The 142,193-nt window shown below is 43.5% G+C and overlaps 3 protein-coding genes across 8 annotated transcripts; 2 read left to right on the top strand and 1 right to left on the bottom strand.

Moving 5' to 3' along the window:
- Positions 1 to 922: 922 nt before the first annotated feature.
- PELI1 (pellino E3 ubiquitin protein ligase 1) lies at positions 923 to 43,570 on the top strand. 3 transcript variants are annotated; one of them, XM_059468690.1, is made up of 7 exons: positions 923 to 1,172; positions 35,590 to 35,731; positions 35,974 to 36,103; positions 37,616 to 37,717; positions 39,693 to 39,890; positions 40,002 to 40,190; positions 41,144 to 43,570. In XM_059468690.1, the coding sequence occupies exons 2-7, from the start codon at positions 35,661 to 35,663 to the stop codon at positions 41,708 to 41,710; spliced, it is 1,257 nt and encodes a 418-aa protein (XP_059324673.1). In that variant the 5' UTR covers positions 923 to 1,172; positions 35,590 to 35,660; the 3' UTR covers positions 41,711 to 43,570. The 3 variants fall into 3 exon arrangements, with proteins under 3 accessions (XP_059324673.1, XP_059324672.1, XP_059324674.1); XM_059468689.1 differs by lacking the exon at positions 923 to 1,172 and adding an exon at positions 13,355 to 13,401; XM_059468691.1 differs by lacking the exon at positions 923 to 1,172 and adding an exon at positions 26,126 to 26,627.
- Positions 43,571 to 57,134: 13,564 nt separating this feature from the next.
- Positions 57,135 to 104,755, top strand: VPS54 (VPS54 subunit of GARP complex). Of its 2 annotated transcripts, XM_059467279.1 has the most exons (24): positions 57,135 to 57,218; positions 57,562 to 57,644; positions 65,921 to 66,082; positions 66,918 to 67,159; positions 68,595 to 68,673; positions 71,994 to 72,028; positions 73,309 to 73,440; positions 75,870 to 76,255; positions 80,115 to 80,241; positions 81,268 to 81,375; positions 83,721 to 83,776; positions 85,238 to 85,334; positions 85,772 to 86,109; positions 87,972 to 88,101; positions 88,535 to 88,716; positions 89,485 to 89,597; positions 90,899 to 90,962; positions 92,903 to 93,008; positions 96,774 to 96,861; positions 97,770 to 97,891; positions 97,996 to 98,076; positions 101,316 to 101,423; positions 102,286 to 102,380; positions 104,302 to 104,755. In XM_059467279.1, the coding sequence occupies exons 3-24, from the start codon at positions 65,947 to 65,949 to the stop codon at positions 104,405 to 104,407; spliced, it is 2,931 nt and encodes a 976-aa protein (XP_059323262.1). In that variant the 5' UTR covers positions 57,135 to 57,218; positions 57,562 to 57,644; positions 65,921 to 65,946; the 3' UTR covers positions 104,408 to 104,755. The 2 variants fall into 2 exon arrangements, with proteins under 2 accessions (XP_059323262.1, XP_059323263.1); XM_059467280.1 differs by lacking the exons at positions 57,135 to 57,218; positions 57,562 to 57,644 and having other exon boundaries at positions 65,969 to 66,082; positions 66,918 to 67,023; positions 67,115 to 67,159.
- Positions 104,756 to 105,495: 740 nt separating this feature from the next.
- Positions 105,496 to 126,414, bottom strand: UGP2 (UDP-glucose pyrophosphorylase 2). 3 transcript variants are annotated; one of them, XM_059467283.1, is made up of 10 exons: positions 126,336 to 126,414; positions 120,145 to 120,272; positions 119,509 to 119,616; positions 111,961 to 112,146; positions 110,441 to 110,574; positions 109,541 to 109,838; positions 108,368 to 108,565; positions 107,962 to 108,204; positions 107,501 to 107,605; positions 105,496 to 106,574 (listed from the first exon to the last, which is right to left on the bottom strand). In XM_059467283.1, the coding sequence occupies exons 2-10, from the start codon at positions 120,256 to 120,258 to the stop codon at positions 106,467 to 106,469; spliced, it is 1,494 nt and encodes a 497-aa protein (XP_059323266.1). In that variant the 5' UTR covers positions 120,259 to 120,272; positions 126,336 to 126,414; the 3' UTR covers positions 105,496 to 106,466. The 3 variants fall into 3 exon arrangements, with proteins under 3 accessions (XP_059323266.1, XP_059323267.1, XP_059323264.1); XM_059467284.1 differs by lacking the exon at positions 126,336 to 126,414 and adding an exon at positions 126,106 to 126,176; XM_059467281.1 differs by lacking the exon at positions 126,336 to 126,414 and adding an exon at positions 125,756 to 126,006.
- Positions 126,415 to 142,193: the final 15,779 nt, after the last annotated feature.

Below are 142,193 nucleotides of genomic sequence, written 5' to 3'. Positions count from 1 at the left end.
GCCTGCTACCTTTGGATAATGTTTAGCTGTAGCAAATAGGACATTTTGAGGAAGGAAACAATAAATAAATGAGATGCTTTTTTGATAGGTGGAAGCTTAATATACCCAGAATGAGAGTGTAAAGAGATACCACAGTCTCATTAAGCTGATGAACACACCAGACATATTTTGTAAGCCCAAGTCAGTTTCAGGAGAGCTAATAACAATCACCCAACTATCCATCACCATTGATAAATACAGGTTCTTGTCCTCATCACCCTGTGTGCAGGGGCTCTCAGGGCTCTCTTTAATCTTCTGTGCCAGAGAGCAGTTCTATTGTCAGTAACAGTGCTCAGCTCTATGTTCACTTTGTGCTTGCCATCCTTCTCTCTCCAGGAGTTAGCACTGAAACTCCTCTAAATAATAAAATGGAACCTCAGAGCCTCTCCTGTGCAGAAACACTTAGCACCTGATACAGTCTCTGCACACCTGCACATACACACACACACACGCGCGCGCACACACACACACACCTGCACATGGACACACACCGGCACACGGACACACACACACACACACCTGCACACGGACACACACCGGCACACGGACACACACACACACACACACCTGCACATGGACACACACCGGCACACGGACACACACACACCTGCACAAGGGCGCGCGCACACACACACACACACACACCTGCACACACCCCTGCGTGCACACACACACACACACCTGCACACACCCCTGCACACACACACACACACACACACACACACACACACACACACACACACACACACACACACAGGGACTACAACTCCCTCCATGCCCCGGGGCGGGCAGGGGGCGTGGCCCGGCTCGGTCCCGCCCCGCCGGTGTCCGCGCGGTGAGGCGGGGCGGGGGGCGGCGCGCGACAGTCGGTGTGAGGGCGGCGGAGCCGGCGGCGTCCATCGGCACATCGGCTGCTGCTCCGCGGCCGCTTCTCGGCAGCTGCTCCCGCTGCTCCCCGCCTGCGGCTCCAGCACCGGCCCGCCGGAGGTGAACGCTCTGAGGCTTCTCCCCTTGTCGCCCAGTCGGAACTATCGCCGTCCGTGCGGCCGTGAGGAGGCTGAGGCTGCCCCTTCCCCCCGCTCCCGGCCTGCCGGCGTGGGGTGCCTCTTGTGCGCGTTTCCTTCCTCCCCGCGGTGAGTATCGCGCCTGTCGCGACACAGCCCCATCCCCGCGCCGCTGCCGCAGGGCTGGGGGGGCCTGCCCCTTCCCTGCCTTCCTCGGGCTCCTTCCTCCCCTCCCGCCGCCCTGCGCGCTGTGTACTGCGCCTCGCAGGGCTCCCTTGTTGTGGTTGCTCCTAAAATAATTCTCCTTTCTTTTCTTTTTTTTTTTTCCCCACCGGGATTTGGGAAGTTTTTGTCTTTTATTTTATTTTGCCTTTTTTTTCCTCTTGGTCTTTTTTTGTTTAATCTTTTTTTTTTTTTGCTTCCCACCCGCCCGGAGTTGGCCCCGCTCTGGGGCTGAATGTGCTGGGGAAGCTCTTTGTCATGGAGCGGCTGCCGAGCCGTCTGCCCTCGGGAAAAACATCACTTGAAAAAAATTAGGAAAAAAAAAAATCGCGCAATACTTGAACATCAGAGTTCTGTTGAATTCGGGGGTGGATGGGTTTTTTTGGCGGGGGTGGCGATATGTGTGTATTTTTTGGGGGTGAGAGCGAGTTCTCCCCCCGCCTCCCCCGCCAAGTCCATTGATCGCCGACTCCCGTGCCGGAGCGCGGAATGGGAGCTGCACGCAGGCGGGTGACAACAAAACAAAGGGGGATTTTGTTTGGCTGTTGTTAACCTGAAAGATCTTTCTGGGAAAGCTTGCTTCTTTTTCTTTGGATTTTTTTTTTTTTTAATCCCTAGCTCTTCCAAATTGGATGATGTTTTACTCTGGAAAAATCTAGCTGGGCGGTGGGTAAGTTGTGTCTTTGATTTTAAGATTCTTGGGGGAATTGCAGCGTTTCTCTCCCATCTCCTCAGCCCTGGCTCTTTTGTGAGCAGCCCGCCGTCCAGCGCAACTTGTGTCCGGTTTTTCTTTTCACTCTTGCTTTCACCTAGTTAAATAATATGTTTTCACGATCTAGTACGAGGGGGACATTTCTGCCTGCAACAGCTGTAGAGAAGATATTCAAAAGGCAGGGAAGAGAAGGACCAGTTGTGTTTTTTAGCTGAATAATTTTCCTCTGAAAAACGGTATATTTTAAAGTAGTCACGTTTTTATACCGGAAGCATTTTTCTTGCCCCTACCCCCCTTGTTTTTGTTTTAAATGCCACCTCGAAATCTGCAGCTACTTCCCCTCTGCAAAATGCAGCTTCTGGAATACACGCGAGCAAAAAGCAGTCTGGCTGTAATGCTGCTGTTTCTGGCCTTACAGGCCACCCCTTTTTGGTATTTTTTTCTGGGACTCTTCTGCCTTGAAAACACTACTTGGTAAGGAAAATTACAAAGCCTTTCAGCTAGCTAGAAGCTGGCGCTCCTACATCTGAAGGACGATAGGTTTTTTTTTTTTTTTTTTTTTCATTTTGAACGCGTCTGGGAGGCGGGGGAGACCCGGGGAAAAAAAAGCCGTTTCCGGTTTCTGTTCAGCAGCGTTTCGGATTTTTTTTCCCACAAAGAAGCAGCCAGATGACCTGTTGATGACACATCTTGAGTTGCTTTTTGTTCCAGAAGGCGCCTCTGTAGGTTAGTGGTGATGGACGGGCTGCCCACATCTTTGTTTGCATGTGTTGTTGTGCGGTCTGCGCGGCTTTGTAATGTTTTAGGCCGACAATTTTGGAGTGAGTAATGTGGAGCCGAAGTTTAGACGTCTGCCCAGGACATTTCCCCCTTTCCTCTCCACCACAGTCCTTTCCCCCATGAAAAAGCGTGGCTTGCTGAAAACTGAGCATTGGTAGTTGGAAAATTAGGCTCTCTTGGTGCTGTGCGAGAGAAGTGTCCTAACTCTTTGAAGTCGTGTGAATGGCCTGGCAGGAAGCTTTAGGAATGCATTTTGGTAGTATGTAGGTTGCTGCTGGGTACCTTAAGCTTCAGCATCTCCTATTTCAAATGAATTAAACATGTAGGAGCACCTACTGTTACGCTGAGTAAAGTCGTGTAACATGTGCCTCATGAATGTTTCCATTCTTACTAAACACTGGAATGTATTTCTCAACACAGCAGGTCACCGTGCTAGTGATCATCTTAGAAATTTACATTTTGAGTAACTACTAGGGTAATTCCAGTTAAAGAAAAATTTATTGTACTACCTTTGCTACGACCATTTTGTATTTTGGAGGCAATATGGGTTTCTATTAAGAAACCAGACGTGGAAAACAGGATCCTTTCACTTCAGCATTTATAGCTAGTGGCTGAGTTTGTAGTTACAAAATAGAGGATCATGTGCTTGGAGCCAGTGGTATTTAAAACTCTTATTCATTTGTAAGGAGCTAATTACAAGTATTTTTTGATATAAAATGTCTTTTCAGTCAGGAACTCTGGAATACAGGAAAGTGGAAAACCCAAAGCTGTTGTAGATGCTAATCCATGCCCTGAGCAAAAAAAGGGAGAATGAGGGTGTTTCCTAAGAAATCAGTCACCTTTAAGTGCGTACTTGTAAGAGAAATTACACCGTGATCAGCAATTCCTGCTGGCTGCCAGTAATTGGAGGTACTTGTTGCTGGCTGGTCACCGTGCTCCTTGCTGGTTAGATTGTAAAAGTTTTGACTGAACACCAGGATGAAAAAGTCCAGCTCCTTTGCCTCCCAGACGTTCATTCCTTGATCTCCACATTCACAAGCGTGCTGACAAACTGTCAGAGGAAGTGACAGCAAAGACACGGGGTAGGAAGTAGGTCAGCACGGCTGAACGCTGCTGAGTTTCAGTGGAAAAACGTGAGCATGTTTCCATCTGATCTTGTTTCTGTTTCCTTTCAACCTGCCGGTTAGCAGGGTGCACCAGGAAGTGTCACACTGCTGCTGCAGCTCCCCAGTCCTACTGAAATTAATGTTGCACCTCCAGTCAGGCCCAGTTAGTCTACCTGGGTGAAAAGATTGATGGGGAGGAAAGTCAAACAGCAATTTAGTTATGAAAAATGGTGTCAGGCAAAGCTGTAGTGGCTCTGTGCCTCTCAGGAAGTGGGGGGCAGGTTGTGGATGCATTTCCCTGTCCCTGTACTGCTGTGGGCTCTCCAGTGGTTGCTTTGGGTGGGCTGGGACAATAGGGGAGCATCATAGCACGTTTGTTGTGGCCTTAACATTTTGTAATGGCAATTAGTAGCTACAACTGATTGTGTTTCTTCTTTAAAATGTTTGAATGTATGTATTCAAAAGCCTGCCTTTCAAGTTAAAAAAGATGGAAGCTCTTTTTCCTGCTAGAAATACTTCTGAAACTTAAAAAAAAGGCAAGCTCTACTTGTTTCTGCCTTCTGCTAAAAGCAGTAAAAACTCTTTGACAATAACTTGATTTGCAGAAAAATGAGTCTTGCACACTATGAGTATGCTGTCTCACAAGTATCCTTTATTTTTATTGGTTTGAAAAGAAGCTTTTCCTTCAGGTAGGCAGAGGTTCTTGAGTGCTTTGCACGAGTGAGTGCACAGCTTTTGGGCTGCCTAGGTGTGCCCTGTGGCATGGCCTTCTTTTGCTGACCCATGTGACGTGATTTGGAGCACCAAATGTTCCTGGCTGCTCAAAGTGCCCTTTCTGGAATAACCCTGTATGGTGAGGCATTGTGAAATAGCTGACTGGAAGCTCCAGGCTTTGCAGGAGAAAGTGTTGTCCCCTGCTGGCACCCTGTGCTGGAGGTGGGTGCTCATCAGCACCAGTCCTGCTCCAGCAATGTCTCCTGGCTGCCGTGTGAGGTGGCACTTGGGGACGTGGGCTCGAGTGTGAGCGAGTCAGCAGCTTGTTTGGTTGGGGCTGAGTGCAGTGCCTGGCTGGGAGTGTTTGGTTAAGGATTGATGGTATCCTCTGGAGCCTGCCATGCAGGAGCACGGCTCAGCTCAGGAACAGGTAATAAAAGTTAATCTGCTGACCTTGCTTTTAATCCATGCTGCTGGATTTAATCACAGGGACTTGAATGCCACCCATGGTACTTATGTAAATGCTGAATTTTGGGCTTGAATCTCATACTCAAGAGCAGAGTGGACTAAACCTTGCAGTGAATTTCTGTCTGTGGTTTCAGGAGTGGGAGTATCCTATAATTTTACTCTTCTAATTAAAGCTATATTGCAGTTTTTAGATTAGAAGCAGTCAAAACCTCTCACTCTGGTCCAGTAATTATATTCCTGTCAGGAAGAGGATTTGTTCAATTCACACTCACTTTCCTTGTTTGCCTGTATATGTTGTAGAAGAATTGGGATGTGTGTCAGTGCTGGCTCCAAATGCTCTTGGTCTGCCTTGGTGTTGGCTAGACAGCCATGCCAACCAGATGGTTTTCTGTGCCAGCCTTGTTTGTAGAAGTTAATTGCATAAATGTGTTTTTAGAAGGGAGAAAAGCATTCCTTGTGAGAAGTTGTTTTTTTTTGTTTTTTTTTTTTTTTTAATAGTACAGAGATATTTGGGGCAGAGAGATGCTGGTCTGGCTACATCAGGGTGTGTGTATATGTGTAAACAGCAAGGAGGGTATTGAAGGACTGTGGTTAAAAAGGGCCAAACCAGAAATGATCTCTGGAATATTTTTTTTTGTTATTATTAAGGGTGGTTGATAATATGAATAGCTACTAGATAATATTTTGTGGATTTATTGAGGTTTTGTGTGACTGGGATATATGAATGTATAGGTACTTGCGGGTTATGGGTTTGGAGTAAGTTAGTAAAGTAGGATTCTGTAGGGGATAGTTTGTTGGAGCTAGGACTTGAAGATACAAAATCAGAAAAATACCCCAAAGCAACCAAAACCCAGAAAAATAATAAAGCACAAATCCCTGCCTACGCAGAATTTTCTTCTAAGTAGACCACCATCAATGGGTCTTTTCCTTCCATTGCCAATTGATTCACCTGTCTGGATGTACTTAACTGCTTCTGTTTCAAATTTGTAATGTTTCTGTAACTATATAACCCTTTGGGTTTTATTACAAATGCTTAAAAATGCTTTTTTCTGAGCTGGGGTACCTCTTTGCCTTACTTGATGGACAAGGTGGGGAATAGAATTTGAATTTGAGGGCACTGATTTGGTTTTTGTTGAGAAGACACTTGAGATTTGACATGGGTGGAGCTCAAGGCCTGCAAGAATTTGTGAAGGCATAGTGAGGAGAAACTTGGTGATGTGATTTGTACATCTCACACTGCCCTGCTTGTCTTTTTAGTGTTTCTGCTTAATTATCTGAACCATGCAGTGAGCAACTGCAAAGTTGCAGCTGTTGGGTTGGTTTATCCCTGCCAGCTTATCCCCATGGATGGTAACCCCTTGGTCTGGACCAAAACCACAAATGGCTTAATTGTTCTTTGTGTCAGGGCAGTCAAACTGGCATCTCTGGGTTAGGTCCAGCTTGAAACATTTCACCCAGCTGGCCATCTTTGCCCAGGAATTCATCAGTGATGTGTGGAACAGCTTGCAAGGCACCTGGGTAGAGCTGTGGGGTTTAGGAAAGCCCCTCCTGTGCCTGTGCAGCCTGCACATAGGGCCCCCTTAAACATCACATCCTTTGGGGCACTGCAAGGCAAGGTTTAACCAGTCTCAAAGCTAGGCTGGGGCTTCCATATATTTGTGGTTCCTTTCCTTGTGTTGAGATCATGCCTTTCCAAATGCCCACTTTCTCTGTTTCCAGATCCTCCAGATCCTTCTGCTTTTAATAGTCTAGCTGTATTGAACAGTAAAGGCTTGATTTTTAAAATCATACAAGCTTGGGTACTGCATCTGTATTTTCTTTGTCCTAAGATACATTGTTCATGTTAAATGATAAAAGTCGCCCCTGAAGAATTTCTGCTAAGAAATCTCAAGGCTCCTCTTCTCTTTAAGTGTTAATAGGTATACTTAGATTTTTTTGTCTTACACTACCTTAATATCCTTTCCACTTATCTGAAGCAGTTGTAGTTCCATGCAATATTTTTTCAAGAATAATTATTGTCTTAATCATCATTTAACACAAGTTTCAACAGGGAAAATAAGCAATGATCCTTATGTCAGATCATGGAGCTGAACTGTTTATTTGGTATGAGCTTAGGGGTAAAAATGCTCAATTCATCATATATGGAGGCTTACTATAACTAATTTACTTACTTTTAAAGAACTTGTTGCTCATTTTGCTTTTTTAATGCACCTCTTGGGATAAACTGCTATATTCTAAAAATGTCAGTTCTGTAATTTCCCACTAGTTTTTTTTTTCTTTGTTTGGTTTGCTTTACTCTTTTCTGAGCCACTTCAAATACTCTGAGGAGTGCTCAATGTGGAAGAAAGTAAATGCAGGTAGATATTTGAGTTGCTGTGTTTGGATTGCTGCTGTACTTTAAAGTTAGCAGAAGATGACTTTAAACTTCTGTGCTGCAGTGCATGAGAGTGAAGTGGCTTTGGCCCTTACTAATATTGGAGGCAGGGTATGTGTTCCCTCCTGGATTTGGGTCTGACTCCTTTTTGCTGGGCAACTGCCATCTTTTGAATTTAGGAACATGCTACAAAACCTTCTGATAGAAGCTGGGAGAGTTCCTCCTTGTGTCAGAAACTAGAGTAGTTGACTCAATATTTGAGAAGCCAGAGTTATGGCCTGTTCAACCAATACTGCTATTTTGATCTTCATGATCAAGCTTTTGTGGTAATTAGGTTTCAGATTTAGGATGCTACTTTCAGAAGTCCACAAAAAACTGTACCATGCCCACAGGTGGCATGAGCACACTGTGTGTGCAGTTGAATAGTTACAAGGGGAGAAGGTAATAGTCCAGCTGTAAATCAAGCCATTGTGGTAACACCTAATTTCAGCAGCCACTAATTCTTGGGGTACTTATTTAATGTGCTTTCAATAAAGAGCTGGGAGGCAACCCCAGCTTGAATGGCCTGAAACTTCGAGACAGTCAGTTAAAAAACTGCTTTTTAACAGGGCAGAGGTGTGACAGCTCTGCAGTAGGCAGTGCAGAGAACCAGAAGGCCCAAGAGCAGACACTTAATGTTTCATTTGTTCTTTTTCTCATGTGGTAATATTGAGGCAGATTGTGATGGTAGCGCTGACACTTAGATAAACACTGCTTCCTGCTCCGGGCTGCTGTCCTTGTCTCTTAAAGTTCAAAGATTGTGTTTTAATACACACATATATACACACACACACACACATATCATATCATATCATATCATATCATATCATATCATATCATATCATATATCATATTTTTTATAACTGCACTTCATACCCTGGGATTATTAGACCAAGCCTTAGACAAATTGCAATGCATATTAGTCTGAAGACAGGTGATCACCCCTTTGTGCTTTCATGGCCAAGTCATCATCTCTTGATTCCTGTGGTAGGTGGATCCATCATACTGGGTTTTTGTTTTTGTTTTTTCTTTAATAATAAGGTAATTGCTATGCTGCTGGTAGCCCACATCAGTTGTTTTAGTATTTATTAGGTGCTGCATTTGGTGGGTGTGAAATACCATTCCAGTTGAGCTTTCCATTTTGGTGCAGCGTGAGCTGTTGCCTATTGGGTGAGGTTTCTGTAAGCTGCTCAGGGTTGTTCCTAAGGGCTGGAGTGTGCCATGGTGAGAGAAACAGCTTTGTGGGGGTTTTTCTCTTGTCTATTTTGAAAGAAGTGATGAATTACTGTATTAAGGCTGTCAGCCACCTGCTGAAGTTGAGGAACTGAGCTTGATCATGCAGGTAAATAAATGCAGAAATAGCTTTTATTTCTATCCTTTTTTTTTCCTTGCACGTGTGCATATTTATGCAGTCAGTATTGTGGCCAGTATTTTAGGCTTGTCAGAAAGTTTCTGAGCAGCAGATGTGAACATAGGGTAGGTTCTTGTACCTCTCACTGCTGGCTGAGAAAGGTCAGGGTGCTCTAGTAGGAAGTGTGGGCTTACAAACCATTTGTGACTTAGATACAGCAACTACTTTTGAATTCCTGTGCCAATATATATGGGCTATTTAATTTTTTCCTCACTGAAATAAGCATTCATATATCACTTTGAGATGTGCATAGACAGCAGGAGGAAGCTCTGCCTCGAGAGGAGAAGCGTTACAAGTTTTGTTGCTTTTCTCTTACTCCCCCAACTTTGGGGAGGGGCTCATTCAAGTTGCCAAGTATAAACAGGAGCAGAGAGAGGAGCCTGATCCAAAAGGTGAGGGAAGAGTTAATGCTTAGGTTAAAGCCAAGAGAGGTCAGTCATGGGGAGGAGTGAATATTATCATGTTAATTATCACGTGTCCTGTGTCTTTCAGTCTCTTGAGTCTTACAGTCTCCACAATAGCAAGTATTGCAGACATTCTGCTATTATTTTACAGCTGTTAATGAGGAGGAGTAAAAGTCACATTTATCTGGCTGCTTTATATAGTTCATAACCTCAATCACCAAGAAATAACAGCTTTAAAGATTCAGATAGTGCTTGGCTAACATGTAGAGAGATGGCATGAGTTTCTTGCCTCACTTAGGGCTGGTGTCAAGTGTAGCATTGGCTATTTCTTCTCTTGCTGCTCCAGTTTCCCAAGCAGGGCTGTGGCTGAGCCATAACAAAGCTGGAATTGTGCTCTGCTCTCCTGTTCAGTTAGCAAAGAGCACAGGACATGGGAGAAGGCAGGGAGAGGAACCTGTGTGCTGGGATGGTGCAGGATGTCTCCAAAGCCCCACATGGATGGCAGGCTTGTCTCTTTTTTGTCCTTATTTTAAGAAAGGTAAGGAACTCACAGGTGTGTTGATTCTGAATTTGTTAATGTTTGGAATCTGCTACAGAAATGCAAGTAACTCTTCAGCTACTAAAGCTACAAACCTTGCTCTGCTTTGAGGCATGTAAACTAATGAAGTACCAACAAATGGGAAGGGGGGTGAAAAAAATGACAGTGCAGCCTGAGTTCTCTCAGTTCAGGCTTCCCATTTTTCTTCTGCTTTCACTGTGTCAGATGTTCAGAAGTGTCACCATGACTGAGGACCGGGCTGAAAGCTTACATGAGGCACAAACCTGATGCTGAGCAGGAAAGCACAGCGTTTTGGAATGTGGGGAGGTCTAACATCTGTTTGTACCCTTTTGTCACAAGTGGAAGGGATTACAGAATGACAAATAGTGATTCTTTGCCAATGGGCATGGGTTCCATTCAGCATAGCACAAAGCATGCCAATTAGATTTAATACAAATGTTCCCTCAGAAAGATCACCTTGATTTAATTTTTTTTCAGATGCATAAAGTAGAAATGAACTGTGGCTCTCTGTTTGTTCTTTAAAGACTAAATACTGTATTTCTGGCTCTTGGCAGACATTGTCCACAAGTACTTCATGTTCCATTGGGCTTATGCCAAATTTAATGTACCATGTGTACTGAAAGCATCAAAACCAGACTTACTTTAATTTTAGATTTTACAGTTACTGTTGTTGATTTTTCTTAGAGCTGTTCCATCCAATCTGCTATCATCTTAATTTTGGTCCCTGCAGGAGTTTGGGGGAGAACCATGACAGTCTTTATTTGTGTGGCTAGGGAGTGTTCATGTCAGTGAGAGCTGTAGATCAGACATCTCTGCAGTGGCCAGACTCTCCATTTGTAGGAGCTAAATCAGCACACTGTGTTATTTGTGAGCTCTTTCCTTCAATACTGACTGATATGTTGTTACTGAGGACAGTGTTAAAAGCAGAGTCTGTCAACCATCTTTCAAGAAACTTGATTTTAATAAAATCCTGAGACAGGAAGCTGAATGTACCAAAAATTGTAAACTTTGGTTTTTCAGCACTTCCTTACTGTATGAATAGAAAGAAGCCTGAGAGAAAGACCTTGAATTTTGAAGAGACAAAAAAGGATGAGGTAGGGGAGAGAAGCAGAGCACAAGTGGGAATTGTGGTAGGTAGACAAAGAAAGAAAGGAAATAACTGAGGGAAAGAATAGGATAAAGTGCAAAACTTACAACCAGTATGGGCTGGAGCATTTGTAATGCTACAGTCCTTAGGTCTGCCTATCCCTGCCTGACAGCTGTGTCTGCTGGCCACAAATTTTGGCTCTTCATCTTTTTATTTTCAACCCTCAAGGCCAAGTAGCTATGCATAAGCATGGCTTCTGGCCAGGTGGCTCATAGCACTGAGAGTGGAACAGGATTCCCCTCCATTGTGTTGATGTGGAGCAGCATGGCATTTGGTGAAACCTGGGTTTTCCCTTTCACTCCTCCTGCTGAGGCTGCAGTCTGGTTTCTGCTTTGCAACTTTAACAACTCTAGCAGAGGGTAAAGTTGCTCAGTGCTTCAGAGACCTACATCAGAGTGGGGAGTCTCTCTTGATAGAGACTGAAAATCACAATGTGTTCTACATTCCCTGTTAATAATTATCCTTGTAGTTAAAGTATGTGGGAATTCCAAGTGAGTTTGTATTGTAAGCTTAACCATGGCAGTTGGTGGTTTTTCTTAGACCTCACTCTTAAGCTGAAGTACTAAGCATGGGTTTAAGTCAGGTGTCTAGTTCTCAGCCATAGTTTATATTTCAGACTTTACTTCATCTCAGAGATACTGATGAGTTTTGGGAATGCTACTTAAGCTTTGACAATCTTCAGATATTATCTCACAATCTTCAGAGACTGTATTTTGTGACCTACACCTGTCTTCTCCTTCCACTCCCAATAGTGTACTGGAGTCTCTGTTGGGGGCTGTTTGGTTTCTGCAGGTTATCTTTGCCAGGCAGTGTCAGAGGATGCTTTCCCATCATGCAACCAAGTGACCAGTTCAGAAGAATTGTTGGTGGAAGAGTTTTCCAACTGGACCATAACCTGTGTTAATGTTGGTGTATCCCAGGTTTTATTGTAGCAACTGATTATGGAGGTGCCTTGCATTAGTGTGAGCAGACAAAATACTGCCATGGGAAGAAAAGAAGTGTACAGGAAATGACTAAGCCTTGATGAAGACAGAACTATAGATTGTTCCAAGTGTGTTTTTGTAGCTGAGACAGAATTTTAATTTTTTTCATTTGTTGCTGTTACTGTGCTTCTTTTCAAGCTTAATTTTACAACATCCTTCATAAAAGCTTAGTTTTAACTCCATATGCATGCTAATAAGATTATTGCTGTGCTAAGCAGTCTTTTACTGATGAATATAGATTCTGCTACTTAAAAGAACAAAAGTTGAATAGAAGCATGAATATACAGAAAACAAAGTTAGCTCTAGTTAAAAATGGGAGTAGACTTTCTTTGTTTATCAGATTTAACGTAGCTTTTAAGTACTGCTCAGAAATAAATTATTTCCTGTTCTCTCACTATTAATTAGTCCATGCATTTAAAAATGCACAATTTTACTATTTTTTCTGGAAATGAGCACAGTTATGTGGAAGGTGGTCCCAACTCTTGGTTCCTGTCATCTGTTGAGGTGCCCTAATCACTGAGTAAATCCAGTTGGGAAACAGTCTGAAGGGTGGGTCTGTGGAAATCATGGTTGAGCAGAACCTTGTGCCATAGCTGCTGGGCCACAGGCAGGCCTGCTGCTTCTGCAGGCAGCAGTGCTTTGTGCCACCTTGAAATTGTTTAACTGCAGAATGTGTTCCTGCTATATGTTAGCAACTGAGGTCAGGCATTCCTGCAGTCATGGAAATAGGTGATAAATAACAGCTCTGTGATGCAGGGCTTCTGTCTTTGCATGCAAAGCTCATGCCTCTGTGCTAGTGGCCAGGTTTGTCAATGAAGAGAAGAATTTAGAAGGGAACTCTGGAGTTCATCTGATCCAACTCCCCTTACTCTTAAGTAGTTTGAAGTTAAAGCCAGCCCTTTCATCCCTTTATTTTTCATGGCTTTGAGTAACACACAGCCAGGGTGTCGGCTGACAGCACTTGTCTAATGCTTACCTGCAAGAACATATTCTTCAATTTCAGTGAATTCTGAGCACACCAACTGGCAACTGAATCCCCTCAATGTTGAAGAACTGAGCACTTGAGCTGCTTTGCACTAGGAGTACTGACTGGAGAGAAGGGTGTACGCTGTGTTCAAAGACATGTTTATTGTGGGAGACACTGAGCCAACCTCTAGGAAACCATTCCTTACAGTGGCTGTGAGCGACAGGTGGATCTCCTACCTGTGCCTCTGCCGGCTGACAGTTCTCAATTGCAGATGGGGATGGGGCTTAACCGCGTGGTCTCACTCTGGCTTTCTCTCGCAGTGTTGAAAACCGTTCGTGCCTGCAGTAGCAGCTAGCTGAGCTCAGCTCTCTGCCAGCACCGGCCCGTGCCCTCCCGCTGCGCGCCGGGCTTCGGGTTATGTATCGTAAATCCAAGTGGAAGCGCGGGTACAATCTCGAGGGGCTTGCACACGGTGAGTTTGCATCTGCACACTTGTTCTACCAGAACCGACTTTTTAAATTGCACGTGAACTTCTTTTCAGATTTTTCATCTAGAGAATTTGGTAACTACTTCTAGAGTTCCTTTCAAATAGAGCTTTTATTTACCTCTGGGAGAGTTTGATTGAGATAAGCTGCAAAAAGTACAAGTGTGGAACAATACAAACTATTTCTGTTGTCTTGCTGTAGCTATCTGTAAAGGTATTTGTTCTCTAATCACTATATTTTTTTTAAAAGAAGTAGAAGAGAATGCTTTAATTAGTTCATTGGATAATATCTCACTACAGCAACCATAGCTTTTATAAAATGCAGGTTATTAGTGACATGCCTTCTAAACTGTGCCAAAATTACTTTCTCATGCCCTAATGTTGGATTTCTACCTGAGGTTATTTCCAGAGGCTCTGATACAATATTTAGTGCCTGATGAGAGTGATGCCTTCTCCATCCCGTCTCTCTGGACTGTGCACACATGTAGCTCCCCCTCCCCAGATATGAGCTATGCAGTCCTTGGCCTGTCTTTACTCCAGACCTGCTAACCAGAGTTTTTCCATGAGCTGAGTTTTCTCACTAACTCAAGAGAAACAAATTAATTGTGGGAGTTTCCTTAGAGGTTCAGGGAGCTGTGCCTAAAGTTTTGTTATTAGACTGACTGTATATCCTTCTGATGTGGTAGACTTCAAATTCTTGCATTGCTTTCTCTAGCTTTGCCTGTGAATGTATCTGTGGCTAGTTCCCTTTCCTTGGCCCTCTGGTTTGAGGACAACAGCTGCTGCCTTCTCTCAGTATTGCTTGAACCAAAGTAGTAATGTGTTGTGAGAACATCAACTTTACCTTGCTTAGACCAGTTTGCAAGTGGAGTTAATGTTAGTGAAATTGAGAGTACAAAGGCTGTGATTATTAGTGAGAGGACTTTTGGCACATAACTTTGAAAACGTTTATAGTTTTATTTTACATCTCAGGGGATTGGAGCAAATAGGCATGAGATGCTAATCATAATAATGTTTTTCATGATCAAAGCTATCAGTACTTCAATGGCTGCTATTTCTGTTTCAACTGCCAAAGTCCTGAAACTGGTTATGAGCAGTCAGTATTGGTGGTTAACAGCCTGAAACATTTTAGGTATGGGAAATACCACTTGATTATTCAACATGAGTTTGCTGACTTGAATTCATGCTGCATATTTATTTTAGTTCCCGATCAGCCCTGTATTTCACTGTGCCTCTTGATTTTCTGTTGAATTTCTATTGTGAGTGAGTTCTTAGTCCAAAATGCCTTAACTCTGTCAGTAGGTTTCAAGGGGAAGCTCAAGAGATAGTGCAGTATGGTCTAGACCTTCAAAAGTAATGTAGGTGTTACAGCTTTGTTTTATAAACTTGAGAGTCTCCTTGGAAAATGCATTAGGAAGAAGTTTCTGTCTAATGAAACATGGTGGTCAGAGAGGACTTGCTGTGTTCAGGTACTTGTACATAGGCCAAAAACACTTGGAAAAACTCTAGGAAGAGCTGTGAAACAGTGTTGGAGCTGGTGGCTTCAGAAGCTGGAGAGTAGCTGGCATTTATGTGCTTCATCTCTTGAGAGAAGCAGTGCACAACTTAAATACTGTACCTGACAGAGAACATTGTCTCTGACGGCACTGTAATTATTTTGAAGGTCTGGGGCTTATCCAGAATCAGAGTGGTGAATTAAATTACATGTGCAGCCAAGATTTGCTCTAGTACAGTCTTGCATAGGTAGGCTGATAGTGATCTTGCTTATGCTTGCTGACTGCAGTTGCCTTCAGTGCAGCTGAATCCTTACTTAGCTGCATAACTGGGCCCAAGTGTCAGGTTTGGTGAAGTGACCTGGTAGATGACAGAAAACAGAATAGGGGCTTCAATTTCTTAATTTCTTTTCCTTACTTAGCATGCCTTTTCTAGGGTTTTTGGGTGGTTTTTTTTGGAACAGTATACTTAGAAACAAAGTCAGTCAGTACAATTGATCATCTGCTAATCAGATGAGGTACAAATCTCAGTTTTATTTTTGTGAAACATTGGGAAGGTTTAATATAGTAATAAAAAGAGAGAGAGAGAACTAAGTCTGTTGCTTTGACAGGCAATGATCCTTCCTTGCTGACCAGTACCTTAGCTGTTCCAGCCATGGCATGATGTAGTTTTATTTTTTTAACAATGGCTTTATTTAGATTATCCTTTTAACTAATGGCTTTGGCATGCTTTAAAAAGACACTAAAGGAAGAGTATCTTATTGCAGAATTCCAATCTGGGCTAAACTTACAGGCTGCAAGTATTTTTATTTTTTAAAATTTAATTAGAGAATCTTCGTTTGTGACAGTAAAAACCATCTTTGCAGCATGTTGAGTTTGCAGGCATTTACCTGAAAGACTGAAGTTCTGTCAAAAGATTTGGTCTTCTGTATGCTGGAGCTGGTTTAGATTACTCTGTGCATTTGTGGTCAATCAGAGATTTCATGTTGCTTTCAATTAACAAGAAAGCTTTTCTTATGATCTTTAATTTCAGTTGGCTGCCACTTCTCTGGGAGTTTTGACTATAATATTTCAATGCCCCTTTGTGTTAGGCCTTCTGTTATCTCTGCTTAACTTTTGTATTCTGGACTTTTTTTTTTGCCAGTAAAGATAAATCTTGCTGCTTCAGTGTACACAATCACAGTGGTATTGTTTTGGGGGTGAATTGCAGCCTTTCTTTTTCTTACACCATTGTTATGGTCTAGGTAAACTTGTATATTAAAAGTTAAGGAATAAGCACCATGTTCTGTCTTTGGGAAACAAAGATATTTATTTAAATGTATTAATAAAAATAATTAGTAAGTAACATGTGAGAGTGTTCATATTGCTGGATGAGGGAGGATGACTGGAAGAGACAGGACCAGCTGTGAAAAGAAATCCAGTCATTCCTAAACTCAAACCCCTTCATGTTAGGCTCAGTCCTCTTTTTAAAAAGAAAAATCTAGAACCAAGTAAAACAGAGTTAGTCCTGCAGCTGGGCTTTGGCAAATCCTAGTACAGCAAATGTGAGGGTGCTTAGTTGTAAGTTTTAATAGCAGAGGCAATAAAATTCAGGTCTCTGTCACAAAACTGGGAATGTGCAGCTGTTCCCAAAAGTGGTGCTTTGCTCCATGGGCACCAAGCTCGAACTCAGTTCTTGTTGGGCAGGTTTCAGGGCTGAAAGTTTGTGTCAACAGCTACATATCTGTATTTTGCCCATAATATTTACATCACTCTTTTGAGTAAATGAAAAACTGTATCTTATTTCTGATATGAGAGGGCTACTATAACTGTTAGATTTTAAGCTTAGGCCACAAATTGGTTTTAAAGTGGAGACTTTTATAGAAAATAGTTTTTTTGTGCTTACCTGTTTTTATTGGTTTTGGGTTTTTAAAAAAAATTCTGCAATTTAAATTAAGTTCCTCCCTTCTAACAAGGAAAAAAGCCTCAGCTTGGAAGTGATTACTAAAATAATACTTCACCTCAGAAACTAATAAAATTATTAGACCCGATATATTCCTCATGTTGGTTTTGTAGCATTGTGTAGTGTTGATAATGTGTCAGAGTGGCTGACCTTGCATCTTTTTGTCCTAGCAGTCATGTTTGCACACAAGGAAAACTATTATAAAATCGAGGAGAGCAGGCTTCTGACAGTGCTCTGGTTATTTGTATGGTTCAAGGTTTATTTTGGGGACATTTAATCCACACACTTCCATAAGTGAAATGCTAAAAGTGCAGAATGACTTCAGTGTTTTTAAAAGTTGAGGTACAACAGTGGCTGCTAAGCCAGAAAAAGTGTTTTCTTTCCTTTATGTTTAGAGAATATCTGTTCTACAGCTGGGGTTGATGTTGTTGGAGTGAGACTGAGCATGCTTGAAAATTTGTTCTGCCGCTAAGTTGCATTGAGGCAACACAGGGTGAGTGCTAAAGGCAGCTCTGATGATCAGCCTGAGGATCACTTCATAAAGTCATGCTGGGTGTCTAGGATTGCATTGGCTCCAATGACTTTGCCGTATTTGAAGTTCTTTAGGTTTTTCAGTACTTCTGTTGAATAGTTAATTACATAGAAGATATTCCTTAAATGGTTGGGGGGATTTTGGTTGTTTTGTTGTACTTTGAATTGGCATAGGTCCAGAAGCTTGAATGTGTCAGACATCTCTGATGAATCTGGGTAGTGTCTTCTTAACTTGTTTTAAGGTTGTCCATGGCGGCTCATTACCTCTGAGCCTTCTGCTCTCCAAAGGGATGGCAGGAGGCATCGCTAAGCACAACAGTAACACATGACAAACAGCAAAGGTTTTACAAACCTCCGTGAATAGGTGTGAACGAGGCACCACCGCTGAGCTGTGAGTAGCTATTAGCAATTTGAAACAAAGTTCACAAACAGTATCAGTCAGATAGGGCCAGTCTGCCCTGAAAAGCTTGCAAATATCACTTGTGAGGAGCCGGGTTTCTTGGATGAATCGGTCTGCACTGAATGGCTGAATGAAAGGGGCAAGTGGAAAGGCTCCTCCAGACTAGACTGCTGCTGTTAACTTTGCTGTGCTACAAAAACAGGGCCTAAGGTTTCTGTGGGAGACACCCACACAGGCACTGTATGGGTTAAAGTGGAGGCTTCTCAGTCTCTTTCCAAAGGTTCAGAAAGGAAGAAATCTGTACTATATTAGCTAGTCAGTGTGGTTAATAAATAAGTGGTGCTGTAAATAATGTGAAATTTATTTCCAAACTCTTGAAAGTACTCCTGTGTTCTGAACCGTCTGGTACTGTTCAAAAATCACTTGGTTGTGGTGCTGTTAGAACTGCTGGTTTCTGTGGCTGTATGCACTTTTCAGTGTATTTGCCCAACAATGTTTCTTATTTCCTGAATGGAAAAATTCTTATTTGAGAGAAAACAAGCAATTCTTTGCACAAAGCCTGCTTCTCAAGGCATGCAGGTACAAAGTGCAGAGCAGAGGTCATTACTAGAAGTGAGTTTGCAATTGTGAAGATACTTCTGCATGTCAGAAAAATGCCTGAAAGAGAAAGAAATGTAGATTTGATTTCATGCTTGTGTTAGTTCAAATCTAGCTCCATCTTTAACTGTTCAACCTTTTTTTTTTGTGCTTTGGAGGCGTCTCCAGGTAGCTTTGAAATATGAGCTGGTAAGTACAGAAAGCCAGAGTCCTGACCAACATAGAGCTTTAAGCATGGGTTTTTGCTTAGTGTTTTGGGGTGTTTTTTTTGGTTTTTTTCAGAATAAATTGTTCAGCTGTTTTGCTTGAACATTTTATGTCAAATAAATAAACTGTCACTAGTTGATGAGAAATATGCTGAACTTGTGTTCTCAAACCTCAGTTTTAAGAGTCTTAGTTTCTAGGCCAAATTTTGAAGGTTTATATTCACACAGAATTCTGCTGTGGAATTCTTTTGGGTCAAGGAAGAACATTTTTTGTCTTCAGGAACACTTTCTTTGCTGGTAGAATTACAGAGTCAAAGTGCTGCCTTGCTGATGTAATTGCACTAGAGTTTGCAATGTGGCATAGCATCATTGAAAATGCCAGGGCAGTCCATGAAACTACAGCTGAACTTTCTAACACTGCCTCACAATGGGTGCATCACTTTGGCAGTTGCTGGAAAAATGTTCTGCCACAGCGCCTGTCACTATCCCTGTACTCGACCAACCTAAAATTACTTTTGTCTTCATCTGCTAAATTTTGTCTGACATATGCTGAGTAGACAAGCAGCAATACAGATTTCAAATGCCTGGCTCTTTTGAAAACAAACAGACCACTCTCTTAGTACCAAAAGGCCTTTGCTTATCTTTTATGACCCACACTCTTGGGAAAATTTCTTCTTCCAGTTGTAACTGAAGGCTGTACTAACTTAAGGTTCCCATATTGAGCTAGATACCCTCCCTTTGTAAAAGTAATATTTTTCTTTGGACATAGAAAATTGAAAATTTGAAACTAGTGATAACCTTGAAAACCTGCAACTATAAATCAAATGTGGAACATAATGATTTCCTTAGCTGTTAATTAAAACCTGACCATAGAGTCAGACCAAAGTCCTTTGGGTCCCTATAGAAATTGTACATCTCCATGGTTGAGGTATTCTCTCCTGGGCTTTTTTTGCTGGGAATATATTTGGCACATTAATACCAAACACTGCAAGTGACAGGAGCCAAGAGTTGCTACCAGTTCTCCCTTGTACTCTAAAGAAATAACTGTATTATTTCTGTCTCAGCCAAGGAGTAGAATTTAGGGATGGCATCTCTAGCACTGAACTGCTACTATTTGGGAATGACCTTTTTTTTGTTAGGTGTTAGTGCCTGCCTAAAGTGCAACTGCCTGTTTATTTTTATAAGCAATAAACCTCTTAACCAAATTGGATTAGAAGTGTAGGAAGTAAAGTATTGTGCCTGTATATGCTAAATCATGCATTGCCTGTGAGATTAGAAAGGAAAGAAAAAGACCTGATCAACTGGCATGGGATTTTTTTTTCACTGAGCAGTAACAAACTATGAACAGGCAGGGGGTCCAACACCAGAATGTATTGGACCTGTATTGTTTGAATTCCTGGCTGTAGGATGTGATGCACATGAGAACTAAAGAGTGCAAAAAGTTAGTTTTGTGTTTATGTCTAAATGCAAGTTGTATTAGCATAAAGGTTGGTTCACCTTAGTTTTTAAGGGGCAGCTTTTAATGTATCAAGACATATTTCATTATTCCTCTATTAGAAACCTATTGCATGTGACAAGTAATCAATTCTTATTCTCTTGGGTACTGCCTAAAGTAACATCTGTTCTGTACCTGAGCTCACAAAACAGTATTTATTCCTAGAAGGATGTCCTTGACAGTCAGAAGTACAGGAAGCAGAGGTGCTGAACCCCATGTGTTGGTACAGGGCTGTGACAGCTCCAGCAGCCCCTGTGCAAAGCTGACCCTTGGCTTGCAGGGAGCAGGCAGCCCTCCCACAGCTCTCAGAGGAACAGAGGTCGTGTGCTTTCATGTGCAAGTGCTGGAGGTGATGTGTTTAGAAAGGACCAAGTTTTGTACCTTGTCTAAAGACTGTCTGGAGTTTGAAGTGAGGGGGAAGAATGTAGTAGGATGACTGTTTAATAGCAGTGATTTGCAAAATATTCAGGTATGAACTATGGACTTGGGACACTGTCGTGCAGAAGTGAGGGGAGCTGTTTTGAAGTTATCCAGCCCTTTTTTTACCAGAATTGCTGAGGGACTACAGTCAAAATGGTGAGTGTCAAGAGTTTAGTAAGTGTGGTTAGGAATTTAGAATAAAGCAGAGGGCAGTTGGATAGGTTTGACTTTTTGCTTCATGATCTCTTTGAGGGTAAACATATTTGCCTTCTTGTAAGAGATCCATTTGTGTGATGTGGAAGTTGATTAGAAATTGTACTGAATAGTTTTTAAACAAAGCCCCTCTTAACATAATTTTTCTCTAGAATGTGAGTGTGGGGAGATAGCCAGTTATAGCTGAATTTCTATAACTGAATACTTTTCCTATCTTTGTTTGCTAATCTGAATGAATAATCTAACATGAAATATTTTTCATCACTGAGATAAAGATGTTTTTCAGAACAGAAAGTGTTACTACTTCTAACAACTATCTTAGAATTCTCTCTGAAGTCCATGGTCAAGTGATCTGGCTTTGTGGGAATGAAAAATTTCAGGTAATGCAGGTTCTGCTAGTTCTGCTATAACCTTAAAGACTTTGCAAGTACAAAAATCATGTCTTGGAAATGAATTCAAATTGGGCCTCCGTTTTTGTATTTAGGGGAAACCATAATACCTGAAGCTCAGTGAATCTGTGTTCTGATGCTGAAAGTTTGCTGAACAACATCTAAAAAATTATTTAAGGAAGTGCTTGTGCATAGCTAAGATTAATTCAACCAGAAATTGTCCTAGAGAACTTAAAAAGAAATCTCTTACAGTAGCTTTTTTCCAGATACCTCGGAAATTAAAGTTTACTGTCTTGGAAAGAAGCCTGGTGCAGCTACATCTGTATGGCTCTTACTTGGCAGATGACTTGCATCAGTTTGACTTTTCTGGAAACAAATGTGCTTTCTTCAGAATTAGGCTTTGCCTATCATTCTTTCAGTCTTGAATTTTTAGGAATTCAGCACATCTGATGCTTCAGGTGGTACTTGAAGCCAGGTGAAGAACCATCTCTCCTGGTTTCAGCTGGGATAGAGTTAATTTTTGCAGCAGTTGGTACAGTGCTCTGCTTTGTGTTTAGGATGAGAATAGTTTTAATGCACTGATGTTTTGCTGAGCAGTGCTTGCTCTGAATCGAGGACTTTACAGGGTTCTGTGTTCTGCCAGCCAGGAGCTGCACAAGAAGCTGGGAGGGAGCATGGCCAAGACAGGTGACTCAAACTGGCCAAAAGGTTTCCCATAGTGGACATCATGCCCAGTATTATAAACGGGGAGAGTTGGCTGGGAGGGGCTGGCTGCTGTTCATGGATGATCTGGGCATCAGGCAGTGGGGTGGTGAGCAACTGTGCATCACTTTTTTGGGTTTCCTTTCTTTCTCTTTTATATTGTCTCCCTTTTCCTTACTGCGTTTTTAGTTTATTTCAAATACTTAATTGTTGTTATTGCAACCTGAGTGTTTTACCTTTTTTTCCCTGACTCTCTTCCCTTTAACACCAGTCAGGGGAGGTGTGAGCAATCTGCATGGTACTTGGTGGCTGGGGTTGGTTAAACCACAACATTGTTTAAAGAGTAGCTTAATCCCCAAATGTCTTACTTGGGCAACAGTTGCTGTGTTGAATTGCTCATTGGGACCCATTTCTCTTGTGGAGGACTTCCCTGCTGCAGTTGAGGAACAGGCTCACAGAGATGTAAGGGTGGAACAGGACTTCATAAGAAATGCTCATTAGGTTTGTCTAATGGCAAAGTGTGACTCCTGTGATGGGAAATGCCTCTGTGCAGTGTGATGACTTGTTGCCACTCTATAACTAGGCTACTTCTATCACAAATTGCTCCACAGCTGCTTAAGGATCACCATGGCTGGATGAGCAGCATTTTAGAGCTGGCAAGGAGCTGTTTGAAGGAGACTTTGTTGTGCCTTAAGAATTCAAGATTCTGTTTAGATCTTTTACTCAGCTGTCCTGCAATTTTAATTAATCTCTCCTACCCTTTCCAGAAGTGGTCAGTGTAGAAGAGTTCATAAAGTACCATCTACCCTTCATGTCACAGAAACTTGAGATGCAGAAAGGGGTTCTTATCTGGAAGCTGTAGCTATAACAATGGACCTTTGTTTTCTTGGCCCTTGTAAGAACTTTCTTACTTCTTGCTATAAGCCACCACACAGTAGTGCAGGGGATTAGGTCATTTCCTTCCCTTCTCCTCTTCCTGCAGATTATTTGATTAGCATTTCTATTGTATACTCTAAATAGCATGTTCTCTTGGCTTCAGGCTGGTCCCCCCCTCTATAATCTCTTTAAAACACTGTAGTATGAATTTTTATTAGTAGCATGACATGGGAACTCCTTGCACAGAGATTACATGTGACGTAACACAGTAAAAGATTAATGAGACTGGTAAATCAGTAATCTTCCCTTCTTTCTTCTTCCCTCATGCACCTGAGATTAGGCTTCTGGGAACCCCCTAACAGTGCTGATGCCTTAGAATGCATGAAATATTTTTTCTTATTTGGATATCATTAGCTTTGATCAGAGTTCAGCCCCTGACTTCATGGGAAACTGAGTTCAGGTTGTGTGTAGTGTATGTTCAATGTTCAGCATTGAGTGTACAAATATACCTCCCCTGTGGGATCCTTACATGTCCTAGTCTTCCACCAGCTGTTTTGCTCCCATTTCTCAGTGTTTCCTTTCCTTCAGTCTCTGCTTTAATATAGCCTATGTGCAGTAATTTCAAGCTCTTATGCTGCGTGGGGTTTTTAGTCCACTCCTTGCCTGTTTCATTGAATAAAATTATCAACAGGTTGTTTAGAATGTCAGTCTTGAAAGGCACTAATATACTGATGAGGTTACCTCCAGCATGAAGAGTTTGCCATTCAGGTTTCTTGCCTGTCTGGACACTAGAGGCCATGGTGTTGCCCATTGCCCCTGTGTGTAAGGCTGTTAAGCTCTTTTTAGCTGAAGCAGCTAGAAATGCATTTTCCTCTTCAGAGCTCATGGAGAATGTCATGTGAAATCACGTAATTGTATCAAACTGTACAGCATCTGTTTGTGAGTCAGACAGAAGAACATGACGATAGAGCTCTTTTTTCTTTCAACTTCAAAGAAAGAACCTCCCCTGCAGTTCAGCATCACTTCATAAAATTAGCAGTGATATCTTGGGCTACAGATTGCATTGTTTTAGTCTGGCATGGTATCTGTACTCCAGGAGAAATCAGCTAGTTCGCCCACCGACTGCATGCTGGAGGCATTTCATTCCAGTCCTCAAGGCATGGTGTAGTTCTTGTGATTCTGTGAAAATCATTAAAGCCTCCTTACCATAAAAGTGAGGGGCAGTGCTGACACAAGAACAGCTGAGTAGAGCATGGCTGTGAGTAAACACAGGCAGGGAGACAAAGTGGTTCAAACTCTCTTGGATGAGATACAGAGGCAGCCACACAGAAGTGTGCCTAGGGGCAAAGTAAACCCTCAAAAAACCTGGATTAAGATGGGGCATGATTAGCTATGAAAAGGACATTGTGTGGTGTTGCTTGATTGCTCCAGAGGGTCACTAATATGAAGGCTAGTAAGGATTGTTTTCTGCAGGAGGCTGGTTGGGGTGGTAGAAAGCAAATCCACCTGCAGCTGCTTCTTAGGTGGCTGCAGCATAAAGTAATCTACAAGCTTATTAACCTGAATGCTGAACAGCTCTGCATCTGAAAAATAAAGAATGTCTGGGAATAAAGGAGTTCTAGAAGCAAATTAGTCTACAAGTTCTGCTTTTCAGGATGTTCTGAAACGGTACAACTCCAGTTTTACAACTTGTGTGAGAAAAGTAATGCGGCTTAGAAGTGGTCATACAAATGTAACTAATCACTGTGGTTAAATACCTGAATACAGAGCACCTTTTGTACTCTTGGTGCCATATCTGTGTGTTAAGTGATACTAATGCAGTCCTGATGTGGTTTTCTTTTTTTTTTTTTTTTTTTTTCCTTTTAAAACAAAATCACAAAAGCAACCCTTAGCCTTGATTAAAACAGCGTTCAAGCTGCCAACTTTGTATAGGCTGGGACAAAACAGTAAATACTTAAAAATGATGGGGGAGGTGGGGTGGTGTGACTCCTCCACCACAGTAAAAATTGCCATTTTAAGGATCTACACGTTTCCAGTGAAAAAGCTGGGATTGTATGCCAGTGGCATGAGGCTGCTGTTGATTTTTGGCAGGAAAGAGGATTCCCTTAGAACCTAAATCTCAAGATCAGGCTTGATGAGTCTCTGGTGTTTCTGTTGAGATGGATGCAGAAGGTCCCTATCCCTTCATTTGCATTGGTATAATGGGATTACAGAATAAACACATGAACAGATAAGCAAACTTATTTGGGTTGAAATAGTTGGAGATTTGTGTGTGGTTTTGGTTTTTCCCTTAGCCCCTTGCCAGTTTAGTCGTCTGGTAGCTGTGATAATGACCATAGCATTTCAGAGCAATGTTCAGTCCTGTGGTTTTTTTGTCAGCCAGAAGGGTGGAAATGAGGGAACACCTGTACATCAGTGTTTCTCCAGGCACTTTCCAGTGTTCAGCAGCTGTGGCTCAAGCACTTCTGTGGAGCTGGTTGGTATCTTTGTACTTAGTAATCTATGGTACGAGGGAAAAAAGTATCTTTGAGCCTATGTATAGTTTTATTATCCAGAATAAGCTATAAGGTATTCTGCAGCTAAATTTTTGGGTAGGTGACAAGATCCTGTAACAGGACAGCTGTATTGTATTACTGAGGGGAAAGTTTGCTGTGGAGTACAGGTTGAGAAGAGAGAAAACAAAGATGCATTCACCTTGTTCTCAGCTGTAAAGCTGACTTTTGTGGAGCTGCAGCTTATGTTGTGTTATGGCATTATGAACAGAAAAGCTGTTTTGATAGCTCCTAGGTTTGAGTGTTACCCAGTGGCTATACTGTAAGGTGAACTGGGGAACAGTTCTGTTTAAAAAATAACAGAGCAGATAAACCAACTTTGAAACATTGACAGATCAGTCCATAAAATTGTGTTTAAAAGATTGAGGTCACAAGCCAAGGAGGGAGCAGCAAAAGTCACATGTACAACATGGAGATGTGAAATGTCAGGCTCTATCTACATTGCTTGAGCCAGGGTAACCATCTACCCCTTCTTCACCCACTACAGCTGTGATATAAAACTTGATGTAAAGGTTAAGCTGCTGTGTCATATCGTGATTGCAGCAGCCTCACAGCATTTGCATGATCAATTCCACGAGGTAACTTGGAAGCTGTGGTGACTTGATCACCACTTTATGGCTCAGACATTTAAATTATCCCACCCACTGGCTTGATGCAGTGATTTTGGTGTTGGTGGAATGAGAAATGAGCTCATAACCTGGTCTGGCACATGCAGATTTGCCTTTCTAAATGTGCATCCTACAGGACTGAGCTGTTTTAGAATCATTGGCTGTGACAGTCCAGTACACACAGGTGGCATCTGCAGATGTGTCATGTGTCCAGTCCTACAGTATTAGTGAAAACAGATAGCAATGCCTGAACAGTTTCTGCTGGTACAATTCTCAGTGTATTAAGAAATTACTCTTTGTGTGGGAGGCGAGGAAAGCTAGCTGGGCTAATAAATTATGGTTAAAAAAAAAAAGAAAAGGTATAGCATGCATGGGTACAGTTATGTAAGAGAAGGAAATAAATCAGTGTTTCTCTGAGAACCTCATCTGCAGAGCTGCCAGGCAATTGGGCTGCAGTATTGTTCTCAGCACACCCTCTGCTTCCTCTTTTCCTTTTTGGGGCCAGGGATGGATGAATTGATGGAGCAGGAGCAGGATGCTTGTTCTGCCTCCAGCCAATGCTGTGTGGTGCTGTGCTGTTTACCCAGCTTACGCAAGGCAGAGCCGGCCCCTCCTGAGGCAGGAGGTGCTTCCCACGGCTGAAGTAAAAGCACACAGAGCAGTCACTCAGTCTGGCAGTTGCTGGGGGTTTAAAGGAGTTGGTGGATTTCAGCCGATTTTAAACAAGATCGGAGGGTTGGGTTTTTTCTTCTCCACTGTGTAGGAATACTGCAAGGACACAAGTATCCTGGTAAGTGCTCTGCATGCTGTCACTTTCCCTTCTAATGTGGTATTGTTTCAGTCTCTCTTCTAAAAGTCTCCTCAGTTGCAGTGGTTTTCAGTGATGCAGTGGAAAGGAAATCTGAGAGCAGGCAGTGTCTCTGCAGGCTCCCCTTCCACCTCAAAGAGGCAGAGACATTCAAAGTGCACAGCATAGTAAGTGTTGTTTGATCATAAGAAATGTCAGTCACTTCTCATTTTTAGGGTGTAGAGCAAGGTGCCTTAAAACTGCCATTACCTAACAAAATTGTACCAAGGGCAATTTCTCATGGAGCTCTTGAATATTTCTGTTGTCTAAACCGAGAAAAAGGCTTTAAATGTAACTGTAGCTCCTATTTTTGTAAGATGATATAGATACTATGTGAAAAGGCTTTAGTGTAATACAAACAGCTATTTAGCAGATACTTTGGTACATGAGCTGCCTTATCAAGAAGTCAGAGGCTCATAAAAAGCAAAACTGTAATGTTTGGACATGTAGAACGATTGTGGTTTTTTGCAAGCCCAGGCTCCTCAGCCATATTTTCCTGTACAGGTGCATCAGACAGTAGATTTTCCTGGACTTGAAAAGCTCTATTGCTTTGTGTAAGAATAAGATGCCCCTGCTTTGGTCTAAACTTTTAGGAAGTTTTACTCTTGCGGCTGACTCTAAGTGAAAGTTGGGACTGCCTTTTTTTTTTCTTAAGGTCATATTGTGAAATTAGTCTGAAGCAGTGGAGAAGGATAACATTAAAGGTTTCCAACTGTAGAGTTCTCTGCAGCAGAACTATGCTTCTGTACTGGTATTGCATGAAGTTTTTTTCTTTTCTGTTTGTATTTTTGCAAGGCACTCTCTGAAGATACAAACAGGTATGCTGTGGCTAATGAGCACCTGATGTTCTCCCAGCATGCCTGTATGTAGTATTATTTTATGGCTTTTTCGTACGGGTTACAGATTACAAATAAACTTCATTTGATAATCTGAGTGAAATTAAAATAAAATAAAAACTTTTTAGCCTGGTTTATGCTAACAGGCAAAGTGCAAGCTGCAAATGAATCTTGTGGAGCAGCTTGTGTGAGTAAGGTAGTTCTGGCAGGTGGTTCAGTGATGGAGCAGGGTCGAGCTGTGGTGGGACCGAGGCTCCGCGCGTTGTCACCGCTGCACCTGAAAGGGGCAGGGGGGGTCAGGCTGTGTGTAGATGGAGCAGCTTAACTGGTGGAGAACTTTCTCAGCTAATTCAGGATACAGATAATGTTGCAGTGACAGCTTTAAAATAGACACCTTGTGCTAAAAGACAAATGTTTTTGGCTTCCCACACGCAGTCTGAATTACATCATTTATAACCCGTAGGAGGTTATCGTGGTTTCCTCAGGGGAGGATCAGCTGTTACTTTTCATAACTGCAAAAAAATTCGGGACTATTTCTTTTTCCAAGGGAATATTTTCAAGATTGATTTTTGTCATTCTGTTGGAGTGGATCATTATTGATTACATAAAGCTTCCAGTTTTAATAGACCCAGCCACATTCTCATGTCATCAACGGTAGTTCAGAATAAGGGAACTGAAGTTAGCAGAGGTCTGACTGAAATCGGAACCCTGTGCTTAGATGGGTTTTTTCAGTCTTCTGAAGAGGAATGCTATTTTTAAGTACTATCATAAAGTACAGATTTTCATATAGGTGCCTATAATAGAAGTCCTATTCTAAAACACTTCCCTTGTTTATTGAGCAAGGTTGCTTGTCCTCAAGGTGCTGTTCCTGTCTTTCCTGAAATTGCTGAGTGCTTGTCAGACCTGCTTCTGTGGCTGGAACAGAACTTCAAGCAGAATGCTAGACACCAATTCAACCAGAACTGCTGTTTCTTAGACTGGACAAAATTAGCTGTGGCCTTAGAGCAAAACAGTAGATTTTCTCTTGTCTATCAAGTTAATGCCCCTTTCAGAGTGTCCACAGACAATGGGTTTTTGTGTGTGTATATGCTCTGACTCACATGACTTATTTCCAGGCTGACCAGCCCACTAATGGCAGGTGTCCATGGTAAAAAGATGCTTTCTTTCTGTTTGTGACAACAAAAAACTCCTCTATTGAGGTTTTACAGATGTTCTCAATGCATAGTAGTAGATAGCTGTTGCATTGGTTTGTGCTTGATGTCCTGTGCAGGATCAGCTGCTTGCTCATTTCAGAACTTCGCCTCATTGTCTTGTTTTTGATTTTTTGTTTTTGTCTTCTTTTCATGTCATAAGACACTTGTGTGTCTATAGTGGATGACTAAGCTTATTCTGAGTTACAAAAGAAAATATGTACAGTATAGACTAAGGAAATAATAAGCCATATTAAAGCAAAAGGCTGTACTGATACTCCATGCTCCCAAGGCTTGTTCTTGGGGATTTTGATGCTGAAAAACTCCCTTTTCTAGAAATAAGAAGATTAAATTTCCTTCCTATAAAAGGTAGTGTATGGCTATTGATCTAAAGTGACAGGCATTTCAATTGCACTAACAGATGCATCACTATAACTTTCCTGTGCATCTGTAGTGAAGGATGCAAGCTGTACACAGAATGTGGCTAATCTCAGAAGTGGAGTCTAAAACCTAATAATGGTAAAATTGCAGGTGTGTGTGGGAAGGAAACATGAGCTTGTTTTGAATTGTAAACTGGGAGAAGTGTTAAAACTGGGAGATAAACTCATGTTCTCTTTACCCAGTGATCACTTCAGTAAAAACTATTTTAATACAAGCTTGCAAAATTATTTATAGAAAAAACAGTTAAAGGAGAATATCTTTCCAGTGGTGAACATTTCTTCACCCACCACGTAGAAGAAAGTGATTTCTCAACCTTTGTCTCAGCTTTCAGAAACAGTGATGCAAGGACCCGATTCCTTGTTGCTTGTGCCAGTGCAGATCAGTAACATTATTGATATTGTTTGTGAAACCTGGCAAGCTGGGCTTGGTGGGAACACATACTCAAACAAGCAGTTGGTCTGCTGGGAGTCACTGACTGTGGGGTTTTGGGTTTGGGTGGGTTTTTTTGGTTTTTTGAGTTTTGGTACTTTTCTGTTGGTGGTGCTTTTGCTTGTTTTTTTTTTTTTTTTTTTTCCCTTCTCTCTGATTACCTATTGCCTCCTCCTTCCATGCTTGCAGATACCTTCATCTTGAGAGACTAGTATTCTGTACAGCTTGTTTGTGTCTCTCAGTGACTTACTTTAGTATTCTGGTTGTTTAAGTCTGGAAATCAATGTTTTTTCCTTTGTAGTGGTGAGATGTAACCATAGAAGAGAATATGCAGTGCTGAAATACTGTACATGTATTCAGAGGATTTTGGTTTCTGATCTTGCAGTCACAGGAGACTTGCCTAGTGGAAACTGGAGTGATAAAGAGCTTAAATGTGTAAGTGAATATTGGCAAACTTAGGTCCTACTTGTGTATTCTCAGGTATTGTCACACTATTCAATGTGAATTGTTTGTTTGCAGTAGGGGTTTTAAATCCAAATAAAGCTGTAACGTGTAAATCTTGAGGGATAAGGACAAAATCTTGTTTCATTGGTAATGGAGTTACTTACAATTTATGTCTAGCTGGTCAAAAGTGCACTTCAAGTGCATATTCCAGTTGCTTGATAGAATTGTGTGGACTTCTTAAAATTAATTGTATTCCTGGAATAATTTAGGTTGGAAGGTTATCTGGTTCAGTCCCTGGACTCAAAATGGGACTGGACTGCCTTTGATCAGGCTGTTCAGAGCCACATGCAGCTGATCCCTAAGGATGGAGATTGTACAGGCTTTGTGGACTGAGGGTTTCTCCCTTCCATAATAACTAATCAGGATTTTCTGTGTTGTAGCTTGTTTGTTGCCTCTTGTTCTGCCACTGCATCCCTGTCAAAAGGACTAGATTCCATTTTGTCCCCATTCCCTCTGCTTTAGCACAGAATTGCTCAGGAAAGAGCTGTATGTGAGAATTGTAAGGGTAGTCAGTGCAGAACTGCAAATAGTAAAAAAACTAAAAACATCAATACATAAAATGTCTTGTGCTTTATTTCTAAAAGAAAAAAAAATCCAAACCTTAAAATATGTAGATATAGAATATAAATATAATATTATAAAAAGGGAGGGGGAAGTTCCCATTTTTTGCATCTGAATCAGCATATTTTTATTTTAATCTACTCGTTGACAGAGGACTTCTTTCTATACTGTGTAAGTGGTTTTCTATGCAGTATTTTAGAAAAGGGCCAGTCTGGCACTAGCTGCAGTTGCTAGCAGCCTATAATGCTGGCTCTGTGTTTAGAAAATGATGGTAATTTATTACAAAGAGACTTTTATTCCTGTATTTTTAGCTTTCAGCCGAGTGTTTAATGAATCTCTGCCTGGGCTCATTGAATTTATGTTCTCCCCTCCCCCGCCCCATTTTAACCATTAAGGTGCTGCAATTCCAGAAGCTGTACTTGGTCTACAAAATAGCAAACTGAATTCACAAGGTGCTGTGCCTTACTGCAAACAAAATCTGAAGACTTGCTGAAGCAACTAAAGGCTGGTTGTGAGTGAGTCTCATGACCAGGAAAGGCAGCTGAATGGTTGCAAATGACTGGTTAAGCTAGAGCTGATAGTTCCAAACCAACCAGAAGTCATCTGTCTCTGTCCCCCATGGAAAATGATGTGCTCAAGGGAAGGGAGCTCTTAACCTCACCTACTCTGAAGTGTTGTCTGGGAGGGGATAGCCTGGATGCAGGGACCAGTGTTTGCATCAGACACGAGAGACTACAATGACTTTTCCTTCTACTGGAATCAGAAATCTGTGGCTTGCTTTCTCAGCTGTTGTAGTCTTTGCCTTCTGTGGCTTTGGTGAGTACTAGAGAGCAGGAAGGCTTGTCAGGAACCAGACTTACATTACTCAAACAAATTTTAAATGCTTTTCTCAGTTCAGTTGTTGTCACTTTCCAGTCCTTCAAAACAGTTGTGTGTGATAGTATTGAGCATTGAACTTTCTGTTGCTCCCAGAGGAACCAGTGTTGAGAATAAAAATATTACCTGTGCATGAGTTCTTCCTGTTCCAGTTTCCTATTTTTGACACTGAAGAATTTTGCCTGGCACCCATTGTGGTTTGGGGCTAACTGCAAACAGTTGTGCTTGCCTTTAGCCATGCAAGTTGCTTTGCTCTCAGTCTTTTCAAATCCATGGTGCAGGACTATGCAAAGATAAGCATTTTCAGGCTTTGGTCTCTTCTCTTTAGCAGAAGCCGAGATCTTGACACGAAATGTTTGCTGCTGCCAGTTCTATGATTTTTGGAAGAACATTGGGTGAGATGGAATCTTGTAATTGACATCTTATTCCTTATCAGTGTTGAATGTTCTTGGATGAGTTTAGAAGAGTCTGTTGTTCAGAGCTTTCTCCAATGAAGCCTGTTCCCCTGATGTCTGAAAATGCTGCAACAAGAAGCAGCAAAAATGTAATTTGTGTGTATTTTGCTCAAACGTTGGTTCCTTAGTTATATACTGGCCCTTCAGAGCCAATTTGTCTTTTTAATTAGCCTTTCCTAACTTTTTGAAGAAAAGTAGTACTCTAGAAATAAAAACTGGTTAGGTTACACTACAAGAGAAGGCCCATTATATATTTTGGTTGATCCTTTTCTTCTACTCAAGTTTTCCTTCAAGTAAGTTCTTCACTCAGCTTTAAATGATTCATAAGCCTGCACTATTTCAGGAGTGGGGATGTTATCCCATGGCAGATTAGACTCACCTCCAGTGGAACAGCCCTTGAGTTTTATTCACAGACATGCAATTTCCCTTGGACTGATCTTCAGGACCTCACTGGAAAGATATAATTGGGCTTTGTTATTTCTGGGGACAAAATTTCCCTTTGGGTGCAGTGCACCAGGCCAATCACACTGGATGAGAAGTAGTGTGTATGTTGGACTGATATTTTTTTTTAGGAATACTGAATCTTGTATGTACTTGAGTTGAAGTAATCTGGGGGTGTAGTAGTTGTGAAATTTATGTGAAGCTCATAAAGGTTCTGAGATGTATTTGAAAAAAAATGAAGTTCAAACATTTCAGCCAGACTTTTGAAAGGGGATGAGCAGGCTGTGTTGTTAATGGTGGCTCTAGATTTCTAACACTCAAACCTTCCTTAAGTTTAGTAAGAAGTGGATTTCCATCATGTGCAAAGTAAACTTGAGTGGATTTCTTTAAATGTAAAGCAAAAGAAAATGTTTTAAGGAGGAACTGAGCAATAGATGTGGGACATCTTTCCTTGTACTGAGAATTTCTGTATAACTCCTTGTATTGCTGAAGTCTGTCCCTGGGAACTGCTGACCCCTTTTATTGTTTCTGCACAGTTCTCTGGTCACTTGTGCAGGTAACACAATAGAGTCTCCTTGAACTGTTCACATGTTATTTTCCTGGGGCTTTGAAGTTTACTCAGACATGTTTTTTTTTTTTGTAGTTTTCCATTAAAATTGTTCCCTTGGATGAACAGAAAAAGAGGAGAAGCTGTACCAAACCTGTTCTTATACTAATGGCTAAAGTTATTTTAAATTTTTGCCTTCCCACTTTCTCTAAGTGAAAGAATTACTCTTTAACACTAATATGGGGTTATACTATTTAAATCTTTGGTTATTGTGGCATGATGTTTCTTAGTTCTATGCTGGTTCCTTATAGGCACTGCTGTAGTTTCATGGCAGTATTTCTTGTGAGCTTTTGAATGTGAAGGCAGAGGACAAGTGTTGGCCAAGATGAAATTAGTTGCATGTGAAGGAGACTGAATTGCAGGGGGGAGGCTGTTCAGGAGATCAATATTCAAGTAGTAAATAGGTTAATCATGTGGGGAGGAGATGAGAAGATGAGATCTCTCAGAAGACACCTGTACAAGCAAGTATAATGCAAGAAGACCTTAAAATAAAACAAGAAATGCTGTAGTTGATTGTAAAAATACTTCATAGAAAATACATTTTTATATACAGATAAATCATGAAGAAAGTAGAAATACTTCAGAAGGGAAATGTGTCTAAGGAACTGAGCACTATTAAGCACTAGGATCTGTGTAGTTCAATGTCAATGTCAGAAAAGCAGCCCTGAGGTGTGTTCACTGGCACATAGCTTGAGTGTGGTGCTTTGCCCCAAAGTGGGGTGTGAGGTAAGGAGGGCCCTGGAAGACATGAAAATTGTGAACACAGTAATGTTGTGGGGCTCTCTTTATCAAATGGGGCAATCTCCACTTCAGTGTGTTGTGACTACTGACATCATTTAAGGTCACATTTTCATGGGATAAGTTTGCTTTAATGTCTTCATTTTGGAATTCTAAAGGCCAAACCTACAACAGTGAGTAACCTCACAATCCCAGGGGAGTTACTGCTGCACTTGGGTCAGCAATCCATAAGGGCTTTGAGCAAACTCTATTCCTTGACTCTCTCAGTCAACAGTGAACAGTGCCAGTGCCTGTTCCTGTGGGACAGAGGGAGACTGCTGGAGCAGCAAAATGCACTTTCAGCACCAGCTGAGTGATGGCTACCTAAGGCATGAGCAGGACAGCTGCTGAGTGAAAGTGCTTGCTGCTTCCCAGGCAGCAGAGAGAGCTTGGTGTCACTGTTCTGGAGATGGGACACAGACACTTCACAGCAGCATTGAGCAAATCAGGTTTGTGCAATGCACTCATCTCCCAGTGGGTCAGGGTGCTGTTGTGGTTATATTGTGTGTGCTAGCCACAAAGACAGGCTGCAGTTAACTTGTTTCAAGCACTATGAAATCTCCAACACTGAGAAAACATGTTGGAAGCCAAGCTTCTCTGAAGGAGCAAACACTGGGAGAGATAAGGTCAGCAAAGGGATCTTTGCATGAGCTCCTGAACAAATGTGAACAGGCTGTCAAGCACTGCCACATCTTTGTCTCTGTTCTTGCGACATAACATGGAGATTGATAATATCTGCATGATGACATCTTTTCTGCTAACAGCCATAGTCTAGTCAAGGTAGAAGAAAGTGGAGACACAGCACTGTAGTTGTGATCAAAGTTGATGACAGGATTCAAAAAGTGCTGTGTGGGTCAAAAAGTGCATTTGCACAGAAGGCAAAATGTTAACCATCAGTGCTAAAAAAGATTAGCAGCTCTTTGAGTTGGTATGAAAACTCACCTGGAAGGACCAAGGGAATGTTCCTATTTCTGTTAAAGAAAGCCTCAAACAGGCTCTCATCAGCTTTATTCTTTATCAAGCAAGTGCTCTGCTGGGTAGGCTTTCTCTGGAGGAAGGTCAGAGATGAGCTGCATAGGTCAAAAGTGTCTGGAAATGCTACTAATGAGAAGCTGTAAAAAATACAATATGAAACTGTTCCTCAAAGCAGAAGTCTGAGTAACAAATGCACTTCAGGACTGTTTTCATTAGGAGTTACATGGAATTCCCTCAGGAAACCTCCTTCAAACAGATGTTTATATCACTTCTGGCTCTGGCTAAACATGAGCAATCACAATACATATCCTAAACTTTTATGGCAGGCTTTTTATCAAATTGTCATACAACTTCCTTCCATCTGCAAATGCAGAAACTTCTTAGAAAGCTCTGAATTAGACACTTAACATGAAAACTTTTGCTAATGGATTGGTCTCGCTTTGTGGGTTTGTATTTTTTTTCTTTAAATTTAATGCTTATCTGGCTATATTTCTCATCAGCTGAATGAAATATAATAAATGAAGCTATGTATCATTTATTCTAAAAACTGACATGGAGGAAAACAAGTGTGGATGTTTTAAGGCCATAGTGGAATTTTCTAAATGCATTTTTTTTTGTGATCTTGCAATTCTTCAAGGCAATTCAACCTTAATTCATGTGGTTTTATATATGTGTTTTTAAAAATTATTTCAGGCAAAGTCAGGACATGGAAAACACAAAATATTGTACCTACAGTATCATATTGGTGTGCAAGTGTGTGTTATTGGAGTAGAATATTTTCTCTTAACCTTAATTTTGGTTTTATTTTAACAGGAAATAATGAACAAAGTGTGCCACAACTCTTGATCAGCGACCTGAAGTTTGAGAAGTCTTTAGCTAAGCTCATGTTTTCTCCTGATCAAGAAAATCATCCATCCAAAGCACCAGTCAAATATGGTGAATTGATCGTACTGGGGTAAGTGTTTGTGTGTAAGAGTCTGAGGGTTTTCTATGCTGTAATCCTGTGGACATGTTTCAGTACTGTGTTAATCAATTCTTGGATTTAAATGTGATTAATTAAAAATCTGTAATTAGTAACACTATACTAATTGAGAATACTTGGTGCTTAGAATGAAAGTTCTTGTGGGTCCGTATCTCATGAGAAACTAAGTAATACATGAATGATGGACTTTGTTCTTTTTCTGTGCTTTTTGGCAGGTACAATGGGTCTCTCCCAAATGGAGATAGAGGGAGAAGGAAAAGTAGGTTTGCTTTATTTAAAAGGCCCAAGGCAAATGGGGTGAAACCCAGCACTGTGCACATTGCCTGTACCCCTCAAGCAGCAAAGGTAAGCTCCATTTCTCCCCTCAAGTCTGTCTGATTTCTCCTTGTGCCATATAAAGAGCTGTTAGGAAATGGTTTAAACAGCATAAATATCTGGCTGTGAAAAGAATGGTTTGTGTTTATCCAAAGTTGTTTAGTACCTGTCAGGGTTAGCAAGAAACAATTCAGCAAAGAAGATGCTTTGTAGTCCTTGCTATAGCCAGGAAAAAAAAATTAGTTTTTTTGAATGTTCTGGGCACAGGCTAGTCAGCTGTTCTAGACTTTGTGGTTTTGTACTCACTCTGCTTTAGGACTAACTTTGCTTCACATGAAGCTGACTTTTAAATGATCCTTGCCAAAGCTCCACATGGACTTGGTGCTCCATCAGTGGGTAGGAGTTCCCCAGGGGTCAGCACAGGTGGGTTTTGCAGGGTGTGTTTCATAGGGCTTGTAATCAGAGTTCCCACTAAGAAGCAGAAAAGGAAGGGCTTAGGCCCTGAAGTTGAACTGTATTTCAACAGTGTATGCCAAAACTAATACATCATAGCTAAGGTATTACCATGAAATATTGTGGCTGTTCAAGTGTGTGTGCAGTTGTGTTCAATAACTAATGGAGCATTTCTACTAAACAATGGAATTTGAGGATGCTTAGTGGTTGTTTAGAAACTGCCAGTGACGAGATCAGGCCTTTAAACAAACACAGTAGTGTTAAGTGCTTGACTCCCAGAACACCTTGACACTTAAGGATCTTGACCTTAAATTCAGGGAATGGTATAAAGTATTCTGAAATCAGAAGCATTTTTTCTACCAAAATTCTTGTTGTAGAACTACATTCATAATAGATCTATAAAAAGAACGTTTATTTTTGTAAATTCTTTATGGTCTGGTAAGTGCTGTTTAGCAGCACTTTTAGAAGTGTTTAGTTCCTTAGTAGGTAATTGCAGAATGAACATCTAGACTAACCAACTGAAACCTTTGCTACAACTTCTGCAACCTATGTTGAGTTTCTCCATTTTACCCTATTCACTGCCACTTTTTTTATCTATGTATCATAAATCGGTCATTACTGATTTTAGTATTAACTCAAATCCTGGTTTTAGAATGAAGTCCTGAGTGAAGTCCTTGCTTTGCTGTTGGCCAAATTCACTCTGAGATGGCCATGAAGGTGTTACATTAAGTTTTAGCCTTTGCATTTGGTTGGTTTGTCTTTTTGTGTTCAGGCCAGTGTTGCTTTAACACAAAACATGACTAATAATATGCCCTGGTTATGTTTATTTAGTTGCAGCATGTGGTGAAGAGACCAGTTTGGTCTGTTGCTGAATCAATCCTGCAGCTTTTTTTTAGTGGCCAAGACTGGGTTTTGTGAAGTTTAACTTTGGGTGTGTCATTAACAACTGTCTACCCTAATTTCTTAATTAGTAGAAGAGGCTGATGTTACATATATATATATATGTGTGTGTGTGTATTGTCTGCTTTGCTGCTCTATTCTGTAGAATTACTGTGCACTGGTTCAGTAACATTTGGCATTTTTCCACAGGCAATAAGTAATAAGGACCAACACAGCATATCTTACACTTTGTCTCGGGCCCAGACTGTAGTAGTTGAATATACTCATGACAGCAACACAGATATGTTCCAGGTACGTGAAGTAAATGTGTTCTCATTTTTGGTAGTTCCAAACAAGGCATCCTCTCAGCAGGCTTTTTCTCTCTGACCCAAAAGTTTGTGTGTCAGTTTCTGCACTCACAATTCAGAGCAATTTAATTCAGTTCATTCCCAAGGCCATCCTGTGAACAAGGCTGTGTGTCTGTACATCTCTTTTAAAAGACTTGGGCAAAGGTGAAAGTTGGGGGATTTTGTGACTAATGCACAAGATTATGGTTTTGCCTTTGCTGGCCTGCAAGTCACATAATCTGTTTCCTAGTCCCTCCTTGCAAAATGAAGAATAAAGGGCACCTTTCTCTTCAAGAACTTAGAACTTTGCTTCTGGCATTTACAAAGGGATTTGGGATCAGCCAGTTGGAGACAGGGTAGAAGAAATACAACGTGGAAACACAGGAAAGCTTTTGGCACAACTAATATGAAAAATACTCTGAACTTTTTTAAGCAAACCCAGAAATGTCTAAAGTACTGGGAGATGTGAAGAGAGGAGCCTTCAGTGCTGATGCTGGCAGTTCAAAACAACTTTGCTGCAGTTCCTGTGTGTATGAGAAGGGGCCACAAACACATCTGCAGCTGTGGTGTGCCCTCATATCTTTTAATTGTTTCCTGTTTTTCTCAAACGGAAGGGGTTTGTTTTGGGGTTCTTTTTAATGTGGGCTTTGTTCTCTCTGATTCCCAGACTGTGATCTTGTGTAGTTTTTTCCCCCTCGTTGTTGCCACTAGTTTACAGCAAGGAGTTTTGCTGTCACAGCGTTTAGCTGTGACGCCACTGCAGGATCTAAGGAGGTGGGAGGTGTTGGGAAGTGGTGGAGGAAGCTGCTTTGCAACTGCAAATACAACAAGAGCAAAAGGACTGTAATGAAATCACTGCAGCATAAGCTATTGTTTGTGTGAGTGTTCTCTCTTCAGGCATGCTCTGGCATGTGTGCTGCTCTGAAATTGCCCCTGGCAGTCCCTGTGTACTCATGGGTTATCCTGCCTAGGAAGCAGTAGAAAAATAGATTCTGACAAAGCAGTTTTAGTCTCATGAAAGCACTCCAGCCCTCAACAAAAAGTACCTCAAGCTTTTGGGTCTCTTGCTCAGCAGTTAATCAGTCTTTATATAATCATCTATTTTCAAAGAGCCTGAAAGCTCTGGAAATGAGTGAGTAGTAGTGTGTAAGACGGCTTTAAACCCAGCTATATGGATGTTTGGGAAAGGGTTATTACTTTTCCTCTTTGTGATGAAAGATGAGTTGACTGGAAAAGCAGGGATACCTGTGCAGTTTCACCAAGCTTGGTGCAGTTGTGTGGGACTGCAAGACTCACGGTTCCCTGCAGCCAGAAAAGGAGATGCAGCTACCAGCAAAACCTGATTGTAGTCAGATGTTCCATTCTTGTGTTCTGAGTGTGTAAATGTAGCCCCTCTCTGCCACAACCACCTGGTGCCTGGTCTTTGACAAAAGGTTTGCTGCTTCTCAGTGCCCACCAGAGCTGAAGAGACAGCTCACATAATCTGATTTTCATACATCTATACCTTGACTTAGTCTGGCACTGTTCAGAGTGTTCTGGGCATACTAAGTGACTGCATGTCACTGTTCTTCCCTCTAAATGCTGTTCCCTGGCTCTTTTGGTGCTCCTGCAGCTGGTCTGCCTGACCTGAGTGTAACCTCTGTGATAAAAAGGCCTTCAATGGGAAATCATCTCAGAACTGATTTAATAGCATCATTTTATTTCTCCTTCCTTCATTTGGCTGTACCCAGCTTTCACAATAACTTTGATCATTTGGAGGCAGAAAAATTCATCAATTCAGATGAGGCTTTAGAAACCTATATCGATAGACTGGTGGACAGGAATGCTTTAAACTGTAATGTAATGATTTTTGTATCATTGCTTTTACTTACTTTGAATTTGAATAGTCCTAGACCCAAAGACAAACTTCTGACCAGTTTTTTTTTTCAATGCTTTTCCAGATTGGTCGGTCAACAGAGAGCCCTATAGACTTTGTAGTAACAGATACAGTTCCTGGGAGTCAGAGTAATTCAGATACACAGTCTGTGCAGAGCACAATATCAAGGTTTGCCTGCAGGATCATATGTGAACGTAACCCTCCATTTACAGCAAGAATATATGCTGCAGGATTTGACTCCTCAAAAAACATTTTTCTTGGGGTAAGGGAATTCTTTCTTTTTTCCACTGAAAGTTCATTGCACACTTATTTTTTAAAAATAATTCGTAACTCCAGCCAAATCAAAGGTGCTCATTGATGTGATTTCTTTTAGGAGAAAGCTGCAAAGTGGAAGACATCCGATGGGCAAATGGATGGACTAACAACAAATGGAGTTCTTGTTATGCATCCTCGTAATGGATTCACAGAAGACTCCAAGCCAGGGGTGTGGAGAGAGATTTCTGTGTGTGGGAATGTGTTCAGCCTCCGTGAAACCAGATCAGCTCAACAGAGGGGGAAAATGGTGAGAGCAGTGACCAGTGTTTTATGCAACCTGTTTAAAATGGTGCCGCCATTAGGGGTATAGTTTGGGCATAGAGCTGGAATCTGCTGGAATTCCATGTAGCTGTCACCCCTGCAATTAGTTACACTGCCTCTTATGTGTTTGTTGTCTGGGTGCACAAAGGTGTCTTGATCAACATGAATAACTGAGTTTATCTGCAAACTAGTACTTAATTGCACATCTAGGCTGCTCTCCTAAACTGAGTTTCCAGTCTACTCTGTATTTCTGCAAGCTCTCTTGCACATTCTACAAGTATTTTCCCAATTCTCCCTTGTTAGTTTATGCTTTTGCCACTTTTCCTTTTTAAAAGAATGGTGGAAAACGGATATAATTTTATTGGATATTTATTTCCATGTTGGCATTCGGAGTTTTCCCTCTTCTTTTGTTTGCAAAGCATCAGTGATATTTCCAGGAGATATTTGGGTTCAGTATGGCTTGGGATGTTTCAGCAAAAAGAAATGCTACATTGAACATTTTAAACAGCATGTTTAGCTAGGAGTGCTGATGGGAGGAGAGGAAAGCCATGTGTAAAGGGGTGTTTTAGGAGAAGTCTAAAATATGATGGAGGACTAAAACAGTCTTTTGGTACTCCTTGAGGCATTTCAAGTAACATAGTTGAGAGTGCTATAGGGATGGAATAGAGAGTTGTTAAGATGGGAGGAACTTTCCTTGACTCAGTGTGGTCTCTTTTAATGCACACTTTAATCTCTTAAGATGTTAGGGTGGGGTTTTTCCAAAAAAAGGAGGGCAGAGAGAAGGTGATACTGGGCTCTCTATGGATGTCTTGTGGACACAGTCAGAAGCTGCTTGAAACTTTGATGGGTCTTCCAGGCAGATTGGTGTTGTGGAAGTGCACATTGTTACACTTCAGAGCCCCTGAGGTGACGGCTGTCCGTGTCTGTGTCCCTGCCCAGGTTGAGAACGAGACGAACCAGCTGCAGGACGGCTCCCTGATCGACCTGTGCGGGGCGACGCTGCTGTGGCGCACGGCCGAGGGGCTGGCGCGCACGCCCACCGTCAAGCACCTGGAGGCTCTGAGGCAGGAGATCAACGCAGCCAGGCCCCAGTGCCCCGTGGGCTTCAACACCCTGGCCTTCCCCAGCATGAAGAGAAAAGATGTTGTAGACGAGAAGCAGCCGTGGGTGTACCTGAACTGCGGCCACGTGCACGGCTACCACAACTGGGGGAACAAAGAGGAGAGGGACGGCAAGGACCGCGAGTGCCCCATGTGCCGCTCCGTCGGCCCCTACGTGCCGCTGTGGCTCGGCTGTGAGGCGGGATTTTACGTGGATGCCGGACCTCCGACTCATGCGTTCAGCCCCTGTGGACACGTGTGCTCAGAAAAGACAACTGCATATTGGTCCCAAATTCCTCTTCCTCACGGTACTCACACTTTTCACGCAGCCTGTCCCTTCTGTGCGCATCAGCTGGCTGGTGAGCAGGGTTACATCAGGCTCATTTTCCAAGGGCCTCTCGACTAACACAGGTGTTCCCGAGGACTGCAGTAAACTGATAAGCTAAGCGATTCTCATTTTTAAACCAACTGTTTTTCGTATTCTCTGGGCTTTGCTGGTTTGCATTAAGATGAAGAATTTTTTGGTTTTTTTGTTACAACAGCTAAATCCCTCTTTATTGTGAAAAGTCTGGAAAGAGAAGAAATGGGGGGAGAATGGGGAGACCTCCTGCTTTTTTTGGTTAATAACTACTTCTGAAGAGGTGATGGAAGTGTTGTAAAGTGAACTTCAATGCCTTCAGTTTAATGGTTTTTGAATCACATGCCCACAGTGTTTGAAAGGTGTTTCATTCTTTTTGTATATGGAGGGTAAATAGTTCAAAGAACATTAGTTTACAGCCTGGATGCAAACATTGTAAAATATAACATGTATATTAACTTTTTTCTATTTATCTTTATTATTGAAAATATTTAGAATGTTTAGAGAGTAGCATGGTCATAGTGTGTTACATCCAGCGATTGGATGTGTAGAGTAGTTCTGGATGGAGAAGAACGTGGGATGAAAATGGTAGAAAAATCTTTTAATCTAAAATACTGAGTTCTTAGAATAGTTAAAATGCTTTTTAAACAAAGCTAATGCAAATTATGATGGCATAAAGTTGTGCTTTAACCGTGTTGAAAGGTAGCTAAGGACGACTCCTTAAACTGTCTTTTTGGTAGGACTGTACTTAAGATCTGGTTATGAGGAGAATATTTACCAGACTCTTCGAATATGCAACTTAGTCTAGATTAAGGATTTTTTTCTCCCTTCACGCTAACACTTCTCTTTATTTAGCATTAGTGACATTTGTGAGGGTTTTTCCAATGTTAAACACGAACAGATCAGAAAGATGAGGCTTGTTCTGTTCCTTGCTGTTTGGGGGTGGGGACAGGGCAGAGGTGGATGCACCTGGGCATGTGTGTGGGGAGCAGTTTGTGACTTGGCCACAGTCCCAGCCTGGGAGGGGTTTGTCAGCTGGATGCTCAGCAGCCTTCCACCTGCTGACTGGTGGGGGGCCTCAGGCCTGGCCTTTGCCCCTCTGCCAGGTGCAGATGCTCATCTGGGCCACAGGTGGAACTGAGGTGGAGCCTGGTAGCCAGGGCAGGTGTCCCTGCATCCTTGGCAGCTGGGCACAGCTGGCAGTCTGTTGGGAGAGCTGGGGCTGGGCTGGGCTCAGACCCTCTCTGTGAGATGCTGCTGTGGGCTCTGCTTACTCTGGTCTCTGCTCTCCTCTTCCTCCCCCTCGTTCCCTTCTGGATCCACCAGAAAAGACCAGTGTACTACATGCAGCTCTGCTGCCAGCCCACTGTGCTTCATGGCAACCTGACCTTTTTAGCATTGATTTGAGCTTTTTTGGCCAGCTTCGTACATTTTTTTCAAATATGTACTGTATAATTGACAGTAAGAAAATTTCTGTACTTTATAGCAAAGCTTTTGCTTTTGTTTTTCTTTGAAGCTCTTCTAAAATTTTCTTTGTTTAAAGAGACCTGTGTTGCTTAGATGTCATGAATTACTTACTTTGACTGTCAATTATTTCTCCATTTTTAAAAAGAAATGATATATATTGTTTGGTTCACTCAGGAAATGCATGTGTCAGGAAACCTGTACTATAAGTTCAGTTAGCTGTCATGTACAAGTAACTGCTGTTACTCCCTTTCCATAGAAATATAACTGATTTTGACATTTTCCAGATTATATGCATTAAGTCATGAAACTTATGCAGCAAGAAATCCTGTATTGTAGTTGTTCTAATCATCTTATTCAAACTATAGTATACTGTAGTTTTAATTTTTATTTGCAAATTAATTTATTTAAACTACGTGAGTAAACACTTTTCAAAAACAGAAATTCTGGGATCATGGCTTTGTTTTCAAGAGATGGGAAAGGGCTGGAGATGGCCCTTCTGTTGTCACCTCAGGTGTCCCTCTGTTCTGCACATATGGATTAAGAGCACAGAGAAGCAGCAGCTGTAAAGACTTTCGATGTTTTCCCTGGTAATGGCTTTGAATGGCTCCTTTCAGATGTGTCCTCTCCATGTGTTTTATATTTAACTCTGTGTTAAAGGTGAGATTGCTGTTTAAATGACACACTTAAATGAGTAAGTTACAGATACCGAAATGTAAGCAAAAACTGAACTAAATTTTAAAATGACAAAGAGCTCTTGATTGTGTCTTCCACAAAATCTAGTTGACATTTCTCTGGTCCTGATCTTGTTGACTACAGGAACATGAAAAACCAGAAAAGAACACGATGAAAGCTACAAAGCAGTATGAGTAACACAGAGCTGAACTGTGAGCACAGATGGAGCACGGGATGGTAGGAGGAATATGGGAAGTGCTCTTGGAGGCCCAGCTGGAGGCAGAGCCAGGGGTGCACTTGGGTACAGGCACACCTAACTGCAGAGGGGAGGAAGAGAGGGTCATGCCCAACGTGCAGCCCTTGTTAAAGCCCTACCCCATTTAAGTTGGTACATCATGCTTACACTGTACTTCTCTACCCCACTCCTCATCCCCCCCCAAAAAAAACCATCCCAGACAAAGGTATCTGAGCAGAACTGGCTGTGTCTCTGGGAAGTGTTAGGCTAAGGTCACTCTTCAGTCTGCCCCACTTTCTGCCTGGTTTGTACTTTTCTTCACCCAAGTTGGACTTGTTTAATCCCATTTTTAGAAGGGTGGAACAGGGACATTCAAACACTTGAGACAGGGAAATCCCACTGTCAAAGGCAGAATAGCAATGGTTGAGTAGTTTGAAGAGCAAGTTCCATCACCAACAACAGCATCTCTAACTCTGGTACCCTGTTTGAGTACCCCCAGGCTTCTGTTCTTTGATAAATGATTGCAGTAGTCCTCTGTAAATGGTAAAGTGAATTTCAGATTAAAAGTATTCAAACAGATGACTGAAGCACTCTGAACTTTAAGGCCAATCCTTTTGAACAAATTTTGTGCTGCAAGAGGTGGCACCTTGCTGGTTTTAAGACAATCACAGGTCCACTTGTGACAGCCTAAAGCAGCCCTTTGCAGCCCCAGGTGAGATCTGTGGCCTTCACCTGCTTTTAAAGGTTTGCTGGACTGGCAAGAAGCAATGGTGATGCAAACAGCAGGGAATCAATGGGAAAATTAAGTGTGGGTACTTTTCTAGCCTTAAAGTTCAGAGAAGCTCTGCAGAAGTGCCTTTGGATATGAGCAGCCAGTTTTCTGGTTTGTGTGTAGCTGCCCTGATCTGGGCATTGCAATGTGTAAAGTAGGTGATTTAATGAACTAATTTGCCTTTCAGCTGTAGGAGATTGCATGGATTTAACACTGCCAGAAAGCAGCAGCTGGCTAATGAAACCCTTTTGTTTTGTTTTTTTTGTTTTTTCCCCAAAGCAGAAGTGGGGCAGCACAGGGTGCTGGCAGGAGCATAGACAGGGAGGTTGCTGTGGCTTTCCTGGGGAGAATGGAGTGCTCTGGTTGCTTTGCTGACCTGGCCACTGGGATGGAGCAGCCCCAGGAGTGCCTGGTGTGGCCTTGAGCAGCGTGGTGCAGGCTGGGGATGAGGCTTTCCCATCCCAGCTGTGCTGGGCTTGTTACACCTGCAGCAGTGAGCCTGGTCTTCTGGAAAGTTAAACATGCAGTCACCTCAGGAGACTCCTGTGTTGGAAGGTGCTCTGCAAATCCCATAATGATCCTGCCATGACATGCTTGATCTCCTCCTGAAGTGACACTTTCCAGGCTCAATTCTAAAAATACATTTCCAGTTTTGCAATATAATTCTACCCTGGTGCCTACAGCTACTTGCATGCTGTCTTTCAGCCTGGATTAGCCCTGGTTGCTGTTGAATTAGACCAGATTTTGTGGTCCTTGTCTTGGCTCATCCCTTTCTGTAAAAACACTGGTAGAGCTCGTCTATTTTTAATTGTAGCACTTGGCTTTAACATAAGGGCTGTGATCATCCTAGAAATGCAGTTTCTAAGGCTCCTTTGTGACTGTGGCAGATCACTTTTACCCACAGTGTTGTGCATACTGTAAAGAAGACCTGGGAAAGCATCTCTGCAGGAGCTGTGATGGTTCCTGTGACTTGGACCAGGGACTCCTTGGCAAGTGTGGCCTCTGCAGGGGCAGCAGCAGTCCTGCCCCTCCCCAGGTGCTGCTTTCAGGGCAGCAGCAGGAGCTCAGGCTCCTGTTTCCTCCAGGAGAACAGCTCTACATCACTGTGCTGTTGGGAGGCAGTATCCTCCTGTTCCTCCTTATGTATTCCAGTGGGGAAACACCAGTGGGTGCTACTGCAGCAAGAGCAGCCAGCATCTTCAGCTTCTGCTGATTCTTGGTCTGGTTCCATATCTGAAAGCAAAAGGGGCAGATTTAAAGAGCAGACAAAATGGGCTTTTATTCCCTGAAGGCTCAGGTGCCTCTGTGAGAGCAGCCTTGCCAAACCCAGCCTCTGGGAGCTGCAGCAGGACCTGTGGCCTCACACACATGAGGCTGGGATCAGTGCAGCCTTAGGGAATGGCATTAGCTGTAAAGCCCAGTGCCTGAATCTTTATGTTCCTGCCTTGGACCCCCCTGAGCTGCAGCTGCCCATGCTCCCTGTGCCTCCCAGCCCTGGCAATACAGCCATTCCTCAGTCTCAGTGAGCAGGTGCCTGCAGAAGCAGGTCCTGCTTGCCTTGCCCAGCCCAAGCCCTTGTGGGGTCAGGAATGCATTGCCTGGGGCTGCATTCCTCGAGGCTGAACTCCAGGGAAGATGAGTAACCAGAGGCAAAGTGCCAGCTCTGGCAGGCAGGAGCTCCCTGCCCACTCGCTGCCACTCTTGGGTTTGTTGCTATTGTGCCCAGCTCCCAGTCCTTGTCCCACTGTCCCTCTTGCAGGAGGGATGGGATCCAGCACCAGCATGACTTTGCTGGCTGTGGTGTTTGCCTGGCTCTGATGGTGAGGTCATGTTTGTGGCAGCAGCAAAGCACCAGCAAATCCTGGGTTCTGTCAGCCCTGCAGACAGCCCATTGCTCCAGTGCAGGGGGCTGAGATATTTCATGGGAGGAGTACAAATTACCTCAAGATCAACTCAAAGAAGGACTTTGCTGGTGCAAAGACAACTTCTCTGCAATTTGGTAATACCTGCAATATTGTAATGGTTTTATTTTGATTTAGGACCACTAAACAGCTCTGAGGCAGGAGTAAATTATTAATTTGCTCTGACTTCCTTCCTCCCCCTTGTCTACATCTGTAGTACCAGTTCTGTGCTGAGATGGCCATTGGAGATCTGCTGCCTTCCAGAAAAACAATGAGAGTGGAGTTCTTTGGAGTTCAAACACATGCCAGGATGGTCTATTTTTCCTTTTTGTAGTGGAAAGGTCTCCTGAAAAGCCTTCCCCTTTCCAGCCCTGGCATGGCACATGGACTCCTGAGGATACCCTGTGAGTGCTGCATGGAGTGTGAGCAGCACAGAGAGAGGAAGGAGGACATGGTAGTTCATGTTGTCAGTCAGATTTAAGTGTGGTTAAATAGTTAAACCAGTGGGAAAAGCCTTTTTATGTCTGTTTTCTTTGCTACTCACTCCCAAAATTACCTGTCTGCTTATTTATACAATTGTCTTGACCCTTATATTTGTTTCGGTTTCAACACCCCCTGAAGAAAAAAAAATTAATTTCACTTTTCTCTGCAAATATTTTATCTGAAAGTTTCTAACTCGTGTTGCTTGTGATTATGCCTTTCCTTACGTGATTCTATTAAAATATGTGAATTTTAATGCATCGGACTATGTTGGTTGGACCCAGGACCTGCAAAATGTATTTTGAGGTTTTTTTGGTCACCTAGTTTTTAGCCTAGATAGGGTTTCCCTTCTGTCTGTCCTGAAAAGTGCTGGAAAACGAGCTGGTCAAGGATGAGGGAAGAGCAATGGCTTTCCTGAGATCTTGGGAAACACTGTGGGCTGAAGGGATCCACTTCTTTCCCTGGATCATGCTCAGATTCCAAGGGCCTCCCAGCTCTCTGTAAAATAACTTTTTAATAAAACCATCTTACACTTGGGATCTACCCATCATTCCCTTTGGTTGGCTGCATTTTCAGAGCTGGATGAACATGAAGCCTTCAGTTCTTCCATATCTACATCTCTCCAAAATAATATTTTTAGCTGATCCCAGAAGATTTGAAACAAAACAAATGCATGCAGCAATATTCTAAACTTGCCTGGATGCAAAGCTAAAAACTGCAGCTTGCTGTCATGTGCTTGATGAAAGGAATTGAGTCAACTCATCCTTTCCAAAAATCCCATGCTTGCTTTTTTTTTTTCTCTGTTGTGTGGGAGGAGGAGAGAATTAGTTATTCAGTGGAATGAGGACAATTAAAAGCAAATGCAGCTTCCAGGGATGCCATCATCTGTTCAGTGTGCCCTGAGCAACACAGAGGTAGCCTGGCTTCTTAATTGGCCCCTTTCCCTTCTGTCCTGTGCTTCCCATTGGCACAGGGCTGGCAGTTTCCAAAGTCCCCATAGGACTGTGATGGAGATGTGCCCATTCCTGCTTTGCCTGGACAATCCCCGAGTTGTGACCTCAGAGGGGCTGGAAGGCTCTAAACTGCCATGGATTCAGAGGTGATGATTGAGGCAGCTCTCCTGCCCAGCCTGCCTTTCCCTGGAGTGTTGCTCTGTAGCGGGGACATGTCCATGGATCCAGGTGCATTTGTCCATGGATTCCAGGCCAGGATGGAGCTGTGGTGTCACCTTTGACCACTGCTGCCTGAGATGGGTCACAGGGATCTGGGCCTCCCCACAGCCTGTGGACACAGTGACCACCTGGACACAGCTGGGCCCAGGCTCTGCACAGCAAAGCTGTTCAAGTAGCTTGCTTCACTTCTGAAGGGGAGCTAAAGCAATCAGCAGGCCTTTAAATGCCACCTAACTACCCAGGGCATGGATGTTTAATACTTATTCACATTAAAAGTGGATCCAGAGCAGCTTTCCTGAGGAGGCAGGATCAGCAGTGCCAATGACCTCAGCTCCCCCATCGCTCCAGGGGCTTTCAGTGTTACTCAGCGATTTTTGCCAGCGTCACTCGTTATCACGTGGAAATCTCACTCCACCTGTTCTGGAGCAGGAGCAGCAGAAGGTGTGTTCAGGCACCTTTGGGCAATGATGAATCATGCTCGTGGCAAACTCCTTGGCAGCTCCTGGCTGCTGGCTGCCAGGGAAAGCTGTCACCAGAGCAGGCTCAATGACTACACAAACGTGGGGTTTGCCTGGAGCCTGTGCCAGCCCTAAAGCCCCCAAACTACAACCCATCCCCTCAGGTCCTATACCAATATTGCCAAATACACATTATTCATACAGTGCAGAGTTTTTCATACCACAGAGGCCTGGGATTAGTGTTCCTCACAACAACATAAATATATTTGTAGCCCATGTGTGTCTGCATTTTGTTATACTTTAAACTTCATAGGCTAATGGTTAATAAAGCCAGGCTCTATTTATGGTTCTGCAGCAAAGAATATGTTGAATAGTATGCAAAAGGTTTAGGATCTGCTGGCTCCAAACAATCTTTCAGACTGTAATTTAGGGGCTCATTCACAGAATACAAGGTATAAAAGTGGTAGTATGAGGTTGGCTCCCCCAGGGCACAGCCAAGAAAGAGAAGAGCAGCCGTAGGAGTCCCTAGGATGGGGCATACTCAACCCACCTTTGCTCTTGATACTCAAAAAAATCAGGGTGTCTGGAGCTCCTGTACTATTTAAAAGGAAAAAAAAACAACCCAAACAGGCAACCACCAATAAGAGTTTCCAGGTCACATCAAACAACTTTTTTGCAAGTCTGAGATGCAACTTTCTTTGCACCAGCTGATTTTAAAATATGTTGTTCATCATGTAACTACAGATCCATGCAATGTCCTCTCCTTCATTTGTCTGCCCTGTGGCAGGGTGGTTCTACCCAAATACTTCTTCCAAGTGTTTAACATCCTTACTCTTTCAAAATCTGCAGTAATGACTCCACCATGTCTCCAGGCAGCCTGGCCCATGGCTCAGTTATAGAGGTCATAAACTCAGATCTACTCGAAAACTGTAGAACCCATAAACTTGTATCTACTAAAGCAAACTGAAGGGCAAGTTGGGACTAAATATCTACCTACTGTTTGGGGTTTGCTTTCTTAAAGAAAAAGAAACAACTCAAAGCAAAACTTTCATATTTCAGGCACTTCTGCAGAGTTTGGAAATAAAGCAAAAAAGCAACTTCCTGCAAAACACATAGATTGGCACCTTCCCCTGTGTGACACCAAATAAATTTGTCCAACAAATAGACCTGGAAGGAAAAAAAAGAGGAAAGGTGCCTACAAAGCTGTAAACCCCTGATATTAAATTTTAATGAGGCTCTATTAATAATGAATGCAGCCAGGAAGATGGGAGAAGAGCAGTGGAATGGCCTTGAGATTCCTCGTTAGCCATATTTCTCTACAGAGCTGGGAAAGAAGAGGGCAGCTGGAAGCAGCAGTCTGCAGCAGGCTCTGTGGGCTGCCTACATTGGTGAAGAGTATTTTAAGTGTTTTTTTTCATTAAAAGCTGAACTGGGGGTGAGTTGTACACATGTCCTGTAAGCAAAAGATGCCCTCTGAACTCCAATGCCTTGAGTATAGTGTGGGGAATCGGGGTCATTTCCTCACTGATGGTGATTTCCTGGGTGAAGTTAACTCTGTCTCCCTGGGTCTCCCATCCCACACGGTATCATCTGCACAGAAATCCAGCTCCTAGCCCTTCAGGAGCTGGTCAACCACCATGGCAGTGGTTGATGTGACACACAGAGCTGGGGTGTGATGGATGTTACACCTTGAGCACAAACAGCTTCCCTGCCTGTTCAGCTCACCCTGTCTGGACCGTTTCCCTGGGTGGCTGCACTACCCTGCACAACTCAGGGGAGATGCAGCTCATCCATGACTTCCCTTCCCCAGTTGCCAGGCCAGCTGCCTTATCAAAGAGAGGAATGGAGCTGATTAGACATGCCTGTTTTTTTTTTTTTTTAAGCCCCTAGCAGTTGCTTTAAGGCTTATGTGGGTCTTAAGGATTAATTAATGCTTTATTTGGATATTCCCCTAACTATTGCTAATAGGTTCTCTGTCTTGTGGGACCTCTTCTGTTCCCTGGAGTTTATAGCGTCATTCAACTGACCACAATTTGATCTGTTTCTTGAAGGTTCCAGAGTAAATTTTACTTGACCCTGCTGAGTCTGGGCTCCTCTCATCTCTCTTAGCTGTTTTTTAAGCTCTTCCTCATCTGGCCTGCATTTCCTGTCTCTGGTTCTTACTATGAAGCGTGTTAATAAGCATCTGGATGCCATTAACATGTTCTGTGAGAACAGAAGCAGGATAAAAAGTAGAAATTGAAAGCAGAGCCTGTGTAGAAGTAAATCTGTATTCTTTTGTGTTTCCATCAGGAGCAACCTCCCAAAAGAAGATATCTTTGCATCTTTCTCATGCTTGCACAACAGACCCCTAGGCCTGACTAATCCTAGTCAGGTAGGTATAAAAACACAGTTTGGGCAAGTTTGGTGGTTTTTTTGGACAAGAGTTGCTATGTGGTAATAAGAAATACTTCCAAGGATCCAGGAGGTATTAGAAAGAGCTGGGCTATGGTCATCTCAAAAACCCCTGTTTCAGTAAGCATTCCTCTTCTGGAAAAAAAAGGGGCAGGACAGAAAAGTGCTGATCATTTTCCTCTTACTTTTCAGGGCTGGGTGAATCCACAGAGCATATCTGAGTCTCTTTTGAAAAGTCACCAGCAGATGAAGTAATTTGAGGCCTCACCCACACCACAGTTTATTCAGCTAGCTGTGTAGGTCTCTTACCAGAGGTGCTTTTTAATACAGCATGTCAAGTGCTGAGAAATATCACTTTGATTTTGACATACTCCCCACCAAGGATGATGTGTTTTCTGTTATGTGTTGTTGTCAAGGTGAAGAAATGAATTAGCATGGATTTTTAATTGCTTCAGTGTTGAACTCTGATATAAGCTGGAAGGGAAACATCATCCTAGATGAATAAAGAGGTGGTGCAAGAGCTGATCACCCTCTGGTGAGAAGCCAAGCTCTCCAAATGCAAGGAGGAGATTTCAGTGTTGATTCTATCTCTAGCTGCATTGAATCATTTGCTGGTTCCTACCGATGCCTCTGCTGCCGCTAGCAGACACCAGGGGACAAGAAAAGACACGACAGTCTGAAATCCAGGTACTCCTCATTTCTGGAAGTCTGGGGAAAGGCTGCCATCTGCTGTAATGCACAGCGGTTGCTGGAAGTTCATTTGACTTTAATCAAATCCCAGCAGCCGCTCGGAAGCTGAGATGAGTTCAGGGTAGGAACAAAGTAAAACAAGCAAAGACAAACTGTGCCCTCAAAGACCTGATGATGCTTTTCACACAGACCCCTCTCCTAATAATGGCTGTTACCTAGCATTTCCTTAGAGGAAAAAAATCTTCCCTGTGGACCTGCCTTAATCCCTGGGATTTCCAGTCAAGGTCAAAGACAGGACTGAGGCACTATTCAGAGCCTGCAGTGAGGGTGCTGCTTCCTCTATTTAATCTGGCACCTTTGTCATTCCACAGCCTCTCAGCTGCAGAGTTCTAAAATGTAGGAAGGTGTGTGGTTTTCCTCTCAGCAGTATGTGTGTGACACCTGCACTAGCTACGAGTGAACTTGGCTGTACTCTCTACCCACAGGTCTTGCAACCTAGACAAGAGCAAAGTCTAAAAACATCTACAACCAGGACCTTTATCTCTGATCTTTAAAATGAAACGTGTACCGAGCCCTGTGGTATCTAGAATCAAATTCTTCTCTTTAAAAGTCACTAAGATGCCAGCCCTACTACCCCCTCAGTACCAACATGGTTCATTTTTTCTGCACCTTTTTCTTTTCTTTTTTTTTTTTTTCCAACCGTCACTTGCTTTGAAACTGCACATTTTGACTCACATGTATTCTCAGAAACAAGAGCTTTTTGCTTGCCTGAGGTACTGCTTGGACCAGACTGTTTTCCATGACACTTTCCTGAAAGCACCCCACTAGAATTCCTCCTTTTGTGATGTTGGACTGGCCACAGCTGGATTGAAAGGGAGCACACAACAAGCTAGCCTGGAAAGCTGACATAAAGAAAGCCAGAGCTCCTGATGACTCAGGTATTGATGTATTCCATCAGAATAAACTGCTATCTGATAAAATGGGCTCACTCCAGATACAGAAGAAAGAGCTTTTAATTCTACATGGCCTCTTTACTGGAGACAGAGAGAACCAAGAACTGTGTGAAATGCAGCCACACCTGCAGCGTGTCTAAGGTGCTGAGGAACGACCTGGAGCCAGGAGGAGCTCTGCCACCCTTGCAGACATGGAGGAATACATGCCAGGGCATTCAGGAGCAACAGGAGAGTCTTGGCATCCCAGTTTTATGGGTTATCCTTGTGTTATGAGTGTCTTGATGGCATCTATTAAGAAACTGTCCTAAAAAGAGCCATGTGAAGGGGTAGCCCTTGAGGTGAGCCTGTCAGAGGTCTGAACCTGACTTCCACCAGTTAGCATTTGGTTGACATAATAAAAATAATCTTCAAAATTGTCATCTGTCTTAATTTTGAGAGCCAGTTGCCCTATAAAACAGGCATTCCATTCTGCATGTTCCTAAGCTCCTGTCTTGAAAGGTTTCTCGTGGCACTGAGCACCACGCTCCACTTAAACAAGGCCTTGAAATATGTTCCCTGCTACTGGCATGAAATATTCAGTCTTAATATCCCTTCACATCACTTGAGACAAGAAGAGCAGAAACTCTCCATCTGCCTTCTCTGCAGTGTTCATTATTTTACATATTTCTTTTATATCCCCTGCTTCCTCCAAGGAGAGCTTTTCCTCGAAAGTTGGTTGTTCCTATCATTGTTTAATGCTGCCCTTTTAGAGACAAGATTACCCACTACACTCAGGGTTCCTGGGGGACCTGCCCCTCTAATTATATTTAATCACTATTTTCCCTCACATTCCCTATGGATTGCAGTACCTTCTTCAGTTTTCAGCAAGCTGAGCAAAGGTTTTCTATGGAAATTGAAAGCTCGTGATACCAGGATCCTGTAAGCAAAGACCTTCTAAAAACACTATGACATCTCAAGGAAGGAGGTCAGGTATTTCTAGAGATGACCCAACTTTTACAACAGTTGGCTGCTGGTTCTGCTATTAAACAGTAATAAGCATTTCCTTGTTTTTTTTTAATGTCTCTTGTATCTGAGAAAACATTGAGCTACTTTGTTCTTTTTACTGTTTATTTTCTACAGCACAAAACTCACTGTTTCCCATTTCTTTTCCAGGAAGACTCCACCGAAGACTCCTGAGCTGGCATGAGTGTAGGAAAAAACCCTGTCATATTTCTGTTGTTTTATAAGAATGCCAGTTTAACTCACATAGATGAAAAAGCAGCGGTAGAAAGATTTTCCTGGCTAAAGCTACTTGGGGTTGGAGTTTTTCCCTGGAAGAGCCTTTGTGGAACTATGTCCTGTGTGCCCAGGGTAAGGGTGTTTGTTGGGCTGAGTCACGCTGCCCTGCAGAGCTGACGTGGCCCTTGGCAATCAGTAGGAAGCCCAGATAACTGAAATGCTCCCATAAAAGCAGACTTTGTGGACACAAGCTGTATGTGAGGAGGTAGACTGACAACAGATCAAGTGAACTATGCTTGACTGACTCACAATTTCCTCACCTCACCAGCTCTGCTGCCTGTTCTTACCCACAGAGCGATCCAGACTGCCAACACCACAGTTCACAAGCCCAGCCACGCCACGTGCCTTGGGGAGATTTGCTATGCTTTAAAGCAGCCTTTCTTCTCAAAGTCTCCAGAAATCACCCACTGAGCCTCCTACAGTCAGCAGGAGAGGAGGTTTCTCAGGCTGGACTGGCGTTGTCACTGCCACCATGGGGTTTAGCAGAAAGGTGACAGTCAGAAAAGGAAGCAGCAGGAGGCAGCCTCATGGCTGTCATCCTTTCCTTCTGATCCACAAAGATGATGCAGCTCTAGTTTATTTTTCCCAAGGGGAACAGAGGGCTTTGCTGTTAATACAAAATGCAGCAGAACAGTAACAACATTTAGCTCGGAGATAATGTCAATAAGGTAGAAAATCAAACAGTTTGTTACTTTCCCTGCGTGAGCAGATAACATGACTCTTATCATTGCAACTGGAAAACATTACAGTCATGAGAGGGTGCGTGGCTCAAATGTCACTTTGAGGGTATGGCTTTCCCCTGCATCTCTGACACAATTAATTACTGGCTTTGAAAGTACCTCTCTGGTGCAAGAGAAACACAGACCCGAAGTTTTCCGGGCTTCCTGGGCAAATGTCAGCTGAGGGGTAAGCCAGCTCTACATAAAGGTCATCTCATGCTAAGCCACTGACGCAAAATTTCTTCTTAAAGCTGCTCTGACCAATTCACTGAGATGAACCCAGTGGGACAGCTCCCTGACTCAGTGAAGATGCTGCAAGAACAGTGTTGTGAACCTCAGCAGCTGAGCACTGAGGTCAGTCCTGCACAGCTGGACTTGGCTCTGGCTCAGTTTGCTGACCAGGACTGGACACATTTCAGCAGTGAGTGGATCAACCCATGATTCATACAAGGGAGGCATGTAAAATTGTATCTATGCTGCAGGACTCACCTTCAGCCTCAGGCTGACTCATAGGGCTAAAGAGGGGAAAATTGGTTTACCACTAAGCCTGTAGGAAGGGCTTTCCCCTCAAAACCAGTGTCTGTAGTTAATAATCGCATACAGCTGCTTCTCTTCTGGGGAATCCTTTTCCTTTTGCCTTCCACTCTCTTCCCACCCCCTCCCATCTGTTTCTTTGCTAGTGGAAAGAGGTTATATAGATACTCTCAGGTCCAATTCCAGAAGGTCAGACTACCCAAAGCAAACTGAACTCTGGGCAAATCCAAACTTTCCAACTCAATTGTGAGTGGTTGCAGGAGCCATGGAGACACTCCCAGCCAGCTGGCAGCAATGCTGAGGCAGGAATGCCATCCTCAGCCCACACAGATGAGGATTTTTTTCTGGCCCAAGAGCAAGTAACAGAAAGCAGAACCCCGGGGAGGACAGGGCTAACACCACCTCCCTCCTACAGCCTCTACAATTTCCTCACCTTTATCCATGTGACTGAATTCTGCAAGCTCAGTCCTTCTGCCGTCTGGATCAATACACAGCAATCAGTTTTACATTATGTTCATGATCTCTTTGCTCACTTTATTGCTGCTGTGTCGTATTTTAGAGATTAGGAGTCAGGCAGACTCCAACTAATGTGACCCCCAGGGGAAAAAAAACCCAGAAAAACCCCAAGCCACCATGTTTTGCCCAAGAGGAGCAGCTGAGCACATCGGAGGCTGCAAGGCACAAAGAGATTTCTTTGCTGTGCAAGGGAAAATATACTATGAAAATATTGTGAGTGACATTTACAGGTTGCTGGAGGGAAATCCCCACTGGCTTCCTAACAAGCATTTAATATTTAACATAGTTGTGTTTTTTGACTGCTTTTGCTGTTCTAGCTTCCTATAAAGTCTGTTTGAGCTGTGCTAATATTAACTACATTAAGCCAAGGATGGAATTCTGAAGCATGAGAAGATATATTTTTATTTTCCAAAGCATGTCTATGAAAGGTATAATGGATGGTCACTGACACTGAAGCCCACGGTTATGAAGTAATAATAATATCAAACTAGTCTTTCTTTCTGGTAGTGTCACGTTTTTTGCTCTTTAAACTCAACTTTATAAAGGGTGAGCACTGGTCAGGACATACACATCTCTCAAGGAAGTCATCAAGGAGCTCCTGATCCTGGTAATACTCATTTGGGATTTACTGGCTGAGTCCGCAGAACAAATTGTACCGAACCAACCTCTGCCAACCTTGACCACCAAGGAGAAAACATCTTCAGCCCAGTCTGTCTGGGTCAGCACCAGACAAAAACACGAGTCAGTAGCTGCAAGCCCAGGCGTGAACCCGTGTAACCCACGGCTTTCCACACTCGTGCTTATAGCCACATGCTTATGTTATTAAATACAGCCGGAATCGCTGTTGTTAATTAATCAGTTTCCCTGTTTTGCTGATTGGCACAGCGCTGCGGCCGAGAATTTAAGCCTGTTTAAGGCACGATCAGGCACGAGGCTGCTGCTGCTTCAGTGCGTCCCAACGCGCCCCTCTGTTCCAGCAGCCTCTGTGGCCTGAGGGAGAACTGCAGCCTAAAATATAAATCTGACTCAAACCGGCTGCGGAGCACCCGCGGGGGGGCTCGGTGACGAGGGCTCTCAAATGCCCGCACCGCGGGCCCCCACGGGACCGGCACCGCAATCCCACCGCGGGCAAGCGGGCGGCAGCGCGGCCCCTTCCGCCGGCCTCGGCCGCGGCTCCTCCCCCGGGCGGTGGCAGAGGCGGGGCCTGGTTCCTCCCGCCGCCGCCCGGGCCCTTCCTGCGCCGCCCAGCGCGGGGGCACCGACGTGTCGCGGCGGAGGAGCCGCGCTAGGCCGCGCATCCCGCCCGGCGCCTCAGGTACAGCGCGGGGGGTCCGCCCGCCGCCGGCCCCGCCGCTTCCCGCCCCCGCCCGCCGCCGGGGCTCCCCCGGGGAGCGGCCGGGAAAGTTTAATTTTCCCGGGTGCCCTTTGTGTGGGCGGCCCGGGCGGCCTGGGCCGGGCGGCGGAGCGGAGGGACGCGAGGGGAGGTGGGCGGGGGGGGCTGCCCGCGGCCCGCTTTCCCTCCTTCCCTGCAAATGCCCGTTCCGAATTTCCATGGTAACCCCCGGTGGGCAGCGGGCGGTGCCCGGCGGGAGGCGCGGGGACGGCGCGGAGGTGTCGGCGGGAGGCCGGGCCTCCCTCATGCGGTCACTGTCCCGCAGGTCCCGGCAGCATTCCCGACCATGCCACGGGGAGAGATATGACGACGGCCTCCGGGAGATATCCCTGGCGTGTTCTCCATAAGGTATGGCTGGCTCGGGAGCTAACGCTTAGAGCAAGTATTCAGTGTTTGGCGCATGGCAGCCAGGAGAGACTGGGATGTGGAGCGCTAAAAGGGCTTGTTGGTTCCATAAACCGCGATGGTTCCTGGGTTTGTAGATGATCCTAAAATTCTGTGATGGAGAGATTAATTTCTTGCATTTCTTTACTGTAATTTTTCAAAGATGGTATGGGATGTTGAGAGAAATACACATATGGGGGTATAAAATACCAACCTTCTGCAATCCCAGCAGAAACTTTTCCCTTCTGACTGCCCAGTTTGGGCCTTAGTATGTCGCTAAGTCCCTTTTTCTTCGCCATTATTCTTGTACTCTCTAAATACTTAGGATTTCTGTTAGGACACAGAGTTATCACAATCCAGTGTAAAAAAAATATAGAATGCCTGTTTTAAAGTTCATCAAAGTAATTACTGGGCTACAGATTTGCTTTTTTGTTGTTTTGTTTTGGGTTTTTTTTTTGAGTTTCTAGCATAGGTGGTGTATTGACTTTCCTGTCTTACCTGTACTGATGAAGTCCTGAATGAGAAGTCCTATGGACTTGTGCAGCTGTTGCTGTGCAACCCTGCAAGAAGTTGCTGTCTCACTCAAAAACCCAGGTGCAGTGTGTTAATTGTTGTAGTGGCTGCAGTAATTACTGTTGTGACATGGGAGTCAGTGTGACTCTTTGACAGACTGTAAGTGCAGACAAAAGGCCTTGAAATGCTTTGGGCATTAGGTTGGTGTATCTGTTGGGTAGGAGAACAGTGCCCAAAATGGACTGACAGACAGGAGATCCACGGCTGTTCACGAAAAAGTCACTGGGCAGCCTCACCAGTGAGGGCAGGAGGTTGCACAATGAGAAGCATCTCTACCTGTCCTATCCCATTTGCCAGTAACAAGATCTGCCCCAAGTGTCCCTCTTGTCTTCAGCACTATCTTTCTCTCTAGTGGGAGTCTGGCATGTGAGCAGGAATCTTGCCTTGTTGACGAGCACAAACTTCATGGGAGGAGAAGGAGATGCACATTTCCAATGTTGAACAGAAATATTGTTTGCCTGGAAAATGTCAGGCACTGCTAGAAATGAGTGGAGAAAGCTGAGTGCAGGCTTCTCTTTGGCAGTTTGAGCAGGAAGAGGTTGGGAAATGGAATCATGATCATGTAGGTGTTGTTTCTGTTTCTTCTTTTGGGGTAGCAACTCTGTGAAGAAGCCACTTCTGCTTTCCTTCTCCAGAGTGTGGGGAAAATGAGGAGCTGTGAGTCTGAGGAAGAGAGAAGGCCCATGAACATCATATTGTCCTTCCAGTTGAGAGGCTCACAGTTTTTCTTTGGTTTCCCTTTTTTTTGTTTTCCCTTCACACTTTGTTTATTCTTGTTTTATGAATGGAGCAGAAAGAGTGAGCAGGTGAGCATGAATGTGGATATTTTATGTATAGTTTTCTGGGGCCTCATATGAGTAAGTCCAAATCATATTTACCAGCAAATCTAGGATTTGTCTTAATATTTCTAGCTTTTTGCACCCACCTCACATAGGTACTAGATTAAAAAAAAAAAAAAAACAAAACAACAAAACTGAATATTCTCAGCAGAAGGTAAAGAATTGTTAACATGGCTCCTTCATACTCAAAACTGACAGGTCCACATACTGATCAGGTGTTCCAAGTTACTCATACCTAATAGCTTGAATAGCCCAGCTTTTTCTCTGTCAGTCTGGTTCTTAAATTTAAAAATAAAAGGGTGCCCTTTTGGATGTGTGTGGGTGTGTGTTAGGGCTAGAATATTAGAATTGGGGTAGCACGTCTGGCACTTTGCAATATGTTGGAGAGTTCCCATCATTTTTATACAGTCACTGTAAGACTGTATACAGCAGTATGGACTTTATACAGCAGTGTAAGACCTTCTTGGTTTTTGGCATTCTAGGTGTAGCATGACCATGCTGGGTTTTATGCCGTGGAATTATTTATTTTTTTTGTCAAGGGAAGCTGTTTAAGGGATGAAAAGGAAGTGATGTGAATAGAGGTGATCAGTTTTGTTTGATCTTCTGTTGGGCAGGTATTAATACCACAAGGATGTCAGCAAACATGGATGGCATGCTCTGTTGCTCACCAGGTTAAAGTTTGGATGTTCTTGTTTGCAGAGTACCTTCCCTGTAGAGTGACAGTGGACTGGCATCCTGTGTCAGGACTTGGTGTGAGGTGCGCTGGGCCTGCTTTTTGATAGTCTGGCTGCAGCTTTATGCACAATGTCAAACTCTGGAGTCTTTTTATTTGGCTCCCTCATAGCCACTTCCAGTTCAGGGCTTGGATAAGGCTTTGGAACACACAATTCCCATGAAAATTCATCTTTTTAGGGAGTTATTTTCTGATGAACAAGAGCCTGGTCCTGCTGAAGATGGCAAGTGGGGGGGCTGTACAGGGATCGTGCTGTTGACACAAATTGCCATGAGCATCTTGGACTCCTTTTGTCACGTCAGGACCTCAGTGTTGGGATTTTTGCTGGGGCTGGTGCAGTTCTTCTGCCTTTTCTCCACGTGTCACTGCTCTGCAGTGTCTACCTTTACCAGACTTGTGGCAGGAATGGCTGCTGGGGCTCCTTGGTCTTTGTTCAGCTGTGTGGACATCCCTGGAGCTCTGTAAGATGCTGGTATTTCACTGTTTGCCAAGGGGATAGTGCACACTGTAATGCTGATGCCTGGAAAAAAGGGTACAAAGAGACTTCATTCTCATCTTGTGTGATAGTGTGGGCAACTAACCACAAGGCCTTTTCTGACACATATTTTTACTGCTTTGATGATTGTTTCTGAGCAATTCTGACACCTCTGGTGTGGAAGAACTGGGTGCATAATGATCTAAATAGCTGTAGGTAGATCTGTTTCTCCAGCACAGAATCTGCCTTCTGATTTCAAATTAGTGTTCAGCGTTGGGAGGTTGGGTTTCCAGGTGAGAGGAAGTACATTTGCTACAGTGGGTACATCACAAGTGTTTGGGATAATTGTTTATTTGGTACCTGAATGAAAGTGAAATGCTACTTTCCAGATAGTTTATCTAGCAGGAGATGAATTGCTTTCCAGTTTTTGACAAAATGTTTACACTTGTGGATTTTGTTAAATAACAAGATGTTATTCAGTGATGGGACCTTTTGGGATAATTCTTTTCAGAGGATTTTATTCCTGTGTTTAAAGAAATGAAGCTCAGCTAAAGCTTTTTAAATTTTTTTTTTAAATCTGCTGTTCATGTGGCTACAGCTGGGAAGGGCAAAAGAAACCAGTACAAAATGTGATAATATGAAAGTCAGATGTTGTTTTATCCTGGCCTTGTAGGCTACCCATGGTGCTTTGCAGTGGAGATGCAGCTGTTCTGTTCTTTCTTTGGAGTCACTACTGTTTTTTCTTTCTCTTTCCCTGTTTGAGGAGAGTGTTTTGAGATGTTCTTATGAAAGAGACAATTCAAGGGGAGGGTGGTGGCATTACTCTTTGGGCTATTCAAGAGCTTTTGCTTTTCCACAGTCCCCATTCTGCAGTTTGGTGGGAAAGTAGCACAGTCTGAGGAATTACAGAGTCTGCTGGAGCATAAGAGCAAGTGTGGCTAAGCAGGACTGATGGGAAATGCAGATAACTTGTACATTGCTTTCTTGTTGGGTTGATTTCATCCCAGCAAGGCTAACCTGGGTGGTCATCAGTGATGCTAACTTTGCAGAGAGGGTACACCCTCAGTGTGAGAACATGAGACTGGGGATAATGTTGGGGTGTGCAGAATGCACTCAAATACATGGAGTTTTTTTGTGAATACCAATACAGTTATATTTATTAGGCTCTCAGAGAGGCCAGGCTCATGTGGCCTCCTCTCTAAGTTGTGTGAAGAGGTTTTATGTTGGAGTGTGCTCCAAATGCAGGTGGCCTGCCATGGGGACAAGTCACAGCTCTCCTCTGACTCTGGCCTCATCATTGCCCTGAGAATCATCATCTTCCTCCCCTGAAACCCCAGGGTGGAAGTAGGTGCTCAGAAAGAGCTTGGCTTAGCAGAACAGCTCCCACAGCTTTAACCTCAGTCTCTGAAACTGCTTAAATGTTTCTGCTCCAAGCTAACCTTGGCTCCCCTGCTGCAACAGGGGTGTCTGTCTCAGGGCACCGGGGCAAGCATGGAAATTTCAGCCTGAGGAATTAGCTAGTTGCTAAAAAAAGTGAAAGCTTGCACTAGTGCAGTCTGGCTCACATTGTCTTACAAAGGTGCTGTGTGCTTGGCTGGTACCATGGTTTCCCTGTTACAGGGTGAAATCCTGCTGATTTAGAGCTGTGTAATAATACATAGGGAAAGCTCAACCTCTGAGGACAGAGTAAATATGTTAGGCCAATAACAGCATGCCATTTATTAGCTGTTGAGGTCCTGGAAGCAGTCCCTTGTGTATTTTTATCTTTTAGTTCTATTTCAGGTATGCTTTTCTTTAATAAATATCTTTTGTATTTATCATATCTTCTAGAAATGGTGCAATATCTTGCTTTAGCTTGACTTGTGGGTGGCTTCTGATAGTCTTCTATTCCAAAGCATGTTGGATAGCCAGAAGAGTGCTTGAAATATTCTAATTTCACACTGTTGTTGCCAAAGCCGTGACAAGCAGCAGGGACTTTAGCATGCCATTTGTGTTCACAGAGAAACTTCTCCTGCCTTACCTTTGGGATGCAGAGCATACCCCTTGAAAAGTGCCTGCTGGTGTCCAAGTGTGGCTTGTTGTGGACAATGGGGAACACTTGAAGGAAAGCTTGCTCAGTGTTGCATGTTCAGTTGGAACCCTGAGGGCTGAGTGTCTCTTCTTAGGTGTCACTATTTTTGAAGCTGAAATAAAATTTGGAGAGCAGAATCTATAAATGATATTGGAAAAGCAAAGCATGTGAATAATTACACTCAGAATATGGGAAAGCAGTTTCTGAAGAACTTCTGTACAAGTCCTGATACTTAGAAAAACAAGCACGTTCTCCAGAGTTACAACCACCCTGTGCAGTCACTTCTGAGTAATACACTTTATTGTTGTTGTGCTCTCTTCCAAGAGCTGAAACCTCGGGTGTGAAACTCCAAAGTCACAGCGCAGTCATCTCAGAAATAGCCTCATGTGATTAATGCAGTGCTGCCTCACAGAGCTGCTCTTTGCTGACTCTGCAGTGCCAGGCCTGTGGCTCTTCTCCCCTCACCGCAGTGTTTTGTTCATGCTGTGTTGTACAGCTGTGTCATATTGTACTTGCTGAGCATGTTACTGAACAAGAATGCGTTTAAAGAGGAGGCTGTAAGTTGAAATACAACTCCTTGTGTGCTCAGACTGTAGGAATACTGTCAGTTCAGATCATCAAAGCTATTTTTGTTGTTGCCGTGGCTGATTTGGTTTAACTTCAGTGGTATTAAGTCATTACAGTGACAGTGTAATTTAATATAATATTTTTAAATAAGGAAATTAATACAGTGTGTACAAAACAGATGTGATATATTGAAGGCATGTTGGAAGTAGAGCCATAATCCTGGGTTCCAGGCTCCATCACTACTTTTGTGTCTAACCTCTAAATGTTTTCTTAATTGCATTAGTTTAATACACATTGCTAGACAAAATGTGAGTAAATTATGGTGATTACTGGAGAGAACACAGTTGATCTAACCCATTTTAATTGTATATAATTTAAACACTGATGTCATGAAGTTACCCAGTTGCATATTTTTACTACAGCCATATGTTCTTCTAAGTAAGAGACTCAGGGGACTCACCATTTCATAATTGACTCTGCACAGTTAATGCAGTTAACTGCATTTACCTGCCTGTCATTTTGCACAGTTAGTGCAGTTAACTGCTTTTACCTGCCTTGCACTTTGCATGGAAAATAGAATGAGTTAAAATACTCTGCAGAAGTTTTGTTCTGTGTTAACACTGAGTTTCAGTTTTTTTGGTATGTTTAAATCAGCAAATTTGTTTATTTTTGTGTGTTTTAAAATGTTGATTTAGGGGCTAGTTATAGATTCATTTGTCTATAAAATGTTTAGTAGTGGAGCACAAGGAGCTGCTGTTTTGCTGGTGAACAAATTAAAGGTTTTCAATTGTGGGTAAGGTTAGTGTGCAGAGATGAGTGTAGGGCAGGATTTTTTGCTTTTATATGGGCTTGGCACATATTCCTTTGTAATGTGGATTTAATTCAGGTACTATTGCCCAGTTTTCTTTGTCTTTCTGCAGTTATACTTTGTTGGTCAATTTAAGGACTGCATTTTGAGGAATGCCTGGTTTTGGGCAGTACAGAGATGGTTTTTTTTCCTGTATAAATGTGTTTGTTCATTGGGGTTAATTATCCATAAGGTCCTGACTTATGAGGGTACTAGAATAGCTGCTAGCTATGAATAATTTAGTACAGCATCAGATTGCGTGCCACTTAAGAAGGCCTCTGCCTATGAAGCCTTGTATCTTGTTGAAATCCACCCAACAGTATGAAGGTTACTGCTTGCTCTGGTATTTTATTGTACTCTTTCCTTTCTATTTTAAGATTTCTCATTAAATATTTCATGATGATAAGTAATGAAAATACCTGTGCAAGAGTACGCCAAGCTTGTTTTTGAAATGCTGAGGTGTTGAGCTACCCTTCAGTTTTAAATTATCTTTGAAATTTGTTTTAAATCTTTGGCTGGCATCACACAGATAGCATTTTCTCCACTCAGATTTATGTAGTTGAGACAATTCGTATCCTAGACAATTCTTTGAGATGGTACTTAATTATGGGGAAAGTAGAAAGGCTTAATGAAAGGCTTGCAAGAGTCACAAGATTTCAGTGCTTTCTACAAATTGCTCGAGTTGCTCATACATCTGACTAGAACAGACTGTGGCTCATATTACAGAGGCTTTTTCAGGAGAAAAACTGCAAATACAGCACTTTGAAGCAGTTCCAAGTGCAGATAAATTTACTGTATGCCTTTAGGAGACTTGGTCATGGCAGCATAGCACTGGATGTGTTTTTTAAGAATGCTATAATAAGTGTTTTATCATAATATACTAGATTTTTCACAAAACCACCCCAAACATTTGAGAAGACCTTAATTGAGAAGTTACTTTGGAAATGTCCAGGGAAGAACATAAGCAATAAAAGTAGTAGAGAAAAAGGTTTTTGTGGGGCTTGTGGGGGAGAGAGATTAATGCTTTATGATATTTAAGGAAGATCTGTCAGATGCCTGGAAAGGTTTTTTGTCTGACTGTTCCCATTCTCTGCTAGTAAGTTTTCCTTACTATTGACCTCTTCATTGGGATGCTCTGTTATAGCTGAACATCTCTTTTAGAATTGTTTTGTAGGACACTTTTAACAAAGTAGAACCTGTTCCTTTTCTTTTCCAAATGAGATTTGTAATATATGTGCTGCTGCTGGAAGCCGACAGGGTGAGATACAGCCATCCCTTGGTGCCTGCTTTAGCACTTGAAGATAAAATTGGCCTTTAATCTTTTTGTGCTCCTTCACAGGGTAGTGAGTAATTGAAGTGTCCATTAAGGGTTAGTAGTTAAATGCTAAGATCTTGCTAGATGTGTTTAATTTCTCCTTAAAGGCGAGGATCCAGATGAGTCCCTTTGAACAGGCACTCCTTGAGCTGTGCAGTTTTAATAAACTCTCCATCCCTAATAGTTGTGTGGTGTACTACTGTCTGATACTTTGATGGAAATGCTGTTTTGTTTACAGATGGAAAGAACTCATTAAGTTCAGCCCTGGTGTAATATTTTTAAGGCTATTTATTTTCAAACTGGGTTCTTAAAATTGAACTGAAAATTAGTGGGACTTTCCTTACTCTGGAGCTTTTTGATCTATGATTTGTCTTCTCTGTGCAAATACATTATGCTGGAATAAATTGTACTTTACTGGGCAGCCATAAAAGTTGAATTGTCAGTTTTTCTGATTCAGGTACAAGGTTTCCTGATATTTGAGAGGAAATTCTATTGTGAATGTATGCAGTGTGGCTGCAATAGTTATGGCAAGTAAGGAAGAAGTGCCTGAAAGACTTTTTTTTTTTTTTTCCCCAAATGTAACATTTTGTTGTTGCTGTGCCCAGGAACAGGATATCCTCCAAACCTACAGGTGTGTGAAGAACAGACTATGAAGTTACATTCTGCCTTTTATTTTTGTGTTTAAAATAAACTTTCTCCTGTTGTTAAAATGTGTCAGTTGAAGTATTGCAGTTGAAAACACTACTGGAGTGTCATTGTTTTGATACAGTGTCTCTCCAGAGCTTTATTAAAGCCTTGATATCTGTTGTTTCCTCTTTAGCTTTTATCAAGTGGTGATTTTATGCAATGGCATCAAGCCACAGTTCCTCACCAGTGCCTCAGTCGAAGAGCAGCGATGCTTTCTTTAAAAAGGAAGCGGACGCCACGAAACGCTTTCGGCCTGTGCAGTCCCTGCCGGACGTGTGTCCCAAGGAGCCCACAGGTAATGCTGCTGTGCAGGCACAGAGCAGCTCCATTTGCTGAACCATTGCCAGCTATCCAGTAATATTTCTTGTACACTGGGGTAGTGTACTAAGCCATAGTCTTCCAAGCATTCTGTGATTCTTTTTTATACTGCCCAGTGTCCCTTTGGAGCAATAGGAGAGACTATTTGCAGCTTGTTTTAAGATGTCCCCATTATAGGTGGGGCTTTGCTTGCATCATTCCACATTACAGCTATGATCCATACTCCATGTAAGAAGAGGGTGTAGTCTGACAGAGCTGGTAGCAGATGTGTCCAGTGTGCTTGGAACCTGACTGCATTCCTTCTGGGAGACATCCCAGCCCTTCTGCAGGAAGAAGCAAGTGACCTGCCTGTAGTACTGAGTCTCTGGTGCTGTTGTTAAACCAGATTTTGGTCATGGTTCCAGCTGTTGTGTTGCACTAAGGCTTAGTTTACACAAAGGAGTAGGTGGGATGGGATCTTAAGAATTATGACATATAATGCTAATGAATTGCAGCTCTCATTCTGATCAAGATCAGATTATTAGAAATGTGTTTGTGCTTGGAATCTTTTTCTCTTCAGTAGAAACGAATGTTGAACAAAATCTGTTTAATGAGCGTCAGTACACTACTTCTGTGTTCAAAACTTGAGTTGGTTAATCTCACAGAAGAAATGCAAAGTGAAATGTTGCAGGAGAATATCATCAGTTGTTTGCATAGATAATTCTAATCAGTATGTAATTGGTGAAATATGGTTTGCTTAAGAACCACATTTTAACAAAAGCTTACAGCTTTGTTTCTCACCCTAACAAACTGTCTTGTCTTTTGTGCTGCAGGCAATCCCAATAGCTTACATGACAGCCCATCTCTAGTTGTGGATCAGCAAAGATGGACTATTTATCATTCCAAAGTCAATCTCCCAGCAGCACTAAATGATCCTAGGTTAGCAAAAAGGGAATCTGATTTCTTTACAAAAACATGGGGAGTGGACTTTGTGGACACTGAAGTCACGCCTTCATTCTACCTCCCACAGATCACCAAGGAACATTTTGCATCATACCAACAGGAAATCACTCCGGTAAGAACCCCCAATTAGGTGCACATAGTCCTAGGAGCCAGAAAGAGAACCTTCTTCTAATTAGATTATCCTGGCTAGTAGCCCACTGTACAGTTAGTTGATAATTAATTTGCTTTTTCAGTGTTGTTTGGGTCTTCATTAGACATTTCTGGTTTTATAATCTCAGAACCCATCGTGTGGAAAATGCTCTCTGAATTGTCCTGAGGCAATTTCATGTTATTTTTAACTTCTGTTTCTGAGTACCAAGCTCTGCACCAGGGCTTGCAATTCATATTTATTCTTTCTGGTTGTTAATCCTTTTTTCCTGTAAGGATTGTTTAAGGATTGGGCTCTACAATGCACCATAGCATTCTCAGACCTTTGGATCAAATGACTACATGCTGCAAGGGTTGGCAATATTTTTAGGAGTCTTCAGTCTAAACATTGAAACAATTTATACATTAACTTCTCAAACTATAAAGAGGCCTATTGTCTTGGTGGTTTCTTTTGTAACAGGGAAGTGTAAGCTACACCTAAGGACACCAGGACCAGTAGGAGACTTCTGCAATCTCTTAAAAATACAAGTGTCAGTAAGTATGTAGTATTTTTTTTAACTGAAAGAACATGTAGAAGTCTCCTGCTGTTCTCTGCTTCCTTGGTTTGTAACTTCCTTATTTTTTTTGTTGGTTCAGAGTTAGCTGCAGGAAATGTTACTTGTGTAATTATAGTTAAAGACTGTAGAAGGGAATTGTTTATAAATGAACTGCAACTGAACTATTGCCTTTAACTCATATATTCAGCATTTAAAATATTGTAAGATTTCGTCCTTTAAAATTAGTACTTCATGCAGTGACTGCTAGATGAAGGAAGGTTTTGAAACTGGGACCTGAGCTGTGATACATCTTCTTGCAGAAATCTAGTTAACATTGGTGCTCTTTGGAAACATAATTTATCACCACTATGGTCTCTGGTGGTTTTTCAAATTCGAAGCTCAGCATGATGAAACAAGATATGTGGTTTCAGCAAGGTACTCATTAGTAATATGTGCAAGTAATTTCTACTTTCATCCAATTTGATTTAGCAATGAAAAAGGATTCTTTGTTAGTGTGATTCCTGGATTAGTCAGCAAATAAGTGTTTGTATATGTAATTACAGTTGATCTGTAATCGTATATCATTATGTAGAGAAGTTATTACACCTCTTCAATAATGTCTGTGTTCATTTTCTCTTGAGATGTAAAGATACAGGAAAAAAACAACACATCCACTATAGGTAGAAGTTTTTAGTACCTTTCACCTGGACAAACTTTGTCTGAGCTTCTAAGAGGAAGAAAATACTGTGAACTTGCCAGAATTATTTTGCATAATTTGTGTTTCACTAAATGTTTTGCTTCAAATGAAAAAAATCTAGGTTTTAAGCATCAGAATAATTCTTTAATATATTTTCTCTTCTACAGAGAGAGAAGGTTCATGAAAGGTGCAAGAATATTTGTACTCCTAAAGATACCTTTGACAGGACACTATTACACACTCACGGTACAGTCAAAACCTCCTTTAGTCATTAAAAAGTCTTTTTGTATCAGTATGTTATAACATCAGTAGCAAGTGTTATGAATGTTACTCATCATTGATTCTATAATGTGCTAATTGTCTCTGTTACTTGCTTGACATCTTCATATACAATAATAGCTGATGATTTCTTTGAAACAAGAATTAAAAACTCAGATGTGGTAGGCTGAGAGGTGTTCATGATCACTGCTGACATTTTGTAGGTCAAAATATTAATGATACCTGCTTTTAAACTTTGTCTTGGCATGTTTGGATTTGTGACAGGTCACTGTAGCCCTGGCAGTGTTTTCTTTAACTGCTTTTTATTAAAAAATCCATTGAAACTGGTGTATCAAATTTGTATCACCTTGGCTTCTCAGTGAAGAACTGCAGTGCCATTCCTGTATCTCTGCCATGAGAGTCATATCATGGCTGAGGTGGGAAGTTATATCTCAAGATGATCTAGTCTAGACCATCTGCTCAAGCCAGGGCTACCTATGTGAGGACAGTGTCCAGTTGGGTTGTGACTCTCACAGATGGAAGTGACACAATCTGTCTGGGCAACCTGTTTCAGTGTTTTACCACCCCCACAGTAAAAATACTTCCTTGTGTTCAAATGAAATCTTTCAGGTATCAGTTTCTGCCCATTGCCTCCTGTCCTGGCACTGGGCACCACTGAGAAGAATCAGCTTTGTGTTCTTTGCACCCCCCCATCAGATCTTTAAGCACATTGACCTTCCCTGGGCTTTTCCAGCCTAAACAGTCTTTCCTCCTTGTTTCTTAATCATCTTCATGACTCTTGACATGATTCATTCCAGAATGTCTAGGTCTGCCTTGTGCTGGGGGCCTCAAACCTGCCCTTGAAGGCTGAACTTCAGGACTTCATGGAGGTAGTTCAACTAATAGGAAACTAGACAGGAAGGAAGGCAAGGGGCAAAATTAAAAAAGAAAAAATATACATAAAAGAAACACTCATAACTTGGAGGAAGTTTTTATTATTTATTTTAATTTACTTTCTCAAAAACACTAGCATAAAAGGGTTCATTTATCAATCTCTTTGATGAGTCTTATCTAGATCAATGTCTAGAGGTAAAACAGCAAAAAGGATTCAGTAGTTTACTCCTTCTTATCAAGTTATTTCTGCTGACTTTCTTCCTCCTCTTCTGTGCAAAAGGAAGCCCTTCTGGGGGTTTCTCTCTATTGGTGTTACTTTGGAATAGCTGTTCCAGAATGAGTCTGTCTGTGCTGCACACTGAGACATAAACTTTAAGGAATTTAGAGATTTTAGAGGAGCTAAGATTTAAGTTAGAGATAAACTTTATTGGAGTTAATTAAAATAAGTGGGTAGGCCTTGATGAAGTTAGGAGTCAGTAGTTTACTAATAATTGATTGCTTGTCAGCACAATGTTTAGTTAGCTGGGTTTATAATGAAGAATATAGAAACTGATAAATAGCTTTTAGAAACACAGTTGTAGGTCTCCTCTGTTCTGATACCAATTGAAGATGGGGAATGGGAGTTCTACCAAGGGTTCATTTGTCATATTTGCATTGAAAATGTAGAAAGGTCAGAACAAGGAAGACTTCATTTACTTCCTCATTTTGGGACCCCTTGCCATGAAAGGGTCCACTGACCCATTTCAAGGAACAAGCTACACATGCTTAATGGCTTTTGAACTAATTACCATACAGAGCAGGGAATGGGATGTACCAGAGGTATGAATATGTATTTGTGTTTTGAGTATTCAATACTTGTATAGATAGAAGGACTCTGTAATCACCTGTAACTCACAGTGTGTACTTGGGAACTCTCCCTCATGCTGCCCAGAGTCACAATAAACACACACTTTCTGACTCTAAACTGTTAGAGAGTCTTTGTCTGTCACAGTTGGATATTGGTACTAGATCAATATCCATATTTTTTTAAATAAATCAATGGTGCAAAATCAGAGTGCCTTCTTCAGTCTTACCTAAATCCATCCTCAAAGAGTATGAGTGCAGGTTCTGTCCTCCCACATATGAGTGTTTTTAAAAAGAGAAGGTTACCGGCACCAAAGTACTGGGAGCTGCTTGTGTAGCTGGACAGTTCTTAGTAGAAGCGTCATTTGGTAGACTGAAGCTTGTGATTTTCTATAAATTCTGCTGTTGCTGTTTCCTCTCTTCCTCTAACTCCATCCCACAAGACTAAGCCTTTCGCTTCTGTAAGAATTGGTCTGTCCAAAGGCTGAGGACAGCAGGATGATTCCAAGGTTGCCTTCTGTACTTTGATACAAATAAAGTAAGAAACAAATGGAGTGAAAACCAAAGAGAGCAGTATGGGAGCTGATGCTGGGGTAGCACTTGCCACGTTTGTCGGGGTTGAGCAGACTGTGCAGCACAGATATGGGCTTGTTGCTTTTAAATTCCTCAGCTTTTTTGTCCACCAGTGTGCCCCATTTTCATAATGCCCACTAAAGTAATGAGTAAGGGTGGGACAGGGGATATTGGCTGAATCTCAAAAGTCTGAATTTGCTGTTTCTTCAAGTTTTGCTGGGATGTAATGAATTAACTCTTTTCTCAGCTCAGTTCTCTCACCCTCTACAATTGTCAGGTCAGCATACTCCATGGGAATTAGTGCTGCTGTGCTGCTTGGTCAGTGCTTGGGACTCTGGCCCTAGCCCTTGTTGGCAGTCTTTGTGCATCCAATCTCCAAGTGCTGTGCAAAAGTGATTGTATGGGCAGCTTCAGTCTGAAGCATTAAAACTGGGATGATGTTAGAAGGACCTTTTACTGGCCCTTGCCAGTGCACTAATGAATGTGAAGTGCTAAGTGGATTGCTTTGTATGACAATCACTGACACTGCCAAAGCAGCCAAGTGCAAGCTCCCTTGAGTAGTCTGGGCATGAAACCTGAACTGCAAAGGACAAAAGAGTACTTCAAGGAATCAGAATATTTCAGGTTGGCAGGGACTTCAGAAGGACTTTACTGCAACTGCCATCTCAAAGCCAGTTCAGCTGTGAGGTCAGACCAAGCCATTCAAAGCTTTACCAAGAAAAATAGAAATAGCCAGAAAATATCTACAAATATATATCTGGAAAATCTCTGAAGTACCCAGCCCTTCTGGGCAGCCTGCTCCAATGCTTGACTGTCCTCATGTCATCAAGGTTCTCCTCATGTACAGAAAGTTTCATTTCAGTTTGTAGGCCTGTTCCCCCTCTGTGAGGAACATAGCATCATTGTCTTGAAAACTTCCTCATGGGATTCACTTGTTCAAGGGAATTGTTTCCTGTTGTTTGCTCATGAATGACTACCTGTGTTTTGTTTAATTTTAGATAAATCCAGGACAGATCTGGAACAAGTACCTAAGGTATGGTTTCTGGGCACTTGGAGCTGTTGTAAGGCTTTCTCACATTAAGTGTTGGATATATGCATGTACTCTGTAGAAATTTTGTCCTCCTTGATGACTTGGGTTGATTCTCAAGAGGATCTGTAGTGCTCAGAATTTCAAGACTAAGGATGATTTGCTTTGTCTTTTTGTTCCTATTGTTTCCATGGTCTCAGTTTTTCTCTTAAAGTATAATACAACTACCATTATCTTTTTCATCTTTAAATAAATGAAGTTAAGACCTCAGAGCTGAGCAGAATTAGCCAGTCTAGGAGGAAAGGAAAACTGAAGAATTTGAGAAAAGCTTGGATATTGCCTGGTGTACAACTCTGCGTTATTGGATCCTTGATTAGAGCTCACTTGCATGTAAGCATGGAGCATACATGATGTGGATTTTTGTGTCAGGCTGACACAAAAGACACAGCTCCAGATTCCATTTTAGTCTGAATAATTTTTTAATAGGTATAGTAAGAAGTATTAACATGGGTCAGCATCTCTGTGCCAGTTGTGTAGGCTGTGACTTGAGTAGCTGTCACTGCAGTGTTCAAAGTCCAGGAATAAGAATGCTTGAGTGTGGTGTGATGCTGCAGTCTTCGTTGAACCTTTTAAAATTACACTTCATAAATAAAAGGAGGAGAGTTTTTTTCCTGCCTGCCTGTAAGCTCAGGGTTTTGTCAAGTATAAATAATGTTACCTGAGAGAATTTTAGATTAATAGTTCTCCAGGAGGTATGGTTAATGTTATGTGTTACTGACTCTTCCTGTGCCCAGCACAGTTGCTACATCCTGCCTAAAGGATGTCAGCTTGAGGCTCTGCTCCCTCCCTTGCTGCACCCTGACAGCCAGCTGGATGATCAGCCTGGTGGGAGCTGTGGCCCCAAGAAGGAGCAGATAGCAGCAGGATGCCCTTGTTAGTGAAGAAGCTTTGCTCAGATCCTTGAGAGGGCCCACCTGCACTTCAAAGCTGCCTGTGTTTGCACACTCAGGGTGTTTAGGTCACCTCAGGTGGTTGAATCCATATGTAATTTTGGAGCTGTGACTTCCACTTTCAGGAGGATATGATTGTCAGATCACAGAAGCTTTTAAGGTACATTGGTTTGTAAGGTCTGGAATGAATTTGTTTGCCCGAATAAATGAAAATCTGGATTTTGAAATCAACAGTTAAGATCTCTGTTAGCTTAATGAGACAGGAGATATGTTTAACTGGGGCAAAAACATAGGGGTGAGTGAGGCACATTTATTTATTTTGTTTTTCTGTTTCAGATTTTTATGAAACCAGATTTTGCCTTGGAAGATTCCTTAACATTTAATGCCGTTTTACCATGGTCTCATTTTAGTACCGCTGGTGGAAAAGGAAATCGTGATGCAGCTTCCTCCAAGTTACTTCAAGAAAAGGTACAACTTTGACACAAGTTATGGTTATCCATCAGTGCTGGTGGATGCTGCAAAGGAACTCCATGGCTGCTGCTGTGGAGTGTTTCTTGAGACATCATTGTGGGCTTTGCTATCTCTCATTTTACATCAGGCTGCAGATTGTTAGGAAATCATGCAGGAAGCACCCTGCTGGAAGAGAGCTCTTTTTCCCTGCTCAGTAAATCTGTCAAATGTGGAAAAAAAGAATCTGTGTATGATGTAACAACTGGCTTTTCACGACAGCTGTGACTTACTGAAACAGCTGGATATGGAGAACTTCAGAAGTGTTTTCTTAGGGACGAAGAGCAGTTCTGTGAGAAGGGAAAGCTGGATTGCACAGGTTGTACACTGTGTCAGACTGTTATTTTCCAACATCTCAGGAAAATTTCAGATTCAAGGCACTGTGGTTTCTATGCTAAAAACAATACTAAATCCTATGGCGTTTGTGTTTTAGGAGATTCCTCTTTTGTTGTTGTCTGCACTGATCTGTTTTTGCATTTTACAAAGAAGAACATGAAAGCAGAGCGGTTTCTTTCATATTGGAAACAGCGGTCTCTTCTTGGTTGTTTTTATCTTTTTTTGGTAGTTACGTAGTCATAATATAGAAAATCTCGAAATGAATCATCTTTACAGTACAAATGCCCATAAAATGCTTTTAGAAAATCTGAGTAGTGAGGTACATTAGGAAAAAATAAGGTACCTTAGGAAAAATAACATGAGATTGTCTGGAATGTGTTTCCAAATTTTTGGGAATTAGTCTTCCTCCTCTCCTGACAACTCAGGAAGAAGTGACAGGCTCTGCTGGAGGCTAACTCAAAGGTTTGTTAGGTTGTTCTCCACATCCAAAGTTGGAGGAAGGCTTCTTTGGAGTTTTTTAGGGCAGTTGCTGTCTGAAGATGAAAAAGCAATGTCTGGCATATGCTGTGAAATTCCCAAAATGTGCCTGGAAGTAGCATGGACACTCAGAAAGGAGTTTTGTTGAAGCAGACCCAGAGCCCTCACTGATGCAGAGGAGTGAAAACACTGCTTCATATGACTGAAATGAGCCCACATTTGTTGTTTTACTTTTTAAAGCCTCTGAGCTGCACGAGGTTTACACTTACCACATGTAAATATGCACCCTGCTGCTGTAATTGTCCCTAGCTCCAGGCACCATTTTCCAACAGGATTTTGAAAACCTTGTCTTAAGCAAGATCTTTTGACTGCTGTTGATCTACTTCAAAAATTTCCTCATGGTGTTTTCTTCTTTACCTCCTCCCAGTGTTGCCCTACATTGGGATTGTGAGCTTTTTGAGGCAGGTGCTGTTTGCTCTGTTTGTTCAGCTTTGTTTAGCATAGTGAAGGGACCTGGGGCATCTGGTTGGTACAATCACATAAATAATTGTTTGTAATAGCCCTTTCTCTGATCCCTGTGTCAGAGTCTGTCTTGGCTTTCCGTGTGGCTAGGTGTGTCACAGCTGGTTGGTGGAGGATGCTTTTGATTAAATTAGATGTGAACAAAAAAGGAGGTTTTGTGTGTTGTATAAATCCCTAGAGTATCCATGGGAAACAGTATGAAAATAACTCCAAGAATGAGACATTCTACAGCTGATTTCCTTTCCATCTCTGGTTGGTCTTTTGGAATTCAGCAGGAGGTTTGAATGCTTGGCACCTCTGAGAAACCAGGTCATCTGAGCATTAACATTCTGATGAGCATCCTAAAGCCTCAGTCCTTGGGGTTTGCATATTCAGTTTAAGCCAAAACACAGAGCTATTACAGTGGAAGAATCAGACCAGCACAGTGGTCTGGTAACTGTTGGACATAGAGAATTGTAATTTCAGGTTCTGAACATTTAGGTGTACTCTGTCTCTGGGAATCCCACAGTGCCAGCACACAGGAAATAGGCTTAGTACTAATTCCAGCTGGTTGACAAAAGTACAACTGCAGCCAGAGATACCCTGGAGATTTTTGTACAAAGAAGGTACAACAGCTTGTTAAATAAGCAGAGCCATTCCAGTGGTGTGTCATCAAATATAGTGGCTGCAACTTTAGCAGCTTCAGTGACCCAAATTTCTCATAGCTTATCTGAATATATGTATTGTTGCTTGCAAGCCAGTATCCAGAGCTGTCTCCTGGTTATTGCCTGTATTCTGTGGCCAGTGTGCAACCATGTGGTACAAAACTTGGAGCATTTTAGATTTATTTGCTTTTCTAAGTTTTTATTTTCAAGCAGGAAAGGCATCAAATCAATATTCCCACAGTGATTTTGAGTTAATTTAGAAATAAGTTACTAAACCACAATGAAAAAGAGATTTAACTTTTATTAGCAAAATTTCCTTGTGATACAATGAGACAAATACTCTGAAAGTGTATTTGCATGGTGATAAAGCTTCCAGGTCATAACAATAATGTTGGTTTTTCCTCTTCCCAGCTGAGCCATTATCTGGACATCGTGGAAGTCAATATTGCTCACCAGATTTCTCTTCGTTCAGAAGCATTTTTTCATGCAATGACCTCACAGCATGAGTTGCAGGACTACCTCAGGAAAACCTCCCAGGCTGTAAAATTGCTTAGAGAGAAAATCTCTAAAATTGATAAAGTAATGTGTGAAGGATCGCTTCGAGTTTTAAGACTGTCACTCACCAGAAATAACTGTATAAAAGCATACAATAAACTGAAGTTAATGGCTACTGTACACCAAACACAGCCCACAGTACAGTTGCTGCTCTCCACTTCAGAGTATGTTGGAGCTTTGGACTTAATAGCAACAACACAAGAGGTGTTACAGCAAGAGCTCCAAGGTATTCACAGTTTCCGGTAGGTAACCATGTAGGAAATACATAAAATGCAAGAGAGCTGGAATGTGTTGAGCACATTATGTTGGCTGAAGGGATTTGTTCCACCTTTGTTCATTCATTCTTAGAGGACCTAATACAGAAGGTATAAAATGTAAGTGTGGCATAAGCAGTGTGACTAATGCCTTTGCCAGAGATGGGGTGGGTTTTATTTGGAGTGGAATGAAATTTTGACATGTAAATGCTTTGTCCTCTGTTCTGGTTTACAGATGTTTTAGGGGTGCAGAGATGAGAGCAAAGCTGTGGCTGGACTTTCATCTTGCATGGCTTGTAGCTGAGAGGTGTTTTCCACATGGGGGTCTGCAATGCTCCTGCAGGCAGCACCCCAGGGATGGGCCCTTGGGCCTGTGTCTTTAGTGGCTGACCTGGGCTGCAGTTGTTAAAGGAGCATGCAGGAATGTTAGCACAGCAGAATCCTTCTACTTGATGTAAAATAAGCTGTCATAAGATACAGGTTCTTTAAAAGTGGTGCATGCAAAGCTGCCAGTGTGGCATGATGCTGGCAGAAGCAGTGTGTGGTTAAATCAGCTCCAAAGCTTGCATCAGCCAGCTGAGGAGCTGTGTGCTGAGTTTTCTGAGTTGATGCTGGGTGAGGGGTGCCTTGTTTAGAGGTTTTGTGGTTCCTGCAGCCCAGTGGTCCACAGCTTGCCTAATGGAGACGTGGTTGCTGCTCAGTACCTGCAACATGAATGTTCAGAACTTTATATAAATACTGCTCTTGTCCATCTCTTTTGTCAAGTTCCTAACACATCTTCTGGCTAGTTTGGAAAAAACTCAAATTTTATGTAGAAAAGATCTCAGGAGAAAGTCCTAGAAAAAGTATTAAAAATGAAAAAAAAATTAAAAGAGTTAATAAATTATTGCTAAAGTTGGTCTAAGTGTTTTTTAAAACAACCTAGAAACAGACCATCTAAAAAGTGTAACTTGTCTCTCTTCAGACACCTCAGTGCAGTTTGTCCTCTTTAGTGTTCCTGCTATGAACCACTTGATTCTGGTGCCCAGCCCTTGACTGAGTCACCTTTGGATTGACCTTGGTGACAAGTCAGTGCAGTTTTACAGCCCTGTGACAGCCTCACTCAGAATCAGCTGTGTTCTGCAGCTGGGTAACTGTGTGCTCTGTCAGCAGAGAGTGCCATTCTCTTGTCATTGGTTGACATGATGTCCCAAGAATGTGCCATTGTTTCAAAATTACCCTCAGGTGTGGAACATATTTAGATAATCATCTTGTCTGTAAAGAATAATTTCTGTGAGCAAAGCTTAGCTGGTTGTTTTGGTAGTTACAGACAGTGATGTGTGTGGGAAATGGCCTCTCTGCTTTGGAAGTGAAGGCTCCCAAAGGTGAGTTAAAAGCTACCTAACTCATGTACCCCACCAGAAATGCAAGTGCAGCTGAGAAGCCCAGCACAGTTTCCAAATCTCACAGTGGCCTGTGTATAAGCTTTTGTGAAAAAATAATTTGCAGTGGAAAGATGGAAGTCTTGATAAAACTTCTCAGTAGAATGTAGTGTTTTTGAAAATAAATAAATTTTAAAAAATATCTGAATTGGTGGCAAGCATATATTCTTCAGTTTTTCCTAAGAAATACCAAAGATACCTTCTTGCTTTATTCTGAGCAAAAATGATGTACTTGTCAAGTGAGTTAAATACCCAGTTTATTTAACAAGATAATTCCAAAGCAATAGCACATTTTCTAAATAATTACTATTTTTACTAAATATCTGATGAAAAAACTTCCAACATCTTGTTTTAGTGTTTCCATGGCAGCTTGTAGAATTTGGTGTTTTCAATTGAGTCATGTCAGAATCATTCAATATAAAGCAGTAAGAAAACAACTCAAACCATCAATTAATTTTTCCCTTGTCATACTGTATGCAGAGAAAAATGTTGTTTCTAGTTGTAGCAAAAAATGAAAAAATCATAAAGGTTGTGTGAAGTAATACATTGGTGTCTTTAGTCTGGGTTACTGTCACCAATGATATGTGTCAGTTGTAACTGCTTGCTACTATAGGATAGAATTAAAGTTTTAGAGCTCTAACCTTTTCAAGTTCACCCTTTTAATTTTACAAAAGAAAGCTGATGTGTTAATTAACTTAAAAATCTCTGAAAACACTTTCTGCATCCTTTTCACAGTCCTTGTTGGGGTGATGGAGATACGGTGATTTTGTTTGTTGAGGGGATGGTTTGGTTTTTTTGCTTTGTGTTTTGGGGTTTTTTTCCCCACAGGTATGCTGGCAAACAACACTTTTACAGTATTTTATTCAGTAAAAGCTGATGCATGGAAAAACAGTTCTCATTTATGTATTTTAAAAGAATCTTTACCCTGCACTTGTCATTTTCCACGATAGAGTTGTCATATTCAGTATTCATTGAAAGGGTCTGATGTGTGAGTGGTACCTGTTAAAAGATAATTACCAAGGTGTTTTTCTGGAGTTTGAATTAAGGTCTGACTTATTCCTGAATGTTTCAGGTTGGTGGGATTTTTGTGGCTGCTAGGGACTGGAACCTCTTGGACAAAGTGTTGAGGGCCACTGCTGGGAGCTGTTGTTGGATGTTTCCATAGCTGAGTTTTGAGAGGGCAGGTTTTGGTGTGTTTCAGTGCAGTTCAGCACAGAAATAATGTACCAAGGAACATCTTCATGCTTACCTCAGTAAGGAGCCTTTGTGTTGTGGCTCCTAGTCCTGCAGAGTGTTTTCCTGTTGTGTTTGTTCTGAAATGCCCACAATGCAACTGGCTTGGATTTTCTACAGGCTATTTTTATTTAAATTAGGTATTTTAAATATGTTTGCTTTGTCCATTCCAATGAGTTATTGAACAATTTCAAAAGCAGGTACATCCCTGGTCATCTTGAAATTAAAATAAGTAAGTTAACCTGCTCAACTCAGATCCAGCAAGATTCCTGGACTTCAGCTCAGTGCTGGCTATGTGGGTTTCTGCAAGGAGGAGGAACCAGGAGTCATAACTTGTGACAGCAAAGGATCCAGCTACACCAGCACTGAATGAAAGCCATGTTCATACCCCCCATTTTGTATCTAGGCTTATCTAAAATATCACAGCTCCACTTAATTCTCATTTGCAAAGTGTCTGTGTTTGTTTGTTTTTGTTCAAGAAAAGGCAGTCTGATTTTTACTGATATTTGTTCCCAGCTGTTAGTGGAAGTTGAAAAGCCTGTAGTGTTTGACATCTCTGAAGTTCACACTTTTAAAGGGTGGTTGACATTTCTGATGTGAGAAATTCCCTTGTGGTTCTGTATGACAACAGTCTGCAAAATATAGTCTAAAATCTCCCATACTTGGGAAAAATATTTTTCATTTAGAGTAGTATAAAATATGGCAAATTTTAAAACTCCTATGTATTCTCTGAAAGCAGTCTTGTCATGTGAATTTAATCTGTGATCACATCAAAAGCTCAAATGTTTGAATTAGAAGAACTTGTGGACTGATGATCTGAGGAACTCAACAAGCAAAAGAAGTATTCCTTCTTGTTAACACCTTTATGCTGACAAGCAGGGAGTATTCTTAGTTCTGGTTCACCTCATTGGGCAAATAGGTACTTGGCACCTTCCAAAAAAAGAAAAAAGCCCTACTTCCAAATTTTATCCTCCATCAATATTCAAGTCCATATGTTTTGGTGTAAGGTGACAGTGCCTCTGAAAAATGCATGACTTCAGCTGCTCTGAGGAGTGAAAGATTGGAGCCTCCCATTAAGCCAGCGTTGATTGCATGGAAATTTCCTGCTGGGTGGTTATTTTCTTCAACTGTGAACTAATGATTCGTTTTCAGGTTGATTATTTAGCTCATATCTCAATGGCTGTTTTTCTTAGGCATCTTGGCTCACAGCTTTGTGAACTGGAAAAGCTGATAGATAAAATGATGATTGCAGAGTTTTCAACTTATGCTCGCAATGATTTAAATAGACCCCTAGAAGATGATTGCCAAATTCTAGAAGAGGTATGTCTGTTATTGAAATTAACTGTCTCATGAATATGTTTGCATCTTTAACATACTTAATTAGCACCAACTAATTCACTCAGGTCTCTAGTAGCAACACTATAATTTTAGACTATTTAACTTCTCATCCACATCTCTCCCCGCCCATTTATTTTTGTGCTTGATAAGATTAAATAATTCTAATTAAACTCTGAACTGCAATCGAGGCCCACTTCATTTTTTCAAAATAATCAGTTCTCTTTTCTGTGATTAAATGTATACTGAGTTCACTTCATGAACCTAAGCATGTAAGTGGAAAAGAACATGGACTCTGATCTACTTGGTTGTAAAAATTTGAGTTTTGCAATGAAAGCTGATACTTGCTTGTTGTTCTCATTCTGTCTCCCCATGCTTTTATGGGTGCTTATACCAAGCATATGCTTGCCCTGAATGCATGCTTCATTCCCAGTATATATAGATTCCTCATTCCTCTGAAGATCATAAACATACGAAGATTAGGCTATTGTGGCTGCTTTCTAGCCCAGAAAAGATTTTTCTGGATTTTGCCTGTAGGGCTCTTTATTAATTGCTAGAGCCTATGACCTGTTCAGCCTTGTTTAATCCATTTATGAGATGTAGTGGTTGGCAGTAGCACTGCAGTGCTCCCCTTTCTGCCCCTTGTTTCCTTGCCCTCTGTGCTGCAGCCTCTCACTCGGGCTGTGCTTGCTGTCAGCCTTGCTCAGGATCAGGAAACTCACTCATGGTTAGAAATATCCACAGGTTTAAGCATTTGTGAGTCAGCCCAATTCAGGAATTGGCAGGAAAAGGGGTGGGAGGAAGAGACTCAGCTGGTATTGCCACAGGGAACTTTTTTGTATAGGCAAAGCTTGGCATTAGTCTGGAGGAATTGGATTGACCTAAATGCTCTTCACTGTGTGCTTGATACATGAACTTTCTTACTGCTGTGCAATTTCTTAAAATTGTTTCTTGTCTTCACCTTGATATTTTTCATGTGTGGTTTGTTTTAATTGTCTTTTTTCTTGACAGGAGAGACTTGTATCTCTAGTATTTGGACTTCTAAAACAAAGGAAGCTAAATTTTTATGAAATATATGGAGATGAAATGATTAATACTGCAAAGAATATAATTAAACAGGTAAGACAAACATTTCTAATGTACCTGACAAGCTTTTCTCTACCCCTTGCAAATATTTTTTTTAGTCATTAATAACAGGTCTGATGAAGTTTTTGGTGGCTGATGGTCTCTCAGTTAGAGCAGCTGAGCCTGCAGACACTTAAAGGGGTCCCTGAAGCACAAAGGTCTTTACAGAATAATTTTTGGGAGGTGGGAGGTAACATAAGCTCCCTGTTTTCTGTGTGAAATAACATTGTTGTGAACTTCCCTTTCTCTTAACATGTGGCTCTCTGAAATAGTAGAGTTGTGTCATAGCACTACATTTCATTAAAACCTACAACAAAACAAACACTCCAAAGCCACATTAAAAACCTCTCCTTCCCAACACACTGTAAAGCAAAACCCTGGAGTTCTTGGTGTAAACACATAAAGGAGAATCAAAGAACTACCCAGTTTAAACAAATTAATTCCCTGCAAATGGTACAGAAAATATTTCTTGCCTTTATGTTAACACAGACCTAGTACAGGCACATGATAAAAAGTTGGAAAATATCCTTGCCTATTTCTGAGAGAGCAAGGTGAAGTAATGGAGAAGGTAGAAGTGCTTACCTTTAAAAAAACTTAATTTAAGCCCCAAATCCTTTTCTTCATCAGTATGGTGATTTGCTATTTAGGGCAGAGTATTTCAAGCCAAAAAACCTTATTGATAAAAACAGCTAAAATCAATAATTGAACAAAATTCACATTCTTGCTTTGGGGGAAGTACATTGGGTAATTTGGATAGTGACATAAAAACTTTTGTTTGCAAACAGATCTCAGGCTGAACTTAGGGGAGATGTGTGTGTGGTACTTTCAGCTTTACTCATCTTGTTTGTTTTCCCACATATGTAAGAATACTGTGTAAGAATGGGTTTTTTTTCCTAGAGCTAGGTGATTTTTTTATAGTCATGCTCTGATGTATTATGAACTCCCTCTGATTTATATCTCAAAGGCTGGGAGATAGGTGCTGAGTTGGGCATCTCCTGTCCTCATAGCATAGTCTGCAGTTCACAGCTGTATTGTGAGCTGGGTTGGGAACCTAGTTTTTAAAAGTTTGGATTTGGTTTTTTAATACTGTTATTTGAAGTTTTTGTTTTAAGCCAGATTTGTCTGTTCCAATCCCTTTCACATTGCAGCCCCATGGTTCTGTTGGTCTGCTTGTACAAGGTGGATAGGCCCATATTGCTAGTAAATTTAAAAAAAAAAGGAATTAATGAATAACACCAGGACAAAGCTGTTCATCTGCCTGGCAGTCTCCACTGGCTTTTCACTTGCCTGTATCAGCAGTGATTAGGAGACTTCTTTTTCCCTTCAGATTCTTTGTTTGATCATATAATAGACAGGTAGCATTCCCTGTTTTTCTGCTCATTCTCAGTCTCAAAATGCTTTTCCCATTCTGCTGGGAAAATTTAAGTTGGATTTTCCAGGTTTCCCCTCTGCTTAATAGTAGACAATGTTTAATCAAATTCCAGTGTAAATTTCTGTTCAATAAGGAAAATAGGCAGGATTTGTGTAATTCCTGTGTGGTTTGTGCAATGCTTTTGTATGGTGGCCCATTGTCTCAACTCTTAGGGGCACCTTTCCTTAATAAAGGAAACTCTTTTCTTGCCACACCTCAAATGTGCTTCCTCTTCAAATTTATTGCTGGGCTGTTTTGGTCGGTGAATTTTAGTAGGTTTTTGTTGCCAGGCAAGTGTAAGAGCAGAGGTTTGGAAGCACTGAGCACACTGCATAGTTCAAGAGCAAGGTTGTGTTCTTCTTCAGAAGCTTCTGTACTGATCACTGTTATTCAGAACAGGGGTAGAACCCATGTAGCTTGAGATGGCAGCCCTCAGTCACCATTGGGATTGTACAAACTTGCTTAAGGGCAAGATGAGTTCACACCCTGCTACTCATTTGTTCAGTTTATTGACTGGCATTTGGAGGAAAAGCCTTTTTTCAGTCTGAGTGGAGTTGATTTGTACCTTAGGCTTAAAAGTAATGGGAAAAGAGATGAATGAAATGGCTGTAGAACTGTAGATGTGTTTGGAATGAAAATTGGTTGTACTGGAGACCTGAAGAAGCTGGCCAGTTTTGTATGCACCAGTTGCTTTGGGGGATTTCTTTTGTTTTCTTTGGGAGGGAATTTGATTGTTTTTTGGGGTTTTTTGGGGTGTGTTTTTAGAGAAATAAGTTGTTAAGTGATACAAGTATCTCCTTCTTTTCTTCTTTTACTTTTCCTTATTTATCTTAAGGATTATTGTGTTTATTATGACCCTCAGCAGTGGTTAGAAAGAAGCTAAGATCTTCTTTTGCTTTGTTTTTTTCCCCCCCTTAAAATTTGCCAGTGTGTGGTTAATACGGTATCGCAGATAGAAGAAATAGACACAGAAGTGGTTGTTAAGTAAGTATGCAGCCAGATTTTTTTTTTGTGGTGCTGGTGGGTGGGGATAGTATGATTTTTAGCATAGATAAATTTACTGTTCTAGTTTTTGCTTAAATTTCCCTATAATTAAGGATTATTCTTCTCTTTCATCCTGAGATTTTGCTTTTGTCCACCTCTGGGTGGATATTGTTTTACTTCTCATTCATATTGTAATGTCACCTTAAATTTACCCTTGAAATAAATACTAAGACTCTGTGAATCCCACTACATGAAGCATATATTTCTTGAATACATCTCTATGTGAAAGTGTTCCCTGTTGCCATAATCTGGGAGTTTGTATTAAAACATGTCATGAGTTTAAGTTCCCCATAATCAAGAATAGGAGAGACCAGACAACTTCAGCCCTAGAAATGGTCCGTCAGGGACCTCACCAAGCCATCAAAGGCAAATGCCAGAGCAGAGATGGAGATGGAGCCAGACTCCTCTCAGAGTTTGCCCCAAGGTCAATGTGGAAGAAGAGAAATTCCAGTTGAATGGTAGGGAGAATCTGTTTCCCAGAAGGCTGGTCAGACACTGGAACACAGCCCAGAGAAGCTGTGCAATCTGTGTTCTGGGACATGGGCAGGCTTTGACTGACCCAGAGCAACCCCATGCAGTTGTACCTGCCCTGAGCATGGCTTGGCCAAGGCAGCTCCAGAGGCCCCAGCTCCAGGGGCCCCTGCCAGCTTCTGTTTTTTCTATGGCTTTGTGATTCACTTGACTCAGCAAAGTGTTACCCCAAGATAATAAAAATAGTCCAGCTGATAAAGCAAAGTGAGTTGCAAAACCTGCATGGAATTCATACACAGATTGAGAAATGATTTGGCACAGGGTCATTTTTACACATTGGATATTTGGTCACCATTCTTTAGTGTTTAGTCTTCTGCTCTTGGGTCCTAACTGTGTATTACAGCGTTTAATTTTTGTTCTCTCAATGATTTTTCTGCTCTTTTGCCACAAACTGCTGACTTGTACTTTAATAGCAGAAGTGGTCTCATTGCAATGCCTTGCAAATAGAGCCTTTAAATGGCTTAATAACGCAGCTTTTTAACCCTAGAAAAGTATTTTCATGTAGATTTTTTTGTATTTTTTTCCTCCCACATGGTTTGTGAAAATGTTATTAACCCCACCCCTTGTAGGTAACACATATTTATCCTAGGGAAGAGAACATTATGCCCAGGAAAGAGCTAAAGGGTAAATGTGAAGCTTTCGTTTTCTGATAGTGTGATCTAAAGCTATATCCCTCCTTTCCCTCTCCACTTGCATTATGTTGATCATGACTGTTGTTTGGGTGATGTCTGTCACTTGCCAGGTAAAAGTCTACACAGTTTTCCTTATATTTGCAATTACATTTAAAGCATGTTTTCTTTTCCTTTATGTGCCAGTAGGCATCATGGCCAGCAAACAATTGCTGTTTGCTGAATACTGCTCTTTTTTTAGGCTTGCAGACCAGATGAGGATGATGAATTTTCCTCAGTGGTTTGATTTACTGAAGAATATTTTTTCAAAATTCACTATCTTCCTCAAGAGAGTAAAGGTAAGACATTCATCTACAAAGAACTTCATACAGTTCAGGCATGAAAGGGAATGAAGTTGCTTTTCCATTTGAAGTCTTAAGATGTTGGTTTTGCTTGTAGAGTTGTTGATTGAAAGGAGATGTGCATATTGGCATCCATCCTGGGCAAAAATGATTAGTGCTAACAAAGAGAGCAGTGACAAAGAGATAATACCTCTTTTGCTCTATTACTTCTATTCTAAGCTGCTAGGGATTAGGACAGGACTTTTGTACGTGTTAGATTGCTCCAAATGAGGTTTCTTTCACCTCTCTTGGAATCATCAGATATTGGTTGCCATCAGACAAATGGATCTGCCTCTAAATACTAATTACACAAAAAGAAAATCTCTTTCTAGCACAAGCTTGTGGCACTGGGTTTTGGGGTGTTTTTTTGTAATAAAAGTTATATTTCATTCTAGGCAACGTTAAATACTATCCGTAGCGTGGTTTTCTTGGTTCTAGACAAGAACCAAAAAACCAGAGACCTGGAGGACACGTTGCAGAAGGACTCTGCTAAGGAGAGCCTGGTGGACAGCGAGGTGGCCTACCTGACCCACGAGGGGATGTTCATCAGCGACGCCTTCGGCGACGGGGAGCTCGCGGCCGGAGCGGCCGACTCGGCCTCGCAGAGGAACACGTCCCCCAACAGCGAGCCCTGCAGCAGCGACTCCGTCTCGGAGCCCGAGTGCGCCACCGACTCCTCGTCCAGCAAGGAGCACACGTCCTCCTCGGTCACTCCAGGAGGAGTGGACATGATGTGAGTGAACTCCCTGCCTGTCTCCGCCTGGCAGCGTGGCCGGAACCAGGGGTGAGGTGCAGGCGGTTGTTTCTGGTCACACAGTACAAAAATGACTTTGGAGGAATGTGCTTTTTAGGTAGGTGAAGTGTAGTGGCTCTCCCCCTAGAGACTGCCATCAGAGTGCACTGTTATATTTGCCTTTTTTTCACCTCCATATGTAGTGATGCAGGGACTGATTTATGTCACTTCTTCCAGAAAAGAGCCCCTTCTCCATTAGTTTTTCTGGGGAGGTCACTTGTGTAGAGAGAAGGAAAGAAATGAGTCCCTGGAAGACAGATTGTCATGTCTTTAGCAGGCAGAAACATTTCTGTTCCCTGTCCATGTTTCCTATGGTTATTTTTCCTGGATTTTTTTTTTTGTTTCCTTGGTTTTTTAAGATGGCTTCATAGAATACACCTTGATAAATTCTAGAGAAAAATCTTCTCTTTGTCATCACCTATTTGACTTGCATAAATAAATAAATCCATCCATCTCAGTGCTTTGGTTACATAGGCAGTGCTGCCCTGAGGTGCTCCAATCTCCAGAGTTCCAACCTTCTGGCATGCTTTTATGCACCCCTTACTTGTGGCTACAAGTCAGAGCTATCTTTTGAAAAGAACCAGGCATAATGTGTGTGGGACTCAGGCATGAACCACTTCAAAAGCCAGCATGTCTGGATACAGAGTTATATGAAGCAAAACTGAAAATACCACTTGTTACCCTTCTGAGAGATGGAAGACAGCAAGTGGCCTGTTCTTGCTGCCTGGTCCTTGAGTATCTGTACTTGGGTGTTGAAACAGGTGTTAGTTTTGATGGAGACCTTCCCCACCAAATGACAATGCTGGCTGAAGGAGATAGATTTTACATAATTGTGCTGTGCATAAAACACAGGCCTTTGTATGTCTGAACATCTGTCGTGTGCTGGAAGAGAAATGAAATGTGAAGAGGAGTTCAGGGTTACATGGAAGAGCAGGAAAAGGGAATGGGGTTGAATCCAAACTAGTCTGGAGCACTTTGCCAAGTTTGCTAAAAATACACCATCCAGCTAGAGCTTCTGAGGAGTAAAGTTGTTTTTGAGGCTGGTTGCATAACTTTGTTCTAAAATGAACTTACTTCATCACTCTTCTGGTTTTGTTTGCACCTTTGCTCTGTGTTTGGAGCAGGCTAGTAAAAATACACAGAACAATGTTGGCCCAATTGTTGCTCTGTGGTGTTCTGAGTTCTCTTCTGTTGTGCTGTCAGTCCTTGGGCTGGCCCAGAAGATTGTGATCTTTACTAATGGCATGAACCATGAGCAGCAGAGCTGTGCTCAGTGCTGGCCTCAGAACAGTAGACAAGTCATACAAGGTCTTTTAAAAAGTACCACCTCAAGAGCCTGTAGTCCAAAGAGGTAATAGAATGACAGCCTGTAGATTAAGGCTGTGGGGAGTGCAGAGTATCTGTTTTAGGCCTTACACTTGCATCGGAAGGAAAGTGCTGTGTTTTATGTCATATGCTTGTGATGCTGAAGTCTCACAGGAGCTGGGTCAATTTTAGCTCAGTAAATTGTTAATTACTTTTATTGTTTCAGTAATGGCTATATCATGTTTACTCTTAAACCATTAATAGCGATCAGAATGCAAAATCAAATAAAAGGAAAAGGATGTGCTGTAATGCATTTCCTTGCTACGAGGGGCTGACAGGACCTTGACAGCAGCTTAGAAGATCCCATCTGTATAAAGTGACTTTGGTGATTAATTGACTGCATTTGACAGTTGCTGCAAGGCTTTTTCTTTCTGTGTGCAAAAATACTGTTTGCTCCATAAACTGATGCTCAGCCAGCTGGTTCTGTCATTTTTTAGGATTGGTGAGGACATGAAACTGACTGACCTGGAGCTGGGCAGGCTGGCAAACAATATCCAGGAGTTACTTTATAATGCCTCTGATATCTGCCACGATCGCTCAGTCAAGTTCCTCATGGCAAGAGCAAAGGTGAGGAGCTTGGGTCAGAACTGCTGGTGGTGCCTCCTGCTTGGCGAGCATTTGCTTCCAGGTTACTGCTTTGATGAGGGTTCTGAAGTGGCATCAGTTAAAGGAAACTGTTCCTGCTGCTACATGCTCTGTATGGTAATACACTCAGAGCACACCAGTGTTAACATAAATCATTGCAAGGCAATGTTGGTTTCTTCTACCTATTTCTTTCTCTTTTTAATATTCTGATTTGCTGTCTTTGATGCTTCATGCAGAGAATGTGTGTCTGTGACAAGGTAGCAGCTTGTACTGCAATCTACTCTGTCACATGTAGGGTTAAATAATGTGCCTCTTCAAACTGTAGTAGGCCTCAGACATGCTGACTAGTTATTTCTGTATGTCTCTGGATTTTTGTGGTGCTATGTCTCCTTACAATGGTTTTCTTTGCATACAGGATGGCTTCCTAGAGAAGCTGAATTCCAACGAGTTCGTTACTCTTTCTCGCTTGATGGAAGGCTTTATCTTGGATACTGAGCAGATCTGTGGCAGGAAAAGCATGTCCTTGAGAGGAGCTCTTCAGAGTCAAGCCAATAGATTTGTGAATAGGTTTCATGAGGAGAGGAAGACAAAACTAAGGTACCTCTGGGTAGACAATATCGTGGTGTTCTGTGAATAATTTTATGTATTGTATGCCAGCCAAACACAATCTTTTGTTGCCTAGAACATCAGTAAGCTTGTTATACTTAGCAGCAGGGGGTGAAAAAACTGTATTAAACCCCAGTTATTTCCAGTTTAGACTTTTACTGTTTTCATAACTTGATTTCTTCAAACTGGATTGTTCTACAGTTACTTAAATAAGAGCAGTAATGGCTACAGAAAGTACACAAAACTAGATTTGAAGAGCAAGATTGCCCTGTTTCAGGGGTCTAAGAATAATTCACTTTCTGCTGTTTTCTAAAAAAAAAAAAACAAACCCAAACCTCTCGGAGAAACAGCCTGGCCAGTAACATCCATCAAGTCTGTTTGCTCTTCATCCCTCAAAAGCTGTTAAAATTCCAATTTCATTGGCAGTGATCTGATAGTGAACATCTGACAGATATTCATTGGCAGTGAAATTGGTAAAAATTGCCAATTTCATTGGCAGTGATCTCATAAATACCTTTGTCTGGTGTAGTTTTTGGTCCCCTATGACAGATTGAATGAATGAATTGTGAAATCTCTAGACCAGCACAGAGTTGTTCTCTTTTGCTGCTGACAATTGTCAGGCACCTTCTTCTCATGAAGACTGACATGACATCTTGGGCCAGTGGTTTTTGTTAAAGTTGTTTTTCAGCATTACAGTCAACAGAAATGTCAAGACAAAGTATTTCTTTCTCAGCCTCTTCTCTTTTGTGTTTGTCCCAGCCTGCTTTTGGACAATGAGCGCTGGAAGCAAGCTGAAGTTCCTGCCGAGTTCCAGGACCTCGTTGATTCGGTGTCAGATGGCAGAATTTCTCTCCCTGAAAAAAAACCAACCGGTGTGTCTTGCAGTCCTGCTGTGAAATTAATTTATTATCTGCAAATTCTGCTGTTGAATGTTCATGGACATATTCTGATGACACGCTGCATCTGTGTTTGCTCCCTGTCCTTTGGGGGGATGGGAAGAAAGTTGATAGCTCTTCTCTTATCTTTTTATTTTTTCTGTTACTGGTGTTGAAATATCTTGTGTTGAAAGATTATCTGTTTATTTTTTGGAAACACCAGAAGAGTTAGCACAGGGAGAGAGCTGCCTTTTTATACAAATATTCCCAGTGTAGAGGCTTGCAGCCTCTGCACAAATTCAGTCTTTCCCCACAAGGTACCACTGAGGAATTGCAAGGGACTGAGGAGCACGTGCGTGTGCTCAGCCCTCCTTGTGTGAAACAAAGCCTGCTCCTTCCCACTGCTTCATCTGCCAGTTCAAATGAAAGGCAGCATGCCACGTGGCTGCTCATGGAAGGAAAACTCATGTTCATTCAATTATTTACCTTGCCACAGAAACCTCATTTGACCTCAGAAAAGTCACTTTTTCCTCCTCCTTCCCCACTTCCACATGTGCACAGTGGGAATGCTTAATGTGTTCTTACCTTGTGGGGATACTTATCCAGTATTGCAGTGCTGGGGGGGAAGTGAATAACCAGAAGAGGGAGAAAGCATGCAGATAGGGGGAGAAAAATGGCAAGAGATTAGAAGGAAGAAAATACAGTGATGCCATGGTGGAGAAACCCTGATCTCCCAGAAGGAACATAGCAGATAACAAAGAGTGTATTAAAGCAATAATCACTCCAGTTATGGAACATGACACCAAAATGTTTGTCAGCCATTGCTGGTAAAATAACCTCCTGCAGCCTCCTTCAAGCAGATAATTTAGCATGAAAAACTGCATCAGTAAGAGCTTCTGTTAGGAAGCCTGAGGAAAAAGTGATTTGAGGCTAAAATATTAATATACACAGCAAATCACTTGACAATGTATAGTAGAAAACCTAGTGGCTTTTTCTACCTTTCTTCTATTTGTAACCTGTTGTATTTGGAGTTTTTAAGTCCATAATGACTGTGGGACTATGAGATTTTTTTGATCTAAAATCATAGCAGATAATGAAGTAACTTTGTGGGTCATAAAAACTTTGATGGATGATCAACTATTTAATAAATACTGTAAAATTTAGAGAGAAGTGCTTGCTACAAAAATTGTGGGTTTTTTCAAACCTTATCAAGTGAACACTGCATTTTTATAAACAGCATTTTTTGCACTTGTTTTTAGTTCAACTCACTCTTTTTCCTGTCTTACTAAAATATCTAGCTACTGAAGAAAGAAAGCCAGCTGAATTCCTTATTGTTGAAGGACAAAAATATGCAACAGTTGGGTAAGATGCACTTTTTTCTTTTAGCAGTGGATTAGTTGGCAAGAACTTTGGAGTAGAACTGTGATGAATGCTAACAGTTTTAGCAATCGTGTTTAAATTAAAAATCCCTCTCCTTTTACAGACTAGTTGCTCTTTGATTCCCAGCAGTTATAAAACACTACAAGCTCTTAGCTACATTAAAATGCCATTTTTTCTCTGAGTGGCTAGGTTCTAATTTATAATTTTGTTTGAATGGTCTTTTCCAATTGTTTCATGAAAACACACACCTGAAAATACAGGTTTGTCTTCTGAGCACATTGTTATTTCTTGCAATCTAGGTTATTTCTGGCAAAAATTGTAGGCTCTTAAAATGGTTTGGGATGAGAGAAACTTCTAAAGATCATCTTGTCCTGCAGTGAGCAGGGGCACCTTGCGCTTGCTCAGAACCCTGACCAACTCAACCTTGAATGTTTCTAGGGCTGGGACGTCCACCACCTCTCTGGGCTGCCTGTAACAATGTTCCACCATTCTCATTGTAAAAAATTTCTTCCTTGTGTCTAGTATGAATCTACCCTGCTTTACTTTAAAACTGTCTGTTGCTCCTTGTCCTTTCACAGTTTGTCCCTATTTTTCCTATAAGCCCCTGTAAGTACTGAAAGGCTGCAATGAGTTCTCCCCAGGCCCTCTTCTCTCCAGGCTGGAAAGCACCAAAAGACCTGAGTACAGCACTGAATGGTTGCTTATCTTATTCAGAATAAGATATGGGCCCTCTCAGAAGCTGCATATGCTATTTCTTAGTATCCTGGCTGATTTGAATTGAAAAGTGGTTTCTTAAAGCTGGTTATATCAGAGACATTTTAAAATGTATGATGTTCATTTATTTCTTTCATTTAAAAGCATGCTGTGTTTCCAGAGACTGTGAGGCTTAAGCATTAATTATGTATAAGAGTGTTTTTGGAGAGGGAGTAAAGCCTGGAAGATCTCACTCCCCAGAGTTCTAACATCAATTTGCACCAAACTTAAAAGGTGTGATGTACAGGATGTCTTGGACCAGCTGTCATTTTATGAGTTGCTTCATGATGATGTGTCATTTTTCAATTGGAAACAGAATCTGATGGCTGAGAACTTCTGTGCCAGGCAAATGATATCACTGCTGAGGAGCATTTCAGGTCGAGTAGGAGCATTGCTGTAAAGGATAAAATTTGCTTAATATATGATGTGTTTGATAATATTCCTCTGCTCACTTGAAGCTTGTTAAATTTAGCTCTGTGAAGCAAGTGAGAGCTTCACAGTGCAAATATTTGTTTCATTCCTACACACTTCTACATCCAGTTTCATTGCATCTAATCAAATAAAATGCATTCATTACAAATGCATCGTGTTCACAAAACATTCTCCAGGTGTTTCAGTTGACTTGTCATCTTTTTGCACTCTACTGTCTTAAAGAAGAGTTAACTTTTTGAAATTTTAAAATATCTACTCTGAATGTTTGATCTTGCGTCAGTTTTCCTGCCTTTTGTGAATTTGAATTCTAAGGAGCATGCTTGCTCTATGGGAGCCTTCTTAATTCCATCCAGTAGCTCCCAAATTCTCCAGTGCCTGCTGACTTCAGGAGAAATTACAGGTGTTGAGCATCTTTGAATATTTGGTGCTGTTTCTTCACAGCTGCCTTCTCTGTTTGTGACTCCTTAGCATTTCTATGTATTGTTCAGAGATTTTCTTTCATATAAAATACTTCTTCCACACACCACCCTGTGGAGTGGGTGTTGGTTGTAACTTGGTTTATCTCTATGTAAATCTCCTTTCATGTTGCACTTCTGCTCCACATCAGTTAGTGAATTTATTCAATGCTATAATCTCTAGCATTGGGTAGCTTTCTATCAACATGACTGGCCTGTGTTTGACTTTTCAGCTTCTTCTGTGCACTGAGATGACAAACTTGGCTGTTTCCTCTCTTTCAGGACAGTATTGCTGCTAATAAGAATAATCCTGGAGTACTGCCAGTGTGTGGATAACATTCCTTCCATCACCACTGACATGCTGACCCGCCTGTCGGATTTACTGAAGGTATGGCTCCAGATGTGCCCCAGTGCCCTGCAGGGGCAGGCAGGCTGCAGAGAACATGTCTTCCTCTCAGTAATGCTCATGTGTTTTGGGGATTTCATATAAATTATAAAAATTATCTAGAATCATTGTGTCTGCCACTGTGCCATAAGGAAAGCTTTCAAGCCAAAGGCATTAAAGATGTAATTTGTTGTGGGAATTAACTCTGGCTGTTCACCTGGAATATTGGAAATCCTATCTGGTAGTATTTGACATAGCTGCCTGTCCTTCAGGCTGGGTGTAGAATTAATGCTGCTGAAAAAAAAGCAATTTGATCCCAGATGCCACAGAAATATGTATGTGTATTGAGGAAGGAAACAAGTCCCTTGGTTTTTACAAATCAGTAGAGGTATAGTCAGTAGAAGCATGAAAAATAGTATGGGATAAAGGTTCTGTAGTAAAATGTAAAGGTGATGAAACCCTGGGACCTCTTGGTCATTTATTTCTCACTAGAGAAGAGGAAAGCTGGTAAAGCCCAGGCACTGCAAGGTAAAATAAATAATCAGTAATAAAAGGAGCACATTAATGCACCTTAAAACTGTCATATATATACACATGCATACACACACATATATATATATGTGTGTGTCTGTACAGGCTCCAAAGCTTAGCAGCTAATTTATGTCAAGGTGTTCATTTGTACCTTTGCCCACAAAGGTCGTATCAGGTATTTGAGTTCTGAACATGAGCATAATCAATGAAAGGTAAACAGATTCAATCTCCAAAAGGATATTTTATATAAGGTGGGGGGCAGGGGAGGGGAAACTCTAGGAGATGGACCTTTAAATATTTGTCCTATTGGTAGCTGGTATTTGAATAACCAGATGCAGGAAGACTGCTCCCTGCAGTTGTCTTTCATTCATCCACAAATTTTCCCTTTTAAAAATTCTGTCCAAGGCAAATCAGTCTGTCTGAGCCTGCCCCTGTTCAAGTCTCCTTCTCCAGCTGCTGCTTCCCTCAGGAATTGCAGGACCTTTTCACAGGTAGAATAGCAGTGGATGCATCAAACTTGGCCAGATTTGCATATCTGTGTTGCTTCCCTCACCTTATCTCATTCTAGCTCTGTCATTTGTGATTTATTTCTTGGTATTCAAGCATCATGTGCAGTTTAATTGCTGTATTTTTTATCTGTCAGCAAGGTGCCATCAATTGGAGAGATGTCAAGAACAGCTAGAAAAAACAAAAGCTCATTTATTACACTTTGAACAAAATAGAGCTACTCCAGGTGTCCTGGCACTGTACTTTTTGTTTGACAGCTGTCAGAGCCAGCAAACTTTGAGAGTAGCAAGAGCTAGACTTGATTGTAATGGAAAATGGAAAGCATTCCCAGGTAATAAAATTCCTGGTTCTGAGCTGTGACTGCAGCCTGAGTGAAATGACATCTGTGTATGGGAGAAATCATGGAATCCTTTACATTGGAAAAGACCTCTAAGATCAACCCAGTCCAGTTGTTTACCCAACACTGCCAAGGCCACATCTACACATATTTTAAATACCTCCAGGGATGGGGACTCCAGCACTCTCCTGGGCAACCTGTTCCAATGTTTGACAACCCTTTCAGTGAAGAGATTATCCCTACTATCCAGCTTGAGGCCATTTCTTCTTGTCCTATTGCTTGTGGAAGAAGAGACTGACCCCTACCTGGCTACACCTTCCTGTCAGGGAGTTGTAGAGAGCAAAAAGGTCCCCCTGAGCCTCCTTTTCTGCAGGCTGAGCACCCCTGGCTCCCTCAGCCATCAGACTTTTGCTCCAGATCCTTCTCTGGGCACACTCCAGCCCCTCAGTGGTGTGAGAGGCACACGTGGCTGGAATTACTGGGGTTGTCCAGGTGGTGCAGACCGGAGAAGGCTCCTGGCTGGGTGCAGGAATGCTTTCCTCCCAGCAGGCACAAGGAGGAGGTGTTGCTCTGTTCCAGGCTCCCTCCCTGCTCTGTCTGCACCAGGCCATCTGGGAACAGTCATTGCCACAAAAGGCAGGGACAGTACATGTGGCCAGCAACCTTTACAGACCAAGTTTTTGATGGTTTGCCTCACCGTCAGCACTAACCTGAGCTAAATGCCTCAGAGGAGCTTAGGCTGTGTGAAATGTGTGGAGGGAAAATCTCCAAAAAACTCCATGAAAAACTCTCTAAGTTTGAAGGAAAATTCCCCAAAATTACAGGAAAACCCCCTGAAGCTTGACCAAAAATCCTCCAAATTTTAGGAAAAAAACCCCTTAAAATTCCAGAAAAGTATTGAAAAAAAATCAAGGAAAAAGGGCCAAAATTCCAGGAAAAACATCCTAAAATAACCTCCAGCAAAAATCCCAAAATCTCCCTAAAAACCCCCCAAAATTCCAGAAAATCAACCAAAAATTCCAGGAAAAATCTGGTAAAAATTCCAGGGAAAAGCCTTAAAAATCTTCTGGAAAAAGCCCCAAAATTCTAGGAAAAATCTCCAAAGAAATCCAGGAAATCTGTGCAATATTTGAGGAAAAATATTTTTTAAAAATATTACAAAAATCCCCAAAATTCCAGGATAAATCCCCAAAATGAAAAAAATAATGAAAAAAAACTTCTTCATGAAAAAAATCTCCCAAAAATTTGAGCCTTTGGCTTAGTGATTCTGTTTAAAGTCCACACAGAGGTGTAAGGAAAGTTGTTGCTTTCTGGACAACAGAAGTGGATGTGAGGCAGTTTCAGCCCTGCCCTGTCTGAGGGCAGTGCAGGTTTTGCCTCTCTCAGATCAGGGGCCACATTTGGCTCTGGGTCAGTTGTGGGATGAGGTCTGGGTTGCTTTTCCAGCCCTGGATGCACCCTTCTGGCAGCCCAGAGTTGGGGGGTGTTTCATGGTGTCTCTGTGGGCCTGCTTGTTGTGACTGACACCAGACAGCAGCCAGAAAATTATTTCCCTTTTTTACATAAGGAGGGTTGGAATTTTGTGTTTGTTATTGTGAAGAAAGACCTGTGAAGCAGAATAATGCCCCTGCCCTCAAAAAGGAGATCTTTGTGAGGGCAGTTCTCTGTGTTGCAGACACAAGCTGCAGGGCAGCCTTGTCACAATTTCTTCTGCATCTTCAGGCATATGAGAAAGGGTCAGGTCTTTTTAAGTTTTGCCTCTCAATGTCAACAGACAGTTCTGTTCAAATATGAGCCCTGGGATTTCTGCTCTACATTCAGTGCAGGAGTTGGGGACAGCAGCAATGGCTTTTCTGCTGCATCACCCAGGCCCAGTTTGGAATATCTGGTGTCTCAAGCTGGGTGAGGAAGCAGAATTCCAGTGTAAGACAGAACCTGCTGATAGCAACTGTCTTACTGTTTTACTGCTTTTAATGATAACTTCTTTTCTTTTGGAAGTAAGTTAGGAAAATCTCAGCATGAGTTGTCCACTGTACCTGGAATTCTTACAGAATTGGCTTTTCATCTTCTGTGCATTGTTTGTTAAATCCAGTATTCCATAGTGTTACAAACATAGATTCAGTCACCTCAGCAGGAGGGAGTCTCAGTGCCTTCAAGTTTCCTTTAACATCAGCAGTGGAGAAGAGAGCCTGAGCAGAAACCTTTTATCTTGATGTTTTCCACTCCGATATTACATGGCTACTCTGCTGAGGAAAACTAGTGAAACTCTGGAACTGGCCTTCATAATGACTTAGTTAATCTTGCAAAATTCTATTGATGGTGTTTCTAAACTGTGGGTTTGTGTAGATGATCAAAAGTCAACATGCATTTTCACTGTCTTTCCTTTCTCACAGTATTTCAACTCTAGAAGTTGCCAATTAGTGCTTGGAGCCGGTGCTTTACAAGTTGTTGGCTTGAAAACAATCACTACAAAAAACCTAGGTATGGATTTCTGTATTTAAAATGTCAGAACTTGTTCCCCTGCCTGTTAAAAAACCCCAAGTGCAGAAAAGCCCTGTGATAAGCTGGGTTTGAGTTGTGGGGCTGTGCGTGGGCACAGAGGGTGGTAAGACCTTGCCAGTTACCTGCCTGGAGTGTAGTTTTAAACTTTCTCCTGAAATTAGGAGCCTTTGGCCAATGGGTTGGAGTAAGGATTTAAACTTAGAATTCCCATGTTTCAGGGTGAGAAACAGAAATTACCAGTCCGTGAAATGACCAGTCTGCATTTCCCTTTTGGAAAGGGAACAGCCTGATGAGAATGGGTTGAGAAGCTGTGGGCCACAGCTGGGTCAGGTTTTTGCTGCAGAATGTTAGGCCAGTGTGGTGACCACACTGGCACCAGTGTGTGTCCTGCTGCTGGCTCAGGCCCTGTTGGAGTTGGGAGAAGCCTGGTTTTGGGATCCTGCTGGCATTGCAGCAGGAGCAGGTTCAGGGCAGGTCAGTGCTGGCAGGGCAGGGTGTTTTGTACACCACTGCAGCAGAAACACTGCTGCCTTGAGAATGTGGTTGCTGAGGTTAAGTAGCTGATGAGTCAGGTCTTTAGAGATCTCCCCGATGTCTGTGTGTGCTCAGGGCTCAAAATGTCGAGTAAACACTCAAGGAGCCTCTTGGAAAATCAGTCCCTTATCCCATCTTACCAGGCTGGGTGTGAGCTGCCAGGTACCAGCCTGGCGTCTTCATGGGGGGTGGGGGGTTCCTGGGGAAACAAACATGTACCTCCATGCTTTTAGAACAGACCAAAGCCCACCATGTGAAGTTGTGTCAGATCTGTTACTCATGTCACAGGAGACAGTCCATACAGAAATGACTCTTCTGTGTAATAACTGTTATTTCTCCTCCTGGGTTCACAGCCCTTTCTTCACGTTGCCTCCAGCTCATCGTACACTACATTCCCATTATCAGGGCTCACTTTGAAGCTCGGCTGCAGCCAAAGCAGTTCAGCATGCTCAGGCATTTTGACCACATCACAAAGGTAACTCTTCTGGCCTTTCCTGAAACACAGAGTTCTGCTTTTCAACTGTGCTCTGAAGAACATGAATGCCACCAGAAAATGAAACCTGCTTTCTTCCTTTACAGGATTATCACGACCACATAGCTGAAATTTCAGCAAAGCTCGTTGCCATAATGGATAGCTTATTTGACAAACTATTATCCAAGGTAATGATTTATGGAAATAATTATACACTCTCTGAATTGCAACTGGAGGTCTCATTGTATACAGTCCAGATGTTTCAAATGGAGTCTTAAACTTTCCTAACGAGGCCTTGTTTGAACTTCTTTTAATTATATAGATGGAAAGCTTTGTGCTGTTCTCATGAATGTGTCTTGTGTTAACATTTGCTACCTGGGTGTCAGACACCTTCACTCCCAGGAAAGTGAAATGTTCCATTGGCTGTTTCAGCAGGAATGGCAATGCTGTGGCTGGCACAGATGCTCGAGTGTTCAGGAGCTGAAGTGCTCTCCTACCACTGACAGCTCTTGTGTGCAGCCAGGCTCAGCAGATCCCATTTCCTGCTCTTTCCTATGGCGAGGGCGGCATTTCCGCCACCTGAGGAAACTGCAGGAAAGTGCTGAGGAGGAAGAGTTTTGGAGGGGAAGGACCAGCCCATCTGTTGGGCTGCAGGCCTGGGGACTGGGGGTCTGTGCTCAGCAGTTCCTGCTCTGGAGCAGCATTAGGACTCCTGGTGTGTTTTGGTGTTTGAACAGTGCTACAGGGTGGTCTTGGGCTGGATCTGCTCTGGGTCACCTCAGGGTAGAACACACATCCATGACCCACAGATACATAAAGTACATGACCTTTTAAAGCTTAGTGTTGTGCTTTGGATCTTAGGGTTTTGGGGGAAAAAAGAGCTGTTTCATGACAGGGATGAATTAATGTTTTAGTGACAAATTTGATTGATTGGCCTGGGCCTATATCTTCCTTCAAGGAGCTCACGAGAAGCACAGGAACACAGGCTGGGGACAGGCTGATGAGAGCTGTAATGGAGCAGTTGCAACAGGCAGCATTTCTGTCTTCCTTGCTGTTTCTGTTATTGTATTGTTACTTAATGTTGTGCTTTTTCATTTCATCTGTTTCTTTGGTCTGTCAAGTAGCACTGCCTAAACTTAGGGTGGAAAAAAAAGAAGCATTTAAATTGGGATTTCCCACTCCTATTGTGTTTACTTTTTAAAAAAAAATGTGTTTATGCTCTTCTCTAAAGACCAAAATGGTCTGCTGGTTTTTGGGGGTTTTGTTCCACATAAATTATGTGAAGTAACATGGCTGTTTGGTCACTGGATCTCTTGAGAATAAAAGACAAATGCAAGAATTTACATTATTGATACTAATCCAGTGTAGCCCACAACAAGGCAGGAATTCAATTTATGTTCTTGATAGCAGTTAAAGAGAGCTCATCTCTTACTATCCCTGCATCTTCACAGCCCACTGTCCCTTTGGGAGCTGACACAGGATTTAGATTTCTTGAAGGCTGAGTGGCAGTGCTTGTTCCACATGTATGCAGCCCACAGAGCCCAGGACCAAAGGATGGTTGATTTGCTTCCATTCCTAGCACATGCCATCATTTGGCTCATCTTGTTCCTAAAAAATGAAATCTTGGTACTGAAGGCTGTGAAGAGCACAAACCCAGGACATTTGCAAATAGGCATGTCAGTACAACCATGCCAGTGTGTTCTGGATTCAGGTGTTTTTCTGAGCCCAACTATTTCAGTGTCCTGTGGATGAAGTGGTCCCCTGCTCTGAGGTGTGTAAATCTGCACAAGTGAGTTCCATAGCAGTGAGTGCCTGGCACACCTCAAACCCAGAAATTCCAGCTCTGTAGGAGATGAGCAGTTGGTGCAGTGGACAGGATGTTGACCTGGCACTGGGTAATGGTAGCAAGTTACTCCTGCATTTCTAGGCTATGCTTCCCCTGGGAGCTCCATGGCATGGCAGCTGTGTCACCCAGTGCCACTGAGACAAGGCAGTTCACAGCAGCATGGACACTTCCCAACAGCTGCCTTTGGCAGGGAAATACAACAGGAATGGGGTTATTGAACAGTGGAAATAATAAATTCAACACATGGGAAAGGCTCATTCATTACCACAAATGAAAAAATCCAGTACGAGTTCTGAGCTTCTCTTGGAACTTGCTGGCTTGTGACTGTTTGGGCAGAAGAGCAGTGAGGTTCTTTCTCATCCCTTGTAGTTTTAAAGCTGTTGACCTCAGCTGCACATAAAAATGGCCAGGAGATCTTGGGGTTCTTCCCAGGGCTGTTGATTTTCCCCATGACAATGAGAAGAGTTGGGTGTGGCTGTAATCATGCAAGAGCCACTGCTGCAGCCTCCCAGTTCCCCTGGTTTAACAACATGCTGGGAAATTGGAAACAATTTCTTGCTTAACTTCCTTGTCTCGAGGTATGCTTGATCCCTCATGCTGGGTGGTTGTTTCCTGGAGCAGAAAGCATTTTTTTTCTGCTACTTCTCCTGTCAGAATTAGGTCATTGGTTTGTATTTTCTGTAAAGACTTTCTCAAAACTCCCCATTTCTTTTTTTCTCTTGTGCTCAGACAAGCTTTGTTCTCTTTTACAATTCAGGCCTGCATGAAAGCAGACATCTCCTCCAGTCTGTTTGTAAATGATGTAGTTACAATGATTTGGTTCTTTTCTGACCTGTGCAATGCTCCCTGGGGAAGTGTCACCCTCCCAAAGGTGACCTGCCAGTGTGCCACCCAGGCCTGTGATGGCACAGCCTCTCCACCTGGAACTGCAGAGCTGGCTTCACTGTTCCTGGGATGGGTTTTCAGTGTCTCTGAAATCCTGTTCAGATCTTCCCTATCCAGAGTGGGAGCATAAGAATTTTGTTCCCTTTGTAGCAAATCTCTTCCCATCTGGTGTTTTCCAGTGCCTTGTTTCTTGGATTTCAGGCACTGGGAGGACTTTTCTTTTTTTACTCTGCTTTCCAAGGTATTTCTGCAATTTCTTGTGGGGTTGTGATGTGGTTGGGTTTGGTTTTTTTTTTTTTTTTTTTTTTTTTATGGCAGATAGATGAGATTTCAGGAGTTTCTGTTTCTTTATGGTTTCCCTGATCCTTCAGAAATTGGGATATGTATGATCCTAGACAAGCAGTTTTCTCTGGGAAGTATCAAGGGGCACATTTCTCAGAGGCAGAAGTGCTTGTCTGTCCTTGGCTTGTAGCAGTCTGAAGGAGAGGGCCAGCTCACAGCCACAGGACCTGCATCTGCAGCTCCTGGCTGGATCAGATCATGCCCAGCCACCCTTTTAATTTGTGGTGTGCTAAATGGATCTTGATTCCTGATGTTATTAGCAAAGCAGAGCCCCAGGTGGCTGTTGGGAGCTCTCCTACATAAACCATTTTAAAGTGGCAGAAAGGAGTTAACTGGTTGTGTGTTTATTTGCAGTATGAAGTGAAAGCCCCTGTTCCTTCAGCATGCTTCAGGAATATCTGCAAGCAAATGGCAAAGATGCATGAAGCTATTTATGATCTCCTTCCTGAGGAGCAAACTCAGGTGAATGTTATTTCTGAGCTTCATCTCACAGCTTGCTTGCACATGGCCTTGGGAACAGGAGAGACTTTATCAGGGGAGAGGGAATTCTTTTTTGAGTCCTGGTGAAACCCACACGTTAAAGGGCTTGGCAGCAGTCACACAGCTTGGGCTGATACAAGGAACTACAAGGAATACAAGGAAGTATTTCAGTGTGTAGGGAGAGCAATGAGGTACACAAAAAGAATGGATTTCAGGATTTTGAGCTGCTTTTTAATGTCTAGAGATGGCAATCCAGGAATTAGTGCTGAAATGCTATGCAAATGGCAACACTTCGGGCTTGAGTGCAGCCCTCTGAAAGGATTATTCTGTAACACTGCTCAGAATCAGTGGCTTCTAAAAGTCCCTAAATGTATTACACACCCCGGTTTTACCAGATGTGCTTTTGCAGGAGTTTGCTGCAGTCATTGCTACTGCAGAGTTGCAAACCTTAAGGACAGGAAGGACAGATTTAGTCATCGAATACAAGTTGTCATTTCTCTTTCACGTTGAATTAAATGGTCCCTTCTAGCACAGGAAAGAGACTTATCTGCTAGGCTTAGTACAAGTTGCTAGATACTTCAGGCAACAGAGGAGAAAAGTTCACATTCCAAAGAACATGTCCTGTGAGTGCCACACGCAGTGAGTGGGTGAGGGTGTCCTGTGTGGCACACACTGTGTGGGGCCAAGGGTGAGATTGAAGCACTGGCAGGAGGAGGAACCACGTGAGTTGCAGAAACAAAACCAAAAGTCAGTGACTGAGGGTGCTGGCAGTGTGTTTCACCTTTGGAGGCAGCCATGTGAGCATGGGCACAGTTCCTTACTCTGCTGCTGTGCTTTCTTCCAGATGCTGTTTTTACGAATTAACGCAAGCTACAAACTCCACCTGAAGAGGCAGCTGGCCCACCTCAATGTGGTCAATGATGGAGGACCTCTGAATGGGTGAGCTGGGCTCTTCTCTCCTTTCACTGATTAAATAAGCAGGCGTTGGGAGGGCATCTTCTGCAAGGAAGTCATGATTCCAGAATCACAGCTCCATGTTTTAGTATGTCCCATTTGGAGCTTGCTTACAGTAAAGGGCATGACTTGTGCCATTCCACAGTGACTAGGAGTGCAATCCACTTAGTAACAGACTGGGAGCTGGACATTGTCTGACTGGAAACCTGCTGGTAGCTGTCCTCAGCTCATGGATTGCTTTCTCTCCCTTTGTGTGACAGCAGCAGCCACAGTTTAATTAGCAGGAATTGTGTGATTCCTGAAGCAATTTTGAAATGTGGATGGTGACTCATGATGCTGGCAAAGTAAAAATAGGAGAAAGCAGCATTTCATCTGTGCAGTGGGCAGCTCTGCAGGAATGGTTTTTAGAGCAGAACTAGATCTGGAACAGAGATTATGCTCACAGCTTTTCCCCTTCCCTACCACAGCCCACTCCATCCCCAAACAGGTCCGTGGTACCTGTCCTGAGAGAGGGTGCCTGGCTGTGCCTGCTGTCCCCACCTCATAGGAAAAGGCTGAATTCTGTTGTCAGTTGGATTGTCCCCTCAAACAGTGGAGTTTTAACTGTTCCTGATGACCTGGGGGCAGTGATGTGTGTGCAGTGTAGCAAGGGTGAATGAAACTCATGGGCCTACCCACATGCAAGAAGAGATTGTCTTAGGTTGCAGAAGTCAGAGAAGAAAGTTGATAATGCTTCAAGTGTCACTGCAATGAAAGTTTTGTTCCTTTCCAGTTTATTGCTGCTTCTCCTGTTTATGTGCATTCCTCCTTGTACTTTGTGCAAGAGTTTATCTGAACTGGTTCTGTGTACTCGTGGTGTGACATTCCATTGCCTTTGGTATTTATAAAGGTGTTAGTAACCAAGCTCACAGAGTATCCTCTGCAGCCCCAGCTGAAGTGAGGCCCTGGCTGTGCTCACGGTGTCTGTGCTCTCTTTATCCTGTGCTGTTGGTTTTGTTCTGTCCTTGTGGCTGCGTGGCCTGGATCCCTTTTGGATAGAAGGGTTGGGGCAGGTGTTCCTGGTGACCTGCTGAGGGTGTTTCCCTGCAATCAGGAGGTCTCAGCTGGCCCAGGACTGTCTGATGGCAGCAGTTTTGTACTTCAGACACATCTCCTAGGGAGCTGGGGCTGTTTGACAAGGAGAACATCAAACCCTGGATGGCACTTGCTGTTGTTCCAGCAGTCTTCACTGACCAGGTTTTTAACATGGTTTTCTGATCCTCATTCTGTTAAACTGCTTGTTTCTGTAATAATAGTAAAAATCCAGTCCTGTGAATCCTGGTTAACTTTTTTGCTATGTAAATGCTGCTTCTGTTCCTACATCTTGCTAGCAAGAAGCATCATGATCCCTGACATGTTTCAACAGTATCTGAGGGATTTTATTCTGTATAAACTGTCACAAACAATACAGCTGTTGTGCTTTTCAGTTGCTTTTTACATTAGTGCTAGAATCATAGAATCATTACCCTCTAGAATACAGAAGGTAATGTTGCAATAATTAATATTCTTAGTTGGAATGGAATGGGGGCTTTAAGTCTAGATAAGCCTGGGATTACAGCAAGAGAATAGAAGTTTTAAATGCCTAATTCCTGCTGAGTTTTCTGAACTCATGGTTTGATCTCCCTTCCCTAGAACTAGTTTTACACCCAGCAGTAATCCTGTTATGGATGATCACTGCTGTAAAATAAACCACATCCATAGCATTGAGTTTTGAACTGATACTTCAAATATCTAATCCAGGCATAGGATTTGAACATATGTTGTAGCAATTGTGTGCCAAAGTCCTCAACAAACCCTGTCTGCTTGTCCAGGCGCTCCAGGTGGATGTGATGGGGTCACATTCTAATCTTGTCATGTTTCACTGCAGGCTGGTTACTTCAGATGTGGCTTTTTACACTGGAAACCTTCAAGCTCTGAAAGGCCTTAACAACTTAGATCTAAACATGGCTGAAATCTGGGAGCAGAAGAGGTGATAATCCATTGGGAGCAGTCACTTGGCTCTGACAACAGACTGACTCTTCTAAGCAGTGTGACACGGTGAGGTGAATGCTTGAGCCCAGAGCCCCAGGAAGGGCACGATTGAGTCGGGGGAGCTTAGACTCAGAGGGAGCTGCAGGGAGAGATCCTTCCAGTGTCCTTCAGCAAGAAACAAGTGATCAGCTGTCTGTGCAATGTTTTTTCATTCTCTCTGGAAACAGACTCAGGTTTCTTTGGACCAAATCCAAAAGAACACATAGCTGTAACACAGCTGTAGTTGTCTAGAATGCTCTGTATATCTTTATATTAAAAAGATGCTTTGCATTTCTTCTAGTGCAATGAAATTCACATGGTGTCCCACCTTATTTAATGATGGTACAATATAAAAATCTTGCAGTTGGAACTCTGTAGAAAATGTTTTTCTCTATGAAACTATGCTGTTCTAAAATTTATTTTTTTACAGAACTTTATATAAATAAATGTCTTTTGATTGCTCGCATATAGGATTCAGCTTTGTTAGGGAGCAGTCCTGTTCCAGGGGATTTCTCAGGGCCTAAAATCTGAAGACAAGATTTTCTAAGCAAGGGCCAGTTCCTCAAAGCTGTTCCTGTGGGGGAGAGGAGTGACCTGTCCCTGGTTGGCAGTAACAGGGTAGCAGTGGGGGAACTGGGAGGTGGGAAAAAAGCTGGTGTAAGGATGGCCACCTCCAGCTGCCCAACGCCTCTGCCAGAGGGGAGGGACAGGGACACAAAGAACGGGCAGGAAGAATTTTAAAGTTTTTAGGCTGCTTATAAAAGGCTGCACCATTAAGGAGAGCGCAGCTGAAATCCATCTCTTTTGGAGTTTTTAATCCTACCTTTGACGGACTGGAGGCTGCCAGTGCTCAGTACAAGTGCCTGTGATTCTCACCTCACCCCTCTGTACCTGACCCCCATCGAGTGCCTAACCCTGAGATGATCATGTCTGATGGAATGGTCTCTGCTGCAGTGTGTGTGTGCCTGTGGTGCCCTCAGCCAGGCATGCTGACCTGGTAGCATAACACGTGTCATTCATTGTCAGTCAAAATAAAGCTCTAAAATCACAGTTGTTTTTAAAGACCAACTTCTTTAATGATATATACCAGTGTTATACTAAGCTTATAAAATAAAGTTGTCTGCATGTAAATACAAGAGAAACATTAAGAAATCAATAGTGATCAGGACAGGGATTTCAATTCCTGTACAAATTTAGAAACTCAAGAGAAGATAAATTAACATACATGGCTGTGACAATATGAACATAGGTGTAGTCAACGTGATCCATTTATTGAAAAAAGAGGGCAGATCAAGATATTGACAGGAGATCCAGTCTTAAATGGGATGTGAAAAAGCAAACACCACACGTGGCTACTGAGGCATTTTTCTCAAGTATTGGATTCTTTGGGCAAGTTTGGAACACGGATGATTCCCACTCTCACGATACGGAAATGGAGGTATTGACAGCCTTACCCCAGTACCTCGATGTACAACTGGGATAGGACATCCCACTTGTAGTTTGGGGGGGTTGAAGAGGGCTACAGCTTGTGAGCACATGAAATACAGGGTTTTAAGAGCCTGTTTAGCAGTAGTGAAACTTTTGGTTTTCAACTGTGCCTTCCTAAAATGTCACAGGAGTTGCCAACCATGTTGTCCCACCTGTATTGCTTCACAGCTTTATTTCTGCAGTTACAAGCAATTCAAAACTACTGAATGGTCGAGGGCGAGCCTCTGAACTTCTTATCAAAGAGGATCTGTCCATCTTCCCGCAAGACAAACAGTATTGCACTTCAAGGTTGTATTAACTGAGTTACAGAATCTCTTTAAGGACTGAAGCATTACTTATGCACATCCATGGCGCTTATGTGGCTGCTTAAAGATAAGCAAGAGAAATTAATTTTAAATTAATACTGCAGGGTACTGTGAAGATGACAAAGCATAGGCCCTCTGTGTACTTAGATTTCTAATGCTTAAAAGGTTCTTCCACGACAAGGCTGGTTGGGCACAGCAGCCCCAGCCCCGACCGTGCCCTCTCCTGGACTCAGTGGTCCAGGATCCGCAGGTTGCCAGATACGATTTTGTTCTCTAGTAGAGCTCCAGCTGGGATGTCAATCCTGTCACCATGGTTTGCAATGATGATGACTGTTCCCTAGGGAGACAGAAGAGGAAACAAGTTCAGAAACCTGTTACCTGTTGACGTGGAAGGGGGGCATAGGTTGTCTGGAGGAGCAATCAAGTGTCAGCTGTACCACAGTCAGAGCCTGAATGCATTTAGTTGTATTGTTTCTGCATGCACATTTGGGGGTCTTTTTTCCCCAGAACAAAGGTTTTAAGCATTACTGGAACCTCTTAATTACCGTGCTAGAGCCTATTGGCCTACAAGCTGAACTGGTAACTTAGTTGAAGACATGGTTGCTTTAAGGGCTCTTGTCTTGTCTGCTCGCTTTGAAGTGGAAAAATGTTTCCCCCACCCCGGGTGTGTTCCAGGAAGGCTCCTATTCCAGCTGAACAGCAAATGTGGGGACAGAGGGACAGCTCAGAGCCCATAGCCTGAGCCTGTGCCAGGTGATGCAGCACCACCTTCCACCTCTGGCAGCTGCCAAACTGCCCTAGAGAACTGCAGGTGCTGCCAGGACTATCAAGATCCTAAGGAAGAATTTGAGAGAAACAAACTTGCTCAGCTCCAACATTTACTAATAAATCGAGAACCCCAAAGCACTGCAAAAGCCTGAAAAGGGGCAGTAAGGCCAGCCTGGGAAGGGAGTTGGGACTGAGCCAAAGGGCAGAGGTGGCAGCAGTGTTTGAACAGAGATGTGATGTCTGTGGTGCTTTCAAGGTTCATAAATAAACCTCCTCTCAGCCTGGGCCTGCATGGAGCAGCAGCTCTGGCAGTAACATCCTGCACCCCGTCACAAGGGTCACTGTCCAGCCATGGCCTCTTCCATCTTTGGGCCTGTTACCCAATTCCCAGGAGTGCTCCTATGGACTGTGTGTACAGGCACTGCCTCAGAATCAATTGCCAAGGAGCAGAGATCAGTCAGGTTTATTGCAGCAGCAACCCCACTGCACACTCACCTTTAGTGAAACATTCTTCCCAAATGTAACATCACCTGAAACCGTGAGATGATCCAGCTCCAGCATATCTGGAATACTTTCAAACCTCCGCAGGTAATCTTGAACCTTTTGGAAAGAGAAAATAAATAAACAGTAATAAAGTCATCTCTGGATTAAGACAAGCATGGGAGAAGCCTCTTGAGTACTCTTCAGGAACCTTCCCATAACCTACATCTGCATCAATATAAAAGTTGCTACTTTGTAATTGTGATTTCTTTTAGAAACAAGCATGAGAACAGTGGAACACAGAATGCACATGGAGCACCCAGCATGCACAGCCAGTATCTGAATTCTCACAGTCTTCACAAAGGGCAAAAAAGGGAAGGCCCAGGTGGGCAGAGGTAGATAAAGCAAACCTCACTTTTCACTCAGTTATTGCTATGAGCTGTGTCTTTATTCAGAGCTGAGCACCAGGTGTTCACCTTTGTGAAGGAGCTTCCCAGTTTGACAAGAGGCACTGTTGGGAATTCGCGCTTCTCGCTCATGGTTAGAGACCCCGCGTTAAGGCTGTACAAATTGGACATCACGAGCAAGAGATCCGAGGTGGTCTTCACAGGCAGGAAACGACTACGAGGGACGTTTATCCCCAGAGAGTTCTCAAAACTCTTGATAGCAGCACCAACTGCGGTCTCCAGCTGGATAACGTTCAAGCCTCCATCCAGAGTCTGGAAGAGAAAACTCAAGTGAACACATGGAGCAGGTCCTGGCACTCAGAGCTGCAGCCCAACGCCCCCAGCCTGGCTCTGTGAGGCAGCAGTGCCTGTTACCCACCCAGAAACTAAAAGTTTGTTTGGGTCAGTGTTCTCTAAACCCTTGCCAGCTGATTACCTTTGGGTTAACAATGATCTCCATGTCAATGGCGTTCTTCTCTTGCAGCCTTTTAATTGCAGACAGAGCTATCCACAAATTGTTGGTGTTGAATATTTTGAACTTCGACACAGACTTGAATTCATCCACGTGTGCTTTAGGGACCTGAGCTATCTCCACCAGCCTCAGCTTGTTCTCGTACTGCGTCAGCGTGCCACCCTGCAAGGGGCAAGTGAGAGGGTTTAAGTCCTGTTCATCAGAAGCCAGAGAAATCTTCCCCTCAGCACAGGCACTGCTCTGTTGGCATTTGATGTTGAACCCCAGAGAAAACACACATCTTGTTTTTAGTAACCAGCTACCAGGTTACTAATTATAGAGCATGTTTAAAGTACAGTCAGGACTGCCCAACAATCATATTTCAGCACTCCAAAATCGTTCCTTCCTTTAACGAATGGTTGTTGAGAATATTTTGCAAATGCTGCTGTTGTCAAAAGTCACCCTCAGCAGTACTTTGTCAGATGATGGAGCAAAAGGTAAATTAAATCTAAGTATTCTTACAGTGCATTGCTGTGCTTTTATAGGGTTAAGTCAGAACTTCCCAAGTGAATACAGAGAAAATCCAAATCCTCATTCTCACATACAAAAGAAGAGAGGCAGAGCACAGTAGCAGGACAAATTACTGCAGGCTACAAGTATTTGATACATGCCATAAACCTCTGAGAAATGCCACTCCTGGACTTGGTACAAAGTCAGGGGCTAGGGCAGGAGCAGGTGGGCAGCTGTGCCACACAGAGCTGTGCAATGCAGGGTTGGAAGTGGCTCAGGCAGTTTTCTGTGAGACACAACTGCTGCATCCCAGCCCTCAATGCTGTTTTCAAGCTTCTGCCCCCAGTGTATGTGACAGTTTGGAGAAGGTGCAGAGGTTGTGACCTGCACCCTGCACATCCCTCGTGCTTCCAGGCCAGCCCAGGCTGTCCTCATCTGCTGCTGCCCAGAGCACAGATCAAATCTGTTCCATGAATTACAACTTCCTAAACTTGCTGATTTTGTGCATCTCAAATTAGATCTGAGCTGATGTGTTAAATGGTGCCTAAAATAGCTATGAGGAGACTGGGTGCATGCCTGAATGCATGGATTCAGAGGAGGCTGGAGATGGCCACCAACACACTCAGACTCTCACCCATCTCCCTTTACCTTCACATCCGCCCGGGTTTTGTTTGTGACTTCCATGACAAATTCACAGCGTTTTCCATTGGGTGGGTTCATGAGGTGGTTAAGAATGTAAAGGTCCACAGTGGCACCCAAATTATCTATATTGGACACAAAAATATATTCCTTCCCCTCTGCAATGAGGTTGTCCAGCAGCCCAGAGTTGTAGAAGCTGGCGTAGATGTCTCCGTGGCCTGGAGGGTACCAGCACTCCGTGTTCTCGCCTGAGTAAGAGACATCCTTGGCTATTGGCAGCAGAGTTTCCTTGTTAATTCTGGGGTACCTGTGAGGACAATGGGTCTTGTTACATCCTCACCAGCATCAGAATAGCATCAAATAAAAATATTACAGTTAAGGTGCAGCTCCCTGGGCTTCTGGAGGTGTGCTTTTCCTGAGTATTCTGAACTGAAAGACCCTCCTACATTCTGAGCTGTCACTGAGAAGCTACAGAATGCAATCTACTCAAGGATGTAAAAGCACAGTTCTCAGGCCACACTGCACACCAGCTTTCCTCTGACAGGCAGGCCCAGAGCATAACAAACACCCCTCTGACCCCAACAGCTACCTGGACTAGAGTTTGTTCTCCATAAGGAGAACAATTCCAGAGCCCAAGGATACTAACAGCAAATTCAGGAACCAAGGGGCCAGCAGCCAGTACACCACTAATTGTACATTTCTTGGAAACTGGGGCCCACACACCCCCTCTCCCCAATTTTAATACATTGCCCTTGACTCTGCCCAACCCCTGATGTTTCAGTCTCAGCACAAGGCCCAAAAGAGACTGAACACAGGTACAGAAGACACCTCAAACTCAAATCCACCCCATCTGGACTATGGAGAAACAAACTGTTTTCTTCTACCCCAAGTGGAGAAGTCTTTTGATACCTGCTTTGATTAAAAGTATATATCTTCACACGGCTGTGACTGTATTTCTGCAGGATTTTCTTTGTGTCATCGTCTGTGTTGAAGGAATTCATGAGAACCAGAGGAACATCGGTGTTGTAGGATTTGTTTAAATGCTGAGATGGGAAATAAATGGTAAAGTCAGCATGTATTATTAGCTTTAACTCCTGATACCTGAGATTTTGGGAGAATGAAATTAGGTGAAACAGACTGGAAATAATGAATGCACGAGGAAAAAAAAGAGATGCACTTATGCTACAAAAAGAATAATCAATCAGGTAAAGGAAAATAAATCCTTGTTAGTTGTAAAGATAAGACCCACACTAATTAATGTATCTTTAATTAGTGAATCTTTGTTTTTAAACCTGCATTGAGGTCTAAAATTTGAAACCACAAAACCACAAAATGATCACTTTAATTGTTGACTACAAAAGGCACGTTTTCCATCGAATCATTGCAGTCTGTCAAGGTGACATTTCCACACTGTCTCTGCACAGGAAGCGCTTCCGCATTTTCTTAGCAGACAGAGATGGACAATTGTATCAAGAACACATTATAAATCAAATGTCACCATGTTAATTATTTGGGAATCTATAGCATGGAGCTGAAATACATAAGAGCATTTCCATGTGCACAACAAAGGCAAAAAAAAAAAATCAGAGATCACAGCAGTTTCACTGAAAATAGAAGGGGCAGGTGGAAAAGAGAAAGACCCTTGAGTGAATTTTAAGCCTTGTGTATCAGCTCACCCTCCTGTGCTGGAGCATCTGGGGTCATTACACTTTGGTGGAGTCAGAGACTTCCACAGTGATGCTTTGGAGAAAGGGCTGCATGCGCTGGATGCAAATTTGAGTTTGTCATAGAACCATCTAACACACATGGGAGAGCCACTCCAAACAACATCACACTGAGGCAAAAACTGTTGGCACTCCAGAAACCAGGGAGCAGGCACACCCCACCTCCTACTCTAATAACTGTCTGTCTTCCTTATCTGCTCTAAAAGGAATATTCAGCATTAAAAACATAAGCCAAAACATCCTCTCCCAACACCAGCAGCTGTTATTTTCTTCTGCTCTTCTTTCTTCAGAGGAAAATGCCAACAATCTCTTCCAGTGCAAGAGTTTAAATGCATGAAGGAACTTGGAGCTGCTGTGAAAAGCTTTGTTCTAATGCACATAAAAAAATCCCTTTTTGAAAAGACAAACTTGCAGCTGGAGGAGTCTGGAACAAGCCCAGGAGTTATCCAGGCCAGACAAGCTCTGCAGTGTGACTGCTTGTGCTTCTGATCCCCCTGTCCAGGCTGCTGTGCACAGCCTGGGTCACACTTGTGCTAACACATTGAAGGGCACAGAGTTCAGTCGCTGACTGCACCGTCCCTCTCTGCTTCACCCAGCACCAGACCTCGTCTCCCTTCTCCTCTTTCTTTTGGCAAGCCCCCACTGGATCCCCCTTAACAAGCCATGCAGGAGCAGCTCAGTGTGTGCTGGCTGCTGCAGCGTTACCTCGATCTGCTGCACTGTCAGGTCCAGGAAGGTGTTCTCGTTCCGCACCCCAATGAGGCTCTTGGGGCCTTTGCAGCCCATGCTTGTGCCCAAGCCACCATTGAGCTTCACCACCACCAGCTTGTTCAAGACAGAAGCAATGTTATCAGGCAGGCCTCTGGCCTTGATCTTCTCATAGGGCTGGATCTGGGAAAACAAAAGAACAAAAAAAAAAAACCAAACAAAAAAAAAAAAAAAACCAAACCCAGCAGTCAGATATTTGGAAAGAAATTGATTTCTCTAAAAACTTTCAAAACTTACAATCTGGTGATAAAACCCACATTTATTCACATGCCTTATGACACTAAAGAACATCTGCAAAGTGAGTCTACAGTAACTGTTTTGTTATGATACAAATAACCTGGTTTGTTACTATAATGACCTCTTTTTCTCAAGAGGTTCTAAAGACTTTGTGACACCAGGCAGCATTCGCTTCATTCAGGTGAGAAGTCAGGCCAGTTACACCACTTGTCACAACCCTGTTCCTGCCCTGCAGAAGGGCAGGGGGTTTCCTTGGGGACCATCTAACTCACTGCCCCACGGGATGGCCCCTCTCCCCCTCCAGTCAGGCCACAATTTAAGAACCAGGCCCTACATGCAAGGCATGTAACTTTCCTTCCCTGAGCAGCTTAAACTCATAGATTATTTTTTTCCCCCTCTGAGGTTGTCAAAGGCAACATTCTTGGGAAAATGGGAAAATGTTGGTTCTTTAACTCAGTCTACACTGATTCTTATCCCAGCCACTACTCTGATACAATTCATTTCTCCTGACAGCATGATACAGAGTGGAAGAGAGTTCCCAGTTCTTATTCTGCTCTTTTCAGAATGTGTTCATCCAGCTCGTAACAGACCTTACAGGAAGTCTTCTACCTCATTGACAGCTGTTTCCTACAGGTTTAAGAACAGTCTGGGCTACATTTGGGGCTCATGATGGAGAGCAAAATCAGGCTCATAAGAACAGTGTGTCTCACATTAGGTACTGTTGCCCCTTTACTAAAAGCACCTAAGTCAAAGAAATAATGGTAACAATTCCACAGTAAGAATCATGCCAAAACTGTTAGACCAGAATCAATACAATTATCTTTTAGCCTGCCCTTTTAGGGATTTTCTTTTGAAGAAAAGCCTCGGTATTCCAGCGCTGTAGCATTCTAACTGCTAGAACATTATTTTAATTCTGATAAGGGGTGTGTAAGATCCACAGCTGGTTTCCAAGACCAAGTACATATAGAGTAGTTTTCAGAGCTGTGTTTGCTTTGGGCAAGGGCTGGGGTTCAAATGGAAATTCACGCTGCCCTGGAACAAGAGTCATGTTTCTCACTGGGATACGTGGGCGTAGAGAGGACACCTTGAGCAATTCCAGCGTTCTGGGACACCCCAGGCAGCAGATCAGAGCAGATCCCCCACAGGAGGGAAATTCTGCCCATGGGATCTGGAAAGCCTAAAGGATGCACTGCAAGAGAAGATAACTCCACATGGAGGTGTCATGGCTGGGACAGAAACAGCACCACAATCACTGTCATTTCATGAGGACACAGGCAGAAGCTTCCTGCAAACCGCCAAGAACTTCTCAGGAACAGAAGCACACAGAAAGTGGACTCTTGCTGTGCTTTTCTTTTGAAGAAAAGCCCTGGTGTTCCAGTGCTGTAGCATTCTAGCTGATAGACCATTATTTTAATTATGAGATTATGCTCAGGCTGAAGCACCCTGAAAAACTGCTCTTCTCATTAACAAGGAGATGATAAATCCTGGGTTTAATGTCTTGGAGGTGCCTCAGGAAGCTCAATGAACATGCTGCTACCAGCAGGACATAGAGACTTACACTCAGATTTACTGCTTCCCATCCCCTCCAAGGTCAGGAACACCCTGCATTGGACTTGTACATGGATTAAAAACATCTCATCTCGAGCTTTAGCTGGGTGGGATGTGACTCACATCCATGATGTTCTGACACTGTCTGAACATCCAAAAAAATTATCTCAACTTTCAAGTCTCACTATGTTCTTCTTGCATCACTCACAAAAAGCAGAAAGTCTGACACACAGTTCAGGGCCAGACTGCCTCAAAAATCATTTGCTTTTGCTAAAGTGCCAACTACGTTTTGATGCTTTCACTATCATGCCTGAAACCAGCTTTTGCAGGATGTTCAGAGTAGAATTCCTGAAGAAGGTAACAGTTCCATCAAGGACTCGGTTCACTGGATGTTTCACCAGTTACAACACAAAATTTATGACTCAGCCTCACTAAATGTTTCAGTTTCTTCTGGCACAGGCATTGGAAACATCAACTTGGCAATAAAGCCCTGGATCTTGAAGGGTCTTTAATTCAGAGAATAACAAATGTCAAAAAGTCAAGTTCCAGCAGGAACGTTGCAGCACCAGGACTGCTGGATGCCAGAGCTATCAATCCAGCAGTTCCAGCCATGTGCAGGCACTGATATGCACAAATACCTCATCACCTACAAGCCTATACACAACTGGAGAAGTGCTCCACAGCAATAAAAATCAATTCTTGCTCTAAGGGTTTGGAACTGTGTCCTTGACAAGTAAGTGCTGATGGGGAAATCTTCAGGAAGAGCCAGGGGCAGGAATGCCATGTCTTACAGATGCATGGCTGCAGTGTCACTTGCTTGAGACAGCCTGGCAGCCCTGGTTTGGGGCTGCTCTAAGATGACACATGCAGCTTCTTTTGTTTTTCAGCCAATGCCACAGAAGCGATTTCTTGGAACAGCCTGGATGAGGCAATGTTGGGAGTTTGACTAACAGATTCCAGCAGCCTACTCCTACTGCAAGGAGGCTTGCAAGAGTTTGTCAGAGACAGACAGAATGAGCATCAGGGCTGTCACTGTGGGCAGACCGGAAAGGAGGACGCCCCTATTAGTTAATGTGTACTTACAGCTTGAGGAAACATTTACTCAGCACCCAGGGACAGTTCTGGAAACAGCACCACATTAAGAGGTCTTTGCCCTCATGAGACCCCACCTGCAGTGCTGCACCCAGATATGGAGTCCTCAGCACAGGAAATCTGTGGACCTGTTAGAGCAGTGCAGAGGAGAGCCACAAAGGTGATCAGAGAGAGAGAGAGAAGAGCCCTCCTGTGAGATCAGGGTGGGGAGAGCTGGGGGTGGTCAGCCTGGGGAAGAGGAGCCTTTGGGAGGCCTTACAGCACCTAGAGGGGGCTTACAGAGGAAGAGAGACTCCTTACACAGGCTGATATGGACAGGAGAAGGGGAATAGTTTCCAACGACAAGGGTTGAGATTTATATCAGATCTTAGGAAGAAGTTCTTTAGTCTGAGGGTGGTAAAGCAGAGGAACAGCTCAGCCAGACAAGCTGTGGCTGCCCCATCTCCAGAGGTGTCCAAGGCCAAGTTCAATAGGGCTTGGAGCAGTCTGGTCTAGTGGAAGATGTCCCTGTGCAGGGAAGGGGGGTGGAACAAGACAATTTTTAAGATCCCTTCCAAACCATTCCACAATTCTATGAATCCTTAAAACTTGTTTCCAAAGTTCAAGATTAGGAAGATATTTAGCTTTTGAGTAAGGGCATAGCATTCATTCTTTTCCTTCATGATATAGCTCACTGAGGTGACAACCTGAGCTGCAGACAAGAATCCAACCTCTGGGGAAGAAAAAACAAAGGCTCTAATAGACAAGCTCCTTTCACACTCACATTGCTTCAGATGCTCTCTTTACATCCCAGATGAGGTTCTGCATTGCTGTTCTGAGGTTAACTTGATCACTGCAGTTCTCTCAGAGGCCTCCCAGCAGGACTTTGCTATTGCTTCCAATTCAAACAAACAGATGACTGTAATCTACATCGAGGGGATTAAGTTACACTTGCCATGTCCACATTCTTTACCTCCTCTCCCTGTTAACTGGCACTCTCAGTGAACTTTCTTCTCTGGAGACTGTAACAGTAATGGGTGCTAACTATGCGAGCTATCACTGTAAGCCTTTGGACATATGAAAGCAAAGCATCTGGAAGGAAAAAACAAGTCAGAGGTTTACTAATATAGTGTGAAATGGGTTCAATCTTCTGTTACTGTCATCAGTATAAGCTGTTACACTGAAAACATGGAGGTCAGGGGTGGAATCTCCCATTGCAGAGAAAAACAGGAATACTACAAAGCAATAATTTCTGTTTCAATTTACTGACAGGAGACTTTACTTGTCTTCAGGAAGAAGCAGAAGCTACATTCAGAGAACAAATACAATAGGTAACACACTAGATGGCCTATAGAAGTCTTATCAGAAATTCTGCTTCTGCACAGCACTCACAGCACTGTCCCTTGGCACTGGGCAAAAGCCTGGAACACTCTTCCCCACCCAAAGGACAAAGCCATATATCCAATAAACTATTCATGTGTGGCAGCAGCTCTCTGGCCACAGAGAGCAGGCACAGACTTCCCTAGGCATTGTCCTGGGGAGGGCTGTGAGATCAGAGCAAAGAATGAGAAACAATTCTTATCTCCACTTGCTGCACCTGTTGCTGTGCACATGTGAAATGTGTTGTGGAGATTGTCCACCAAAGGGGGATTTCTTAATTGGACACTGGATGGTGTTTGGATTGATTGACCAATGAGGTCAAAGCTGTATGGGACTGTCTGTAAAGGTTAGGAGCTTCTTACTACTTACAGTAGAAGATAGAACAATGAAACAATTGATCAGCCTTCTGCAATCATGGAGTCAATGCTAATTGTTACCCCTTTGGGGAGTCACACAACATTCATGAACTTTTTTAAGCTGCAAAATAAATTAAAAAGCAACAAACCCACACTTTGGCAGATGATTTGTGTGCCTGTTTACAGATACACATGTATGTCTGTGTGTTTATACACACAGAGGCACATAGATACCTCAACATATGTCTTTTGCTCTACTAGGGATCAGCTGAAGATTAGACTTGCCAGAATTCCCAGCAGCAAAGCAAGTCTCCAAAACAATCACAGGCAAATAAATACACACTGCAAAGAATTTGGTGCTTTCTAGGCCATGATCCTTGCAGTGTGAAATTGTCCAAGCAGCCAAGCATCCCACCACCTCATAAAACAAGGTCATCCCTACAGGCAATTATAAATCACTTGCAATTATAAAGGACTTGCAAGATTACCAGCAAACACTTCTTCCATACACCAATCCCTGTGCTGTTGTAACAAGAGCAGGAGCAGAATATGCTCTGAGGTTTTATGCAAAAAGGAAACTCAATTGGAACTGAAGCACTCTAAATATGTGTTCACAGATGGATACCTGTCCCAAAGAACTCAGTACTGCAGCCCTTCAGAAGTTATCCCTCTTTAGCCCTCCTAAAAGCTCACACTGCTCTTACCCATACTAGCTAGACCAGTAATTCTGAAATTCTGGTCTTTATGAAATCAACTTTTATTTAATAATTCCATATTGCATACTCCTCAGTAAAGAACAATTTGGGAGAAGGTCCCTTGGAATGTGTCTTATGAGGAACCCTCTTCATTTTCCACAGCATGTCCCTAACATGACTGATGCATTAAAAAGGAGGGAGTGGATACAGCAGGGAGAGATAGAAATCATAAGGTCAGCAAAAAGGAGAAAGGAAAAAAACAAAGACATTTATCTTGCTCTCAGTTTTCATAAGCACTCAAACCCAGGTCCTGTCAGATCAGGAAGTCCAAGCATCCCTAGAGAAAGGGGTATTTACTATGAAGTGAAGAAGGCATGGAAGGAAGTTTGTTAGCAGATATTCTGCCCCAGCTCTCTTCTGTGGCACTTACCAACAAGCATGGTTATTTGATTTAGAGTTCATGCTAGGAAGCAAAATTTCACTTCCTGTCATGCACGCATGTCATCAGACCAGAAGTCACCTGATTTTGCAGGTCACTGATTTTGCAGAATTCTTACCTTTCACTCTCTCATCAAAAGCTATTTTGCTACCTAGCACAGGGACCCATTTGAGAATGAGCAGTACAGGCCATAAGGAAACAAGAGAGATACTCTTTCTAATTCTGCCATTCTCTACTCAGCCCTCTGTGACCTGAAGTTAGTTCTTTTTCAGCAGCTTGCCATGCCTGGGAATACCCCATACCTGGGAATATGCCCCCAGTCTATTTCAGAGCCTTGCCACAACCTCCAGTTTGACATCTGCTCCAGATGTCCTACCTGGGTACTTTCAGACCTTTACAGAACCTGTAAGTTTTTTCACTGAAGGTGTGCAAAACTTGAAAAATAGACAGCAGCTCTTCCTCTCCACAAAGCACCCATTCACTCACATCAAACTTCTGTAATTTAATCCCCTCTCTTGGCACAGGGAACAGTTTATTCCTTTGATTGTCCTAACTACCTTCTTACATATTTAAAAGACCTATCATCACCCCAGAGTCTCAAGCCCCTCTACATGGAAAGAAATCCCCTTTTCTTCAGCCTTCCTTGTAAGTCATCTTATCTAGAACTCCAATTTCCCACCCTGGCCTCTTCATTAAGGGCAGGCTTCTCTCTCCAAAGCAACACTTCATTCACTGTTACAGTACAGAAAAGAGAGACATCACATGTTTTTGAAGTTAAAAGAAAACACTCAACCTTGGAAAAACCCTAGACTTGCTCTAAAACAGCATCATTCTTCAACGCTTTACAGAGCAGCCCTGCATCTGTTCTGGAAGTGACTGGACAGCCTGCCTTTCACGGGGAACAGAGCCTCGATTGAGGCACACAGAGAGCCTCAGAGAAACCACAGGCCTGGGAGCACACAGAGCTCCTGCAATATGCCAAGATCTCTAGGCTGGGAAAAGCAAGAATCCGCAGCACAACTACACCATTCGTTACACAAGAGTCAAAGGACAGCCTAAGGCCACTGATGAATCAGTAAAATGAGGTTAGGTTTAATAGGAAGTATTTATTTCAGTACTAAACAGTGCTGAAAAAATACACAGTGCTTTTTCAGCAGCAGCTCAAATTATAGGTTATAAGTTACAACAACATAGACAACATTAGAAAATCAGGCTCCAAAACCCCCTACAGTCAACTCCTTGTTCCAGATCCCTCACTTTTGCTGAGCTTCTGCAGGTTACAGAAGTTGCTAAATGAGCTCTATTACCCAGCCCACTTGCCATATGTCCCTTTCAAATTATTAAACATAAAAGATTGCTGGAAACAGTCTCATCTGAGATGTGCAACCCTCTTCTACAGGCAGGAGGGAAATGGGAACAACAAAGGTCCTCCCTACTTCCCCTCTAACACAGGTTTCCTCCAGAGAAGGCACCAAATGGTGAGGTGGCATCTGTCCCATTTTGCTCCCCTGCTCCCAGAACAGCTAACAAAATAATACCAAAGAACTTGACACATACGGTAAGCAGAACCTGATATTCAGGAAAACATACAGCATATGTCAACAAATAATTATTTCTCAGTTAGAACCCAAAGTGTTGTCCTACATGGTTTTATAGAACCACAGCAGACAGACCCATTCAATGGTGAATACATCATTTGCCTTAAGTAGCAATTATCAGTTTTATTTTCCTTACACACCGTCACTTAATCACAACTTACAGAATCTTCTGGAGGTCTCTGAATCTTCCCCCAGTCCACAGATGGTCCCTTTTCTTGTAGAAATCTATGAAATAGCTTCTTAAATCCTTCCAGGTCCTTTTTAGTGTGCTACAAAGAAGACATGCATTAGTTAATGCTGGCATTCAATGCACACCTACTCAATCACAGAAGCATTTCTACAAATTGATGTACAATCTATTCACGAGAGTAATTTCATGAGCACTCAAGTAGACGTGCTAAACTTGAGGTAAAATTCCAGAAGTTACCAAAAGCTCATTTTCACTAAAACTCAGAGTACAAAACCAGCTTGGATACACAACAAGTCTTTTGTCATTACAATTTGGCCCAACATTTAAGGTAACAGGTTTACCCTCCCTTTCTGTAATCCATTGAAGATTACACAGAACCTTTAATAACTAAAGATGATTAAACTCTTAATAACTCTGTCACCCAGTCTAGAGGGAACCGAAAGTCTCCTACTGACATTGTATCCTGGCTAGTCTTCCACACAGGATCAGAGCACATCCTAAAAATAAGGACCTGGAAATCTGTGATTTATCTCCTTTCTGAGATTTGCCTCAGTGTCCTGCATCCCATTTCTCATGCTCTGAGCAGCACCCACTCCATGCTCCTTACCTCTATCTCATTTGAGTGTGCGGTCGCAAGGATCTTATCAAGTTCTACTTTCATTGAATACTCCAGCTCCTGCCGAATGACTTCCTGAAACTGTGAGGAGCCAGCTTGAGACATTGCTTGGCTGAAATCTTGAATAAAAACAAAAGAAAATTATTAAAAAAAACCAACCCCAAACTAACTTATTTAGACTACAAACAGCCTTCAATTTTCTTTAAAAAGATTGATAAACTCATAAAATTCAGTCGTGTTTTATCACTGTGCTAGCATTCCAGGAATCTAAAGTTTTTGTTCCTAGTTACTTGGGGAACAGATCTTAAACTGGGCCAAAGAATAATGACCCTTCTTTCAAAACTCAAAAGTACCCCAAAGGACCAATGGTCCATCTCCAGAAGTATCCAAAAATCTGCAGCACTGCACTTTTTCACTAGAGAAGTCATATCCTACCACATCAACACACTTTATCAAGTAGAAGTGCGAAAAATAAGAATTTTCTTACTGAAAAGTTATGTAGAAGGTATCCCTCTGCTCCACAAGCAAATATAAACATAAGCTTTAATTATTTACACAGTGCACTTTCACAGGATCTTCTGTTTGTTCCAGTAAACATTCCCTTACTTTGTCATGAGTATTTTCACACTACAGCATGCATTTCAGTTTCTAAGCAACCTAGAAAATTGGGCTGTCTATCACTTCAGCATTTGTTTTGTTTTTCAGAGTGATAAACTCCACAAACATGAAAAAGACTAAATACACAAATATGCTTTAAAGTCCACCCTGCAGAAAGAACCGGCAGAGAACACGACTATTTTCCAGCAGAAAGCATTGGAAGTGAGTGTATTCTCAAAAGACATTCTGAGTATGTTCTCTAAAGACCTCAGTTAATTTAATTTCTGCCAAATCCCTTGAGTGATCACTTCCCTGTAACACAGAGAGTGATGCATTGCCAAATATAGCTGGATTTTAGAAATACCCTGAATAGTAGTGCAAAAAAGGGACAGGAGGGAACTTCACAAGCAAACAGAGCAACACTGACAGAAAACATTGTTAGAAGAGGAACCTGCATTTAAAGTCTACTTATTGAGAACATGCATTAAAAGGCTCTTCTATTGAAAATGTCTAAGAAAACCAGAAATGGTTCATTTTAATGCAATTTTGATTTTATTTTATTTTTCTAAGCAAAGTATTGCACAGCCTCAGCCTCAGTGGCAGTATCTAATCCTTGCTTTGAAGCCCACAGAAGCCATTTTCCTGACTGCACTGTTTTGCAGGTAGGGGAGGGAGAGAAAAAAAAGACAGACAAGTGCTGCAGTGCACATAGTATGTGTGGTGCAACACGGGAAAACGCCAGCTCAAGATGAACAGTACACTGAACAATAGGTCCTTTTTTAAAATCCAATGCTTCATTTAGTAGTAAAAGCAGGTAAGAGTTGAAAGCCTGTTAGGCGTATCTTTCCGGGTCAAATGTGTGAAAACACAGGCAGCTCTCCACCAGGAAGCACTTTTTCCTACAGAAAAACAAGGAGGTCTGTACCAGCTCCATGCTTAGCACCAAACTGCTACAAGGACTCGCTGCATTTCCTCCCTTCGGGGTGATGCACACGGAAACAATTGCCAGGAGAAGCTTTCACATGTTTCCAATCCTCCCTGCAACATGTTACAATACACCACTTCTGCTACAACAACAACAACAACAGTGGCCATGTCCCGTTTCTGGCCGGCCTGTAACACATCTGAACCGCCCAGAGTGATGCCACACATCTCGTAAGGAACTCTGCAAATTCCGAGTCTCAGCAGAGACCTTCAGTCGTGCTCTGGAGCACACTGGGGCTGAGGGAGGCACAGCCAGCCTCCCTGGGCTGCCATGGAATAGGAAAAGATTGTTCTGCTCACATTAGCCAAAAGACTTATGTCTACCAGAAAAAAGCACTTGGAGACAAAGCAACATCACAAACAAATAGAGATAAAAAGGCATCATAAAAGTAAATATATGTCAATGTCCTGGTTTAGGGGTCTTTTTTTTTTTTTCTGGAATATTCTATATTCTTCACAAAGAGAATGAGCAAATGCTAAACACGTTTGATCACCAGCACCCTCACAGGAAAGCAAAGCAGACCTGTTGCTTTTCCCAATACCAGGCACCAGGCACGCTGAGCAGCAGCTGGATGGGACAGCTCTTACTGAACCCCAGCCTGCCAAAGCTGCCACTGCCATACCCTTCATCAGCAGCGAGGGATATTCAGGCTTTGCATTTAACATTTATCAACTTCTGCGACCCCTCAGCCTCATCCAGAGCCAGGGCATCAGCACACAGCTGCTCAGGCAGAGCATTCCTAATGCTGTTAGTCCAATTATTATTATTGCAGGGAAAGAGAGAGGAAGGATATGGCTGGAGTCCATAAAAACACGTGCTTGCCTGGTGCAAGAAAAGCATCTAATCTGCATAGGTAAGAATGTGAATTCTGTAACTAAGAGAAGTGACAGCTCTTCTACTCTTAAGGTGCCACTGTGAGGCAAAGGCTTTGAGCATTTATCTTGGAAATAACCACCAGGACTTGGGCTGCCCTCTGTAAATGCTCCCCAAAGCAGTATTGGGGCATGATACGAGTGAACGTGGCTCTCGTTGTTCCTGCTGCCCCTCAGAGCTTTTGGGAAGGAGCTGGCATTCACACATCCCAGCCTACAGCTGGCAAAAGACAACTGCAGTCCTTTAACACAAACTGCAGCTGAATTTCACAGCCTGGGTGAAGGCTGATTTCCCTTCCCACCCAGCAGCAACAAGGAAGTTGAAAGGCCAGTGCAACTGCATATCTGAAAGCAATTCTTCCCTGCGGGTAACTAAAATTTCCTAAGGCCATAATGAAAAGTAGTTACTGTGCCTCTAACAATCAGATGGAGGCTGGGGTGCTGGATAACTGCAGGAAGAGATTTCCAAGGATACACGTGGCCATAAAATCCCAAATAATGTTAAAAGAAATGCCTCTTCCAAACTGTTTCGCAATCAATGCCTCATATTTCAGCCTAAGCCCACTTTTATGAAACCAGTGTTCTTGAACACTCATCAGACGTACAAAAAGGGTGGGATAAAGTAGTGGAAGACTCTTGGGGGACCTGCCCACACAGGAAATGAGCACAGACCAGAAGAGCATGACTAAATAGCTGAGACTTCGGAGAACACTGGGCTTTGCAAAAACAGCCACACAGGATAGCTCACATTAATGCCTTTGGTAGAAAGTGTTCCCCCAAGCAGCAGAGAGAGGACGGCACTTCAGTCAAGTTCATGGTGGTGTTTGATGCATGGAGAATATCACTCCAACCCTCCAGCCCCCACCCACTGTTATTTCTAGCAGGCTTTTGTGCTTTGCTCTCTGGCCCCTGCCCTCACAACACGAGCTACAGCACACAGAAGAGTACTGGCAGGTTTATGATGCCTAATTTTATAACTGACGTGTAAAAAAACAAATCATGGTATATCAGAGCAAGCTAATAGAAAGGAGGACTTTGTACACTACCAGAAATAACACAAGAGGCAGATCTCTTGTTCTCCTGAACAAGAACAGAACAGTGGTCACATCTTACTGAGGGGCTTGCACATATTTCCTTTCTGCTGTCCTTCCTCTTATTCCACATTAAAGGCAGAGAAAAATGTTAAGATTGATTAATTTTGTTCATTAATCCACACAGAAGAGAACTTCACTGCCTTGGTACTACAAGGAGGCAGCACAGGAGGGAGTTGTGGGACAAGTCAAGCAAGAACCTCTCTCATGAAAAAGTAGGGAATCTCTTGGGCTGAGGGTTATGAGTTGTGATTACTTTTACAGCCCAAGTAAGTATACAGAAAGACCTACAGCAGAAAATTATTTAGGTCTCCATGGAGCCACAGTAATCCATAAAAACCAAAAAGGGTGGCCCGTAAGTTACAACACTCAGCTAAACTTTAAATGCTCTACCCTTGAACTCGGTGCTCAGGGTACAGAGTGAATGCCTTAACTTCCAACGATTCCGCTTAAAGTTCAAGGCAATTTTTATCTCTGGCAGGGATAAAAGTCTGTCTCTTTAAATACCCACACTATAATGTGCAATGCTAACAAACACTACTTTGAGTTTTAGAACTGAACATACCCACTCAGACTCTACAAACATTTTCCTACTACCAGAGGCAAAATTTGCCAACACATGCAGGACTGAAGCATACGTGAAGTGAAACCTTTATGCCCTGACTCTTCTTGACAGATGAGCACATTTGCCTGAGCTAACTCAGAAATTTGCAACCTGGGAAGCTGCTCTGCCAGCTGCACACACCAAGAATTTAGGTGTTACAGTCAGACACAGCTGAATTTCCCAGTTTAGCAGATGATCCACACGCTAAAAATATCATTTGACATGACAACATGTTTTAGTACTATTGGCCTGACCAAAGAGTATCTAAACAGTGGATGGTTTAGGTTTTTTTTTTTTTAAGGCTTCCAGTATTGTCAAATCTCTGGTAATATTTTAAAAACCAATTACGATCATTACATAGGTTTCTACAGCTTTCTGTTCCAGAAATAACAGCACTTCTCTGCAAGATGGCCACCTTCAGCAGTAGTCTGAGATAAGCCAATTCTATTTTAAAAGAACATTTAGCAATATATTTTCCTAATCAACTTCACAAGGGCTTATCTTGGTAACTTTCAGAGTGGCCGGTTGAGCAACGTGCCGGCAGCACTTTCCTCCTGCAGCTGCCTGCTTTCTGCCCAGGTGTCACAGGGCATTTCCAGACAGGTGATGCCTCCACACAGCCAGCATTGCCCAGCCCCGGACACCCACTCTGGGACGGACACTGATTTCCCAGAGCCTGCCAAGGCCCTCAGTTGCCTGCAACACCCAAGTCTGTATAGCAAACGACCTGCTCGTGTTCCTTCTGCAGGCAGCATGCCATTTGTTGATTGGCCTGCGTGGATTTATATTAAGGAACCCTATAGGCACGTATTTCATTACAAAAAAAAAAGCACACCCGCACCACGAGGAATATAGGAAAACAGGGGAAGAAAACTGCAACGGCAATGCACCAAAGTAATTTTTCTTCCCAAAATGACCTCTTGCGGGCTGGTTCCCTGTTTCACAGGGAATCCGAAACTCAGACCACGTACACACAAACACTCACACATGCGGAGAGGAGTAAAGGAGAGCGCCGGAGCCTACCGGGATAAAAAAACGCCAAAAACACACTCAATCCTCAGGGAAAAAAAAAAAAAAAAAAAAAAAGGAAACGAAAGAAAAAAGAGAAAAAAATGCAAAGACGTTCAGCCTCGGCATGCATCCTCCCACAACTTTGCCAGACAGCTCAGCGGACAGGGGCGATTTGTGCTGGCGAGGTCCCGCAGGATCCCCCAGCCCCTGGCCGCGCACAGCCCCGGGCGCAGCCCCGCCGCCCGGTCCCGCCGTGCGCCCGCACAGCCGAACCGAGCCGAGCCGGGCCGGGTCACGGATCACGGGCAGGGCTCCGGGGCAGCCCGAGCACATCGCAGCGCGGCGGCTGCCGCCGAGGCAGCGGGAGCGCCGACCCAAAACACAGCGCAGCCCCGCGTACGCACGGCGGAGGGGCCGGGAAAAACACGGCGCGTCAGCTTACCTTTCAGGAGAGCCGACATTTTCGCGCTTTAATAAATAAACAAGCACTTGGGTCAACGCGGAGCGCCTCGCTCGGGGGTTCCGCCCCGCGAAGGGCCGGAGCGCGGCTGCCGCCCCTGCGGAGGCTGCGGCGGGAGAGGCGGCGACCCCGGCCTCGCTGGGAGCTCCCTCCCTGCCGCCCGCCCGCCGCGCTGCCCCTCCGCCGAGCAGTCCCTCCCGGGCCGGCGGGCGGGCGGCGAACCTCGAGCAATTTAAATTTCATCAATGGAAGAGGCGGACCCGCCGCGCCCCGGGTTTCGCCACCCCCGACCCTCCCCTCCCCTCCCCTCCCCGCCGGGCCGGGCCGCCCACCTCCCCGGGGAGCTCCCGCGCGGCTCCTCCCCGCTCCGGGACGCGATGGGACGGGACAGGCCGGGCCAGGCCGGGCCGGCGCGGCCGCCCCGCGCTCCGCCCGCCCCGCGCGGCCGCCAGGCCGGGGGCGGCCCCGCCCCGCCCCACCGCCGCCCCGGGCCGGGCCGCGCCGCGGGGCCCCTTCCCCCGCCCGGGCCGGGCGGTGCCGGCGGCGGCCGCGCCGAACCCACCTCGTCCTGCGGCACCGCGGGTGGGGGGCGGGGACCCGCCTGCCGCGCGCGCCCCCGCCCACCCCTCCCCCCGCGGCGGGGGCGGGGCCGGCGCCCATCCCGGCGGGCCCCTCGCGCGCCGCCGTCGCCGCCGCCGGAAGTGGGCGGGGCCCGGGAACCGCCCCCCGGCCCGGAGCGGCGGCCGCGGGAAGCGGGGCGGGAGCGGCGGCCGGGGGGACGTGGGGCCAGCGGAGCGGCCGGGGCACGGCCCCGCTGGAACGGGGGCTCGGGGACGGCCTCCTCGCCCCACCGCGCCTGGCAGGCGGCTGTAGCCCGGCGGGACTCGGCCGCCTCTTCTCCTCGTGCCGCTGTCCGCCTGCGAGAGGGCATGGCCTCGAGCCGCGCCACAGGAGGCTCAGGCTGGCCAGCAAGAGGAGTTTCTGCACAGACTGGGTGGTTCGACATTGGAATGCGCTGCCCGGGGAGGCGGTGCAGTCACCGTCCCTGGAGGTGGCACTCGGTGCCGCGGTCTGACTGACCCAGTGCGCGGTCATAGGTTGGACTCGGTGATCCAGAGGTCTTTCCCAACCTGACTGATTCTATGATTCTGTTAAGTATTCCTGATTTGGGGAGTGTACGTGAGTTAAAGCATCTCCACCCATCGCTTTCCACCCCGGGTTCATGGCCACATTCGGGTCTGGGGAGGTGCCGGGGCCCTGGGAAGCATGCAGGTGCCAGAGGCCAAGCCTCAGCTCGGCTGTGATTCCTCTCTTTGTCAGCTATTTTCCCTATTTTTTCCTGCAGACACTTCCCGGCAGTGCTGGGGCTTCCCTGTCCACTGTGGTGACGCCAATTGTGGTACATACCACAGTGACCCTGCCTGCCGTAAATACCCCCCAGCTCCCTGCAGGTAAATCACCACCCTAGTTTTTACTTTCTCTTTTGTTTTTAAATCAGCTCTATATGGCCTTGCAACACATGCTTGTATATAAATCCCGTGTAATGCATCACTGAATCCCTACACCCGCACAGAGTGAAACTGCAGGCCAGTCAAACAGTCCGTGCCCCGTTGCCATGAGGAGAGGGCTGTGGGAATTGGCAGGGTGCTGCTGAATTCCATTCTCAAGAGATGGATGGGTGCAGCCTTGCCTGAGATGGGCAGGGCGGTTTTCATCTTCATCCCTCCTGGCTGAAGCTCCCTGTAAGTTCTCTGGGATAAACCAGGTAACCACTGGGATGAGCCAGTCCATTTGGGGGTGGGATGGCTCCCCTCTGCATCTGCCTGTTCTTTGGCTTTTAAGAAAACCAAAAATGCAAAATGCTGTGAATTTTGCATCCCAGTCCACTGGACCTGGGAAGTTCCCTTTTTTTTGTACCACCAAACAGTACAGGGCTCACTGCCTGCTGCCTTCTTGACATCAGGGAAGATGCTCCTCTTTATGTCCTGGATTTACCAGGAAAAAAGTCCTGGATTCACTCCAGAACTTCAGCAAAATCCTGATCCTTTTCTCTAAACATTGATGGGAGTTATCTTAAATGCAAGATCAGCCCCACTCTTGTCCTTCCACTGTTAATGAAAATACTTTAATTTAAACCTGCCTCTCTCTTCCTACAGCTCAGCTCTGCTATGATGTCACATGCAACACCTGCAAGCCAAACACAACCTAGGTAATCTCTGGATAGGACTGGGTCAACTTTTGTACAGCTGTTCTTTGAAAGGATAATTCTGTTCTTTGAAAGGATAATTGCAGGCATGACTTTCAGGGTAATAAGCAGAGATAACTTTTTATCTGCCAGCAATAAAATGAATTCCAGTATCCTGTCTCACTGCAGTGGAACCAGGGGAAACTCCCTCCTTCACTGCATTTTATGGAAGGAAGGGAACAGGCAAGACTGAGCACCGGTTTTGTCAGTCAGTGTCACTGAGGAGGTAACCAGAACCAATCTGTCCAAAACCAGCAAAGTTTGGTGAAGCTCTTGAGCTGGATTAAACTCAGGAGGGGTTTATCTCACAGCACACAGGCAAGCTGCTCATGCAACACCAGCCAGGGATGCACAGAGAGCAGTGTCCTGGCAGCCCATCCACCTGCACCAACATCTTGGGTTAAGAGGACATGGGAAGCCCAAAGAGAGGTCTAAATGCCCCAAATGACAAAGAACCTTTTGCTCCCCCGGTGCCTGATGTCACCATCTCAGCCAGGGGTTCAGCATCTTCCAGGAACCCAGGGCTGCATCACAAAGGAACAGCGGGACAGAGGCACCGAACCCAAAGCATTGTCTGGATTTATGTCTCATAAATAAACTGCCTCATAAATATGCCTTGTAAATAAAATAAATACAGTAGTAGTGATTTCTTTTGGTCTCATCAACTGAGAAGTTTACACCAGTGCAAGACGCTGCCAAAAGTACTGGTCTTGTCCCCTGCCTTACTCCAGCCCTTCTCCCCATCCCAGTCTTGGCTCAGCACTGGCAGTTTTTGGCTGGGAGAGGTGGCTTTTGGATGGGCTCATTCCTGGCTTGCAGGTGGGTGGTGACAAGGGGAGGTGGAAAAGCCCTTCTGAAGACCCAGCATCACCCTTTCATCTCACTCATTTATTTATTTCTTCCTTAGCTCTCCTTACTAAGTTTCCCACTGAGGACATTTATTTTCCCTCTCTCCTTTGTTTTTCAGCCACTTCATTTATTGCCAATGAACTGACTTGTTTGAGCTGAGAAGGATCAACAGATAAAAGAAATCTGTGTATTTGTGGGGGAAAGACAGGGCAAATGCCAAGGAAATATGGCTGGGAGGCAGCTGGAAAGCCAAGGTGTGACAGGGAAGAATAGAAAAATCTTTGTTGTTGTTGTTTTTGTCCAAAAAATATAAATGGTAACACAGCTGCTTTATGGCCATTTCTTTCTAAATTATATATATTTAATAGTAATATATGCTACAAATAGAGATGTATGTAAAATATACAAATTACATAATACAAATACACGATATATAATATTGCAACATGTATATATGCAATAATAAATATATATGTAGTGATATGCATATAAGTAGTAATATGTAGATGTGATTTCTATATCTTATGTGTATTATACAGATATGATATATTTTTTCTATTATATAAATATATATTTACAACTTTATCTACAATATAAACTCAGGAATTTATATTATATATGTATAATTCCAGGTGCATCCAGGCATCCAGCAAAGTAGACATGATACACACACAGATCCCCGAGGATATGTGTGTGTGTATAATATATTTATTACTTAAAGGTTTATATATATTTTATCTATATACATTTATATTACGGATGTATGTATTTGCATAGTCTATAAAACCTGTGTAATATATATATTTATATGTTGTAATTTTTCTTTTCATTTTTTCTTTTTTCAATCTGAGTTTTGGCGGCAAAGGGCAGTGAGTGACTGGCAGCAGAGCAGTAAAAGGCCCCCCCGGGCCCTTGGGTGGGGCACACGGGGCACGGCTGCACCTGAGCCCTTCCTGCTCCTGTTTGTCCAGCGAGTGCTGGGATGTGCCCGACACATTCCCGGCTGCACCTGAGCCCTTCCTGCTCCTGTTTGTCCAGTGAGTGCTGGGATGTGCCCGACACATTCCCGGCTGCACCTGAGCCCTTCCTGCTCCTGTTTGTCCAGCGAGTGCTGGGATGTGCCCGACACATTCCTGCTGCTCCGGAGCTCTGTTTCCTGACCAACACCCATTTGCAGTATTTCCCAAGCAAGCGAGGCTTATCACCATTGCTCTCACTCCCTCTTCCCCTTCCAGTTATCCCTGCGGGCTGGGGAGCAGCCGAGTTCAGGCAATCCATGCTCGGGCATCGGCCGGGCAGGACGTGAAGCATTGACGAGTTTAATAGCACCAAACAGATAAAAGGTTTCAAAGTGCATCATTAAAAAATATCCCTGTGGCACCGGTCTGTGATACCCCAGGGCTTCAACATGAGGTGCAGAAACTGTGACTGCCTTCTGAAATCCTTCCCAATTGTTTAAAAAATTATAAAAATCCACATTTCATTTCATTTTAGTTTAGTTTAGGAAACATGGTTCTCCCTGCCCATGCTGTGCTCACACAGCCATTGTTCAACTCCACATGGTTCAATGCTGGAACAAAATAAAATATTAAATTAAATCAAAATAAGAGAATATTTTTAATGCTATGTCTTTGTCTCTTTTCCACGCTTAAAGCAAGGACACACAGCACACCTTTGGGGCAACAGCTGAAAGCCACTGAATCACAAAAGCCTGGTTGCACCTAAAAATGTCCTGTTAACAGCCTCAGCAGGGACTATCTACAGGTTTTGGGTGCTCCCCCTTGGAGCAGCAGCACTCCTGAGTAGTAACTTATCCAAAGAGGAGCAAAACAGAGGCTGCAAGGGCAGGGTCTCCTGGTTTGGAGGGAGTTCGGTGGCGCTGGGAATGGCTGGAGCTGCTCAGGCCTCACAAGGGAATGGGGATTATTTCACCCACAGATAGGCTCGACAAAAGGTCTGGAATAATACAGGATCTATTTTTACCTCCCTTCTTGCAGGAATTTTGTGGCGGCTGGCGCCTGGAGGGACGCAGGAACGCAAACCGTGCTGAGGGGCTGGGAGGGGGTTTGGGAACAACGCAGCCCCCTTTGCTCTGAGGTGCTGGGGGGAGACAGCCCGAGGGAAAGGCAGGGATCCTATAGGTCCTGTCCTGCCAGCTGCTGCTCTGCATGTTGGAAGTCTTCCTACTGGTTTTTCACAGAAAACAAAACCCTTCTGACAAGCCCTTATGACGAATGACAGATGAGTCTTGTCCTTATCGCCACCCGGTTGTCACCCCTTCACATTTGCCCCTGGACCTATTCCCACCGCTATAATTAACAGCAAATCAGGTGTCAGCTTGCTCTGTTAGACACAGCCGTGGAAATTCTTGGCACAGCGCTCTTCCTTTCGGGGCTGGAAGCCAAGTGCTGGAGACATGGGAGAAAAATGGCTCATTACGCCTGCAGCGGGGTGAGAGCCTTCCCCTTCCTCCTCTGCACACCCAGGGCTGGACACAGGACCTAGTTCAGACCCAGTGACCACGACTGGACTTGTGTGTGCCCACCCAGCAATCCTGGTCAGGGAGAGCATTGCCGTGCCAAGCCAGGCTCATCCACCTCCCAAGGTTTGCCCCTGTGGTCAGGCAGGCAGGAGCAGGTGGTGCACCTTGGGATGCTGGTGCTGAGGGCCTGGCCTGGAGGTCTGCAAGGGATGGGGCTCAGCCACTGGGTGATAAGCCTCCCTCACTGCCCCGCCGAGGCTGGCTGGGCTTGGAGACATCAAAGCTTCCTAGCCCAGAGGATTAGGGACTAACACTGCTGGTGGCTCCTCATGGGGGTTTGGTGAAACATCTCAGTAGATTTTGGTGCCTGCCTGGCAGCTGGAGTCAAGGGAGAGAGATGGTTTCCAGGTCACTCCACTTGGCCAAGCGGAGCATGAAGAGGTGTTTGATCGGCCAGTAATCGGGTCTTAAACGTTGGACATGCAGAAAGAAAGGGCATGCACTGGGGCATGGTGAACCTGGCTATGAGAAACACCAAACAGGTGAGTTAAGAGCAAGGCTAAAGGAGTTACTGTAACTTTTCAGGTTTCTCTGCCAATAGACCATGGGGTTTTCCTAATGAGTCATAGATCTGCAAAAATCAGAGGCCAGGAAGGAGCTCTGGAGCTGGGACCTCTGGAGGCCCCTTCTCCAACTCCTGCTGAATCAGATTGCTCAGGGCCAAGGTTTTCATATCCCAGGACAGATATTCCACAGTTTCTTTGGGCTCCATTGTTGGATCACTCTCACAGAAAACACATTTTTTCCTGGTATCCAACTGAAATTTCTCTTCTTCCAGCTTGTGCCCACAGCCCCTTGTATAACCTCTGAGAAGAGTCTGGCTCCAACCCTGTATCTGCTCTGGCATATGCCTTTACTGAGCTTGGTGACATTCCTGATGGACCCCTTCTAGGGCTGAAATTTCTGTTTATCCTCTGTGTACAGCTCATGTTCTTGATCATGTGAGAGAAATTTAAACTACTGACATATCCTAATACAAATTCTCAGCTTATGAAAACAGGGAATATCTTCAAGCAGTTAAGAGACACATGCCAATAAATGCACTAGTTTATGCTTCACACCACAAGATGCAGAGAATTTTAGTTTTTATTTTGGAGTTTAATAGTAAGTTTTAAAACAAGATTAGTTCAAGGTAAAATTAGAATCTGGGTGAGAAGGGGAATATGTAATATTCTCATGGAACTGAACAGCAACAGAGGCTTAGGGTGAAAGAGAAGGGTTAATCCTTAGTTATAAGGGTTATAATGTAATTTACTCACAAATTAGAACAGCAAATTTATCCATACTAAAAATGTCTGTCTCCTATCCCCACATATCACAAAAAATAATTTGGCTGCATACTTACTTAACAACTACATCTATATCTACTTCTTCCGCCTGCAATTCTGTATTAACCATGTGCTATCAAATACAAAGAGAAAAAAACTAGAACAAAACCAAATCTAAGCTTCCTTCTAACTGCTGCTGAGTTTATTAACACACACACAGGAATCCCTGAGGCAAACAAGGAGCAGAAATTCACAGGAAAGACCTACTGGCATCATTCAATGCTCTGTTTGTTCAGCAGCCCTTCCCTCCCATGTGCTGGGATCATGCCCAGGCTCCTGCAGCAGCCCCAGCTTTGCAAAACTGCCTTCCCACCAATGTCCCCTCCAGAGAGATTACTTTTTTTTTCCTATTCACCACATTTCTGAATATTTTTTCTTGAACAGTTACCCAACCAGTTGGTTTCTGAGGGAAAATTAAACCTGTGCTCACAAGCCCATGTGCAACAGCAGAACAGTTTGTCCCAGAGAGGGAATGGTGCTCTTCAGCCAACTCCTAGTCCTGCAACGCCGCAAAACCAAGCAGAGGACCAACCCCAGTGTGTCCACATGATCCTGTTTCTCCCCCTGAAATGCATAAAATAAATCAATTTCTGTTTTATTTCTTACAATGGTTGTGCCCCTTACTGGCAGAGCACCAGCCTCCTTCCCTGTCACACGCAGGGTTATATGCCCCACTGGTGGAGTAAGGAACAAAACATCACCTGTTTTCAAGCATGTAAAAACCTCTCAAGGCCACCAGATGTTTTCTGGGCCCGTGGTTCATCTGGCAGAAGCCTATCCCATGGTGGTGGTGCTGCCAAGGACTCTGAGGGCGGAGCAGCCCCAAGGGCCACTGCTGAGCTCCCGGTTTTCCCCTGCTCCACGTCCTCAGTGCTGCTGCTGAGGGGCCAGCAGGAACAAATGGGACTCACTACTCTGCTTTGTGTTAGTGGGCTCCAGGCTGGGGTGGCAGGATTGGGAAGATCCAATGGAAAGCCACAACTGAAGCTGCTGCATCCCAAAACTCCGTGGGTAACGCGGGGCTTCCCAAAAGCCGAGTGCCTCTCCATAGGTGCTACTCCCAGACACAACTCATGGTGTGAGAGCCTTCCCGAGGTCACACTGCAGCCATTTCATGGAGCAGGGATGAGGGGTCCTCATGGGATTTGGCAGGCTCTTGCTGGACCAAATTCAGGATGGCCTCAAGCCTGGTGCCGTGGCTCCTTGGGGCTGTCCTGCCCCTCAGACAAAACTGCAAAGAACCTGTGGTCCTATTGAACCCTCCCATGTCCCTTCAGGTCCTCATAGTTAGAGAGATTCCTAAATCAGGGAGTGCCAGCTGCTAACCCATTTCAAACCATAGAATTGTCATCAGTGACTTGTTGCCTTCATTTTGGTTTAATTTTAGACCTGCTCATTTTGGGAGCATTCTCTGAAAATACAGTTCACAATAGAAAGGAAAAGATGATGTATTTATTGCCACAAATGGACATGTTTTTCACCTCTTCCACGTTCTAGCCAAGTCATCCACTGCCAGGCAAACTCCCTGGAGCCCCTTGGAAATGTTCTCAAGGACTTTTGTGGAAGGACAGTGACTCCCCACAAAGCCTGCCCTGCTTTTTTACCCCTTTTCCAATGGAAATGAGTGGATTTCATCCCTTTAGTTCTTGCCTGCTCCACACTGGACTTCCTAATCCCATCTCTGTGAAACAACCTTTTTCACAGTTTCTAACACATAGTAAATCCTTTTATTTAAGGCCACATTTGTTTCCCTTCCTTAGTTAGAGAGAGACAAAATACTTCAGCTGGAACCCCTGCTAAAATGTTTTCTTTGTGCTATTAAATAGTCATGGAGAAGCCAGATGAAACATCAGAAAACAATTTATTTCTAGTGTCCACACCACTGCACATTAGTGTCCCTGCCCAGTGAGGGAATGATTTGGAACTTTAAGGTCCCTTCCAATGCCAACCATTCTGGGACTCCATGATATTGCCACCAAAATCCCCAAAGTCAGAATCTTGGATGCTTTTGGATGACCTCACAGCCGTTCGGGCTCTGTTGGTGGCAGCACAAATCCTCTTGGGGCACTATCAGCTGCCATCCTTTCCAACCAAGCTTGGGGTGGAGAGGGTTGAGGTTTGCCCCCAATACTGTTCTTTGAATGTTGAATGATAAATCTATCTGTTAACTGTGAAACGTGTTTAATGTTTTATCCATTTCCAAGGACATGCTTATTGCAAGTGCAGCCCATGCAATGAAACTGTGCCTTGAGTGCAGTCATGAAGGGTGAAACATCACAAATATAAAGCCAGACCCTTCTGTCCTGGGTGCATTTTCACAGAGGAGGTGTCCTAAAATTTTCAGCCCTGATGAAGGGGTTGAATATGCCATATGCCCCCATATGCCACTGGGGTTGGCATATGATGAGCCCCAAAGATCCTCACCCAAAAAACCCCTGTCAAGGGAAGCATAGTGGGTAATACCTAAGGATCATTGCTCAACACCTCAAAAATAGAGGTCAGGATAGGAAGCCAGGTCTCTGAATGACAAGATGAGGCCAGTGAGGAGCCGGAGCAAACGGCCTCGTTCCAGCAGCAGACAGAGCCACAGCTACTGAGGGACAGGAGACCGGGGGTGCCTCCACTGCCTTGGGCTGTGCTTATTGCCAGCAGCATGTAATGCCAGGTGCCCCAAGAGCTGCATTTTGCCCCATCAGCAACTCCTGAAAGCCAACAGCATTTCCCATTTTCCCAATTGCTCCTGGTCAAATTCCTTCAAAAATATCTAATATCTCAATGACCTTAGGGACTCAATGATCTTTTCCAATCTGTGATTGTGTGATTCTGTATGAAGGTGGCTGCTCCAAAGCCAGGCTTTTCTCCATGGCTAAACCACACCTGACCTGTTCAAGAGCACTTTCCCTTTTCTATTTTTGCCCTAGTTTTGTTAAGCTCTGGGGTGAAACACGAGCTTAAGTTTAATCTTCTGCTACATGTCTTTGCCGGAGAAATCCAGAAGCAGCCAGAAATGTTTTACGAGCTTATCAAAGGCAATAAAAGTTCTCTGCTTGAGTGAGGAGGCTTTCCCAGGAGTCTGGCTGTACTGAGGGGAGCTACATCACAGGCAGGCTCCCCAGCTTTGTCCGGAGCTGTGGGAATGCTCTCGCACGCTGCCAGGCCGGGGCTGCACGGAGCCGTCACCGCCGCATCGCGGGCGTGAGGAGCCGGCCCGAGCAGGGGCTCCCACTCAACACAAACGCCACCAAGGAGCCAAATCCTACAGCTTCCAGCAGAAAACTTTGGGAAACAATTTGTTAGGAAGTGCACGTCGCAGGAGCTGCAGTGTTGCCAGCTGGAAGCCTCAAATAAAGCAAGGAACAAGTTGATTTACTATGATGAGCAGCGTTCTGGTGTGTGAGGGGACGATGCTGTTGGCTTTGTCAGCCCCATGGATTTGACCCAGTGCTGGGCCAGGCAGCAGCTGGAAATGCTCTAGATGTATATGTATATACAGCTAGATGTATAATGTGACCAAGCTAGCCCAAGCTTTGGCAGCTCTCACCCACCCTGGGGTCTGTATAGCCCCTATAGGGGTCCATATGGTCCCTATAGCCTCTGTGCAGCCCCCAGGGTCCATATGGCCCCTATAGGGATCTATATGGACCCCTATCGAGCCCTGGGGGGCCCTGTAGGGCCCTGGGATCTGTACGGCCCCTACAGGGATTTTATATGGCCCCTATAGGGCCCTGGGGTCCCTATGGCTCCTATGGGGGTCTATATGGGCCCATATAGGGATCTATATGGCTCCTATAGGGATTTTATATGGGCCCCTATAGGTTCCTGGGGTCCCCTATAGAACCCCTATAGGTGCCTGGGGTCTCTATGGCCCCTATAGGGATCTATAGGGATCTATAAGGCCCCCTATAGGGATCTGTATGGGCCCCTATAGGGTTCTATATGGCCACACTGGGCTTTGAGTAGGGGTTTGTCATTCTGCCCCTTTGGGAAGTTTGGGGCTGAGAAGAAAGTTTGAAACAAAAAAAAAAACAACTTTTTTTTTTTTTTTTTTTTTTTTTTGTGCAAAGGGAAATAGGCTGAAAAAATCAAGACCAGAAAGTCAAGCAGCCATGCAAGAGGTTAAGCTCGCTGGCACTCTATCTCCAGGGGACGTGGCATTTTTGCTTGGTGCTGCTCCTGCTGAGCCTGGAGCTCAGGGGGCTGGTCCTCAGCTCGTGGCAGCTGTGCCCAGCCCAGGTGCCAGCTGTCCTCCTTGCCCTCTGTCCCAGTGTCACTGCTGAGGTGGCTGTGCTCCAGTTTGGCATGACCAAACCCTGCCTCCAGCTGCGGAGCCACCACCCTCCCTCGCCACAGCCACCTCTCCCTGCCCCCAGGTGGCTCCAGCCTCTCGGGAATGCAGTGGGGTCCCCCAGCATGCAAGAATCCACCTGCCAGACCCTTTGGAGAGCTCATCCCTGAGGGACAGACATCCCAAAAGCTGGCATGGCAAAGCAAGGGCTGGTTAAGGCAGCCTGCAGGGCTGTGGGAGCACCACCCCCTGCCCCTGCTTGCCCAGGGTCCCTTTTTCAGGGGGCTCCCATGAGGAATGCAGTTATCACAGCCAGGATTTATGGGCACAAGGGGGCTGCAGCCCCCACCGCCCCCCAGCAGCCCTGCACAGCCCCACACAGTACTGCAGGCCCAAAGCTGCAATGTCTGCAGCTGGGCACAGCAGCACCCTTGCTGCTACAGACAATATTTTACCTGCCCAGCAGCAGAGAACCCTGCAACAGGCATTAAAATCCTGAATTCTCAAGGGAATGACACCTCCAGCATCGGGCTGCAGCTTCTTGGGTCCCCCCTACCACGCGTTGGTTGCAGCCCCGTGGGACAGTGGATTTCATCTGGCTGCCTGGGGAGTGGGGACACAAAGCCACCGAGCTGGAAACACGACAGCTTGTCAGGAAATAAGCACAGGACTTTTTTCCGGAGATGGAAGTTTGATGAGATCAGCTCACCAATTCATGTGAAGGCACAGAGCAACTTCTGCATTTTTTAGAGTCCTGGAAGATTAGAAGCTCCCATAAACTTTAATGAGATACTTCTGCAGAACCATTAGTAGAAGCTGTTGAAAAGCAAATTATAGCCATTTATGGGGACCCAAGAAACTCCAGCAGCTATTCACTCAACGAGAGCCGGCAAAGCAGCTTTCCTTTCAAATTTCATAGTCCCTTTTGTCAAGAAGTTCCTCCATTCTCTTGTCAGGCTTTAATTAAATTTGTGCAGAATGGACTCATTTCTTCTCCCAAGCCCCTGCTCCAGGGACCAGCCTGGAGCTGGATCCAGCCAGGCATATCACCCACTGCACTCCAGGTGCCACAATTCCCTGGGGAAAACCACAGTCCTGAACAAACCCAGGCCTCACCTGATGGATCTGAAATGATGATGTAACCAGTGGCCTCCAGGAAACTCAAATGATGGGCAATTGTATCTTTTAAAGCTAATTTGGAGGGACACCTGATCTGAGCAGAAGAGAGGTGGATATGGCTTTTGAACATATCAAATAGCTTTTAATGCCTTTGATGAAACCTGGGGAGAGGGTGAATTTCTTGGCTGCTCAACTCTCCCTTTAAAAAAAGACACAATACATCTCAGCCTTTCCCAGATAAGAGAGCAGCTCCAGCATGTCACCCTTCACCTTCAAGAGTTGTCTGCAGGGCTGAGTCATTAATGCAGCTAATTAGAGACTTCAAGCTGATTATGAGAATTGCAGTAAGTGGAGTTACAAAATCCCTGGGCCTGATACTTCTTAATACAAAAGCCACTTTACACTGACCCAGCCTTAAAATACCCTGGGAGGATGTAAAATGCTCTTAAAGCAAATGGGATCTCCATATGCATTTGGAGGGACTGGCACACATCACAGACCACCAGCAGATGAGGCTGATGGGGCTCTCAAGGGCCCCACCTGTCCCCAGGTGAAATGAAAGCATCTTTCTGGTCAAAGAGAGTCAGGTCTTTCACGACAAATAAAAACAAAACAAAACATATTCAGGCAACTACCTGAAGAGCTGGCTGATATCGATTCAATAAAAGCAGAATAAAAATGTTGCTGAGTCCATTTGCAGGTGCCTCCAGGGGTGCCTTAACCTTAACAAGCCAGTAAAACTCCTCTCAGTGTGGACTCTGACAAACTTCCATCACTGAACACTCCCTAAACTTCAGACCTATTTTGAACTGGAAACAAACCTGAAAAGAAGAGCTCAGCTTTTCTGTATAAGTAGTACTGAGAAAGGAAAGGATCTTTCTATAGTGTTTTCAAATGACTCAAAGCAATGGATTGTCCACAGAACAACATTTGAAGCCCAAGTGCCAGGCATGCACTTGTGGCCTGGAAGTGACCATTTGGGCACAAGGTGCCAGTGCTTGGCTTTTTAAGAGGGAAGAGCCCTCTTACGACAGAGAGGATCCCACCAGCCCCAGCAGCCCAAGGGCTGCCCCTTCCTCAGGCCTCAGGATCTCCCAGAAGCTGCCAGTGGTGCATCCCAGGGCAGAGGACTGCACACACCATGATCTTTGCAGGGAAAGGAAGCTGCAAGGGAAGCCTTATCCCTGGGCTAAGCACAGCTCCAAAAATATGACAGCAGTCATGAGACCCGTGACCCCAGTCACCTGATGTAAGGTCACAGCTCTGGTGACATTTGGATTGCAGCATCATCTATCACAGCTTTGAGTCAGCAAAGAAGTGCAGCCAAAGGTTTACATTTCCCTGCCAGTAAAATAATGCAGGAAAAGTGTTTTGCTGGCAAGTGTGCGCCATCCCATCCCTGAGACTGTGGGGCAGAGAGGGAGGGAGGGAAGGAGGGAGCTGGGGTCTCTGGACATGTGGGAATGACACCTCCACTCACCCCAGGCACCTCCAGGTCCTGGGTACCAGCACTGGGGAGGCACAGGAGCTCAGACAGAGGAGTCCAAACTCTGCATTCCCTCCCACTCACTTCCCAGGGCAGATCAGCCCTGTCCTGGGCTGCTCAGGAGTAACCTGTGATAGGTAAAGGAACGTGAAAATCCAGCCCAACCAGTATGCCCAGCTGGCAGTATCGGGGACCTGGACCCTGTGGAATGGCTGGGGAAACTGGGGCTCCAATTCCTTCACATCAGGAGTCCTGCCTTCTCCAGCACCAGCACTTTGGGCAAAGGGAAACTCTGTGGCCACATTTGCTCCACGGCAGATTAGAGATCTCAGCGAGGACTTTCGTCCCGCAGTGGGAGGTTTTGCTGGGGAGCAGGTATGAGCTGTGGGGTAACGGTGCCAGCCCCACACCCAGTGGGTTGGTGGAGGGATGGGATGAGCCTCATTCCCTCCATAAACAGAGGGAGACTCCATAGAGCTTTATTGCTGCCAGGGCACTCAAAGGAAAAATTATGGTTAAGTGGGATGAAGAGCCGAGAAGCAACCTGTTTCTGCATGGGGGGAAGAGAGGCTTGTATATAAATAAACACAATTAGGTATGTGTATGAGCATTTTTCAATTTAAATAAAAATACATGTTTACGTGACTTAACAATCTCAAATTAAAACAAATAAAAAGATGCAAAGATTTCTTCATGTCCTGAAACCTTCCTGAAACCTTCCCCTCACCTGCCCAAATATTTGGTCCAGAAGAAATGCTGTTCTGGGAGAGAGAGAGAAAGAGCAGACTAAAGGACAGGCACAGTTGGATCTTGGAACATTTTTGGATCATCTCCCAGCCACAGCCAACACAAAAGAAGAACATTTACAGACCTTCCTGCAATCACTTTGGTGACCTGTGGTTTCTTATTTTCTCACATTCATCCCTCACTTTTCTTCCTATGACTTCTATCTGCAGATATTTCCCACTCTAAACCTAATTTTTCCCTAGCCACTGTCTTCTGCCATGATGTTTTTCCCTTGCCCTCTTTCTGTTTCCCCCAGGTAGCTTCATTTTTTTCAGCTGCAATGTCTCTTCTCTCTCTGTTTCCTCTGGACCAGCTAGGAGGACAAGAGTCCTGAATCCCCTCCTCGTCCCAGATGCAAGAGGATAATTTTGGACCATGAGCAGCTCAGAGAGCACTTCCAGGTGACCTGTATCTTTGCAGGAAGGCTGTTCCTAGCAAGCTGGACCTCAGCTCAGCTCTCTGCCTCTCTGCTTTATGACGAGCAGTGTGTCTAAATTCTCCCATATATTAAGTGCTTAGAGCCTGATCCAGGGTTTCTTCTAAAATAAGGACCCAGCTGCTTCTTTGTGATCCAGCTCCTCTGAAGCTTAGGAGGGCTCAGGTGGAGACTCCAACCAAACCAAACCCAGAGACATCCAGCAATGTGTGAGTTGGCAAGCAGAGAACACGAGAACAGAATTTCAATTATCGGGGCTGTATCTCCCACTGCTGTGAATCCTGCAGTTCTGCTGTGGTCACGTCAGCAGCACGGGGTGAGGATCACTCATGACTTCAGCACAGCCCTTCAAAGCATCCCAGCCCACAGCCTGCCTGGTGACCTTCCTCCAAGGCAGCTGGGATGTGCCTGGGGGCTAAGGCATGGATGTGCTTACAACTTGCTCTTTGCCACTTGGCCCCCAGTACCAAAAAAAAAACATCTCAAATGCATATTCCCATCTTGGGCAGGATGATTGTGAAGCTGTGTCTAACAAAAGCATGAAGAAAAGGAGCTGCAGAAATATTCTGCAGCTTCATGTTTCCCACGGCAAGGAGATGCAAGCTGTCAGCTCCCCTTGAAAAGGAAATGTCTTTGCAGGATGAACCACTCCATCAACCCAGTCTGGACCCAAAATCCCAAGAGGAAAAGTCCAAAACCTCTACCCTGGACCCATAGGCTGTTTTCAGAGCAGCACATACTAACTCACACTGCAGAGGTGGTCAGGGATATTCCCAAATTATAATCTCTGTAGTCATATTGTACCACAGCCACAACAGTTTTGGCCAAGCCACCCCCCCATCCCAAACCATTCCCAGCACCTCTTCTAGCTGTGTGATGGGAAAAGGGGTGTCTGAGTAGAGAGGGTGTTTTGCATAGAGAAGAGATCCCTGGTGCTTTTGGGGCAGGCACCTAGAGAGAAAGGCAGACAGGATCTGCTACAGAGTTCATTCTGTGTGCTTTGGAAACAGCCATCTGCAAGTGCCAAGGTGGAGCAGAAGCAAAGTGGGAAAGGAGGCATTTTTCTCCCTGGCTCAAGAGAACCTCTGCATTTGGTCCCACAAGTGCACCAGCACCCAGCTGAGCTGCCGTGGAGGAGCCAGCACAGAGGAAAACCAAGAAATCTCTTCCCCAATAAACCCTGCACAAAGCAGAGCTGCCACCGTGAATGCACATAAATAATAGTAAACCAGCATGGGAAAAATATCCGTGGTTGCCAGGCAAATTAATGCTCCAGCATAAACAGCAAATATAAATTAGGCTCATAACAGCCTTTGTGGGGGCACTGGATGCTTCAGAGCTAAA

This window comes from Ammospiza nelsoni, chromosome 3, assembly GCF_027579445.1.
Source record: "Ammospiza nelsoni isolate bAmmNel1 chromosome 3, bAmmNel1.pri, whole genome shotgun sequence".
NCBI lineage: Eukaryota > Metazoa > Chordata > Aves > Passeriformes > Passerellidae > Ammospiza > Ammospiza nelsoni.
The sequence above is the reverse complement of the archived record's forward strand: the minus strand, read 5'-3'. Positions and strand labels throughout refer to the sequence as shown.

Coding starts and splice junctions, on each gene's coding strand:
- PELI1 (XM_059468690.1), top strand. CDS start 35,661: ATGTTTTCTCCTGATCAAGAAAATCATCCATCCAAAGCACCAGTCAAA. Junction 36,104..37,615: donor GTACCCCTCAAGCAGCAAAG/GTAAGCTCCATT, acceptor ATTTTTCCACAG/GCAATAAGTAATAAGGACCA. Junction 39,891..40,001: donor CAAAAAACATTTTTCTTGGG/GTAAGGGAATTC, acceptor GATTTCTTTTAG/GAGAAAGCTGCAAAGTGGAA.
- VPS54 (XM_059467279.1), top strand. CDS start 65,947: ATGGCATCAAGCCACAGTTCCTCACCAGTGCCTCAGTCGAAGAGCAGC. Junction 90,963..92,902: donor CAAAAATATGCAACAGTTGG/GTAAGATGCACT, acceptor CCTCTCTTTCAG/GACAGTATTGCTGCTAATAA. Junction 96,862..97,769: donor AATCACTACAAAAAACCTAG/GTATGGATTTCT, acceptor CTGGGTTCACAG/CCCTTTCTTCACGTTGCCTC.
- UGP2 (XM_059467281.1), bottom strand. Junction 110,575..111,960: donor TGACAGTGCAGCAGATCGAG/GTAACGCTGCAG, acceptor TTCCCATCTCAG/CATTTAAACAAATCCTACAA. Junction 108,205..108,367: donor AGATCATTGTTAACCCAAAG/GTAATCAGCTGG, acceptor TTTCTCTTCCAG/ACTCTGGATGGAGGCTTGAA.